The sequence below is a fragment of the Prionailurus viverrinus genome, chromosome D1, assembly GCF_022837055.1.
Source record: "Prionailurus viverrinus isolate Anna chromosome D1, UM_Priviv_1.0, whole genome shotgun sequence".
Taxonomy (NCBI): Eukaryota; Metazoa; Chordata; class Mammalia; order Carnivora; family Felidae; genus Prionailurus; species Prionailurus viverrinus.
Window position 1 is genome coordinate 63775857 of NC_062570.1, and position 144179 is coordinate 63920035.

A 144179-nucleotide genomic window follows, 5' to 3' on the forward strand; every position below is an offset into this window, starting at 1 on the left:
AGTGCTTTACAGTTTTCAGAGTACAGGTCTTTCCCCTCTTTGGTTAAGTTTATTTCTAGATAATTTGTTATTTTTGGTTCAGTTAAATGGGATTGTTTTCTAATTTCACTTACTGTTTTTTCATTATTAGTGTGTAGGAATGCAACAGATTTCTCCACATTGATTTTGTATCCTGCAACTTTACTGAATTCACTTATCAGTTCTAACAGTTTTTTGGTTGAGTCTTTTAGGGTTTTCTATTTCAACATAGTATTGAGAAGCTGATACTAACTTTTATACTGACTTTCTAGGCCCATGTCTGTGAAACTATCCCAGGTGCATACTTAGTTATATTCTCTTCATTTCTGCCAACATTTCCGCCATGCCATTTATCACATTTTATTTTGTCCTGTGTTCATTTTTCACTACCAGTCTGTGTACACCTTTGGAATAGGATCTATGTGTAGGGATGCTTGGGTGGCTCAGTAGGTTAAGCATCCAGATCTTGATTTCAGCTCAGGTCATGATCTCACAGTTTGTGAGATCGATCTCCACGTCGCGCTCCATGCTGACAATGCAGAGCCTGCGTGGGATTCTCCCTCTCTTTCCTCTTTCTCTGCCCCTCCTCCTGCTTGCACCCATGTGCAGGCACACTTTCTCTCTCTCTCAAAATAAATGACATTAAGAGAAAAAACGAGGGGCGCCTGGGTGGCGCAGTCGGTTAAGCGTCCGACTTCGGCCAGTTCACGATCTCGAGGTCCGTGAGTTCGAGCCCCGTGTCGGGCTCTGGGCTGATGGCTCAGAGCCTGGAGCCTGTTTCCGATTCTGTGTCTCCCTCTCTCTCTACCCCTCCCCCGTTCATGCTCTGTCTCTGTCTGTCCCAAAAATAAATAAACGTTGAAAAAAAAATTAACAAAAAAAAGAGAAAAAAAGATCCATGTGTAATTCACTTTGTAAAGCTCTGTACCCTGGCAAAATTCTAGCTATATAGAAACATTGAATATAAACTGTCAGTCTCAGGCTGTGCAAAGATGTGTATGTTCCAGGATATTAAATTGCAATGGTATTTATAATAGTGAAAATTTAGGAATTTCTGCCTACCAGTAGAAACTTGGTTGATTACATGCAAAAGGATATTATGCAGGCATGAAAATAGGCCATATTGTCGATCTTGAAAGGTGTTTATAGTAGATTTTGAATGGAAAAGATTATAGGAGAGTATGTGTACTATATATTACCATGCATGACAAATTGTACGTATTTAACATGTGTCCATATGCTTTGAAGGATGGTCATTTAAATGTTCACAGAAGTTAATCTGAGTGGCTGGATTTTGTGTGTTTTAGACTTCCCTTTTTATTTTTTATTTTTTATTTAACTAAAAATTTTATTTATTTTTTTTTTTAACGTTTATTTATTTTTGAGACAGAGAGAGACAGAGCATGAACGGGGGAGGGGCAGAGAGAGAGGGAGACACAGAATCGGAAACAGGCTCCAGTCTCTGAGCCATCAGCCCAGAGCCCGATGCGGGGCTCGAACTCACAGACCGCGAGATCGTGACCTGGCTGAAGTCGGACGCTTAACCGACTGCGCCACCCAGGCGCCCCTAAAATTTTTTTTTAATGATTATTTTTGAAAGAGAGAGATAGAGAGAGCATAAGTGGGGGAGGAGCAGAGAGGGAGGGAGACATGGAATCCAAAGCAGGCTCCAGGCTCTGTGCTGTCAGCGCAGAACCCGATATGGGGCTCAAACCCATGTACCATGGGATCATGACCTGAGCCAAAGTCAAGAGTTGGACGCTTAACTGACTGAGCCACCCAGGTGCCTGTATTTTTTATTTTTTAAGTGTTTTATTTATTTTTGAGAGAGTGCAAGCAGGGGAGGGGCAGAGAGAGGGGGACAGAGGATGTGAAGTGTGCTCTGCCCTAAAGCAGCGAGCCTGATGTAGGGCTTGAACTCATGAACTGCAAGATCATGACCTGACCCAAAGTCGGACACCCAACTGACTGAGTCACCCAGGTGCCCCCAAAATTCCTTGTTAAATGTTTTTTCACATTTTTGTAATTTTTTTCAATTAATAAATGTTATTTTTTAAAAAAACAACAAAGCTTTTAAAAAATTTCATCAAAATCTGATTCTCTTTCTCTCTCCTATTCAAAACCCTTCAGGGTCCTATTGCATAGTGGTTCTCAACCAAAGAACCCAAATATTCCAGGGACACTTAGCTATGTCTGCACAAATATTTGGTTGTCATGACTGCAGGGAGTGCTACTAGCATCTAATGGGTAAAGGCCAGGGATGCTACTAAACATTCTACAATACACAGAACAGCCCCCTCCAACAAAGAATTAGGTGGCCCCAATGTCAACAGTGCAGAAGTTGAGAAAAAGATCAGAATTATCCCGATGAGGCTCTTTACCACAATCTTGTGGTAAGTGGTGGGTCTGCAACTTCTATGTAGCTTCAGCAGAAATTCAAATGGATGAAGTAGGGCTTCAGAAATAAGATGGGGCGGCTATAAGGATAGTTATAGTTAGAATGGGAGGCAAGAGAAAAGCAAGAAATATTCGTGGTTTAGAGTGTCTGTGATGTTTTTATTAAGACCAGTAGTTTCTTATGAGGTGGGTATTGTTTATTTATGAACCCCACATTAAGATTCCCAGTTTCATTGTGACTCCAGAGACCCTGAATAACTAGGTGCTAAAGCAAGAAAGGCATTGGGTAATCTTTACAGATTTATTTAACTTGGCAGGTAGAAGGGAGCTGGGGTGATGGTGGGGATCTGCAATTGGACACATAGGTGCCTCCCCAGTACACAGGATGCTGAGTCTGTTCTTCACGAATAATTCTAGCCCAGAGCACATGAAACCAGGGTAGGGCTCCTTGTTTTGGCTCAATTTAACTATTATCCCTACCTCTTTCCTCTTCAAGAATCCATTTTCAAGGCCTAGGCTTCTTTATTTGATCCTGCCTTTTTCACTTGCACCTCCAAGACCATTTAGAAAAAAAATCTATTCTTGCTCTGCTCATCAATTTTACCTTTCTCTCTCTCTCTTTTTTTACCCTCCAGTTTTTTGTTTTCTAATTATCGTTTACTGATGAGTTGCCCACCTGGCAGCTACATCTCATGCTCCTCTCCACTGCTCTCAACAGAGCTGTGGGCCACTGTTTACTTCCCTGCCTGCTGTTCACTGCTGGAAGGCCTGCATTCTCTCACCCTTTAAAGTATGCCGCTCTCTTCTGACAGCAGCATTCTGTAGGAATATTATGCAGCCCGTATTTCTTTTCTGCACGGTTGCTTTATTTTCCACAACCTCATTGTTCAAATCCACTTAGATGTAGCAGTCTTCTCACCAGGCCTTAAAGGATGTTACAGATTGGTTTCTCCAGAAGCAAATGCTGAAGCAGCATGTTTATTAATAGGGGACGAACACCTAGAAAGGGGGCAGAAGAAGTTAAATTGTGAGGAGAGTCCCACAAACCATCATCAGCCAGGTGGGGAGCTCTGGAACTAATGTAGCCCATCATAGCATCCTCTGTCAGGCGACACTGGTCAGATGTTTTTTTTATATTCTGTCTTGCTTAGTCACTGCATGTAGGCTGCCCCAAGAAGATTATGACTTCAGGTGAAGGGGCTCTCTGTGGTTGAGGCAGATTTGAAGGATCTGACGGCTGAAGAATAGCTGCTTACTCTGTTCTATTCCCCTCAGCTGGGCAGCAAGTGTTTCCTTGAAGGAAGATCTGGGTGGCACATTACTGTGTTTACCACAGCAGAATTGATGGGAATCACAATGTAAATTACAAGATGAATAGTATTGTTCTCCTGGTTCAAAGGAAAGGCGTTAAAGATAATTAAACTACTAAGCAGGTTGTTCCCAGAGAATATGCCCTGGTTCACAACTTTTCCAACTTTGAATAAATGCAAATCCTGTAGATTGCATTAGCAATAACAATGGCATTGGGCCCTATTAGGGAGCTATTGCCAAGGAACCTGCAGTGCTCTAATTCTGTCCTTGCCTAGCCACTTTGACCTCCCCACCTCCCAAACTCATCCCCTTTTTGAGGTTTATATCTTTAATTCTACTGTGTTTTTAAAAATCTTATTTAGAGAAAATAAAATACAAATACAGGAGACAATAAGGCAAACACATTTGTAACCACTGCTAGGTCAAAATATAGAACTCACTACCTCTCTGTGCTTCTCTTAAGTGCCCCTTTTCAATTTTAATCCTGAATCTTCCTTCCCTCAGTAGTAATTACTCTTCTGACTTTTATATTAATTGATTTAATTTTATATTAATTGCTTACTTGCTTTTATTTACAGTTTTATCTCCCAAGGGTTTATCCCTAGTCACTATGGTTTAATCCTACCTATTAAAAAACAATGTGATATCTCTTCTATTTTCTATTATTCTACAAGATTTCCCCTCTTTTCCTTTCTTTTCTTCACAGGTTTCCTTACGAATGCATGATACTCGACCTATTCCTCCACCCTGCATTTTTCTGGCTGCATACTGTTGGTGCAGTTCAATTTGCTTCAGTCTTCTGTATTTTGTGTAAATTGGCAGCTTGATCCAGAGACTGGATTAGACTTATGTTTGCTCCTTTTGGTGTTTTATGTTCTTTCAGTTAGGAGGCACATAGTCTGTCACTGTTTTTGTGGTAGTGGCTGTTGGTGCTCAAAGCTTGGACTCAGTAATTCAGTGGAGGATGCAAAATGGTAAAATTCTAATTTTCATTGATTTATAGGTGAGAATCCTTTCATAGAGAAATACTTCCCCTTCTCTACTACTTTGTAGCCCAGGGGTAGAGATCAAATGGGAAAGGAAGGATATATGGTTGATTCTTTTTCTTTAACTTATTAATTAGTAATTTAATTATTAGTTTATTGTGATGTTTTCAAAACAATGAATTATTGGTTCCTTGATATTTTCTGAAAGTGATCAATGTTAAACATATTTGATAGATTTCAATAAATTATAATTTTTATTCTTTTGAAGCTCAGATTTTCTAATCTTTAATTAGTGAGAGGCCTTTCAAGTTGGCTCCTGAGTCCTTTTGTCATGACCTTAGTTGTTTTTGATAGCTTCTTTTCTATCTGGTATGCAAATAATTTCTAGACCCTTCTGTACATTTTATGCTCCAGACTTGGAATCAGATATTTCTTGAAAAAGCCCTCGTATGTTTTAGTGGAAGTTCATATTACAAGACCACAGTCAGGTACTATGCATTGTGAACCTGTGTTATGGTGCTAGCACTAGAAAAATGTATTAGTGAAAGAGAGGGGTGCCTGGGTGGCTCAGCGGGTTAAGTGTCCAACTCTTGATTTTAGCTCAGGTCATGATTTCAGTGTTGTGAGATTGAGCCCTGCATCGGGCTGTGCGCTGTGTGTGGAGCCTGCTTAGGATTCTCTTTCTCCCTTTCTGCTCCTCCCCACCTTGTGTGCAAACTAACTCTCTCTCTTTCTCTCTCAAAATAAGTAAGTTGATTAATAAAACTTAAAAAAAAAAAGAAAGAAAAACAAGAATTGAAATATATGGAGCCAGAAGCTGATCTCTGGAGAATTCTTCCAGTGTTTAAGATTTGTAAGCAAGGATTTGGTTTTCATTGATACTTGGTCAAAATGCAAGCTCTGTATTCCTAAATACACTTGATTTATTTAAGTAGAATTACCATTTAAAATGCATTAAACTCCCCCCTCCTTTTTTGGTGGGAATCATGTGAAAGAGAATTCTTTAGAATTTCTGTGTTCGTAGGGCACACATATGTAAACACTACAAATTGTACAACGGTGTGAAGCTGTATGCTTTTACACATTGCAACTGTCATAATAACAAATTTAGATAACATGTTAGAAGAAAGACTGAACTAGTTTTCTATCCTTACTACAGAAAACAATACAAAGTTGTCGACATATGAAAAGTATACCGCCAAAAATGAAGGAAAAGGTTTTAGAGGTATATCAATCAGTTAATTAATACAAATATGTTGTTTTTGGATTTTGTGGTTTATAGTTGTCAACTTAAAAAAATGTGTAGTTATTATCTTTGAGAGAGAGTGTGTGCACAAGTGGGGGAGGGGCAGAGAGAGAGGGGGACAGAGGATCTAAAGCAGATTCTACACTGACAGCAGCCTGCCCTTCGTGGAGCTCAAACTCATTCACGAACTGCAAGATCATGACCTGAGCTGAAGTCAGATGCTTAACCGATTGAGCCACCCAGGCGTCCCTATAGTTGTCACTTTTTAACATTTGTCATTTGTTACATTCCTTTTCTTCTACAAGTATTCATTTTTTAAAAATTCTTTTTGTACCTACCTTTGGATTTATAATCGTGTTTTCTTTTTCTTGAAGAGAGCCTTCTAAATTGTATAAGCTTCAGGCCCCTGGATGAGCTCCTGCACAGAGGCCCAAGTCTTGGCATCTCAACCTTTTCTCTTAGTGATCTCTTGCCTGTCTCTGCAGCCTTATCTTTCTTCCTGCTGCTCCTCACCGTTGCTGTTCTTGTGACACTGAATTCTTTGTCATTCTGACCTGTAACTATCTGGCTGCTTTATGACCCTCCCTAACTGCCCCTGTTAGTCTGGAAACCATTTCACATTCTTCAGTCACAACACTAACAAGTTTTCCTAACAACTTACTATTATAATCCCCATTTTATAGTTGAGGAAATATAGAGTCAGAGATACAACTTGTTCGTATCACAAGACTGGTAAGTGGAGGAGCCAGAATTCAATCCCAGACAACCTGATACCAGATTCTCTGCTTTTAACCACTACCATGCTGCTGCTTTTTCTTAATTAATGTTGACTGAATAAATGCCAGGTACTGGAATAGGTGTTTTACTTTTATTTCATTCTCTTGAAATCACTTTTTAAAAACAGTTTATTTATTTTGAGAGAGAGAGACAAGAGAGAATGAATGGGGGAGGGGCAGAGAGACTGGGAAAAGAGAATCCCAAGCAGGCCCTTTGCTGTCAGCATAGAGCCCAATGCAAGTCTTGAACTCTCCAACCATGAAATCATGACCTGAACTGAAACAGAGTTGGATACTTAACTGACTGACCCACCTAGGCACCTCTGAAATCACTTCTAATTCACATTACCTATATCATACATCATGAGGACACTTACTCATAATTTTGATTAGAAGGACTACTAATGATCATTATTATTATTAAGATCTGCTTCTACCCACAAAACACTCTGACCCCAAATGTGTGGATTTTTCCATACCAAGATATTCTCTAGTTTTTGTGGATACCAACTAGATGTCCTGTAATTTAATTTTATTCTGACAGTAAGTACTTGAGTTCGTGCAGACCCCAGTGTTGAAGGACTCAGTCCCATCAGACTGCCTCCCATTTCAGTTGCCAATCACCAGTCGTAGGTCCCTGGTTACCCACACTTCTCCAACTTGGCTTCAAATTGGGTAACCCCATCTTCAGGTTTGATAATTTGCTATTATAATGGCTCACAGAACTCAGGGGTTTCACTTACGAGTTAATTTATAAAGGATATTAGAAAGGATACAAATGAGCAACCAGTCAAGAGGCATATAGGGTGAGGTTTGTTAGAGTCCCAAATACAGGAGCTTCTATCTTTGTGGAGTTTGGGGTACATCCCCTTCCTAGCCTGTGGATATGTTTACCACGCCAGAAGGTCTTTGAATGCCTTCATTTAAGTGTTTTTTTTTTATGGAGGGTCCATGACATAGGCACAATTGATTAAATCATTGGCCATTGGTGATTAACTCTGTCTCCAGTCATTCTCTGCCTGGAGGTGGAGAGGGGCCAGTGGGCTGAAGGTTTCAGCCCTTTAATTCCATGATTAGTTTCTCTAGCAACCAGCCCCTATTCTAAAGCTATCTAGAGGCCCATCCAGAGTTACCTCATTAGCATAAACTCAGATATGTTTGAAAAGGACTTATTAAGAATAACAAAGGATACTGCTCCTACCCCATCACTCCTGAAATTACAAGACTTTTAGGAGCACTGTGCCAGGAACCTGGACAAACACTGAATATATAATTATTATTATGTCACAATATCTCACTAGTTAATAATCAGAAATAATTGGAAACTTCTGGGAGCAGCCTGTAAGGCACCTCAAATGCCCCCTCCTATTTCCAGAGGGTATTCATCTGTGTTGTCATTACCTCCCTCTTGTCCCTCTTTTTACTTTTCTTTCTTCATCTGTGTAGAGGTGGCTTCTAGGAAAACAGGGTTGAACAATGGAATGTGGAAACGGCCCACAGTGACAGCTGGCTGAATACAGACAAGGCCATCAGGCTAATCACCTCAAAATATCCCTAACTGACAAATGGGCTACTTACAACCAGGCACAGTTACCAAAAAAGGGAGAATTCCATACATTGCCATACCTCCCCTCACCATCCCTCTTTACTTTTCATTTTTTAAAAAATATCTCGCAAACTGTGACATCATGGCCTGAGCCGCAATCAAGAGTCAGACGCTTAACCAACTGAGTCACTCAGGCTCCCCATCCCTAAACCAATTTAAAAAAAAAAAAATATATATATATATATATATATATTTAAACACTTATTTATTTTTGAGAGACAGAGTGAGACAGGGCAGAAACAGAGGAGGGGCAGAGAGAGAAGGAGACGCAGAATCTGAAGCAGGCTCCAGGCTCTGAGCAAGTGTTCAGCCCAGAGCCCATTGCGGGGCTCGAACCCACAAACTGTGAGGTCAGGACTTGAGCCGAAGTCGGACACTTAACCGACTGAGTCCCCCAGGCGCCCCCGAAACCAATTTTAAAGCCATATTTCATCATTTATATTTTCCTTGAAATACATATTTCAGAAAGAAACGTAGTATTATAGTATATTCTATATATAATATACTAATAATAGTAGTATTCTATTCTGTTTTTTATTTCTGATATTTATATATATTTCCCTTTTGTCTTGTTCAGACTTTTCAAAAGATTTTTTCTGTGTTTAGTTCATTTCAGTGATCCACCTTTAATTCTACTTACTTTATGTTTTTTTAATAATAAATATATTATAATCATTTTTTACTTGAAAATTTTATTAACTTTTATTATTACTTTAAGTATTTTATGTATCTATAGGACCAAAATTTCCTCAGAGCTTTCCTTTTCCTGTAACCCATATATTTGTAATACACTGTACAACGTTATAGCTGTCAATCATTTATAAATAGTCTGTGATTTTGGCTTTGATTTCTACTTTATGTAGAGAGATATTTAAAAATTTCCAAGTTGTTAATGGTTTGGGGGTATTTGTTCTTAATTTTAGATAATGTAACCTCTGTAGTTTCTGTATTTGGGGGCATACTGACATTTTGATGGCCTGTTGTTAATTACTTTTTCTGTAAATAGCCTTATTGAGATATAACATACTATAAGCTTTACTTATTTATAATGCACAATTGAGTAGTTTTTATTTTATTTATGGAGTTGTGTAACTATCACCATAATCTATTTTTAGATTGTTTTCATCACTTCCAAAACAAACCTTGAACTCATTAGTATTCATTCCTCCCCTCCCCCTACCTCTACTTCTCAGCCTTAGGCAACCACCGGTATATATACTTCCTGTCTCTATAGATTTACCTATTCTGAATATTTCACATAAATAGTTTCATGCAGTATTTGGTCTTTATGTCTGGCTTCTTTCAGTTAGTGTAATGTTTTGGGGGTTCATCTATGTTATAGTACATATCAGAACTTCATTCCTTTTTATTGCTGAGTAATATTCCATTGTATGAATCTACCATATTTTGTTTACCATTCATCAGTTGATGAACATTTGAGTTGTTTCTACTTTTTGGCTGTTATGAAGAAGCTGCTGTGCATAATTTTTTGTGTGGGCATATGTTTCCTCTCTCTTGGGTGTTTGTGTAGGAGTGAAATTCCTGGGTAATAGTGTAGCTCTTTATTTAACAGTTTAAGAAACGGACAAACTTTTCCAAAGTAGCTGTTAACTTTTCACATTCCCATAGGGTTCCAATTTCTCCACAACCTCACCAACACTTGTCATTGTCTCTCTCTCTCTCTTTTTTTTTTTTTTTGTCTTTTCGATTATAGCTGTTCTAGTGGGTGTGAGGCGGTATCTCACTGTGCTTTTGATTTGCATTTCTCAGATGACTGATGATGTTGAGCATCTTTTTGTATGCTTATTAGTCATTTATATATCTTCCCATTTTCAACTGTAGAGTAGTGAGAGCACAGAAATGAAGGAAGATTAAAGGAACAAGTTGGGAAAATAGTTAAGAAGGTAACCTCAGTTTCTTTTCCTGTTGCCATGAGGCAGGTCTGGAGTTGGTGAAAGAGATAAGTTTTCAATTGAATAAGATTGTATTAGACTATATTAAACTTTTTAAAGACTAAGATTCACTGAGAAAACTAGGTGATTCACTTGATATTTCCTCCATGGTTGATGAGAACTGAGTCCACTGGACAGACTAAATGAGGCAGTCATGAGAAAAATAAAATTGCTTTTTGCTTGTACCTACTGATTCCAACTCATTCAATAAACCAGGTATATTTGTTATACTTAAAAAAATTCACATGGTAGACTAAAGGTGGAAAATACATATAAGGAAAAAAAGATAAAGTTTGACTGATCCAGTAGGCCAGAAAAGGAAAAAGAAACAGTCAGAAATAATACACAAAAAAATAAACCCTAAAATAAGATTGTCAAAATAAGGCCAAGCTTATCAGTGCTGACAATAAAGGGAACTGATAAAAGCCATAGACTATCAGGGGCAAATTCAATTAATAAAAGATAAAATCCAGCAAGAAGAACTAATAGTAATACAGTGAAAAAGTTATTTTAAATATACAGGGAGGGAAAAATAACGAACATTCATAATGGCAGTTAAATATATCTTACAGAAACAGATCCAACAGGCAAAAATAAGGAAAGATAAGGGAAATTTAAAATCATACAATTAATCTGTTATATCCCATATACCCCTGTACTCTACTCTGTTTCTTTCCCTTCACAACAAATTTATCGGAAGAATTGTCTACTTTTGCTGTCACAGCAAACGTAGAGAATTTACTTACCTTTCACTCACTTCTCTGCCCGATTTAATCTGACCTGTTCTCCCACAGCTCCGATGAGACAACAATTACCAAGGTCAGTAAAATCTTCTATTTTGCCAAGTCCATGGAAAATGTTCAGTGTTACCTTATTTGACCTCTCAGTAGGATTTGACAGGGTTGACAAGCCACTACTACTTGAAACAGTCTCTTCATTTTGGCTTACAAGACACAAGCCTCATATCATCATCACCACCATTCTCCGTCATCTTTTCCTGGTTTTCTTATGTCATTCAGGCTTCCCCCCCACCCCCTTAATTTCTTTCTGTTACTGACTTCTAATTCAATTCCATGGTAGTTAGAGAACATGTGAGAAAGCTACAGAGGGTTAGTAGAGTATCCAAATGGGTGAGGATGCTGACTTAATGCTGGGAGGTCAGAGCAGCCTTCCTTGGAAAAGTGACTCCAGCTGAACTGTCAAAAAACTAGAAAAGGAAGAAGTGTGGAGAAAAACATTATAGACCAAAGAAATGTACACAAAGGCCCCGTGGTAAGTGAGGAGACATGGGGCACTCAAGTAAATAAATTTTTAAAAAGGCCATTGGGGCTCCATAATGATGTTTAAGTGGGAGAGTGGTGGAAGATGAGGCCGGAAAGATAAACAGGATCCACTCTGGGGAGGGGTTTGTCTACTTCGTTAACAATTTTGGCCTTTCTTCATAGAGGCTTGGGAAATCATAAAAAAGATTTCAAGGGAGGGTGGTAATATATGATATGATCATATTTAAATTTTAAAAACCACTGTTTGACTAAAATTTGGAAACTGGATTGGATGGGCAACAACGAATGAGGAAAGACCAACTGGTAGGGGACTAAGAGAGATGGTGGCAGTTTGTATCAGAATGTTGGTGGTAGACAGGTGTGAGTAGATTTGAAAGATATTTGTGAGGTAAAGTTGACAGATCACGGTTATAGGTTAGATATGAATAATGAGAGGAGGCTGTCAAAGATGACTCTTTATGGAAGCATCTTGTGTTTGGATAGTCTCTCACATTTTTCTGGGAATAGTACATTAATTTTGCTTGTGAAAAAAATTTTTTTTTCTGTTCCAACATTAACTGTTTCCTTGGGGATAGTTCTGTGTCCAGCTTAGTTTCTCTCTTTCTGTTTTTTTTCCCATTGTTTTTGTGATTTTTTAGTTGGACTGACCTGTGTTGGTAAATGGAATGAATTTCTCCACAGAATATGAAAATTATGATTCTTCTGATAGCAAACACATAGGCTAATTATGAGAAGGCAAGTATACTCAGGTGGCTGCTCTACTGCCTAGCCAGGTGCTTAGATTCTCTGTGTGTGGACTCAATGGCCATTGTGAAGGCTGGACATTGAAACCATTAATCTGTTTCTGTTTCTGTCCTTGATGCTGCCTCTGGAGTTTTTCATATAACTCTGTCTCTCTCTCCCCAATGAAATAAATTTTTCTTGTAGCTTTATCCTAGAATCAAATATCACAGCTCTTATCCCTGGGACTGATGCAGCTTTTCTGTAGCCCTTTAGTTAATTTCTACCCATGAGCATTCCGACTCCCAGATGCGGCTGTCTCTTAGGGACTTTTGAGCTTTTCTCATTTCCTTTAGCTGTTTGTTTGTGATCCTCATAAAGCCATAGATGTGAACTGAGGGTGGGGTCCTGGTTCAACCAGGGTGGATGACTTGGCATTCTGGGCTACCTGGTCATACTTACTCATGCCCTCTGTTCTACTCAAAGTTGATCTTGGATATACTATTTCTATATTATAATGGATTGCTGCTGGGCATTTCTGACTCTATGCTTTGGTGGGTCCAAAATAACCCAACTTATAATGGGCAATTCCAGTTGCATCATCTCTTTGTGCCTCAAGATCAAACATCCCATAACTACCAGAGATCAGTAGCAGACTAGGAGCTGCTTCTCAAAAGGCATATAATTCTTTGCTGCTGATGGCATGGCTTTACTCCAGAACCCCTATATTATGATTCTCTCACTGGGGTTTACCATAAACCAAGCATAAGCAACCTTTTTCTGTAATGGCCCAGATAGTAAATATTTTAGGCTTTAGTGGCCATATGTTCTTTCCTTCATCTACTTAACTCTGCGTTGTAGTATGAAAGCATCTATAGATAATATGCAAATGAATTTACATGATTGTATTAATATAAAACATTTTGTACCAAAAAAGGTGGCATACCAGTTTAGCCCATGGGCCATTGTTTGCTGAGCCCTGCCACAAACTCCACAGTGATTCTTTTACCAACATTGACACCTCCAATACTGTGTGGTCTGCTGGATCATATAGCACAGCAGTTGGTCAGCTTGTACCACAACCTGAACCTACTGCAGAGTCCTTTCCACTTCTGGACTCCATTCAGAGTTGGCAGCATTCTTTGTCGCCTAGTATATGGGCCAGGGAAGTATTCCTATGTACGGAATATATCAGAGGCCTGTCGGGTTCTGTGCTTTGTTCTTTATGTTAGGGGATGCAAGATGCAGTTATTTGCCTTTTATTTTGGAGGGGATAATTTGACCATTGGACCCCTACATTCTTTTGTTGTGAGGCAGTTCCCTGATTCTTTGTAGGGTTTATCTCCTGCCCTCTGGGGCATATGTCTTAACAAGGCCACCAATTCATTAGTCACCTCTTGCTTTTCCTGCTTGATTAATACGATGTCATCCATAGAATGGATCAATTTGATGTTCAATGGGATGCTCCCCTGTCTTCCTGGATTTTGTTATGACAAAAAGTGGGAAAATTAATAGTGCTGGGGCAAAACTTTACATGAATATTTTGTCCATTCCATGTGAATGTGAACGATTTCTGGAAGTCTTTTATTACTGAAAGAGAAATGAGTTCATCTGCCAAATCAATGATACATACTATGCAACTGAAGCCTTATTAATCTGCCTTAGCAATGTTACCATGTCTAGGACAAAATCTGCAGTAGGGCTACCACCTGAGCTTGCAGGAGTTTACGATAATTTTTCAGGATCCATCTGTTACTAGAGGGGCCAACTGGCAAATTAAATGGAGATATGATAGGGACCACCACCTCTTTAGGTCTTTAATGAGGGTGTTAATCTTTGCCATCCCCTGTGTTGATTGTAATGTTTTTTTTTTTTTTTTTAATTTACATCCGAGTTTGTTAGCATATAGTGCATCAATGATTTCAGGAGTAGATTCAGGGTAATGCCCCTTACCCATTTAGCCCATCCCCCTCCCCACAACTCCTCGAGTAACCCTCTGTTTGTTCTCCATATTTAAGAGTCTCTTATGTTTTGTCCCCCTCATATTATTTTTTCTTCCCTTCCCTTAGGTTCATCTGTTTTGTTGTATCTTAAAGTCCTCATATGAGTGAAGTCCTGTGATATTTGTCTTTCTCGGACAGACTAATCTCACTAAACATAATACCCTCTAGTTCCATCCACGTAGTTGCAAATGGCAAGATTTCATTCGTTTTGATTGCCGAGTAATACTCCATTGTATATATGTATCACATCTTCTTTATCCATTCATCTATCAATGGATATTTGGGCTCTTTCCATACTTTGGATATTATTGATAGTGCTGCTATAAACATTGGAGTGGCATGTTCCCCTTCAAAACAGCATACCTGTATCTCTTGGTAAAATACCTAGTAGTGCAATTGCTGGGTTGTAGGGTAGTTCTATTTTTAATTTTTTGAGGAACCTCCATACTGTTTTCCAGAGTGGCTGCACCAGTTTGCATTCCCACCAGCAGTGCAAAAGAGATCCTCTTTCTCTGCATCCTCGCCAACATCTGTTGTTGCCTGAGTTGTTAACGTTAACCATTGTGACAGGTGTGAGGTGGTATCTCATGTGGTTTTGATTTGTATTTCCCTGATGATGTGCGATGTTGAGCATTTTTTCATGTGTCAGTTGGCCATTTGGATGTCTTCTTTGGAGAAGTGTCTGTTTCTGTCTTTTGCCCATTTCTTCCCTGAATTATTTGTTTTTTGGGTGTTGAGTTTGATAAGTTCTTTATAGATTTTGGATACTAACCCTTTATCTGATATGTCGTTTGCAAATATCTTTTCCCATTCCATTGGCTGCCTTTTAGTTTTGCTGATTGTTTCCTTCACTATGCAGAAACTTTTTATTTTAATGAGGTCCCAATAGTTCAGTTTTGCTTTTGTTTCCCTTGCCTCCAGAGACGTGTTGAGTAAGAAGTTGCTGCGGCCAAGGTCAAAGAGGTTTTTGCCTGCTTTCTCCTTGAGGATGTTGATAGCATCCTGTCTTACATTTAGGTCTTTCACCATTTTGAGTTTATTTTTGTGTATGGTGTAAGAAAGTGGTCCAGGTTCATTTTTTTGCATGTCACTGCCCAGTTTTCCCGGCACCACTTGATGAAGAGACTGTCTTTATTCCAATGGATATTCTTTCCTGCTTTGTCAAAGATTAGTTGGCCATACGTTTGTGGGTCTATTTCTGGGTTCTCTATTCTGTTCCATTGATCTGAGTGTCTGTTTTTGTGCCAGTACCATACTTTTTTTTTATATTCTTATAATCAGCAAATTCTCTTTTTTTCACATTTTATTTTATTTTTTCAGTATATGAAATTTATTGTCAAATTGGTTTCCATACAACACCCAGTGCTCATCCCAAAAGGTGCCCTCCTCAATACCCATCACCCACTCTCCCCTCCCTCCCACCCCCCATCAACCCTCAGTTTGTTCTGTTTTTAAGAGTCTCTTATGCTTTGGATCTCTCCCACTCTAACCTCTTTTTTTTTTTTCCTTCCTCTCTCCCATGGGCTTCTGTTAAGTTTCTCAGGATCCACATAAGAGTGAAAACATATGGTATCTGTCTTTCTCTGTATGGCTTATTTCACCTAGCATAACACTTTCCTGTTCCACCCACGTTGCTACAAAGGGCCATATTTCATTCTTTCTCATTGCCACGTAGTAAGTACTCCATTGTGTATATAAACCACAGTTTCTTTATCCATTCATCAGTTGATGGACATTTAGGCTCTTTCCATAATTTGGCAATTATTGAGAGTGCTGCTGTAAACATTGGGGTACAAGTGCCCCTCTGCATTAGTACTTCTGTATCCCTTGGGTAAATTCCTAGCAGTGCTACTGCTGGGTCATAGGGTAGATCTATTTTTAATTTTTTGAGGAACCTCCACACTGTTTTCCAGAGTGGCTGCACCAATTTGCATTCCCACCAACAGTGCAAGAGGGTTCCCGTTTCTCCACATCCTCTCCAGCATCTAGAATCTCCTGATTTGTTCATTTTCGCCACTCTGACCAGTGTGAGGTGATATCTGAGTGTGGTTTTGATTTGTATTTCCCTGATAAGGAGCGATGTTGAGCATCTTTTCATGTGCCTGTTGGCCATCTGGATGTCTTCTTTAGAGAAGTGTCTATTCATGTTTTCTGCCCATTTCTTCACTGGATTATTTGTTTTTTTGGGTTGGAGTTGGTGAGCTCTTTATAGATTTTGGATACTAGCCCTTTGTCTGATATGTCATTTGCAAATATCTTTTCCCATTCCGTTGGTTGCCTTTTAGTTTTGTTGGTTGTTTCCTTTGCTGTGCAGAAGCTTTTTATCTTCATAAGGTCCCAGTAGTTCATTTTTGCTTTTAATTTCCTTCCCTTTGGGGATGTGTCAAGTAAGAGATTGCTATGGCTGAGGTCAGACAGGTTTTTTTCCTGGTTTCTCCTCTAGGGTTTTGATGGTTTCCTGTCTCACATTCAGGTCTTTTATCCATTTTGAGTTTATTTTTGTGAATGGTGTGAGAAAGTCGTCTAGTTTCAACCTTCTGCACGTTGCTGCCCAGTTCTGCCAGCACCATTTGTTAAAGAGACTGTCTTTTTTCCATTGGATGTTCTTTCCTGCTTTGTCAAAGATGAGTTGGCCATACGTTTGTGGGTCTAGTTCTGGGGTTTCTATTCTATTCCATTGGTCTATGTGAATGTTTTTGTGCCAATACCATACTGTCTTGATAATTACAGCTTTGTAATGCAGCTTGAAGTCTGGGATTATGATGCCTCCTGCTTTGGTTTTCTTTTTCAAGATTGCTTTGGCTTTTTGGGGTCCTTTCTGGTTCCATACAAATTTTAGGATTGTTTGTTCTAGCTCCGTGAAGAATACTGGTGTTATTTTGATAGGTATTGCATTGAATGTGTAGATTGCTTTGGGTAGTATTGATTGCTTTGGGCAGTATTTGTTCTTCCAATCCAGGAGCATAGAATATTTTTCCATGTTTTTGTGTCTTCTTCAATTTCTTTCATAAGCTTTCTATTGTTTTCAGTGTCTAGATTTTTCACCTCTTTGGTTAGATTTATTCCTAGGTATTTAATGGTTTTTGGTGCAATTGTAAATGGGACTGATTCCTTGATTTCTCTTTCTGTTGCTTCGTTGTTGGTGTGTGGGAATACAACTGATTTCTGTGCATTGATTTTATATCCTGAAACTTTGCTGAATTAATGGATCAGTTCTAGCAGTTTTCTGGTGGAATTTTTTGGGTTTTCCATATAGAGTATCATGTCATCTGAGCAGAATGAAAGTTTGACTTCCTCCTGGCTGATCTGGATGCCTTTTATTTCTTTGTGTGTCGATTGCTGAGGTTAAAACTTCCAATACTATGTTGAATAACAGTGGCAAGAGTGGACCTCCCTGTCTTGTTCTTGATCTTAGGGGGAAAGTTCTCTGTTTTTTCCCCATTGAGGATGATGTTAGGGTTGGGTCTTACATATATGGCTTATATGATCTCGAGGTACAATCCTTCTATGCCTACTTTCTTGAGGGTTTTTATCAGGAAAGGATGCTGTATTTTGTCAAATGCTTTCTCTGCATCTATTGAGAGGATCATATGGTGCTAATACATACTAACTAATTCTTGTGGCTCTCTTGGGATGTAATCTCAGTAATCCTTGCAGGTATCCACTGAGATAGCCCATCCCATGTTCCAGGTTCCAGGTTCCAGGTTCTAGACTTTCCCAGTCAGGGCCCTGACCTTAGCAAAACAGACATGCCCTGGCTGAACATCTCTGGATATCTGTGACTCTAACTGTTAAGTCCTGAGTCTGCTTCTTAAATGTGCTCATTCTTCCACTGCAGGGGACAATGGCTTCTTTGTAAGCTGCATAAGAGTCCCTTAGACTCTTATACACAGGCTTTAATTATTTGTTAACTACCCCTAATTTCTCATTATTTCTCTGCACGGTGGGAGTACAACTTTCTAATAACCAGTCAACCTCACTTTCCTATAGGGAGTGTTCTCTCCATATTTTTCAAATATCTGAATCATCACACTGATAACAATGTTATGAAATTGCCACTGGTAAATTATTTAGCAATTTGGTTGCCATCTTATGTGAGGGACTGTGCTTTACATTCTACTCAAGTTGGGTCCTCCTTTTCAGCTTGGTGGTAGGTGAGCCAGTTTCTAAACTCTATTTTATTTCCCATTTCTGGGACCATTTCAGTACCATCTCTGTAACTTTGAGCTATTCAAGAAACATACACTAACATAAGATTAGACATATCAGAGATTTAATGAGAGACATGCATATGAAGGATAAAGTGGTGGGAGCAAGTAGTCTATCAGTGAGCACCTTGAGATCATAATGCTAGTCTAACATCAGTAAAGGAGAGGGGGAAGAAGGATAAGGTAGGAAAAGTTTCAGATTACAACCCACTTCTGGCAAACTCTCAGGTCCTGAGCAAAGATCGCTTGCTTGAGGAGCTTTGCAGTGGGTGGGAACAGTCCAGCTCTAATAGTCCCATCATGCTCAGTCATTGGCTGGGGGTAACCCACATCTGAACACCATTTGTGACTTTGGTATGAACACCATAGTGGATCCAAAAGGGTAGCACCTTGAAGCTGTCCTTTAGCAGGTTCTTTTGAAGGAGAACTAAGTGATGCACCTCTATGGCAGCAGTAGGATGCAACATTGGATATGAAGCAGGTATATATGTGTTTTGTTTTGTTTCTGTTTTTGCAGTCAGGCATTGGGTGAGAGGAAATACAAATGGAAGATAATGGGAGCAGAAATGAAAGCAAAATTAATTACTAGAGAGCTTATGAGAATAAAGGAGGAAGCTCAGGGAGGTGACCAGGCAGGTTAATCAATAGAAAACTCATAAATTCTTTAACAGGTTGGGATCAAACCCAGCATATTCTAAATGGCATTCTTTAGGGGTGCCTAGGTGGCTCAGTGAGTTAAGTGTCCAATTCTTGATATTGGCTCAGATTGTGATCTCGTGGTCATGATTTTGAAGTGGTGAGATGGAGCCCGGCATGGGCTCTGTGCTGGGTGAGGAGCCTGCTTAGGATTTTCTCTCTCCCTCTTTCTCTGCCCCTCCCCCGCTTGCGTGGGCATGTGTTCTCTCTCTCTCTCAAAAATAAATATTTTAAAAATGGCATTCTTTTTTTTTTTTAACATTTATTTATTTTTGAGAGAGAGAGAGAGAGAGAGAGAGAGAGAGAGAGAGAGAGAAAGAGAGAGAAAGAGAGGATACAAGCAGAAAGAGAGGAAGACACAGAATCCGAAGCAGGATTCAGGCTCCCAGCTGTCAGCGCAGAACCTGACCTGGGTGATGGGGGGTTCGAACTCACAAGCCCATGACCTGAGCCAAAGTTGGATGCTTAACCGACTGAGCTACTCACGTACTCCTAAATGGCATTCTTAAATCTGTTCCTTAAAGATTCTACAAATCTGGGGCGCCTGGGTGGCGCAGTCGGTTAAGCGTCCGACTTCAGCCGGGTCACGATCTCGCAGTCTGTGAGTTCGAGCCCCGCGTCAGGCTCTGGGCTGATGGCTCAGAGCCTGGAGCCTGTTTCCGATTCTGTGTCTCCCTCTCTCTCTGCCCCTCCCCCATTCATGCTCTGTCTCCCTCTGTCCCAAAAATAAATAAACGTTGAAAAAAAAAATTAAAAAAAAAAAAGATTCTACAAATCTGTTCCATTTTAGAGGAGTTCTACGTTTTTTTCTTTTTCAAATTTTTATTTAAATTCTAGTTAGTTAACATATAGTGTAATATTGGTTTCAGGAATAGATTTTTTTTAACAGTTTATTTACTTCTTTTGAAAGAGAGAGAGAGTGCATGAGTGGGGAAGAGGCAGAGAGAGAGAGAGAGAGAAGGAGAGAATCCCAAGCAGGCTCCCCACTGCCAGCACGGAGCCTGATATGGGGCTCCAACTCACAGACTGTGAGATCATAACCTGAGATGAAATCAAGAGTCGCTTAACTGACTGAGTCACCCAGGAGCCCTGTCCTTCAGGAGTAGAGTTTAGTGATTCAACAATACGTATAATACCCAGTGCTCATCATAACGGGTGCTCTCCTTAGTACCCATCACCCATTTAGCCCATCCCCACTTACCTCCCTCCATCAACCCTCAGTTTGTTCTCTATTGTTAAGAGTCTCTTATGGTTTGTTTTCTTCTCTCCTTTCCCCCCACTTCCCATATGTTCATCTGTTTTGTTTCTTAAATTCCACATATGAGTGAAATCATAAAGTATTTGTCTTTCTCTTATTGACTTATTTTGCTTAGCATAATATACTCCAGCTCCAACCACATCATTGCAAATGGCAAGATTTCATTGTTTTTGATGACTGAATAATATTTCACTGTATATATATTCCACATTTTTTAACCTTTTTTTTTTTTTTGAGAAAGAATTTGCAAGTGTGGGGAGGGGCAGAGAGAGAGAGACAGGGAGAGAAAGAATATCAAGCAGGCTCCATGTTCAGTGCAGAGGCCCAGCACAGGGCTTGATCTCATGACAGTGGGATCATGACCTAAACTGAAATTAAAAATCTGACGCTTAACCGACTGAGCCACCCAGATGCCCCAATATACCGTATCTTCTTTATCCATTCATCAGTCAATGGATATTTGAGCTCTTTCCATAGTTTGGCTATTGTTGATAATGCTGCTGTAAACATTGGGGTGCATGTACCCCTTCGAATCTGTAGTTTTGTATCCTGTCCTTTTGCATACCTAGTAGTGCAATTGCTGGATTGTAGGGTAGTTCTATTTTTAACTTATTGAGGGACCTCCATACTGTTTTCCAGAGAGGCTGCACCAGTTTGCATTCCCACCAACAGTGTTAAGAGGGTTCCCCCTTCTCCACATCCTAACCAACACCTGTTGTTTTCTGTGTTGTTAATTTTAGCCATTCTGACAGGTGTGAGGTGGTGTCTCATCATGATTTTCATTTGTATTTCCCTGATGATGAGTGATGTTGGGCATCTTTTCATGTGCCTGCTAGCCACCTGTATGATTTTTTTTTGAAAAATGTCTATTGATGTCTTCTGCCCATTTATTAACTGGATATTTTGTGTTTTTTTGAGTGTTGAGTTTGATAAGTTCTTTATAGATTTTGGAGACTAACCCTTTATCAGATATGTCATTGCAAATATCTTCTCCCATTCCATTCTGTAGGTTGCTCTTTAATTTTGTAGATTGTTTCCTTCACTGTGCTGAAACTTTATCTTGATGAAGTCCCAATAGTTCATGTTTGCTTTGTTTCCCTTGCCTCTGGCAATGTGTCTAGTAAGAAGTTGCTGTGTGTGAGGTGAAAGAGGTTGCTGCCTGTGTTTGAAGAGGTCTGCTTCTAAAATGGCAGTGTGAGGAACTTCATGGATCCATTTCTCAGTGAAATAGTATAGCTGGTGAAATTTATTTAAAAAATCAACCAATGATAAGTTTCTGGGAATTATCTTAAGGCCATACAGCAAATGAAGGAAATTTTATTCAGGAAACTCTATTAAAAGTTGGCAAGAACAGCAAAAGAGTCTGTGGCATGATCCATGACCCACTCCTTCCTTCCACTGTAAGCAGATGTGGATGAGAAGATGGGGTTCCCTCTTCCCTCAGCTCCCAGTGAAGAGGTGTAGGGTATTTTACTGGGAGGGGCAGGTGGCCAGCATTTTTCATCCCCTCCAATTTCGAGTTGTGGAGGCTAATTTGTAAGAGACTGCTGCTGAGAAATTGGGGCTCCCTTCTTCCACCTAGCCCCACCCATAGGTGTGGGGTTTCTACCACAGGGATGGCAGGCTGAAAATATTGGGACCTCAGCTCACTTGTAGGGAACGTGTTCTATGCTGGGAAGGGCAAGCCAAGAAGACTGAAGACTGCTGCCCTGACTCAGTGCCTATGGAGTAGCTCAGAGATTTTTAGGTGAATAGGCAGTTCATAAGAACAGAGAGCCCTGAAGCTCTCCCCTAAAGAATTGACTTTATTTAAAAGAGTGTGAGGGGAAGTTAAAACCTAAGGGTGCTTCTGAAAACAATGGAGATTTTTGTGGTAAGAGTTAAGGGGAGGCTAATAACTCTATGACAGTAACATGCTAAACTATAGGTCAGGTAGTTTGACAAAGAGAATTAGGGAAAGAGACAGGAAGATACACCCTGGGGTCAGGAGAAAACCCTCAAAGATTGGTCTTAAAAACTAACCCTGCTCACAGTTTATTGGAGCAGACTGTGAAACCTCTTATGCCCCAGGGCACTGTTGAAAAGAATGGAACCATCAGAGAGGAATTAGTGGAGTCCAGCCTGGTGTCATATTGAAGGTGGTGGTAAACTGAACAGATCAGAGAAAGAGACAAATAGAATCCTGCTAAAACCAGTCACCCCAGGGTGATTGTGTTTATCACTGGCTGCATTCTCTAAGGAAGAATATCAGAAGCATAAGACTGCAAAAGAGGCAGAATGGGGGGAGGAGAATAGAGAATCCACTTCATTGAAACAGTCCAGCCAGTCACTAAGCACACAAATAATAACAAGACCCATAAAGGGGACCAATATCCACCTTGCTATAATATATTACCTAAAATGTCTACTTGGCAACAAAAAATTACAAGATGTTAAAAGAAATAGGAAGGTATGACTCATACAACAGAAAAAAAAAAGCAGACAACAGAAACTGCCTATGAGAGCAATCAGATATTAGAATTAAAGACTTCAAAGTAGCCATTATAAGATGTTCAAAGAACTAAATAAAAGCAGGATTAGAGAAGTAAAGTATGATGACAATGTCACATCAAATAAAGAATATCAATAAAAAGAAATTATAAAAACCCATGGAAATTCTGGAGTTTAAAAAGTACAGTAGAACAGTCCACCCCCTCCCCTCCATCCATGCTTTTGCTTTCTGTGGTTTCAGTTACCCATGGTCAACTGTGTCTGGCAGCAGATGATCCTCTTTCTGATACATCAAAAGAAGGTCAGTAGTAGCCTAGTGCTACATTACAATGTCTATGTCATTCACCTTACTACATCTCATCACATTGGCATTTTATCATCTCACGTTATCAGAAGAAGAAGGAGGTAAGTGCAGTATAATAAGATATTGAGAGAGAGACCACATTCACATAAATTTTACTACAACATATTATAATTGTTCTATTTTATTATTAGTTATTGTTGGTAATTTCTTACTGTGCCTAATTTATAAATTAAACTATCATAGGTGTGTATGTATCTGAGAAAACATAGTATATATAGAATTTGGACTATTTGTGGTATCAGGCATCCACTGGAGGGCTTGGAATGTATCCCCTGTGGATAAGGTGGGGGACAAATATAGCTGAAATGAAAAATTCACTAGAGGAGCTCCACAGTAGATATGAACCAGCAGAAGAAACAACTAGCAAACTTAAAGGTAGACTGATAGAGCTTATGCAAGTATGTATAATCTGAGAACAGAGAATAAAAGAATGAAGAAATGTGAATCGAAACTCAGGAAAATGTGGGACACATTAAGCATGCCAACACATACATAATGTCAGTACCAGAAGGAAAGGAGAGAGAGAGAGGTGTGCAAAAAAATATTTGAGGAAATATGGCTAAAAACTTTGCAAATTTATTTATAAATATTAATTTACATGTCCAAATGCTGAAAACTAAAAAGGAGGAGAAAATTTTGAAGGCAGCAAGAGGAAATGGACTTATCTTGTATAAGGGAACCCTAATAAGATTAATAGTCAACTTCTCACCAGTGGAGGTGGAGGCCAGGATGCAGTGGGATGGTATGTTCAAAGTGCTAGAAGAAAAAAAAAGGTATTTATCAAGAATCTTATTCCAGAAAAACTGTCTTTAAATAAATGAAGGCAAACTACATTTCCAGGTAAACAAACATGAGAGAATCTGTTGTTAGAAGACACATCTTAAAGAAATACTAAAGGAAGTTCTTTAGGATGAAAGCAAAGAGCCTGAGAGAGTAATTTGAAATCACATGAAAAAACAAATCTGTTCATTTTTTTTTGTTTTATTTATAATTTTGAGAGAGAGAGAGAGGGAGAGAGAGAAGGAGAGGTAGAGAGAGAAGGAGAGCAAGAATCCCAAACAGGCTCCACCCTGTCAGTGCAGAGGCCGACGTGGGGCTCAAACTCACAAACCATAAAATCATGACCTGAACCGAAATGAAGAGTCAGACGCTTAACTGATTGAGCCACCCAGGCACCCCAACTCTGTTCATTTTAAAACAGATTGATTCATTTATTTATCCATTCAGCAATATTTATTGTGTACCTTTATTGAACTAAGTATACATTGTGGTAGGTGCCAAGGGTGTCACAGTTAACAAAAGAGATCTCTTGCTCTTATGGACCTTATATTCTAGACAATAAAATGAAATAACAAATGAGTATATGATAGAGTCCAGAAGATGGTAAGTTTAAAAACAAAAAAGTCATACATAAGGACCTGGATGCCAGAGGTAAGGTAGGGGTGCAGACTGTTTTATTAATTAGGGTGGTCTAGGAAAGGTCTCATTCATAAGATGAAATACGAGCAAAGACTTAGAAGTGTATGGGAGCATAAGGGAGCTTTCACAATGGATATTTGGGGGAAGAATATTCCTTCAGGTAGAGGTAAGATCTACAGCTAAGGTCGGAACAATGAATGTTTGAGGAATAGCAAGTAGTATGGTTGGAGTGAGTGACCAAAGAGGATAGAAGTAGGAGAGTAGATCAGACCAGTAACCAGAGGCCTTGATGACTCTTGTGACTTTGGCTTTCACACTGAATGAGAAATGGAGCTATCTCAGGGTTTTGAGCAAAAGATTGAAATGATCTAGCATAAATTCTTTTTTTTTTTTTAAATTTTTTAATGTTTTTTATTTATTTTTGAGACAGAGAGAGACAGAGCATGAACGGGGGAGGGGCAGAGAGAGAGGGAGACACAGAATCGGAAGCAGGCTCCAGGCTCTGAGCCATCAGCCCAGAGCCTGACGCGGGGCTCGAACTCACGGACCGCGAGATCGTGACCTGAGCTGAAGTCGGCCGCTTAACCGACTGAGCCACCCAGGCGCCCCGATCTAGCATAAATTCTTAAGAAAGCTTTATGACTGCCTTCTGGAGAATAGGCTATAGATATGGCAATCTGTTAGCAGGCTGTTGAGCCTCAGTGCTTGCAGTGGAGTGGTGATAAGTGGTTAGATCTTGATATATTTTTTTTTTAAATTTTTTTTTTCAACGTTTATTTATTTTTGGGACAGAGAGAGACAGAGCATGAACGGGGGGGGGGGGGCAGAGAGAGAGGGAGACACAGAATCGGAAACAGGCTCCAGGCTCTGAGCCATCAGCCCAGAGCCCGACGTGGGGCTCGAACTCACGGACCGCGAGATCGTGACCTGGCTGAAGTCGGACGCTTAACCGACTGCGCCACCCAGGTGCCCCGATCTTGATATATTTTGACAGTAGATCCCACAGGATTTACCAATGAATGAGAGGGGTGAGATGAATTATGGATGAATCAGAGTATTTTTTGGCCTGGGGGATTGACACAATGAATTTCCCTTTAAATGAGATGAGGAAGGCTGTGGGTAGAGCAGGTTTCAGGTGAGGGGAGATTTAAAATCCAGTTTTGAGCGTGTTACACTTGAGTTGTCTTTAAGACTTCCAAGTGCAGGTGTTGAATAGGCAAGTGTTTGACATTTGGAAAGAGGTATTGGTGAGACATATGTATTAGGAGTGGTCAATGTATGGGTGCTCTTTAATGCCTTGGGGACAGGTGACACATTAAGAGGGAGAGAGTCTAGATATAGAAGGAAGACCAAAGATTGAGCCCTCAGAGTATGCTAGCATTGAGAGTTCTAATAGTAGAGGAAGAACCAGTAAAGCAGAGTGACTGGAGGAGGAAAACAAGGGTGCAGTATTCTCAAATCCTAGTGGAGAAAGTGTTTCAGGGAGGTGAGAGTGATAAAATGATGTTGGTAGATCAAGTAAGATTATTGAAAGTAAAAGAAAAAAAAGAGTGGATTTAACAAAGCAGAGGCCATTGGTGACCTTTATTTAGTTAATTTAGCTGCATTATCACTGTGTGAAATATTAGAACCATCTTCAGTTTCTTTCTTTTCCTTCCACCTGTCATCACCTTCACCTCCAATATGTAGAAAACTTGTCCATTATATTTAAGAGTCATTATTTATCACCCACACTTGTGGTAAGTACCATTCAAGATACTGAGCATATGGAAATGAGCAAGACATGGACCCTCTTTTTTCATGAACTTAGAGTTCAGAACAAGTTACAGGCATAACTACATTTTAGTAGAATAGCAATGGTAACAATAATGTTAATAATTACTGTAATTCTATTAATGTGACTTATGCTGCTGTTGCTGCTAATGCTACTACTACTGCCACCAAACGTCATTAGAACGTGTACTCTGTGCCAGGCATGTACATTGTCCCAAGTAATCCTCGCACCTCTGTGAGCTGGCACCCTTTTATAGGTGAAGAAAATAAAGCAGAGACAGGTTGAGGAACTCATTCAAGATCACACAGCCAGGAAATTGTGGAGGCCCTATGTAAAAGCAATCTAACTTCTGATTTTGTGTTCTTAACTACAACTGCAAGCTGACACTCCCTAACTCTTAAAACTTGACTTAAACCTACTTATTTATTCCCTCACCTTAAATTACCTTTCCCTCATTGCTTCCCCTTATTCATTTTTACTGGGATAAGTTTTGTAATTAGTCACTTTTATGTCAGTCTATGTCTTAGGCCTGCTTCTGAAGAATTTAAGACATATTATTTTCACGTTGCTAAACAATTTTGGCAGTGACTCCTCTAAGTTTTTGATTGGTTGATTAGTATTTGAAATCATTGTAACTAGTCATAAAGTATCAAAGGACATTGATATCTTGAGATGCATTTTGAGCTATAAGTGATAATCACATTTATTGAGAACTTACTATGTTTCTATTATGATTTCCCAAGGAGTCCTTGTTACATATTCCTGCCAATGAACCTTAGTCACATGAGGCTATCTTAACCTATCAATGTGATTCTAATAAAATGTTACGCAAAAGCAAAGGAAGAAGGAACCTGAGAGAGAGAGAGTATAACATAATAATTACTTATAGGGTACTTACTGTGTATATGTCATTGTCCTAAATGCTTTATATACAGCAATTCATTTATTTCTCTCAACAACTGCATGAGAAATGTACTATTTTACAGATAGGACACTTGAGCACAGAGAAGTTAAATTACATGCCCAAGGCCTCACAGGTACCACTGCTACAAAGATAGCAGTATTAGTAATTATCATGATAATATCAATGGTGATACACACACTTTCCTTCCCTTCCTTGTTCACTCATGTACCACAACACTCCCACACGTTACTAAAGGGTTAGAATGATTCAAGGGAATTACAATTTTGAGGCAAGGGGAAAAAAAATAAAAATTGTATGATTCATGTGTCTTTTCTTATAGTCCAAGGGAGGAGTCTGCCAGAACTTTAGGGGGTGAATTTTTAGACATACACTGTCTTGGTTTGGGCTGCTGAAACAAAATAATCATAGACTGTGTATCTTAGAAAACAGAAATTTATTTCTCAGTTCTGGAGCATCTAAGATCAGCGTGCTACCTGGTTAGATTTGTGGTACGCAATCTTCCTGGCTTGCAGATGGCTGCCTTCTCACTGTGGGCTTACATAGCCTTTCCTTGGTTCCTGGCATGGGGAGAGAGAGGTCTCTCTGGCGTCTCTTCTTCTAAGGGCACTAATCCCATCATGAAGGCCTTGCTCTCAATAAGTTATTTTACTCTAATAATCTCCCAAGGAAGAATCTCTCACTATAATCTCTTTAATCCTGACTCCACCTTTATGGCAGCTTTACACTCTCCATTACTATCCTAGAAAACTCCATTCCTATACAGTCATCTTTTCTCTATCCCAGTTTACTTCTTGCCAGTTTATCTGGGATCTCTTGAGCATTGTGTCTGAATCTCATTGAATAATCATACTGCTTAAATGCCTGAGGAATTTGTCAAAGATCTTCTTTATTTATACACAATTTTGGCTTGAAAATCAAAGTTAATATATGATATGTAATACTTCTTAAAGGTGATTTTGGATTCATTAAACAAATACAAAAAGCATTCAGCAAATGTTAACTGAACATTGCAATTTTTGAGGATGCAGTGATTTGCGAGACAGGAACCATGCAGGGATTCTGTTTCCATCACCGTTTCAGCTTAATCATATTGGTAGGTCCTTCCAATTCTTTTTTTTTTTTTTTTTTTATGAAATTTATTGACAAATTGGTTTCCATACAACACCCAGTGCTCATCCCAAAAGGTGCCCTCCTCAATACCCATCACCCACCCTCTCCTCCCTCCCACCCCCCATCAACCCTCAGTTTGTTCTCAGTTTTTAAGTCTCTTATGCTTTGGCTCTCTCCCATTCTAACCTCTTTTTTTTTTTTTCCTTCCCCTCCCCCATGGGTTCCTGTGAAGTTTCTCAGGATCCACATAAGAGTGAAACCATATGGTATCTGTCTTTCTCTGTATGGCGGTCCTTCCAATTCTTAATGAGATTATTTTCCAGAGAACAAAAGGAAAATTGTGCTGTTCAAGAATACCTGTTTCATTTATCCTTTATAATTTTTCTGTTCCAGGATTTCTTTTGGAGACATGGGTCATTTTACCTGAAACTGATAGTATTCTGGAAAACTTTTCGAGTAATAAAACAGCAGAGTCATTACTCCTATCTCCTAGCTTTAAAGATTCCAGTCCTTTGACTATGGTTGCCTGTGCTGTTTGTTTTCACTGACTGGAAGGGTTGATAGTGTGTCTTAAACAGAAGCCAATGGATGCCCTTATGTCCGACATAAATTTTCTTCTTTGTATCAGGATTCCTTTAGATCATCAGCTTTGAGAACCTAGTGTAAGTCATTGTTTTAGAAGGTGTAGGTTTGTAGAATGGCTATTTCTTTCCCCTCTCACATCCTTGATTAGCTTCAGAGTGATTGTCATTTTTATTCTGATCATGACCCTATGACTTAAACAGTATGAAAAGTTACTTATCACCTAATGTGGAGATAAGTATTTCCTTATACTTGAATGTATAAAAAGAATTGCTTATTAAAATATTAGAACCTAAAAAACTGTATAGTTTTTGATATTTTATTCTTAAAGGAATAGTTGACATTTTATTCTTAAAGAAATAGTTTTTTTAAAAAAAAAAATCATCAATGGCTTAATCAGATTTGACCTTATCCACAGCTTCGATTAAAATGGCCCTTTTTAGCTGGTCATAAATTATGTTAGCTGGTCATAAATTATATTCCAAAAGCCAGTTTATCTTAGACTTGTATATAGCACCAAGCTTTGAATACCTAAGCTCTTGTGACCCCCCCCCCCCTTTTTAACATATATAAGCAAGATGCCAGGAAAGAAGAGGGTGAGGATTAAATGAGAAGAACAGTTATTTGATTTCTGTTTTCTATATTTGCTTGATAACATTTCTTGAATTGATGCAGACTTTATTCTGGTAAAGTCTCTGTTTTATTCCTCTCCAGAACAGAATATGCCTAAATGTTGCTATGCTTGGGGATCATGAATTTTCCATGAATGTTTTTCCATTTGAGGATTAGTAACTTTTTCTCACAGTTTCAGAGGATTAAAGAAAAAAAGGCTATTGGTAGCTTCCAGTCAATATTGTATGAAATATCCATATATTTATTCTATAGAAATTTGTAAATTTGTAGTAGTCTGCAATGATTTTGTTTTCCTCCTATGAAAATGACTTTCTCTGAGACTTTATATAACATTATATATTTCAAAATAAAAACATTCTGAATAATAGTTTAAAGTGTACAATAGATATTTTAAATGGATTTTATTTGATTTTATCATATGTTCATATATTTTAGAAATATGTTTTTGAGCCAGAAGGAATTGAAGCAATGAAAAATGAAGTCTTTTCACAAGAAATCTTCAACTCTTGAAATGTTAATTGGTTGATTTTTAGATTTTTCATTTGAAAAAAGGTAATAATGAGGATTCTTACTGTGAGGAGGAGGTATTTTAGGATTGTCTGAGTATTGGGGTTCATTGAGTTTTACTGTTTTTTCAAGTCATCGAGCACATCCTGCTTTTTTATTTTGGCCCATAAATCAGGGATTTTACCTTTATTTATAAATTTTTTCTGATATTTTTCTTCTAGCTTTGATCTGAAGTGAGAGACAAACCATTTCCAGTATGGCTGGGTAGGTGAGTCTGGGGTGATGCTCCACTTGGCCAACTCCCCTCCTGCCTGTCGATAGTAGTTACGTGGGATTATCCAGCCATCTGTGAAAAGCAATAGAACATCACTTGCTACCAAATTAGTACAGGAATCAATGATAAAGTTGTCTGTGTTGCCATAATACTTTCCATTAACAGCGTGAGGACGGTGGAAGAGAGCACTGTGGTCTCCTTCATGTCCAGGGATTGTGTTTGTACAAATTGCTCCACACCAGGGACACTGTTTCCAGCAGCCAGAGAGATGTTCAGAGAGCATTTTCTGAACTGCCAGAACCATTTCTTGTTCAGACATATTCAAATAGTTCTCTTCTACTCTCTTCATTGTGGGATCCAAAGCTTCACTCATAGCTTCTTTGAGAAACTCAATATCTTTTATCTCTTGGTGTTCAATGCTTATCAAGTCTTTTCTTGGAAAGATCACATTACTCCCCAGGTGATCACAGAACAAATCCAACCACCCAGACACAGTGCTGCTTTTATCTTTGGCTATTACTGTGGATTTATGAATAGCTGAGAGGATGGCAGTCTTGATATCATCTAAAGTTGTTTTTAAAAAAGTCTTTATTTTTTCACTTCCTTTGTCTGAACAATATGTTTTAATATGGTTTTGAATGTAATTCCTAAAAAATGATTCTGAATTATGAAGGTAATCCCAGTAATTATCAAAATTTTCTTCTTCTGCCAGAGAGATGAGAATGTGTTTCTCCAGGTTAGACCTGTTTCCGTTGAATGCTGGGCAGGTAGCTCTCATGTCCCCAGCAATTTTGAGGACCATTTTTTCCCATATGGTGGTAGAGAGAGCAGGAGTGAGTTTGTGCCACAGAAAATCGACAAATGTTTTGATTGAAGTTGCTCCTTGACAAGATATCTTAAAACTCATGAAGAAATCCTCTTTCTTACTTTCCAGATGGTTTACAGGATCATTTGCTCTCTTGAATGCCCTGTGCATCTTCTTAAAAGTCTCTGATGCTTTTTGGAATAAACACAAAGATAAATCAATTTCATATTTACTTGTAAATGTGTATCTTCCCTCAGTGTTTGCAGATTTCACTTCCTCATCTATTATTCTCAGGATTTCATGGAAATAACTTGGATTGTAATCATGCTGTTGTGTCCAAATATCCTTAATAGTTTCAGTATATCTTGAAATAATGTGATCAGTAGTCTTATCTATGGACATTTTATCATAGACCTCTAATGTCCTTGTAATTATGTAATATTTCGTGTTCATTTTGACATGTTTGTCATACTTGATTTGAAACTTTTCTCCAGGATTTTCCTTCAGTGTGTCTACAATATTTCTCTCCTTTTTGAAATACTCCAAAAGGATGTTTTCAGAATCCACATCAATGTTAGGCTCTGTGACTGGAGAGAGAGTTGAGGACACAGCATAGACCCATTTTTGCCAAAGTTGATTGAACTTCTCATGTAGCTCTTCCTCACTCAATTCTGTGCCTTTGACAGTTAAAGCCAACCTTCGGCTTTTTTCTAATAATTCCCTTTTATAACCTGACATTTTGTTTTCCAGTTTTTCTTGACTTTTCTTAAAACTAATAAGTTCATCAGCTTTTTTTTGGCTTTCTAAAATAAGTGCCTCTGTAAGGATTATTAGCTTATTTTCAAAATTTTCTTTCCACTTAACCAGTATTTCACTATCTGGATCTTCATTAAAATATTTTTCAAGTTCTTGCTTGATGGCTTCATATTTTTCTGTGACTGGTGCCTTAAATGTGCTTATTCCGAATGTCTGGATTTTCCCATTCTGAATCTGGTTGATTAGCTGGTTCTGCAAACCCAGCACATGACTCCTCAGCTCCCAGGTCCAGTAGTTATACGTTGTTTCCAGTTTGCTCATGGCCATGACTTCTCGTGTGTTCCTGAAACTGAAAATAAAGTTCTCATTCACCAGGGCTCTCCACAAATCTTGGACTCGGAATTTTACATCTGATATCTTCATGATGCCTCCCCTAGATTCCTGTTTGGCTATCAGAAGAATTCTACTCTTCAGTTCCTGGACATTGTGGCTGTAGTGAGGATTGGGAGGGGCCATTGGAGGATTGCCATCCCAGAGGTGAGCAAAGTAGTAGACATGAGTATTGACATCAAACTTAATGACATCACTAAATCGGGTTACATCTGAATACTGTTCTTGTTCAGCTGCTTTTGCTGCCATTTCATCTAATCTCTGCTCTAGCTGCCTTCGCCCTTTCATAGTTCGGTCTTTAGCTGTAACTTCCCCCACATTCTGATGGACAAAAAGGCAGCTTGGGGAGATTTTTACTTGTTTCATCCTCAGAAAGGCTTGGACAACTATTTGTAGAATATCTTGCATTTCTGATGGATTTTCCCCAAAAATGTTAATCAGAGTCAAGTTTCCAAGTCCAATAACAAAGGTTGCCAGCTCATTGTCACGATTCTGGGATTTGCTGCTGAGTTCTGGGGCCCGAAGTCCTTCTGTGTCCACAACAAGCACAAAGTCAAAGCCCAGTTCCTCTGTAAATGTCTCCTCCACCTTCAGGAGCTGCATGTAGGCGCCTCGGGTACACCTCCTAGCACTGACAGTGAACTGCAGCCCAAAAAGGGCATTCAGCAGGGTGGACTTCCCTGAGCTCTGCAGGCCAAGGATAGAGAGAACAAACAGTCGTTTGTCTCCAAGTTTCTCAGAGACCTTGTCAAAAATAGCTGCTACCCACTTTAGAGGCACATATGAAGCATCCCCATCCATCAGCTCAATGGGAAGACCAGATATCATTAGATCTGCAGCAATCTGGGGAAGGGAGAGAAAAAGGTTATCTTTTGTGGAGAAAGTTTCTTCCAGAACTTCATAGATCTGGCCTATTTCTCTGAGAAGTTGTTCAATTCCCAAGGTGCAGTCAGTAATCTCTGTAGAAATAGCTTCTATCTCATTTTGCCAGTGTTTCAGGGAGGTGTTCTTTGGCGCTTTTTTCTTTTCTGTTTGTACCAGTGACCACAAAGCCTTTTTCTTTTCATTCAGTTTTTCCAAGTGTCCTGCAGTCAGGTTGTCCAAAGACACACTCAGCCATTGTAAGAAGTAGAGTTTGGTATGAGTTTCTGAATGGTTTTGGATAATTTCAAGGACAGATTGCATTAACTTATTGAGAGGAAAGGCTCTGGTTAATTGTTGCTGCCGTATTATTCGTTTATCTGCCTCAATCTCACTCTTGTGTTGTTCAATGCTCCGATTTCCCTTTTCTCTCAGATGATAGAGTTCTTTGTCCTTTTTACACCAAAGATGCCACAGATGTCCCTGAAGGGGTAGTAAGTTTTCCTTCATCTGAGATATCTGCATTTCTCCTAATAGGGCCATGAGAACCTCTGCCTTTTCTTTGGCTTCCTTGCAGTCTCTCTGGTCTTCATCAATAAGGAATCCTTGCTTACGAGCAATCTGGGCACAGTCCTCTAAGCTAAAAGTAGTGTCAGAGAGCTCTAGCAAATGTCTGATTGTAGTTTTGAGCTCCTCTGTTAATTCTGCCTCATTTCTGTTCCTGATCCCAATTCTCACTTTTTGGCCAGAATTATTGGCTGTGGTTTTTTCTTTGTCATCAAGCAGACAGATCAAAGGTTTGGATAGCTCACACAGGCCACGGATAATTTTTCGGTTTTCTTGATTGCCATCAGAAGTTGCCATGAGGACTACAATGAGAGAAGAGATCTCCTGCAGGAAGGTGAGTTGCTTCTCATGTTCCTTGGCATCTCCATGCAGATTGGTGAAGGTCAGACAGTTGTCAAATCTGTCCTCATCTTCACCCCCAGGACAGAACCAGCAGATTTCCACTACACCCCCCATCAAGAGACAGTCTTTGCTACTCCCTCTGCAATGGCGATGAAAAAAGGTATCATGTTTACGTTTACTGAGAATACAGTTCATAATCTGAGATTTGGAAGCAGAGAAGCCATTTCCAACCCTAACAAAGGACACAATGGGGGTAGAGACACGACACATTTGCTGATTCTTGTAATTGTTCTTTGCTGAGTCTTTTGTTGATTTCCTTGCTTGCTGCCAGCTTCTCCTAATTTGACTGAGAGACCAAAGAGAGAATTCAATTTGAGAATTGCAAGGATTAGGTATAAGAAGAGGGAGGGCAAACTGGCAAATGGAAAGTTTGGCCAGAATATATTGCCTAGCAAAATCATCAGCACAGTGAAGAATTGCCATCTGAATATCCATAGGGTGAATATGGGGTCTGGAATTAGGATCTGAAGGATTAGTGGGACTATCATTGTCTTCAAAAAAATCATCATATGGATCAAAAACCTCATTTTTCTGTTTTGAGGCACTTAGATAGACTTGATTCTCTGTGTTTCCATCATCTTTGAAGACCAGATATCTCAGCCCATAATCCAACATCAGTAGCTTCTGTAGGAAGTAGAAGGGAAGCTCCCGTTCAGAGCTGGGCTGGGTGTTGTACACAGAAGTCTTGTAGATCAGATGGAAATGAGCTCTGCTCATCCTCTTTGGGTAGTAGTGTTCTAGGCCTAGACGCTGGAGCAATTCTAAGAAAGCTCCATTTTCTGTGGCCTCCCATTTGTTGTTTTCATTATCATGTGGTTCATGAGGCAGTTCCTTTTCATGGAAGATACTTTGCAAATGTTTTCTCACTTCATCCATTTGCAATGAAGGGGTGGTGGCTTCATAATTCCCATCAATGAGCAGACTCAAGTCTTTCTCTAGGTTTACCCAATCATGATCTGCTCCAGGTTTGGTGAGGACATCTACAACTTCTTTAGACAGTGATTGTCCCATGTAGTGTCTTATAAATGTCAAACGTTGTGTTTTCTCCTTTGGAGAAACAGCTGTAACTCCAACAGTGGCTGTCAGACCTGTGAGCACCAGGAATGCCTGAGCCCTGTGGCTGCAAATATTTTTGAGCTCCTGGTATTTATCTTGGGCAGTTTGCATTTCATGCACTAGAAAGTCTAACTCATCACACCCCAGGAGATACCGAAAAGTCTTGTTTACCATGTGGTAACCTGCGCCAGTTGCAATGGAAAGTAGCAAGAGCTGTATGTCTGGCTGCTCTGTCTCTTGGAGGTAATTCAAGAAGCAGCGAAGAGACAGGCTGACCTCATACGTGGCCTTTCTTTGTGCTTCCTCCACTATTTCTGGGGACTCGGACTTAATCTTCACTTCCATGAAGTCATTTTTGTTTTTTTCAAAGATTTTAATTAATTCAGAAAATTGGGAGATTTTTATATACTCTTGCTCTGACTCTGACCTGAAGATCCACTGCATGATGGAATGAGCCTGAGGAAAGTTTGTCACGCTATAGATGTGAGGATCCAAAAGGCTGCGCAACTGAGATTTAATAAATTTTGTTTCATAAATGGAATACCTTTTGCAAAAGTTGACAGTGTTTACCAGAAAATTCTGCAGATCCCTATCTGTCAGGCATATGTGAATCCAAGTGTCATAACTTTTTAGTTTTTGACTCAACATTTGCATGAAACTTATCAGTTTTTTAAGCTGCTCTTCAGGGTCAGATACCTCCCAGGATTTCACATCCTCTAGGAAAACCCTGGCCTTCTTCATAACGCTCAGTAATTCTTCTCCACTCTGAATCTGGGTAGTGAGGCCAGTCAGAGCAGTGTAGCTGTCTTTCAGGCACATAGCTACCTGAAGAGGGTGTTTAAAATCACTTCTGTGGCTGGAGAGGATGATGTCCCAGACGGGCACCAGTTGAATTCCCCGGTCAATGACATACCAGGTTCGATTACTAGCAACTAGGCCGGCTTTCCACTGGAAAAGGTCATTTGCTTCTGGTGGGCCACCTGTCTGCGCTGAAGATAATTGGATTTTGGTTTGGAGATTTTGGGAGCTTGTGCTCTGAGAGTCTTCTTTTGAATGAGAGTCTGTCACAGCCACGTCTGTAGCAACTTGAATTCCAAAGCCACTGTAGCTGCCCCTTATGTAAATATCCAGGGCCTTGGCTGACTGCTGTTTCACTTCTGCCAGCTGTTCACTTTGGAAACCCTCTGAAATGGCTTTCCACCAGTAGATTCCTCCCAAGTGCAGAGGGCCCTGGTTAGCATGAGAGCCAAACCTGTGGAAGAAGGCTTTAGTCCTGGACTTTAGCAAAAGGAGTCTGTCTGAGCCTGCAGACTGACCCAGAAGGTCTTCAATGCATTTTAATTCCTGGAGAGCAGCCTTGGATAACTGGAGCTGATCACTGGGAAAGTGGCAGGAAGCCAGCGGGATGTAGCTGAACCTGGTTGAGCAAAAATAAGAGTTCTCAGAATGTGACTGTTGGGTTTTCTTAGATTCCGAATGTATGCTGTGATGTACACTAGCTTTCAGGCTAAATCCCCAACCTTCACCTTTGGCTGAGGCAGTTGCACTGAAGCCCAGCTTCTCTATCGTCTGGGTGAATGTGGATTCTGCTTGAGAAGATGTAAATTCTCTTGTTTCCATCCGTGTGCCCTGCTCAGGGCCAAAGAGTGAGAAGTTCTTTGGGACACTGAGTAGCTCCTCTCTCTTCTCTATCAAACCCCTTTCATCGCTAGTTTTGTAAATTCCCTGCAGAGCCAACCCTCCAGATGCCCATCTCACCAGATCTCCATCTGGGAGGTTCTGCCTGTGAGACAATGTCCCCTCCATGAGGTTGAGTTGTTTCTGAATGTTTTCCATGACTTCTTGTAGGGACTTTTGGGGAGGTGGCCAGTATTCTTCAGGAATCCCGATTGCCTGCCTCAGCTCTGCCTGTTTTTTCCTCACTGCTTCTTCCTCTTGCTGCCTCCCTTCTGACAGCAAGTCTCTTAGCTCTTGCAGTGTCTGCTCTGTATGCTTCTGCATTTTCTTTATCATCTCCAGCCGAGGCTCCTGTAACTCTGAAAGACTATTTGAGTGTGACATGTTAAGAAGCATCTCCAGGGCTTTTTTCTCCCAGGAATGTCGTGCTTGAGATTTCAGCTTCTGGAGGTCTTTTTCTTCCAGGTGTTGTAAGGCCTGGGCACAAGTCACACCCAGGTGTTCCTGCAACTTGGGCAACCAGTACTCGAGTGCCAGTCCTACTTCTGTCAACATCTCCTGGAGATCATGTGTTCTTTTGCCTCTGAGCAGGGGCTCATCAGGGGTGGACTTCACTGTGGCCATGGCTGTGGGAAGAAAAGACACTCAGTTAGCCTGTGTTATGACCTTAGAAGTCCCATAGCCAAAGGGTGAATGTACTAAAGATGCAAGTCTCCAAGGCTTTCTCATTTCCTCCTTTCATTGTTCCAATGAATATATTTTGTTAAAACAACTTCTTCTTCTTCTTCTTCTTCTTCTTCTTCTTCTTCTTCTTCTTCTTCTTCCTTTGGCAAGACATCCTTGTGGGTGTTCTCAACATGGATTGCCTTTTAGTTACCAGGGTGAGTTGCACCTTGAAGCCTGGCTTTTGGCATTTCCTATTACACAAAATTGATTGCATGGAGAGCATTAAGCTGAGGATTGGAGTTTGGAAACATGCATGAGTTTGATAGCCTGATGTTTGTTTTAAAACCAAGAGTGGCTGAAAAAAAAAAAAAAAGAAAATAAAAAGAAAAAAAGATGGAATCTTGCCATTTGCAATGATGTGGAATGAGTTAGAGTATTATGCTAAGCGAAATAAGTTAGAGAAGGACAAATACCATATGATTTCATTCATATGGGAATTTAAGAAACCAAACAGATGGACGTAGGGGGAAAAAAAGACAGGCAAACCACCAAACAAACTCTTAACTACAGAGAACAAACAGAATTACTGGAGGGGAGGTGGGTAGAGGGAAGGGTTAAATGGGTGATGGAGATTAAGGAGACCACTTGCTGTGATGAGCACTGGGTGTTGTATGTAAGTGATGAATCACTAAATTCTATACCTGAAACTAATATTACACTGTATCTTAACTAACTTGAATTTAAATAAAAACTTGAAAACAAAAAGAAAAAAATTAAAACAAATTATTCAATAGCAAACAAAAAACAAGAGTGGCACCACCAATTATATTTCCTCTCTTAAGTTTCTATCAAACCTGTGTTGAGTGGTTTCTTTCCTGTCTTTCTGTCACTTCTTCTTAGGCCATTTTATGATATTTATTTACTGTCCTGTCCTTTAACTCACTTGCGGATATCAGCATCATGGTGGTATAAGATGTTCCTCTTTTTTGGCTCCCTTTTAAAACAACTTATTAGACATCCATCTATGAACAAAAGTGCCTCAGTGGGAGTTGTGAGATACAGCACCATAGGCCAAGGGACATGGGAGTAGTCTCATCCTCCTGTGAATCTGGTAATAGGCAGAAGACCTCAGTATGGGCAATGGAACCAGCAAAACCAGCAAGTCTGCCCCAGCCCCCTGGCCACATTCAGAAAAAAACCTGGAGTGTGCTGTCCTGGGCAGATACACACAGATGAAAGAATTTGCAGAAATCCAGCCCTCTTGATGGGAGATTCCTGCACAAATTTGCTGACATTGGTGGACTGGAACTGTCCATTGGCAGTGACCTCTCCAGTGGGGCTAAAGGATAGTAGATTGCCTATCTACTCCCAATTGTGTGGGACATGGCTGGAGAAATCCATTTTTGGGTATTCATCCCAGAGTATCAAGTCAGGACTGGGAGAAGGGAGAAGAGATTGGGAAAGAAGAGTATCAAAGGACTTTAAAGGGACATGGTCCCTGTTGATTACACTCAAGATTTCAGTAGGAAGTCCCCCCCATGAGCCTCTTGGGAGAACCTCACCCAAGGATCTCCCCACCAGGTGCACGGGCACCCTCAATGACCAAGTGCTAAGCTGACAAATACACCCCACCTCCCATTGTGGCTGACTTTCTGTGCATGCTCCTGAGTTCAGTGGTGAGAGCTAGTCTGTTAGAGTGCTGTTAGCAAAACAGATCAGGATTTGTGAGGAAGAGAGAAACCATACAGTTGAGCCATAGCACCACCTTCTGGAAAACAGAAGAGAAGTTTCCAGTAGCCAGTCTGCTGAACTGTAACAACCAGACAAGACCTAAAAGGTTAAGAATTCTGCCACAAGAGAGAGCAAGAATAATGGAGCAGTTGTATCCATACAAAGGTAGAGAAAACCCCAGATATAATAGTACCAATACACAGAATACTCTGACTGAAGGGAACTAGTAAAGATTTAAGGAGGCGTCTTCCAACTTCGGATGCAAAGCAGCAAAACTACAAGGACATGAAAAATGTCATTAACATGTCATTAACAAAAGATAATAATTCTCAATAACTTAGTTCAGAGGCATGGAATTTTGTGACCTTCCTCATAAAGAATTTGAAATACCTGTTTTGAAGAAAATCAGTGAGCTACAAAAACTCAGAAAGACTATTTAAGGAAATCAGGGGGAGATATGTAAATAAAATGACACTTACCAAAGATACTAGATCATAAAAAAGAAACAAGCAGAAATTCTGGAGCTGAACAATTTTTATCTTATTTTATTATAATTTTTTAAATAAAATATTGTGTTTATTTGAAAAATGATATAATTGTTTATATAGAAAAGCCAAAAGAATCTACAAATTACTGAAATTAATAAAGTTATAAGCTGTAATTTATAAGATTAAGAAACAGATGAGTAATAAACATTCAATATTATTTTTATTTATTTTCCCCTCAATTTTATTTTTAAAATTTTTATTTAAATTTCAGTTAATATACAGTGTAATATTAGTTTCAGATGTACAATTTAGTGATTCAACACTTACATACATCACCTGGTGCTCGTCCCAACAAGTGAACTACTTAATCCCCATCAACTATTTAACCCATCCCCACACCCATCTCCTCTGATGGCCATCAGTTTGTTCTCTATAATTAAGAATCTGTTTCTTTGTTTGCCTCTCTCCTTTTTGCTCTATGCTCCTTTGTTTTGTTTCTTAAATTCCACATATGAATGAAATCATATGGTATTTGTCTTTCTCTGACTTATTTTACTTAGCATTATACTCTCTAGTTACATCACCATCCTTGCAATTGGCAAGATTTCATTCGTTTTTATGCTTGAGTAATATTCCGTTGTATATATATATACCACATTTTCTTTATCCATTTGTCAGTCAATGGACATTTGAGCTCCTTTCATAATTTGGCTGTTGTAGATAATGCTGCGATACACATAGGGGTGCTTTTATCCCTTTGAATTAGCATTTTGTATCTTTTGTGTAAATACCTAGTGCAATTGCTAGATCATAGGATAGTTCTATTTTTACCTTTTTGAGGAAACTCCGTACTGTTCTCCAGAGTGGCTGTACCATTCGCATTTCTACGGATAGTACAAGAGGGTTCCCCTTTCTCCACATCCTCGTCAATACTTGTTATTTCTTGTGTTTTTGATTTTAGCCATTCTGACAGGTATGAGGTGGTATCTCATTGTGGTTTTGATTTGTATTTCCCTGATGATGAGTTATGTTGAGCATCTTTTCATGTGTCTGTTGGCTGTCTGTGTGTCTTCTTTGGAAAAATGTCTTCATGTCTTCTGCCCATTTTTAAATTTGGTTATTCATTTTTAAAATATTGTTTTATTTTTTAGAGTGATCTGCACCCAACATGGAGCTCAAGCTCACAACCCCGAGATCAAGCATCACAGGCTCTACCGACTGATACAGCCATGCGACCCTAAATTTGATTATTCATTTGTTGAGTGTTGAGTTTTATAGGTTCTTCATATATTTTGGATACTAACCCTTTATCAGATAAATCATTTGCAAACATATCTTCCCCCATTCCGAAGGTTGTCTTTTAGATTTATTTCCTTTGCTGTGCAGAAGCTTTTTATCTTAGTGAAGTCTCAATAGTTTATTTTTGCTTTTGTTTCCCTTGCCTAAGGAGACATATCTAGTAGGAAGTTGCTATGGCCAATGTCAAAGAGATTACTGCCTGTGTTCTCCTTTAGGATTTGAATGGTTTCATGTGTCACATCAGGGTGTTTCATCCATTTTGAATTTATTTTTGTGTATGGTGTAAGAAAGTGGTCCAATTTCATTCTTTTGCAAGTTGCTGTCCAGTTTTCCCAACACCACTTGTGGAAGAGACTGTCCTTTTCCCATTGGATATTCTTTCCTGCTTTGTCGAAGATTAATTGACTATAGAGTGTGGGTTCATTTCTGAGTGTTCTATTCTGTTCTATTGGTCTATGTGTCTATTTTGGTACCAGTCTTGAAAACTGCATTTTGTAATATGACTTGAGGTCTGAAATTGTGATGCCTCCAGCCTTGCTTTTCTTTTTCAAGGTTGCTTTGGCCATTCAGAGTCTTTCATGGTTCCATACAAATTGTAGGATTGTTTGTTCTAGCTCTTTGAAAAATGCTAGTGGTATTTTGATAGGGATTGCATTAAATGTGTACATTGCTTTGGGTAACACAGACATTTTAACAGTATTTGTTCTTTCAATCCATATGAACATGGAACGGTTTTCCATATCTTTGTGACCTCTTCAGTTTCTTTCATCAGTGTGTCTTACAGTTTTCAAAGTACAGATCTTCTACCTCTTTAGTTAGGTTTATTCCTAGGTATCTTATGGTTTATGGTGCAGTTGTAAATAGGGTTGATTCCTTAATTTCTCTTTCTGCTGCCTCATTATTGGTGTATAGAAATGCAACAGATTTCTTTACACTGATTTTGTAGTCTGCAAGTTAATTGAATTCATGTATCAGTTCTAGTAACTTTTTGGTGGGGTCTTTCAGGTTTTCTGTATAGAGTATCATGCCATCTGCAAACAGTGAAAGTTTTACTTCTTCCTTGCCAGTTTTGATGTTTTTGATTTTATTTTCTGATTGCTGAGGCTGGGACTTCCAGGACTGTGTTGAATGAAAGTGGTGACAGTTGATATCCCTGTCTTGTTCCTGATGGTAGGAAAAAGCTCTCAGTTTTTCCCAATTAAGGATGATATTAGCTGAGGGTTTTTCATGTATGGACTTTACTATGTTGAGGTATGCTTCTTCTAACCCTACTTTGTTGACAGTTTTTATCATGAATGGATGTTGCATTTTGTCAAATGCTTTTTCTGCATCTTTTGGAAGGACCATATGGTTCTTGTCATTTTTTGAATTAACATGGTGTATCACATTGATTTGTGAATGTTGAACTACTCTTGCAATCCAGGAATAAGTCCCAGTTGATCATGGTGAATGATTCGTTTAATGTACTGTTGGATTTGGTTTGCTAGTATTTTATTGAGAATGTTCACATCCATGTTCATCAAGGATATTGGCTTGGTGTCTTTCTTAGTGGAGTCTTTATCTGGTTTCGGTATGGTATGATTTCAGTCTTTTTGTATGTGTTGAGGCCTGATTTGTGACCTAGTATGTGATGTATTCTGGAGAATGTCCTGTGTGCACTTGAAAAGAATGTGTATTCTGCTGTTTGAAGATAGAATGTTCTGAATATATCTGTTAAGTCCTTCTGGTCAAGTGTGTCATTCAAAGCCATTGTTTCCTTAGTGTTTTTCTGCTTAGATGATATATCCATTGATGTAAGTGGGTGTTAAAGTCCCCTAATGTTGTATTATTGTCAATGAGTTTCTTTATGTGTATTATTAATTTTTTGATGTATTTGTGTGCTTCATGTTGGGGGCATAAACATACAATTGTTATACCTTCTTGTCGAATTGTTTTCTTAGTCATAATAAAGTGCCTTTCTTCATCTCTTGTTATAGTCTTTGTTTTAAATCTAGTTTTCCTTATATAAGTAAGTATTGCTACTCTGGCTTTTTTTTTTTTTTTGACATCCATTTGCGTTATGTATGTTTCTTCATCCCTTTACTTACAAGCTGCAGGTGTCTTTAGGTCTAAAATGAGTCTCTTGTAGGCAGCATATATATAAGTCTTCTTTATTTATTTATTTATTATTTATTTATTTATTCATTTCCATTTTGACATCCTATATCTTTTGATTAGAGAGTTTAGTCCATTTTCATTTAGAGTAGTTATTGATAGATATGCATTTAGTGCAGTTTTATTACTTGCTTTGTAATTGTGTCTGGGTATTTTCTCTGTTCCTTTCCTGTCTTTGTCAGTTTTGGTCTCTCCTTTGCACTAAAGAGTCCTCTTTAATATTTCTTGCAGGGCTGGTTTAGTGGTCATGAACTCCTTTAGTGTTTGTTGGTCTGGGAAACTATCTCTTCTTCTGTTTTGATGATAGTGTTGCTGGATAGTGTATTCTTGGCTGAAGATTTTTACCATTCAGCACTTTGAATATATCATACCACTACCTTTTGGCTTGTTAAGTTTCTGTTGAGAAATCTGCAGCTAGCCTTATGGATTTCCCCTTGTAAATTAAGGACTTCTTTTGTCTTGCTGCGCTTAGAACTTTTTCTTTACCACTCTATTTTTCAAATTTATTTATTTTTTATTTTTGTAACATTTATTTGTTTTTGAGACAGAGAGAGACAGAGCATGAGCAGGGGAGGGTCAGAGAGAGAGGGAGACACAGAATCCGAAACAGGCTCCAGGCTCTGAGCCGTCAGCCCAGAGCCTGATGCGGGGCTCGAACTCACAGACTGCGAGATCATGACCTGAGCCAAAGTCGGACGCCCAATCGACTGAGCCACCCAGGCACCCCTCTATTTTTCAAATTTAATTACAATATGTCTTGATGTTGGCCAGTTTTGTTGATTTTAAGGAGTTCTCTGTGTCTCCTGGATGTGAATGTCTGTTTCCTTACCCTGATTAGGAAAATGTTTGCTCCTTGGTCAGAATGTGGCAAGTTTTAACTAGGTGGGGTCTGGTCTGCTTGTTAAATGAGACCTGATACTACTTCCACTAGAACTGAGACCCTGCAGAACTCTGTGGTTAGGAAATGTGTTGGTAGGGGTTTCTGCTGGTCTTCTGGGGTAGGGACCCACTGTGCTGGGACTGAGTCAAGCTTGATTGAGAAGGGCAGTCCTGCCAGACCACAGTTGTGTGGGACGAGATGTAAGCAAGTTAGGCAGCTAGTGTCAGTGCTGGGCTGCTACCCAGGGTAGCTTTTTGTTTATGCTGAGGGGTGGGGAAGGGAAATTGTTCCAGCCAGTTTCTTTGTCCCCTTAGAGGCTTCTCCATGAATGCTGCCTCTTAGGGAGGCACTCTGAGAAGAAGGAATAAAACCCCGTGTGCATTTTTCAAATCACTGTTTCCACACTGTGTGCCCCTATGTTGTTTACCTGCCTTCTCTCCAGGAGCAGGACAGTGCCCTCTGAGCTCTAGCCCAGCCTGATAACTTTTAAAATTTCAGGCTTTAGGGAGTGGCATGGACAGGGGTTTGTACTAGTCTTCTTGGGGAGGGGCCTGCTGCACTGGGACTGAGGCAAGCTTGACCAAGAAAGTCAGTCATGCCAGAGCACAGGTGTTTGGGGCTTGGTGTAAGAAAGTTAGGCCCCAGTGTCTGTGCTGTGCTGCCAGCAGGTGGCTCTGTGCTTATGCTGAGGGGTGGAGGAGGGAAATGGTGCCAGCCATCTCCTTTGTCCCTGTAGAGGCTTCTTCATGAATGTTGCCTTTAGGGATGTGCCCCAAGGAGAGAAAATAATCTCCCTCCTTGTGTGCCCCAAGCATTCTTCAGGTCACTGTTTCCAGGCCATTTCCCCTAGGTTGTTTGCCTGACCTTTCTTCAGGAGCAGGGCAGTGCCCTCAGGGTTCTATCCCAGTCCAGCCTGCTGACCTTTAAAACTTCAGGCTTTAAGACTCACTGGTTGCAAGAATGTATACAAAGCAGCCCCTGTCATTTTCTCACCCTATGGCTTTGTGGAAATCTTGTCTTTTTGTGTTCCCTTGTGTGTTCTGACCTCTCTCACCCTTCTCCACAACCATGGCTCCCTACTCTCCACAGCACCTGTGATCCTTTTCTCCCCTGAACCACGTCTCCACACTCCCTACCTTCTTTGATGTGGCTTCTTCTCCCCCTTTAGATATGGAGTTTGTTCTCTCAACCTTCAGATTGGTTTCTTGGGTATTTAGAATAATTTGATAGTTACCTAGTTGTATTCCTGGGATGAGACAAGCCTAAGGTCCTCCTACTGTGCCACCATCCTCTTCTAGGTGATTTTTTTTAAAAATATGAATTGACTCCCTTTTGATTGGCCGAAGACATGGAGGCAATTGCCTGTTCTTTCACAATGGCGCTTGCCCATCTCTCAGGACCAACTGACCCATGTTCAATTGCTGTTCACATGGAACCTTTCTCCACTTCAGCCTTCAAAGTTTTTTTTTTAAGTTTTTAAAAAATTTATTTATTTTGAAAGAGAGGGAGAGAGCATGCTTGTGTGTACATACATGAGAGCAGGGGAGGGGCAGAGAGAGAGAGAATTACAAGCAGGCTCCATACTGTCAGCTCAGAGCCCAACATGGGGCTTGATCCCACGAACCATGAAATCATGACCTGAGCTGAGATCAAGAGCTGGGAGCTCAACCAATGAGTCATGCAGGTGCCCCCAGCCCTCAAAGTTCTCATTGAATATTTGCTACTATCACCAAGATCTGCACCAGTGGCAGCTCCACCTGGGCCCATACCCAAGGCTTCAAGTCTCACCACAGTGGCCTTCCTATTCATTGTGGCATAGTGGCTGTGGTGGCCCCCGGGGGGAACCCATGTTCCCTGCCCCCCACTTGCTTCCATCCTTCTTGCATGCATCACCAAATGCCAGCCATGGCTGTGTATGGGCCCATCACTCCCAGCATTTTCAGGGCTAGGTCGTTCAGCAAGTGGGTGTTTACATACTTCTTAGTGGGTTTCAACCACCATTGACATTATCCTGTTTATATCAACCAATATCTTTTATGGGGTCTAATGAAGTTTGTCATTGGGTACCTTAACCTAGCATCTTGTAGCACTACTACTGCTTACCAAAAGTAGCCCACTAGGCACTTGCATTCCACTCCTGGCTCCATGCTAGCAAGGCAGGCTTCTTAGCCATTTGAAGTTTGAGAATAGGTTGAAATTGTTGTGGTTGAAGACCCTAGTCATTCACTTTACTAGATAAAACTTGTAGGTTTGTGTGTGAGCATGCCAGCTATCCTGAGGGAAACTTTGGAGGGAACCAGCTACTAAATGGTTCGATTAGTGTTTTGCCCCTATACACAGGTCAGATGACCAATTTGCACATCAGGACCATTACAGACCTCCACCAACTTTCCTTTGGCTTCACCCTTCCCAGACATAGTTCACCATATTTCAGGTCCTAATACGTGTGCTCATGCTTTACTTCCCTGGTGGATGAGATGGTCTGGTGATACACCCTCAGCAGACTAGAGAGTAGAGCTGAAGAACTTAATGAATGAAATGGAAAATGCAATAGACAGAATGTACACAATAGTAGAACAAATGAAAGACAGAATAAGTGAGTTAAAGGACAAGAAAATTAAATAACCCGATTAGTGGAGATTAAAGAAAAAAGATTGAGAAAAGAGTGAAATCTGCATGATGCATAGGATTTTATAAAAAGAAAAATCAGAATAATAAGGATTCCAGAAGGAGAAGAGGGAAAGTTGCAGAAAGTTTATTTAAATGAATAATAGCCAAGAACTTCCCGCACCTGAGGAGAGAATTGGACATCCAAGTTTATGAGGCCAAGAGATCACTCTATTATCTCAGTGCAAAAAGACCTCCAAGACACATTATAACGAAACTGTCAAAAATCAAGATAAAGAGAAACTCCTAAAATCCAGTGAAAAAATGATGGTAGTCTACAAAGGAACCCCCATTAGGCTATTAGTGCATTTCTCAGAAGAAACCCTACCGGCCAGGAGAGACTGGAATGACCTATGTGAAGTGTTGGAAGAAAAAAAATGTTAATCAAGAATACTCTAACTGGCCCCCGAAACAAGAATTGTGGACCAGATGGCTTCCCAGGGAAATCCTACCAGACATTTAAAGAACAGTTTAATACCTATTCTTCTCAAAGTGTGCCAAAAAAAAGAAATGGAAGGAAAACTTCCAAACTCATTCTGTGAAGCCAGCCTTACCTTCATTCCAAAACCAGACAAAGACCCCACTAAAAAAGAGAATTACAGGCCAAATCCCTGATGAACCTGGATGCAAAAATCCTCATCAAGATACTAGCAAATTGAATTCAACAGTGCATTAAAAGAGTTCTTTACCATGATTAAGTGGGATTTACTCTGGGATGCAGGGCTGGTTCAGTATTTGCAAATCAAATCAACATGATACACATGAATAAAAGAGAGGATAAGAACCACATGATCCTTTCAATAGATGTAGAAAAAGCATTTGACAAAAATACAGCATCCTTTCTTGGTAAAAACCCTCAAGAAATTGGGGATAGAAGGATCATACCTCGAGATCATAAAGGCCATATACAAAAGACCCATAGCTAATATCATCTTCAATGGGGAAAAACTGAGCTTTCCTCCTAGGGTCAGGAATATCCACTCTCACCACTGTTGTTTAACATAGTACTAGAAGTCCTAGCCTCAGCAGTGACACAACAAAAAGAAATAAAAGGCATCCAAATTGGCAAGGAAGAAGTCAAAGTTTCACTCTTCTCAAATGACATACTCTGTGTGGAAAACCCAAAAGACTCCATCAAAAAACTGCTGGAGCTGATACATGAATTCAGCTAGTGGCAGAACATAAAATCAAAATACAGAAATTGGTTACATTTCTATATGCCAATAATGAAGCAGCAGAAAGAGAAGTTAAGGATTCAATCCCATTTACAGTTGTACCAAAACCCATTAAATACCTAGGAATAAATGTAATCAGAGAGGTAAGAGATCTGTACACTGAAAACTATAGAAAGCATATGAAAGAACTTGAAGAAGACACAAAGAAGTGGAAAAACATTCCATGCTCTTGCAGTAGTAGAAGAACAAATATTGTTAAAATGTATATATTACCCAAAGCAATGTACGCATTCAATGCAATCCCTATCAGAACAACACCAGCATTCTTCACAGGACTAGAACAAACAATTCTGAACTTTGTATGGAACCAGAAAAGACCCTCATTAGCCAAAGTAATGTCAAAAAAGAAAACCAAAGCTGGAGGCATTACAGTTCCAGACTTCAAGCTGTAATCATCAAGAGTGGCAGTATGGTATTGGCCCAAAAATAGACACATAGAGCAGTGGAGCAAAATAGAGAACCCAGAAATGGACCCACAAATGTATGGCCAACTAATCTTCAACAGAGCAGGAAAGAATATCCAATGGAAAAGTCTCTTCAGCAAATGGTGCTGGGAAAACTGGACAGCACCATGCAGAAGAGTGAAACAGGATCACTTTCTTATACCATGCACAAAAATAAACTCAAAATGGATGAAAGACCTAAATATGAGTTAGGAAAACACCAAAATCTTAGAGGAGAAAACAGGCAGCAACCTCTTTGACCTCAGCTGCAGCAACTTCTTATTAGACATGTCTCTGGAGGCAAGAGAAAGAAAAGAAAAAATGAACTATCGGAACCTCATCAAGACACAGACTTCTGTATAACGAAGGAAACAATCAACAAAACTAAAAGGCAACCAATGGAATGGGAGAAAATACTTGCAAATGACATATCAGATAAAGGGTTAGTATTCAAATGTATAAAGAACTTGTCAAACTGAACACCCAAAAAACAAATGATCTAGTGGAGAAATGGGCAGAAGAAATGAATAGACACTTTGCCAAAGAAGACATCCAAATGGCTAACAGACGCATGAAAAGATGCTCAACATCACTCATCATCAGGGAAATACAAATTAAGACTACCATGAGATACCACCTCACACCTGCCAGAATGGCTAGATTAGCAACTCAGGAAACAACAGATGTTGGCGAGGATGTGGAGAAAAGGGAACACTTTTGCACTATTGGTGGGAATGCAAACTGGTGCAGCCACTCTGGAAAACACTATGGAGCTTCCTCAAAAAATTAAAAGTGGAACTACCTTACAACCAAGTGATTGCACTGCTACGTATTTATCAAAAGGATACAAACATGCTGATTTGAAGGGACACATGCACCCCAATGTTTATAGCAGTGCTATCAATTATAGCAAATTATGGAAAGCGTCCAAATATCCATTAACTGACGAATGGGTAAAGAAGATATGAGATATATATACATATATGTGTGTGTGTGTATGTGTGTGTGTGTGTGTATATATATATATATATATATATATATATATATATACACATATATACACACACACAATGGAATTTTCCTTGACGATCAAAAAGAATGAAATCTTGTCATCTGCGATGTCATGCATGGAATTAGAGTGTATTATGTTGATCAAAATAAGTCAGAGAAAGACAAATATTGTATGATTTCCCTCATATGTAGAATTTAAGAAAGAAAAGAGATGAACATAGGGGAAGGGAAGGAAATATAAGATAAAAACACAGAGGGAGGCAAACCATAAGAGAGTCTTAAATGCAGAGAACAAACTGAGGGTTGCTGGAAGGGAGATGGGTGGGGGGGAATGGGCTAAGTGGGTGATGGGCATTAAGCAGGGCACTAGTTGGGTTGTGCTCTAGGTGTTCTATGTAAGAGAGGAATCATTGGGTTCTACTTCTGAAACCAATACTACACTGTATGTTAACTAAATTTAATTTAAATAAATAAATTTAATAAAAAAGAATGCTTGGGGCACCTAGTGGCTCAAAGTTGAGTGTCCAACTTTGGCTCAGGCCATGATCTCGTGGTTCATGAGATCGATCCCCATATCAGGCTCACTGCTGTCAGCCTGTCAGCACAGAGCCTGCTTCAGATCTTCTGTCTCCCTCTTTCTGTCTCTCCCCCACTTGTGGTCTTCCAAGAAATAAATAAATATTAAAAATATTAAAAAAATAAAAAAGAATACTCTATCTGGCAGTTATCCTTTCTATATGAAGGAGAAATAAAGGCTTTCCCAGGCAAACAGCAATGAGGGATTTCATCACCACTAGCCCTGCCTTGCAAGAAATACTGAAAGGAGTTCCTCAAGCTGAAACAAAATGCTAATTAGTGGCATGAAAACTTATAAAAAATACAACATACTGGTAAAGATAAATATTTAGAAAACTCTAATTCTCTAACATAATGTGTTTACCACTGAATGCTATAAGAGTTAAAAGAATATTAAAAATAACTATAGCTATTATAATAATATATAATAGAAATAGAGGTAAATTATGATATTAGAAATGTAAAAGGAGGAAGCAAAAGGGGGGACCCTTTGTAGGCAATGAAAACTAAATTGCAACCAACATAAAAGACTTTTATTTATGAGATGTATAAGCCTCATGATAACCACAAATCAGAAACACAGAGTAGATTCACAAAAGATTAAAGGGGAAACAGTATATCACCACAGAAAACAACAAATTTACAAAGTACTCAGAAACTGAAGGAAAAAGAAACAATAGAAATATAAGGCAAACAGAAAGCAATTAATAAGATGGCAGTAGTAGATCCTTACATATCAGTAACATTCCTAATGTAAATGCATTGAACTCACCAATCAAAAGGCACAGAATGGCTAGATGGATTAAAAAAACAAGACCTAACTATATGATGCCTACACGAGATTCACTTCAGCTTTAAGGGACACATAGGTTCAAAGTGAAGAGATGGAAAAAGATACTCCATGCAAGTGGAAACCAAAAGAACGTGGGGGTAGCTTTACTAATATCAGACAAAATAGACTTTAAACAAAAAATGGTAACAAGAGACAAAGAAGGTCAATATATAATGATAAAAGTGTCTGTTCATCAAGAATATACAACAGTCATAAAAAGATAAGCATTCAACCTCAGAGCACCTAAATATATTAAGCCAATACTAATATATCTGAAGGCAGAAATAGACAATAATGCAATAATAATGGGACATCAGTACCCCACTTTCAGCAATGGGTAGATTATCCAGACAGAAAATCCACCAGGAAACAGTGGGTTTGAAATACACATTAGACCAAATGGACCAAACAAACATTTACAGAACATTCTATGCAACAGCAGCAGAACATATTCCTTTCAAGAGCACATGGAACAGGATACATCATATGATAGCACACAAAACAAGTCTTGGGAAATTTAAGATTAAAATTATATCCAGTATCTTTTCTGACCACAACGGTATGGAACTAGAAATCAATAAGAGGAGAGTTGGAAATTTCCATATATGGAAATCAGCCAACCCACTCCTGAACAACTGATGAGTCAAAGAAAAATTGAAAGGGAAATAGAGAAATATCTCAAAATGAATCGAAGAGGAACACAACATACCATAACCTATGGAATGCTTCAAAAGTAGTTATGAGAGGGAGGTTTATAGCTATAAATAGGTATATTAAGGAAATATGAAAATCTCAAATAAAAACCCTGCCTTTACCCCTCAAGGACTAGAAAAAGAATAAACAAATCCCCAAATTAGTAGAAGCAGGGAAATAACAAGATCAGAGTGGAAATAAATGAAATAGCAGAAAAATAGTAGAAGAATCAATCAGATGAACAGCTGGTTTTGTGAAAAAGACAAAATCGACAAGCCTTTAGTTAAACTAAGAAAGAAAGACTCAAGTAAATAAAATCAGAAATAAAAAAGGAGTCATTAAACCTAACACCACAGTAATGCAAAGAACTATAAGAGATTATGATGAACACGTATATGCCAATGAATTGGATACCTGAGAAGAAATGAATGTATTCTAGAAACATACCAACCACCAAGACTAAATAAATGAGAAATAGAAAATTCTGAACACACAGATAATGAGTACAGAGATTGTACTGATAACCAAACTCTAGACACAGTACACCCCAGGACCAAATGTCTTGACTGGTAAATTCTACCATACATTTAAAGAAGAATTAACACCTTTTCAGACTCTTCCAAAAAAAGTGAAAAGGAAGGAATACTCTCAAACTGATTTTATGAGGTCAGCATTATTCTGATACCAAAGCCAGATAAAGGCACTACAAGAATACTATAGACCAATATCTTTGATGAATATAGATGCAAAAATTCTCAACAAGATATTAGCAAACTGAATTTCAGAACACATTAAAAGGATCAAGAAAAATTAAAGATTAAAAGAAAATTAAAAGGCTGTAATGTCATGTCAATTATACCTCAATTAAAAATAGAAAAAAGGCAAACCAAAGAATGGAAGAAAATGTTTGCAATGTATATGTATGACAATGGACTGGTATCCAGATTATATGAAGACTCTTTTAGCTCAACAGTATGTAAGAGAATGTAATTAAGATGGGCAAAAAGCTTGAACAGTTAACAAAATAATACATTTAATGTTCAATAAGTAAATGAAAAATTGGTCAACATCAGTCATCAAGGAAAGGCAAACTAAAACCGCAATAAGATAGTACTCCTCATTAGAATGGTTAAAATTAAAAAGACTGACAATATCAAGTGTCAAGGAGAATATAGAGCAACTAGAATTCTCATTACTGTTGGTGGTAACTATTTTAGAAAATTGTTTGGAAATTTCATAAGAGGTTACATATGCACCTGCCACACAACAATGAAATTTCATAGGTATGCATTTAAGAGAAGTAAAAATCTGTGTTCATACAAAGATTTTTGTATAGAGTTCATAGCAGCTTTTTTCATAATAGCCCCAAACTGGAAATACCCTATAATGTCAGTCAGTAGGTAAATAGAGAAACACAATATGGTATGCAATGAAATGCTACTCAACAATACAATTGAATAATTACTTACACTTGCAACAACATGATTGAATTTAAAAATTATGCTGGTGGGGGGGTGCCTGGGTTGCTCAGTCTGTTACATGTCTGACTCTTGATTTTGGCTCAGGTCATGATCTTATGGTTGGTGGGTTCAAGCCCCACATCGGGCTCTATACTGGTATTATGGAGCCTGCTTGGGATTCTCTCTCTCTCTCTCTCTCTCTCTCTCTCTCTCTCTCTCTGTCCTTGCCCTGCTTGTGTGCTCTGTCTCTCTTTCTCTCTTTCTCCCTCTCTCTCAGAAAAAAAAAACAAAACCTTAAGCATAAATAAATAAATAAACTTGAAAAAGTAAAAAAAAAAATTAGGCTGGGCAAAAGAAGCCATCAACAAAATAATACATAATGTATTATTCCATATATATATAATACATAATGTATTATACATAAATATAAATATAAAAAATATAATATATATATATATCGAAATAATTTATAGTAACTAAAATCAGTGGTTTCCTAGGGGTGGGACAGAGGGAGGGATGGACTGCAAAGGAGCACTGAGAATCTTTTAGGAGGATGAAAATGTTTTGTGCATTGATTGTAGGAATGGTTTCAAGGTTTCAGTGATTTCAAGTTGGTAAAATTCATCAAAATATGGAAGGATGCATTTTATTGTGCACAAATTATTTCTCAATAAAGTTGACATAAAAAATTTCTGTCCTCTAAATCCTGCTCATACTTATCTCTGCTTCGGTCTTGATTTTTATATCTGGAGTGTGACATATCTTGAGTACCTTACATTCATGGTTGCTTTGCTTTGGACAAGAAAACCATTCTTCCCATTCCATTTAAATGAAAATTGGATCCTGCCTCCTCCACAAGCTTTTAGCTTCCTCATTTTCTTTTTAATGATAGATTTCTTAAAGAAAAATAGGAAGGAAACTTGAAACTTAGCACTTCTGGCTCAATAAACATTTGTTGGTGACACAAACTGATGAGTGCATCCCATGCACTTATTATTTAGTCTCACTTCTGCCCTCACAATTTTATGGAAAAATTCTTTTTAAGCCGTATTGATACATTCCAATTACCCAGTCTAGGGTGTATCTCCAGTATATTCATCCTGCTCAGTCCTGTCTAGGGACCTTCTCTTTGTTGACTATCTCTCCTCTCCTATCCATCATGATAATGTGCCATTAAGTGAACTAGATCATATAAGCACCATGGATCAGAGGCTTAGCAAAGATATGTTTAAAATTCCAGCATCTATTCCACAAATATTTATTGAGGTTTTTCAGTATGCCTGGAAATGTTCTGGTGCTGTGGGTTGATTGATGAATAAGACTCCTTTGTGGAGTTTACATTCTAGGTGAAGGAAGCAGACCATAAATTTGTAAATGCTTGAATAGGCAAAATAACTTCAGATTTTTTTAAGTGCTAAGACAGAAATAAGCAGGTAATAGGAGGGAAAGTAACTTGAGGCTACATTCAATCATGTGGTTGGAGAATATGTGTTTCAGGAATTGTGTCCCTACTGCTCATTATGAGTTGCTTTAGGCTCTTTTTGCAGTGTCCATCCTATTCCAGGTTCTGTAAAATTTAATGATCCAGCAATCCCACTTCTGTGTGTTTATCCAAGGGAAAATACTAACTCTAAAAGATCTATGCCATTATATTCATTGCAGCAAAATATGGAAATGACCAAGTGTCCAGTGATGGATGGATGGATAAAGAATGTCTGGTATATACATAATAGAATATTATTCAGCTATAAAAAAGAAGGAAATCCTGCCATATGCAGCAACATGGATGGACCCTGAGGGCATTAGGTTAAATGAATTAAGATAGAGAAAGACAGGTATTTATGATCTCACTTATATGTGGAAATTAAAAAACAAAGAACTGAACTCATAGATACAAAGAATAGATTGGTGGTTGCCAAAGGTGGGGGTGGGGTGGGGGATGGACAAAAGGGTGAAGGGGGCCAAGAGGTACAATCTTCCAGTTATAAAATGAATGAGTCCTGGGTATGCAAAGTATGTATAATATGGTGATTATAGTTGATAATGCTGTATTATATATTTGAAAGTTGTTAAGAGAGTATACCTTAAAAGTTTTCATTGCAAGAAAAAAATTATAACTATATATGGTGATGCAATGTAAACTAGACTTATGGTTGTGATCATGTTTTAATACATACATATATTGAATCATATGCAACTGATATTAATATAATGTTATATGTCAGTTATATCTCAATTTTTTACATCTGGGAGCTTTTTTTTTTTTTTTTCCTTAATATTGCTTTGATTACTTGGGGTCTGTTTGTGGTTCCATACAAATTTTAGGATTTTTTTTTGGTTCTAGTTCTGTGAAAGATACTTGTGGTATTTTGAAAGAGATGTCATTGAATCTGTAGGTTGCTTTGGGTGGTATGAACATTTTAACAATATTAATTCTTTCAATCTGTGAGCATGGTATGTATTTCCATTTGTGTTGTCTTCGATTTCTTTAATCAATGTCTTATATTTTTCAGAGTAGGTATTTTACCTCTTTGGATAATTTATTTCTAAGTACTGTATTTTATTCTTTTTGATACAATTGTAGATGGGATTGTTTTCTTAATTTCCCACTCTGCTCTTTCATTAGTTGTATTACAGCAGATTTCTCTATGTTGATTTTGTTTTCTACAACTTCATTGAATTCATTTATTAGTTCTAATAGTTTTTTGGCGGAGCCTTTAGGATTTTCTACATATAGTATCATGTCATCTGCAAATAGTGACAGTATTACTTTTTCCTTACTAATTTGGATGCCTTTCATTTTTTCTTCTGATTGCTACGGCTAGGACTTCCAGTACTATAATGAATAAACGTGGTGAGAGTGGACATCCTTGTCTTGTTCCTGATCTAAGGAGAAAGAACTTCCAGCTTTTCATCATTAAGTATGATGTTAAGCTTGTTTTTGACAGCTGTGGCCTTTATTGTGTTTTTGAGATATGTTCTCTCTATACCCACTTTGTTCAGAATTTTTCTCATGAATAGATGCTGAATTTTATCAAGTGCTTTTTCTGCATCTATTGAGAGGATCATATGATTTTTATTCTTCATTTTGTTAATGTGGAGTATCACACTGATTGATTTGTGTATATTGAGCCATGCTTGCATTTCTGGAATAAATCCCACTTGATTGTGGTGAACTAGTTCTTTAATGTATTGTTGAATTTGGTTTGATAATATTTAAAAATTTTTTTTAATGTTTATTTGTTTTTGAGAGAGAGACGGACAGACAGACAAAACTTGAATGGGGAAAGAGTAGAGAGAGAGGGAGACACAGAATCCAAAGCAGGCTCCAGGCTCTAAGCTGTCAGCACAGAGCCCAACGTGGGGCTTGAACCCATGAGGTGTGAGATCATGACCTAAGCTGAAGTCAGACACTTAACTGACTGAGCCACCTAGGCGCCCCGGTTTGCTAATATTTTGTTGAGGATTTTTGCATCCATGTTCATCAGGGATAATGGTCTGTAATTTTCTTTCTTTCTCTTTCTTTCTTTCTTTCTTTCTTTCTTTCTTTCTTTCTTTTTCTTTCTTTTTCATTTTTCCTTCCTTCCTTCCTTCCTTCCTTCCTTCCTTCCTTCCTTCCTTCCTTCCTTCCTTCCAAATGCTTTTGTTTCTCTTGGTATCAAGGTCATGGTGGCCTCATAGAATGAATTTTGTAGCATTCCTTTCTCTTCTATTTTAGAATAGTTTTGAGAAAGGTTATGTATTAACTCTTCTTTTCTTTTTTTTTGTATTAACTCTTTACATGTTTGGTAGAATTCACCTGTGAAACGATCTGATCCTGACTTTAGTTTGTGCTGACATTTGTTTGTTTGTTTGTTTTATTTGTTTATTATCAGTTCAAATTTGCTACTAGTAATGGGTCTGTTCATATTTTCTGTTTCTTCCTGGTTCAGTCTTGGAAGATGTATGTTTCCCTGAATTTATTTTTTCTAGATTATCCAATTTGTTGTTATATACTTTTTCATAGTAATCTCTTACAATTTTTTGTATTTATATGGTGTTCGTTTTAACGTCTCCTTTTTTATTTCTGATACTGTTTATTTGAGTTCTCTTTATTTCTTGATTAGTCTGGCTAAAGGTTTATACATTTTGTTTATCTTTCAAAGAATCAGCTCTTGGTTTATCTTTTCAAAGAATTAACTCTTTTGAAAAATCAGCTTTTGATCTTTTCTAATTTTTTAAAAAAATTCTCATTTATTTCCTCTCTAACCTTTGTTATTTCCTTCCTTCTACTAAATTTAGGCTTTGTTTGTCATTCTTTTTTAGTTCCTCTATGTGAATGGATAGATGAGTTTTTCTTCATTTCTTGAAGTGGGCCTTTATTGCTATAAACTTTCCTCTTAGAACTCCTTTTGCTGTATCCCAAAGATTTTGAATGATAGTGTTTTCATTTTCATTTGTCTCCAACAATTTTATAAATTTTCTCTTTGATTTCTTCATTAATCCATTGATTGTGTAGTAACAGGTTATTTAGCCTCCACTTTATGTTTCTTCTAGCTTTTTCCTTGTAATTGATTTTTAGTTTCAAACCACTGTGTTGAGAACAGATGTTTGATATGATTTTAATTTTAAATTTATTGAGACTTGTCTTGTGACATATCATGTGATCTATTTTGGAGAACATTCCATGTGCACTTGAAAAGAATGTGCATTCTGCTGTTTTTGGGTGGAATGTTCTCTATGTGTCTGTTAAGTCCATCTGGTCTAAGGTGTTGTTCAAAGCCACTATTTTTTTTTTTTTTTTTTACTGATTTTATATCTGGATGATCTATCCCCTTTGATGTAAGTGGTTGTTAAAGGCCCCTACTATGACTGAGTTATTGTAAATTTCTCTCTTTATGATTGTTAACATTTGCTTTATATATTTAGGTACTCCTATGTTGGGTGTATAGATATTTATAATTGTTGTATCCCTTTGTTGGATTGATCCCTTTATCATATGTAGTTACCTTTTTTTGTCTCTTGTTATGGTCTTTGTTTCAATGTGTATGTAATCTGACTATTGTCACCCCAGCTTTTTTTTACTTCCATTTGCATGGAATGCCTTTTTCCATCCCTGTATGTATTTTTAGGTCTGAAATGAGTCTTTAAGCAACATTAGATGCATCTTATTTTTTTATCAATTTGCTACCCTATATATTTTAATGGGAGCATTTAGTCCATTTATATTTAAAGTAATTTTTTTAAAAGTAGGCTTCACATCCAGCATGGAGCCCAATACAGGGCTTGACCTCATGACCCGGAGATCAAGACCTGAGCTGAGATTGGGGTGCCTGGGTAGCTCAGTTGCTTGAGTGACCAACTTCAGCTCAGGTCATGATCTTGCGGCTTGTGAGTTCGAGCCCCACATCGGGCTCTGCGCTGACCGCTCCGACCCTGGAGCCCATTTTAGATTCTGTATCTCCCTCTCTCTCTACCCCTCCCCCACTCACGCTCTCTCTTTTCTTCAAAAATAAATAAACACTAAAAAAAAAAAAAAAACCTGAGCTGAAATCAAGGGTCAGATGTTTGACTGGGCAACCCAGGAGCCTCCTCTTCAATTTTCTTTCACCCTCTGGCCCTCCTGGAGTTGATCCCCACTATTTTTCAAAGTCAGTTGTTATGGGGACACACCTTCCAAGTGGGGGTCTCCAGGGCTGGGGTGCCCGGTATGGGATTTTATCACCTTGCTCCTCCATGCTTATGATATTGCTCCTGTTTGCAAGTAGTCCTACTCAGAGTTTGGTTCCTGATTGCATCTCTATCCCAAAGAAGGCCAAAGGGGCCTTCTCTCTATGCCTAGCTATGGAAGATCTGTTCGCCAGTCTTCAGATCATTTTCAGAGTGAGTTGCAATACTATAGTTGTTGCCTTGTTGTGTCTTTAGGAGGAGGTGAACCCAGGATTCTCCTAGTTGGCTATCTTTTCTGTCTTCCTTTCCCAGTTATCATCTTAAGGTGTATGCCACAGAAATAACCAGGTTTCCTTTTCAATTGCATTATAATGAACTCTCATCAGATCTTTAACCATAGCCATTATTTTTTTTCTTTTTAAGTTTATTTATTTATTTTGAGAGAGAGAGAGAGAGAGCGCAGGAGGGGTGGAGAGAGAGGGAGAGAGAGAGAATCCCAAGCAGGCTCTGCACTGCAGGGCTTGAACCCATGAACTGTTGGACACTCATCTGACTGAGCCACCCAGGCATCCCTAACCATAGCCATTCTTAGTCTTATGTCATTTACAGACACTTATTGTTTTATTCTGATGCTTTGCAACATGTTCCTGTAAAAGTGGTTCATCTTCAAGGAGACTAATGGAAACGACTCTAACAAGTACAGGTCTCTGAAACCTTTCAGATCATACCAGTAAATTGGGTGTGAATTTGTAGAGCTCTAATGCAGAAACTAATGACTTATGAAACTGCTAACAAAAGATCAAGATCAATAAGAAATAATTACATGGAACTGAAGAACTGATGCGGATAGTTATAATTTTATATGATATTTTTTTTGGTTGGAAACATTGGTTCTTTGTGTTTTGTTTTCCCAGATTTAAGGACACCCTTTTCTCTTTTCTCCCAAGCTACCAGCAGTTTGGTAAAATATACCTTTGTGAACAAAGGTGAAAAATTTATCTTTTTCTCTCTTTCTGATACCTTCAGAATTTAGAAGCTTTCAATATGGTGTTAAGTATACTCTTAAGTATTCTTATTTCATGACAATATAGTTATGCATAAGTTTAATAAGAATCTATTGTCCTTGAAACTGATATTTATCAGAGGGGAAGTGGGTAGGAAGATGAGTAAAAGAGGTGATGGGGATTAAAGAATACACTTAACATGATGAGAACTGAGTAATATATAGAATTGTTGAATCACTATATCGTACACTTGAAGCTAATATAACACTGTGTGTAAACTATACTGGAATTAAAATCTAAAACTTAAAAAAAAAGAATCTGTTCTCATAACAGCACACAATTGGAAACATTAGTTATATTACCAAGGCTTTGATTGGAATGTCATCTTTGGGAGAGATGTAATACTCAGATATGTAATAGACTCAGATATGACCACACAGCTTTAAGGAACTAAGGTTGACTTTATGGAACCAATAAACATTGGCCTAGTACCTTGCTTACATGGTTCCCAGAAGCTTTAGCAGGTGAGTAAGGAAATTCACTTCTTGGCAGTCCCAGGAACCTCAGGTTATTTAAGATAGTTTGACAAGAGAGGAATTCACCCAAATCTATAGGTATTGCAGGTAAGGTCTAATGGCTAGCACTTGGCTTGGCTTCCTAGCCTTGAGAGGTTTTTAAAAGTCTAGTCTGAGATTCTTTATGAAAAGTTCTAGCAACGCAGACTTAGAAGAGCCTATATGGTTAATTACTATTCTTGCTGCATGTATGTAAGTAATCAGGTTAACTTAATGAGACTAGACTTATTGTGCAAACAAATTAGTTTTAATTTGGTTATTTCTGATAGAAACAGGGGTGCCTGGAGAGAGAGAAATTATGTTTTAGCAAAAACCATAGTGCACCCTGGTGGGTATCAGATTCTAGTTCTATTAGTTGTCTTTGAGGTTCTGTTTTCTACCTATAAACTGGACTGGACTCTGAATTCTTCTAGTTTCCTTCAATATTTGGCTACAGCTGTCTAAACTAACATTTCCAATTTTCTCTCACCTTCCTGCCTTGGAATCATTGAGAAACTACCCTTTTCTAGAGGCTCTGCAAGGTTAAGTTGGACAACTTGATATAAACTTCTAAGAAATCACCCCAACGACTCATGTGTAGGTAATTCCATTCTGGTTGCTGTGTGGGCCATTCAGAAAGACCATCAGAGACATTCAAATTGTAAACCAGGAAAACCTGGCAGACTGCCACAGCCTGCCCTCACTCCATTTGAAGATGTTTTGAGCCTGACATCTAGAAATGTTCTTCACTGGCTGCCTTCACACCTCAGAAACTGGAATTATAGTTGATTCCAATCAACCATTGTTTCCGTTTTGTTTCCACAGAAAAGCCTCATTAAATATTGGATTGCTTATGCAATATAAGCCTAATTTTGGGAGGCTACTGTCTCCTGAAATGGGTTTAATGAAAGTGATCCATTGTCAGAACTAAGAGACTGGTTCAGGGAAATGGAGCAACCTACCAACTCAATTTCTGGACTGTGGGACTTCTTGGGGAAGTTTCAAAGGCAGGACTGAAGGGGAGTAGAATATGCCACCCCAAAATGTGCCACTTTGGCGTGTGGATTGTTTTGAGCTGAAGGCAATTAAGAACCAGTAGATTCCAGAAAAAGCTTTTTACCTGTTTCTTAATTGCTTAGAGAATTTAAATAGGGGATTTGTCCCAGAAAGAGAGCTATTATCAGAAATAACTTTTTATATCAGAAAGACTTATCTGCATTGCATGGCAAACATTTGTTTACTAAACATTTATTGTCATATTCCTGTGAGTTGTCTTCCTTCCCTTTGAAACCCTAGGCCCCTAATTCCTTCTCATTAGCTCAATAGCTTTAATTTCCTGATTGCTTTGATTCTTCATGTCTTTGTGGGACTCCTGTATATACATAATTAAATTTGGTTTTCCTCTATTAATCTGTCTTGTGCCAATTTAATTATTAGACCAGCCAACAAATCTAAAACTGGAAGGAGACAAGAGAAAATTTTTCCTCCCCTGCATCATTATTTACATGAACGCTTCCCCATCTTCTCTGCCCAGGACTCTATACTCCTGACCCAGTTCAAGGTTCTCCTTATTTGTGAAGACTTCCATCATACTTCTAGGTTGAGTTAATACCTAGGTTGAGTTTACAATAGCATCTGATGCTTACATGAATCATTATAACAATATTAAATTTTTCTGAGTCCTTCTGGAAATATGTTCTGGTAAAGGCTTACTGCAAAAAACCGCTTTTCTCCGTATCACTTAGTTAAGACTCATGGATGGAGGTCTCCCTTTTTAACTTACTAATAATGAGGACAGACATGGACCTTTTAAATTCCCATTTTGTCTCATAAAACATTAGCTGAGCTGTTTGTCCACACTGATCAATCTAAGTAAAGTGTTTGTAATTTAACTAAACATTAGTTAAGCTTCTCTGCTTTCTCCAGGGCTCTGAACTTTGATCAACTCTTAACTTGACTCAGCACACAACTACTTAATCAGGGAAAAACATTACTGGATTATTCCACTCCCTCTATAGCCTGTTCTTTCTAGCCTTGTTGACATTTCCCCATAGAAGAAAATTCCTTTCTGCCTGACCTTTAAGATGCTTGCACCTCTGTGGTTAGATTATTTTGCTTATTGCAGGTCTCCTTCTCCTTATGGCAATACTTTCAAACAAAGTATTTTTTTTAACCTAAGTTACTTGTTTGTGTAGATAATATTCTGCCTCTGTAGCTGCTTATCAGAACAGTGACAATGCCAGATTCATATTTGTGTTCTTAGTATGTCTTTTTTTTAAATTTATTTATTTATTTATTTTGAGAGAGAGAGAGAGAGCAAGGGAGGGGGAGAGAGAGAGAGAGAGAGAGAGAAAATCCCAAGCTCAGTGCAGAGCCTGACATGGGGCTTGAACCCATAAATTGGGAGATGGTGACTTGCACCAAAGTCAGACACCCAAACGACTGAGCCACCTGAGCTCCCCAGTGTTCTTTTTTTTTTATTTTTTTATTAAAAAAAAATTTTTTTTTTCAACGTTTATTTATTTTTGGGACAGAGAGAGACAGAGCATGAACGGGGGAGGGGCAGAGAGAGAAGGAGACACAGAATTGGAAACAGGCTCCAGGCTCTGAGCCATCAGCCCAGAGCCCGACGTGGGGCTCGAACTCACGAACCGCAAGATCGTGACCTGGCTGAAGTCGGACGCTTAACCGACTGCGCCACCCAGGCGCCCCCCCCCCCCCCCCCAGTGTTCTTAATATGTCTTAATCTGCCTGTGTCTCTGTTCGCTATGACTATTTTCAGTAATTTCTGTAGATACGTATTTTAGTTTCTGAGTCTGTTGTATCTCTCTGTTTACCCCATTTTCTTCCTTTTTTTTCATCTATCTGTCTCCTTAAAGTAAACTTTTCATCTTCAATTTGCTCCAGGGAGACTAGAGAGAAGGTAGAGTAGGTTCCTTCCTTGAGCCTCGTAGGATGGTGACTAACCTCCAGCCCAGACTCTGTCTCCCTCTGCGTCAGGGGCATCAATTTATGAAAAACTGTTTCACTTTTCTTTTTGTTGGTTGTTTTGCTTAAAAAAAAATCAGCGGAATGCAACAAAAGTGGTTCTGAAAGGCAAGTTTACAGTAATAAATGAATATATTAAGACATTATTATAAAGATCTCAAATAAACACCTAACATTACACCTCAAGGAACTAGAAAAAGAGAAGCAAATTAAGCCCAAATTTAGCAGAAGGAAGGAAATAATAAAAATCAGTGGAAGTACATGAAATAGATACCAGAAAATAATAGAAAAGATGAATGAAACTAAAAACTGGTTCTTCAAAAAGATAAAATTGGCAAACCTTCAACTAGACTAAGAACAAAAGAAGACCCAAATAAATAAAGTTAGAAATGAAAGAAGAGACATTACAATTGATACTATAGAAATATAGAGAATAATTAGACTACTGTGAAAATTACATACCAACAAATTACATAACCTAGAAAAAATGAATACATTTCTAGAAACACACAACCTACCAAGACTGAATCAGGAAGAAATAGAAAATTAAAAAAAAATTTAATGTTTATTCATCTCTGAAAAAGAGAAACAGAACATGAGTTGGGGAGGGGCAGAGAGAGAGGGAGACACAGAATCTGAAGCAAGCTCCAGGCTCTGAGCTGTCAGCACAGAGCCTGATGTGGGGTTCGAACCCATGAACCCTGAGATCCTGACCTGATCCAAGGTCAGACACCTAACTGACTGAGCCACCCAGGCACCCCAGAAATGGAAAATTTGAAAAGACCCATCCATACCAGTCAAGAGATTGAGATAGTAATCAAAAAAAAACCCTCCCCACACTAAAACTCCTGGACCAGTTTCCCTAGAGCATTCTGAACATTTCTAGAATTAACACCAATTCTCAAACTCTTTCAAAATATTGAGGAAGATGGAACACTTCTTAACTTATTCTACAAAACCAACATTACCTTGATATCAAAACCAGATGAGCATATCACAAGAAAACTATAGACCAGTATTTCTGATATAGATGAAAAAAATTCTCAATAAAATATTAGCGAACCAAACTTAACACATTAAAAGGATTATACACGATGAACAAGTGGGACTTATCCCTGGGATGTGAGGATGGTCCAACATATGTAAATCATTAATCACATCAATAACTAATCACATGAATCACATCAATAAAATGAAAAGTAAAAATCTCACATTTATGTGACTCACATCTCAATAGATGCAGAAAAGCATTTGATAAAATACAATATCTTTTCATAGTAAAAGTCCTTAACAGATTGGGTATCAAAGTAACATACCTCAACATAATAAAAGCCATATACAACAAATCCACTGCTAACATAATCAATGGAAAAAAATTGCAATGTTTTTTTCAGCTCTGGAGACAAGATTGCCTACTCTCAGTACTCCTATTCAATATAGTACTGGAAGTCCTAGCTACAGCGGTTGGGCAAAACAAGAAATAAAAGGCATCCAAATCAGGAAGGAGGAAGTGACATAGTTGCTGTTTGCTGATAATATGATCTTGTATGTAGAAATCCCAATGAGTCAGTCAAAAAGGTGTTGGAACAAATGATTGATTTTAGTAAAGTGGCAGGTTACAAAATCAGTTTACAGAAATCAGTGGTATTCCTTTGCACTAATGATTAAGCATTAGAAAAAGAAATAGTTTCAGGGGAGTTAAGATGGCAGTGTAGTAGGAGGATCCTTGGCTTGTCTTGTCCCTTGAACACAGCTAGATAACTATCAAATCATTCTGAATATCCAAGAAATCAACCTGAGGATTGACAGAACAAACTGCATAACTAGAGGGAGAGAAGAGGCAACACTGAGGAAGGTAGGAAGTGCAGAGATGTGACTTGGGGGGAGAAATGGATTGTGGGTACTGCAGAGGGGAAAGAGCCCTGATTGCAGAGAGAGACCAGAGAGAGTGGGGTGCACAGAGATATGCCCGAGAAAAGTTCCCCAAAGCCATTGGCTGGGAAAATGAGAGGAGCTGAGTTTTGTACTTTTGCAACCAGTGGGGCTCAAAGACTGGAGCTTTAGAGGTTGGCATGCGTGACTGGGAGAGAGACCTGAAGGCATTGCCCTACTCCTGGAGAGAAGGCAAGCAAGCAACCTCGGGGGTAGATGATGCAATCTGAGGATCACCTAAGGCACACCAGGAGAGACTATTGGATCTTCTTGGAGCGCATCTGTGAGAGGTGGCATTTGCAGAGATGCCTCTTTAAGGAAAACAGAGCCAGTGAGCACCATTTCCCTTCCCTACCTTCAGCATAGGAGCAGAGATGCCTGCTGAGGGTGGTTAACCCAGACACTGGCTCCTTAGATGGTTTTGCTCCAATTCCTACACATTTGCGCTCAGGTGCAACTTTGTTCTTGCTCAAAACTGCCTATGTCCCAGCACAGAGAGACACTCCCCCAGAAGACCAAGGCAGGCCCCCACCACAGCACATTCCTAAAGTTTAGAGTTTTAAAAGTCAGAAGGCTTGGCTTAGGATAGAGCCCAAAGTACACTGTGCTGGTCCAGGCAGTCAAACCTGGAGACAGACAGCGTGAAACATGATTTGAGGAACATTAGGGGACACATGAGGGGAAATTATTCACTCTTCCGGAAGTTCTTTGAGAGAAGATAGCACAGAGACCTCTCTTTGGGGACAAAGGAGCTGGCTGGCACCATGTCCCTCCCCACCCCCAGCATAAATAAACTTCAATAACAGCACAGCCACCACTGACTGCCTAACTTGCTTACAACAGGTCCCACCACCCTGCACCCTGCTGGTTCTGCCTTTCTTGGGCAAGTGTGCCTAACACCGGTGCAATGGGCCCCTTCTGCAGAGTCAGCAGAAACTCCCACCTGCACCCCATTCTGCAAGGCTTCAGTTATAGTGGAAGTGGCATCAGATCTCATTTAATAATCTAACCAGAGCATGCATAGTTAAAACTCACCACACTCTGGCCAAGGTCCAAACACTGCCCATTGCAAGCAAGGTAAGCCTGTTAGAAATGACTGATTTGAGGTATAAAGAGGTACTTGCAGGGATCAGATTGTGTACAGTAGAAAAAAATAGGGCTTTTACACTAAAATCTCTAGGGTAATAACCTTCTACATTGACCTCATTTTGTAACAACTGGACCCTGGCTGATACTTCTTTGCCCTTTGCTGACTCTGCTTCCATCCCCTTGTACTTTTCCCATTGCTACAGGCAGAAGCCTACATGGAAACCTGGTATTTTGATTTTGCAAATCTCTGGATCTAGAAACTGAGATGAATATGACAGCTTTTGAGGACTTTTGTTACCAAAAGACCCCATACTTTGCTCTATCATCTCTGTCACAGTGTACATACTTTACCCTGATCTCATGCAGAAGGTAAAGTGGCCAATTTGTAATTTTCTTCTTGAGTTCAAGGTAGGAAGAAAAAAACCCATTATTTGTGCAACCTTACCTACTCTAAGCCCAGGTGAACATGCCTTATTTTTCCTACTTTCATGCTTTATGGTTCCTGGTTGTATAAGTGTTTGTGTTTGGGAATATAAGTAAAAATATGTATAAAATGTGTGGTAATATGTGCATGGGATATACACTTATTGATTTGTTACATAGATTTTTATTGAAAAAGTTATCTGTGTCAAGAGATGGGGATAAAGTCACTGAGAATCTTTGTCTTAAGAATTCATAAACTAGAAAAAAACAGTGACTTGAAAGTAAATATATATTGTATGACAGAAAATATGTATGAATAGTGGTAGGTATAAAACCTAGAGAAACAGAGAGATGGGAAATAACAGCTCAGCTTAGTAGACTTCTAGAAAGATTGGGTGAAGAAGTGTCAGAGGAGAATACTGAAGGATGACTAGGAGTTCATCTAGATGATAAGGCAGAAGTGAACTTCGATAGAGGAAATGGCACAGGCAAAGACACAGATTCCTGTACCTTTGGGTATAGCAGGGACATGCATTAGCAGTTAGGAAGTGGGGAAGGATGGAAGGATGGCCTTTCAGACAGCCACAGTCAGGTAGAGATGCTGTAGGATTTGATCAGGCATTTGGACTTCAGTCTATAAGCAACGGAGAATCACTGAATTGATTTAATGGGGGAATTGAAAATGATACGATTGTCACTTTCTAAAGATTATTCTATTCTATTATTAAAAATTTATCTTGAGAGGGAGAGAGAGACTGACAGAGAGAGGGAGAGAGAATGAGAGAGAGAACATGAGCAGGGGAGGGGCAGAGAAAGAGGAAGAGAGAGAGAATCCCAAACAGCCTGTGCACTGCCAGCACAGAACCCAAACTAATGAACTGTGAGGTCATGACCTGAGCCAAAATGAAGAGTTGGGCACTTAACCAACAGAGCCACCCAGGCGCCCCTCTTCTATTCTGTTTTTTTTTTGAAAGAGCAATACAGGAGGCAGAGAGATCATAGAAGTATAACAGATAGAAAGTGTAGGGTCAGAAAATAGGTTGATGATAACTGGGAATAGAGAGGAGGGGAGAAATTTGAGATCTGAGATATAACCTAGTGACTATCTCACCTGTCTAGTAGGTAGAAAGGAAAGGAAGGGAGAGAAATGTCTCCCCTTTTCAGCCTGAGAGACTGTCTTAGTATTTGTGTCCATATAAGAAAGAAAGGGAGTATTTATGTAGAAAATAAATTATGGAAAAAACAGAGGAGTAAAATAGTTTCAATTTTTGTTGTCCTAAATTGAAAGTTAAATGAGAAGATGTGTGTAGAGTGACTGGTTCATATTTGTGCATTAAGTAATATATATTTGTTATTATTACAGATAATTAATACTTGTCATATAGCAAATAATAACTGTGTTTATATAAGTTATTACATTTAATTCTTACAGCAAATGGAGAAACTAGATACTAATATCCTCATTTTATAGATGTGGAAACTGAGGTTTGTGTAACTGAAATTACTTACTCAAGATGATCTATATGTTAATTCATAGAACTCATATTCAAAGCAAGTTGTCTGTTCTCAAAACTTATACTATCATCATCATCATCATCATCATCATCATTTCTAATATATATGTAAGGAAATTGTCAGTGAGGTCCTGTAAGATGTTTGATGTGTAAATCAGAACTCTGGAAAAAAAAGCCTCAGTTGCTTATGGAGATTTAGAAGTCATCAACAATTAAATGATAGCCCAAGTCAGAAGAAATGAGGTCTTTCAGGGTGTAGACTCAGAAAGTGAAAAAATGAAGGAAATGTCAATATTAAATGATGAGCAGAAGGAAAAAGATGATAAAGGAAAGGATGTCACTAGAGAACAAAAGGAATAAGAGAAAGCAAGGGAGAATACATCTTCAGGAGTATCCATAGTTTTAATTATGACTGAGATCAAGCAAGATAACCAAAAGAAAAATCAGTATGTTTGGCCGTTGAAAGGTGTCTTTGAATTGTGCAGAACAGATTCATTGGAGAGATGAAAAGCACACTACATGGAGAAGCTTAGAGTGAAGGGTAAGATGATAAATACATGTATTCTTTTATTAGAAGGAAAACCAATAGCATAGGAGATAGGGAAGATAAAGGGAGAAAAGAGGTTGTAATTGTTAGAGAAATAGCCAGAGAAGAAGTATGTGAAGTTTTGAGCACAGGGAATACCCTTATTGTAGCTAAGGCAATTTTTTTTTAAAGACAACTGTTCCCTGTGAGGAAAGGATGGATTGCTACAGGTTTGTAGGTATGTGTGGTCAGAGAGGTGAGTGGTTTAATTTATTTACGTTGAGGCTTTTAATTTCTCCGTGGTATGGTCAGAAAGACAGAATCCTGAGAGTGATGAGATGGAACTGGTTGGGTTAGGGTGGGAACTAGGAAAGAATTCTGTTCCCCCAGCTATGGAAGGGGTATTGGAAAGACACAAGGAAATAGTAAAGAAGGGTGCCAAGGTTTGTGGAAACACTGGCTGTAATAAGAAACTTTTGCATTTGTTGTGATTATTGTGTAGTTTAACCTAGTAACTGGCATATAAGTGAGACAAAAATCAAATATTAACTGACTTTAGGTTCAGGAAATTAGACTTAAAAGAATCAAATGAAGAAGAGTTGTGATAAAGAGGAGTGTCAACTTGCCAAAAACTCTAACTAATGAACGAACTAACTAACCAACTAATGAGGATACAGTTGGGGGTCCCTGGTGGCTCAGTCAGTTAGCATTCAACTTCAGCTCAGGTCATGATCTCACGGTTTGTGTGTTCGAGCCCTGCATCAGGCTCTGTGCTGATAGCTCAGAGCCTGGAGCCTGCTTCAGATTGTGTCTCCCTCTCTCTGTCCCTTCCCTGCTTGCGCTCACTCGCGCACTCTCTCTCTCTCTCTCTCTCTCAAAAATAAATACAAGAAAAAAAGAAATAATAAAATTGATGAACCTCTATTAGACTTATCCAAAAGAAAAGAGAAAGGAACCACATAAATAAAATCACAAATGAGAGAGGAGAAATAACAAACAATACCACAGAAATATAAACAATTATAAGAGAATGTTTTAAAAATCATATGCTCTCATATTGGACAATCTGGAAGGAATGGATTAATTTCCAGACACATATTGACTACTAAAACTGAAACAGGAAGAAATAGAAGACTTGAACAGACTGATAACCACCAAAGAAATTAAATCAGTAATTAAAAATCTTCCAAGGAACAGAATTCCAGGACCAGATGGCTTCACAGGGAAATTGTCCCAAACATTAAAGAAGAGTTAATATCTCTTCTTCTTAAACTGGTCCAAAAAAGAGAATGGGAGGAAAACTATCAAACTCATTCTAGGAAGCCAGGATTATGTTGACAAGGACTCCAGTATAAAAGAGAATTACAGGCCAATATCCCTGATGAACATGGATGCAAAAATTGTCAACAAGTACTAGCAAATCAAATTCAATAGTATATTAAAAGAATTATTCACCATGATCAAGTGGGATTTATTCCTGGGGTGCAAGGTTGTTTAATATTTACAAATCAATTAACGTGATACAGTACATTAATAAGAACCACATGATCCTCTCAATAGATGCAGAAAAAGCATTTCACATAGTACACCATCCATGCATGATAAAAAACCTTCAACAAAGTAGTGGTGGAGGGAACATACCTCAACATAATAAAGGCCTTGTGAAAAAACCACAGCTATTTTTATCCTCAATGAGGAAAAAGTGGAACTTTTCCTTATGGTTATGAATAAGACAGGGTTGTCCGCTCTCACCACTGTTGTTAAACATAGTACTAGAGGTCCCAGCCTCAGCAATTAGACAACAAGAAGTAATAATATTGTATCTAAATTGACAAGGAAAAAGTAAAACTTTCAGTATTTAGAGATGATATGATACTCTATATAGAAAACCCTTAAGACTCCACCAAAAAATACCCACACAAATTCAGTAAAGTTGCAGGATACAAAATCAATGTACAGAAATCGGTTGCATTTCTATACACCAATAATGAAGCAGCAGGAAGAGAAATCAAGGAATCATTTCCAGTTACAATTGCACCAAAACCTGTAAGATACCTACAAATAAACCTAACCAAAGTGGTAAAAGGTTTATACTCTGAAAATTGTAAAACACTGATGAAAGAAATTGAAGAGGGGGCTCCTGGGTGGTTCAGTTAGTTAAGTGTGTGGCTTTTGATCTTAGCTCAGGTCTTGATCTCAGGGTCGTGAGTTCAAGCCCCACTTTGGACTCCATGCTGAGCATGGAGCCTACTTAAAAAACAACAACAAACAACAACAGCAAACATCAAACAAAAAAGAAATTGAAGAAGACAGAAAGAAATGGAAAAACATTCCAAGCTCATGGATTGGAAGAACAAATACTGGTAAATTGTCTGTACTACCCAAAACAATCTACACATTTAATGCAATCCCTATCAATATACCACAAGCATTTTTCACAGAGGTAGAACAAACTATCCTAAAATTTGTATGAAGTAACAAAAAACCCCAAACAGTCAAAGCAGTCTTGAAAGAGAAAAGCAAAGCTGGTAGCATCACAATTCTGGACTTCAATTTATATTACAAAGCTACAGTGATCAAGACAGTATGGTGCTGGCACAAAAAAAGAAACATACATCAATGCAAGAGAATAGTAAACCCAGATATAAACCGAAAATTATCTTTAACAAAGGAGGAATAAATATACAAGAGGAAAATCTTCAACAAATGGTGTTGGGAAAACTAGAAAACAACATGCAAAAGAATGAAACTGGACCACTTGTTACACAATACATAAAAATAAATTCAAAATGGATTAAATACCTAAATGTGAGACAGAAAGCCATCAAATTCCTAGAGGAGAACACAGGCAGCAATCTCTTTGACATCAGCCATAGCAACTTCTTTCTGGATATGTCTCCTGAGGCCAAGGAAAGAAAAGCAAAAATGAACTATTGGAACTTCATCTAGATAAAGAACTTCTGCGCAATGAGGGAAACAATCAACAACACTAAAAGGCAACCTATGGACTGGGGTAAGATATTTGCAAATGACGTATCTGATAAAGGGTTGGTATCCAAAATATATAAAGAAGTTATAAAACTCAACACCCATAAACCAAATAATCCAGGTTAAAAAATGGGCAGAAGACACGAATAGACATTTTTCCAAAGAAGACAAACAGATGGCCAACAGACACGTGAGAAGATGCCCAACATCATTCATTATCAGGGAAATGCAGATCAAAACTACAGTAAGATATCACCTCACACCTGTCACAATGGCTAAAATTAACAGCATGGGATACAACAGGTGTTGGTGAAGATGGGGAGAAAAGGGAACCCTCTTACACTGTTGGTGGGAACCCAAACTGGTGCAGCCACTCTGGAAAACAGCATGGAGATTCCTCAAAAAGTTAAAAATAGAACTACCCTATGATCTAGCAATCGCACTCTAGATATTTACCCACAGGATACAAAAATACTGATTTGAACAGATACATGCACCTCGATGTTTATAGCAGCATTGTCAACACTAGCCAAATTATGGAAACAGTTCAAATGTCCATTGACTGGTGGATGAATAAGGAAGATGTGGTGAGTACACACACACACTCACACACACACACACACACACACACACACACACACACAGAATATTAGCCAATTAGCCATAAAAAAGAATGAGATCTTGCCATTTGCAACGACATGAGTAGAGCTAGGGAATATTATGCTAAGCAAAATAAGTAAGTCAATTAAAGCTAATACCATATGATTTTACTCATACGTGGAATTTAAGGAACATAACAAGTAAACATAGGGGAAAAGGAGGCAAAACAGGAAACCGATTCTTAACTATTTGTAGAGAACAAACTGAGGGTTACTGGAGGGAGGTTGGTGGGGGATGGGTTTTGAGGGCAGTTGTAATGAGCACTGGGTGTTGTATGTAAGTGATGAATCACTAAATTCTACACTTGTATGTTAACTAACTGGAGTTTAAATAAAAACTTCAAAAAAAAAAAAAGAAAGAAAGAAAGAAAGAAAATTATCCCAATCACAACTTCAAAAACAATACAATACTTAGGCATAAATTAAACTAAGGATGTGAAAGATCTGTATAATGGAAACTAGAAGGCTTGGCTGAAAGAAATTAAAAGAGACATAAAACAAGTGGAAAGACATCTCATCCTCATGAATCCTAAGAATAAATATTGTTAAGATGGCCAATCTATTCAAAGCTATCTACAGATTTAATGTAATCCTTATCAAAATGCTGAAGATATTCTTTACCGAATAAGAGGAAATAATCCTAAAATTTGTGGTGGAACCACAAAAGACCCTGAGTAGCTCAAGAAATCCTGAGGAAAAAAAGAACAAATCTGGAGGTATCACACTTCGTGATTTTAACTATACTACAAAGTCATAGCAATAAAAAACAGTGTAGCTCTAGTGTAAAAATAAATAGACCAAAGGAACAGAATAGAAATCCTAGAATTATATCATGGCCTATATACTCAAATAATATTTGGTAATGGAGCCAAGAACATTCAATGGTGGGAAGGATAGTTTCTTCAACAAATGCTGCTGAGAAAACGAGAAACGCATGTAGAATGATGGAATTGGTCTCCTATCTCACACCACTGACAAAAATTAACTTGAAATGGATTAAATACTTAAACATAAGCTCTGATACCTTAAACCCCCTAGAAGAAAGTATAGAGAAGAAACTCATTGAAATTGGTCTTGGGAATGGTTTTTTTTTGGGAATGAGGCCAAAAGCACCAACAATAGCAAAAATTCTATGCAATGAAAGAAACAATTAACAAAATGAAATCGCAGCATGCAGAATGAGAGAAATTTTGCAAACCATATCTTGGATAAGGGATTAATATCCAAAATGTGTAAAGAACTAACACAACAAAAGAACACACAATCCAGATAAAAAATGGGCAGAAGAACTAAATAGATATTTTTTCAAAGAGAACATCAAAATGGCTAATGGGCACATGAAAAGATGTTCAGCATCACTGATCATGAAGGAGATGCAAATAAAAGCCATAGTGAAATATCACTTCACATTTATTGGAATGGCTATCTTCAAGAAGGCATGATAATTGCTAGCAAGGATAGAGTTAAAAGGGAATCCCTATACACTACTGCTGGGAATTAGTCTTACTATTGTGGAAAACAATATAGAGGTTTTTCAAAAAATTGAAAATAGACCTATACGATCCAGCAATTCCACTTTTGGGTATGTACCCAAAGGAAATGAAAACAAGATTTTGATAAGATATAGGTGTTATGCCCAGAATTCGTGATCCCCAAAGACCACTAGGGAGCCGAGTCCGATGCAAAAGCAAAGAGCCTTTATTCGAGCTAGCTCGAGCTCAATCCCCTACCTGCACCGACGCAGCGGTGAGATACCAGGGAAAGAGAGCGAGTTTCAAAAGGACAAAGGTTTTATTGGGGCCTGGGGGCAGTTGGTGAGGTAATGGCTATGGCCTCAGCCGATTGGCTGGGGAGGGGTCCTGGGGAAGGGTCCGGCAGGTGAGGGAGGGTTTACTCAAGGGGAGGAGGTGTGGTCAAGGTGAAGGACACAGAACAAGATGGAGTCGGCTGGCGTAGGCCCGCCCTTTCAATAGGCACACTCATGTTTATCGCAGCATTATTCCCACTGGTCAAGATATGCAAACAACCCAAGTGTCCATCAATGAATGATAGGTACAAAAGCTGTGGTGTATATTTGTTTTTAAAAATTTGTTTTTAACGTTTATTTATTTTTGAGACAGAGAGAGACAGAGCATGAACGGGGGAGGGTCAGAGAGAGAGAGGGAGACACAGAATCTGAAACAGGCTCCAGGCTCTGAGCTGTCAGCACAGAGCCTGATGCGGGGCTCGAACTCACAGACCGTGAGATCATGACCTGAGCCAAAGTCGGACTGTGGTGTATATTTGTAATGGAATATTATTAAGTCACAAGAAAGGAGGTTATCCTGCCATTTGCAACAACATGAATGGACCTTGAGCACATTATGCTAAGTGAGATAAGTCAGAGAAAGACTAGTATTGTATGATATCACTTACATGTTCAATCAAAAAAAGTCAAACCTACCAAAAAAACAGAGTGAAATGGCTATCTGCTGATAGCTGGCATGGGGGAATAAAAACTGATGCTATTTAAGACTACAAACTTGTAATGACTGACAAATAAGCCATAGAAACTAACGCATAGTATAATGAATATAGATAATAATATATAAATGTGTTTATACATAATATTGAATGGCAATCATATTGCAATATATAAATGAATCAAGTAATACACTGAACACCTTAAATTTAGAAAATGTAACATATCAAATTTATAAAATAAAAAATCCAGCCGATTAAAAAGAATCCTGTTTATTTATTTGTTTATATTGTGATGCCTGGTGTGTGTGTGTGTGTGTGAGATCTTGGGTTTAAAAATTACTGCAAATAGGGGCACCTGGGTGGCTCAGTTGGTTAAGTATCCGACTTTGGCTAGGGTCATGATCTTGCGGTTTGTGAGTTTGAGCCCTGTGTCAGGATCTTTGATGACAGCTGGGAACCTGGAGTCTGCTTCAGATTTTTGTCTCCCTTTCTCTTTGCCCCTCTGCCACTCACACTCTGTCTCTCTCAGAAATAAATAAACATTAAAAGAATTTAAAATTACTGTAAATAGAAGACTAAAGTTGATGTGTGTGTGTGTGTGTGTGTGTGTGTGTGTGTGTGTGTGTACCAATGGTGGGGGGTGGTGAACGCGTGATAATAAACATAGCAGAAACAGGATAGGTGAAGAATTAGGGAGAAAAGACATGGGCACATTAGAGTTTCTTCCTCAGGAAAAGTGCTTTAACTGCTTTACTGTTCCAGTTCACAAGTCACTCAAGGACAAAGAGAAGCAGGCCCCCGGTTGTAATAAAACTTGTTACTTTTATTTTCTGTGAAAGACCTTTATGTTAGATTTAGTTTTTATCTCCTGTAAAAGACTTTTTTTTTTTTTTGCTAAAGTTGTTTTTCTACAGTTGTTCAGTTGAAAATTAACAACATTCCCAACATTATGTTGGCTCATTTGGATGATTCAACACTAAAGCGAGCTTAAACTGTTAAACGCATATTGTGTGTTTATGGTGAGAAGGAGAGAATTTCACTGTTCTCTATCTTTTATATTAGAACTTTTTAGTAACGTTATTGCTGACGGTTTTCCCTCAAATGTAAATCCCATGGAAAGTGTTTTGTTTTCTTTTAAAAAAAATTTTTTTTTAAATGTTTTTTATTTATTTTTGAGACAGAGAGAGACAGAGCTTGAACGGGGGAGTGGCAGAGAGAGAGGGAGACACAGAATTGGAAGAAGGCTCCAGGCTCCGAGCCATCAGCCCAGAGCCCGATGCGGGGCTCGAACTCACGGACCACGAGATCGTGACCTGAGCCGAAGTCGGATGCTTAACAGACTGAGCCACCCAGGCGCCCCTGTTTTGTTTTCTAATAAGCAAGAGTTTTGATATCAGTTACAGACAAATTTGGGTCCAAGAACCAACAGTAACTAGCTACATTTACTTAAGTCTTGGGTGAGAGGAGGGTGACCTAAGCAGTGAGAAGGAGCTGAGTAATGGAAAGAAGTTGTTCTGGTAGTACTACCTCACATTGCACTAATGACAATAGAATGATATAGGTTATATTATAAGTTTCTTGGCCTGAAGAAACATTCAAATAGGAGTTATTTTCTCCCCAGCACATAATTGGTTTTAAGATCAATTCTATGAGAACAAGGGGCATCAAGGGAAATGTCTCTAGGTGCAGTGTTCCCTTGTGTTTAATTTGAATCTCTGAGAATTTCTATATGAGTGCTACCATGTTACAGTTCTTAGCGGATTTTTTTTGCACTCTTCTGCTGAGTCTTGTTTCAGTGCTCATGTCTTCTCTATTGCTATGCTATGAGTATATAGATGGATGACAGAGTGTGTTTGATCCACTTCAGATTCTTTCATGGTATGAGCACATTTTCTGTATATGGTAAGATCTCAGTAAATGTTGTATAAACTAGTGAAGAGGGTGAAGAAATCCCATGACCTCAAAATCAGATTTACAAGCAAATTCATTCCACCATACAGCTGGCTCCTGTTACGTAGGTCAACCCCCCAATACTGAGAAAGGACTGGGTTTCATTTCTCAATCTCATGTCAACTCTCAGTCTTTCTGTGAAGGATACCAGTCTGTTTGTCTTGAGCAAGGCTGAGGGTCACCCTTTAGGTTTGGCATATATCTAGTGGACTATGGAGCTGCTTTTGTGGAATGTAGGCTGTGGACACCATCTTGGCACTCTCCCTCTGCCTTGTTCCAGCTCACTGGTATCTCCCAGAAGAGAGCTTATACACTCATCTCCAGTTCAAGATGACAGCATAGGAAGAGCCTGAACTTACCTCTTTCCATGGACACACTGAGTTTTATAGCTACATATGGAATAATTTCCTCTTAAAAAAACTAAGTTTGGCTGAGTGATGACTGCACAATGGGCAAACAAGAAGAAAACCACATTGAAGTGGGGAGGAAAGGCTGGGACACAGTTTTGCCATAAACTGTACCCCTGTTGTGACAAACCAGAAACGGGAAAAGAAAAACCTCAAAACCAGAGCTTCCCTTAAAGAGTGAAGTGGTTGAACCCATCGGAACCTCAACTTTTAGACCTGCCCTTGAGAAATGAACCCCCAAATATATCTAACTTTGAAAAACAATTAGACTTGTGAGCTGAGACCCACAAAATTGTAGTGATCTGGGACACAACTATTAAAAGGCCCACACACTCTGTTACCTGCCCTAGGGCCCAGCTCAGAAGTAGCTGACCATGCCCAGGCTTAAAGTAAAGGAGACTCACCTGCTCATATTAAAGCATTGGCTTAAGGGGTGGGCATCTAATTTAACACACATAGTTGGGAACCTGCTGGAACACCTTCAGGGGATGGAGACTGGTGGGCACCATCTTTACACTCTCCCTTTACTGTGTTCCAGAGCACCAGTATCTCCTGGAAGGGGGATTTTATATATTTCTGGTCCCCCAATCTTTGTGGCAGTTTTTCTCAGGGGATGCCTCTTGACTACCTGTGTCTGGAGTCAAGGGGAGCTTCAGGCCCTGGTCTCATGGGATTGTAGCAGTCAATGTCACCCATAAGGGAGCTCATACCCCTAGCCAGCACCCTGATTTTTGTGGCTGTTGCCAGAGGACAGCTGTACATCACCTGGCTCTGGAAGCCAGTGGAGCTTATGCTTGTTGGTCCCAAAGGACTATAATCAAAGGAGAAAGAGTTTTTAGACCCCTGTTACCCCTAGGGCACAGCAAGAGGCAACAGACCTAGGAGCTCAGTCTTTCTGTGAAGGAGGCCTATTAGCTAATCATCATGGCTGTAGCCTGAGGATCAGACTTCTAATTAAACATGCACCTAAGAGCTGGCTGTAATCCTTTCCAAAAAACATGGAGGTCAGGAGCTATTGTTGTGCTCTCCTGCCATGCTCCACAGGGCCCCTTGATTACCTTGCTTTGGTGGCCAGGAGTTCCATGGGACTGTGGCAATCAGAAAGGTGATTCTTGATAGGCTACCACCCCGGGACTGTATTCAGATAGCAGCCTGAGGCGTACTCCACCCACTCCCCAATATTTCTGTGAAGGAGGCTTCTTACTTGTCCTTAAGTTTGTCCTGAGGGGCAGGCTTCAGGTTTGGCACACAATTAGTGAACTGTGGAGCTTCTCTCAAGGAATATAGGTTGTGGATGCCATATTGGGGCTCTCCCTCTGCCTTGCTCCAGCTTGCTGGTATTTCCAAGAAAAAATGTTACATACTCACCTGGAGCCCCAATTTTTCAGACTGGCACCCTGGACACCACTAGATCATCTGGCAAGTGGGGCTTATATTTGTGATTCTACAGAACTGTATATATTTGCATTCTTTTAAAATCTGCTGTATGAAGGTTTGGCTTCTAAAAATCCTCAATTTAGGTGATTAGATCATCCCTTTAGGAACAGTGACAGGTCTTGGCACATCTTCAACTACTGGAAACTATTAAAAATATAATAGGTTACTTGGACAAGCACAAAGGTTTGAGAGACAACAAGGCCTGAAGAAGGGTTGAACAACAAGGCTCACCTCTAACCTGAGGCCATTCCTTCAAAACTGGGAGAGATAGTGGATTCATCTACTATATAGAAACCAACATAGAGAATCAAGAAAAATGAAGAAATAGATGAATAAGTTCCAAAGGAAGGAATAAGATAAAACCTCTGGAAAAAACTTTAAAGAGACAGATACATAATTTACCTGGTAAAAAGTTAAAAGTAACGATCATACATATGCTCATCAGACTGAGGAGAAAAATGGATGAACACAGTGAGAACTTCAACAAGGAGATAAAAAGTATAAGAAAGTACCAGCTAGGGGAAACAAGATGGCAGAATAGAAGGACTCTAGGCTTGCCTTGCCCCATGAACACAACTAGATAACTATCAGCTTATCCTAAATACTCCAGAAATTGACATGAAGACTGACAGAATAAACTCCACAATGAAAGGAAGAGAAAAGACCACACTGAAGAAGGTAGGAAGTATGGAGATGTGGTTTAGGGGAGAAATGGGCCCTGGCTGTTGCAGAGTGGAGGGAGACATGGTCACAGAGAAGGTGGGGGGGGGGGGAGAGAGAGAGAGAGAGAGAGAGAGAGAGAGAGAGAGAGAAGGAGCACGCAGTGGGGAATGCACAAGGAGAACATTTCCCCATGGCCATTGGCTTGGAAAGTGAGAGGGGCTGGATTTTGTGAGTTCTTGCAACAAGTAAGGCTTAAAGCCTGGAGTTTTAAAAGTCAGGGGGCTTGGCTGGGGTAGAGTGTGAAGGGCATTGTGCTGCTCCTGGAGAGAAGGCAGGCAAACAACCCAGGACAGATAGAGTGGAAGGAGTGAGGTGAACAGCACCTGGAGCACACAGTGGGGAGATTATTTACTCTACTTGAAGTATTTTCCTGAAAGACAGCTTTCATGGAGACATTTCTCTAAGAAAAAAGGAGCTGCCTGGCATCATTTCCCTCCCCTGTCCATCAGCATAAATACAGAGCCACCTACAGGAAGCAGTACACAGAGCATGGACACTGGCTGCCTAACTCTATACACCAAGCCCCATCCTCTGTGCTCCAGTAGAACTGCCCTTCTCATTCATGTTGCCTCAATCGCAGCATGATGAGCCCTTCCACTAGAAGAGCAGCACAAACCCCTGTGCACACTACATCTCTCAACCAGAGTTTTGCAGGACTTCAGTTCCAGAAGAGGTGGTGGCAGGTCTCATTTCATAATCAGACCAGACACCTAGTTAAAACTCACCACGTTCAGACCAGAGGTGAAACATTGCCCACAGCAGACAAGGAGAGCCTCTGCAGAGGACTGGCCTGAAGGATAGAGCAGAGAAACACAGCAGCACAGAGCATGCAGCACATACTGGAGACACTCCCTAAAGCACCGGGTCTGGGCACTGCATGACCTCTTCTTCATAAAGCCATTACTTTCAGGAGCAGGAGAAATAACTAGCTTAGATAAAATACAAAAACAACATAGGGATTTATCACAAATGAAAAAACAAGAGATCTAAGTGAAACAAATATAAGTAACATATCTGATGGAGAATTTGAAGCAGTAATCATAAGGATACTCACTGGACTTGAGAAAAGAATGGAAGACATCAGTGAGACCTTACCACAGAGATAAAAGAGTTAAAAAAGAATCAATCAGATATGAAGAGTGCATTGATGGATTAGAAACATGCTAGATGCAATGAATAGCAGATTGGAGTAAGCAGAGATTGAATTGATGACCTAGAAGACAAAGCAATGGAGAAAAATGAAGCTGAACAAAAGAGAGAAGGAGGAATTGTGCAAAACAAGAATAGACTTAGGGAACTCAGTGACTCTATCAAACATGATAACATTTGTATTATAGGAGTCCCACAAAAAAAGAGAGAGTAAAGGAGACACAAAGTTTATTTGAAAAAATAATAGCTGAAAATTTCCCTAATTTGGAGAAGGAAATAGATATCCAGATCTAGGAGGCCCAGTGAACTCCCATCAAAATCAACAAAAGCAGGCCCACACTAAGATATATTGTAATTAAGTTTGAAAAAAAAATGTGCCAAAGAAAAACCTTAAAAGCAACAAGGCAAAAGAAGTCATTAATTTACAGCAGAAAACCCATAAGGCTGACTGGAGATATCTCAGCAGAAACCATGGCAAGCCAGAAGGGAGTGGCATGATATATTCAGAGTGCTGAGTGGGAAAAATCTATACCTAAGAATACTCTTCCAGTAAGGCTGTCATTCAGAAGAAGGAGAGATAAAGAGTTTTACACACAAAGAAAAACTAAAGTTCATTAGCACTAAACCAGCCCTGCAATAAATATTAAAGAAGAATCCTTGAGTGTAAAAGAGATCAAAAGCGACAGTGTAAAGGCAGGAAACACAATAGCAATAAAAATGAATATTTCTTTAAAAATCAGTCAAGGAGCTCACATACATAAAAAGGATATAAAATATAATAACATATACCTAAAATATGGGCATGGAGGATGGAAAGGAGAAAAGAATGGGTTCAAACTGGAACAACCCTCAATTTACTATAGACTAATCCGATATAGGTAATTGGAGAACAGTTTATAAACAAACCTAATGGTAGCCATATATCAAACCCCAAAAATAAACTTGCAAAGAATAAGGGGAAATAAATCCAAATATATCACCAAAGAAAATCAGCAAATATAGAAGAGAGAAAGACAGAAAGGATCAGAGAAAATCTCTAGAAACAACCACAAAACATGTAGTAAAATGACAATAAATACATATCTATCAATAATTACTCTGAATGTAAATGGACTAAATACTCCAATCAAAGACATAGGGTATCATAATGGATTAAAAAAAAACCTCAAGACTCATCTATATCCAACCTAACAGAGACTCATTTTAGACCTAAAGACACCTGCAGATTGAAAGTGAGGGGATGGAGAAACATTTATGATGCCAATGGATGTCAAATGAAAGGTGGAGTAGCAATACTTGTATCAGACAAACTAGACTTTAAAGATTGTGATAAGAGACAAAAAAGGGCACTATATTATATGTAAGAGGACAGTCCAACAAGAATTTAGACAATTGTAAATATTTATGCACACAACATGAGAGCATCTAAATACATAAAATAATTACAAACATAAAGGAATTAATTGATAACAATGCAATAATAGTAGGAGATTTTAACGCCTAACTTACATCGATGGACAGATTATCTAAACAGAAAATAAACAAGGAAATAATGGCTTTTAATGACAAAGTGGGCCAGATGGACCTAACAGATATATTCAGAACACTCCATCCTAAGACATCCTGAAAACACATTCTTTTCAAGTGCACATGGAATATTCTGCAGAATAGATGACATATTAGGTCACACAACAGGTATCAGCAAACACAAGAAGATTGAAGTCATACCATGCACCTTTTTATAGCACTATGTAGCTAGAAGTCAACCACAAGAAAGAATCTGGGAATCCCAGAAATACGTGAAGGCTAAACAACATGCTACTAAACAATGAATGGATAAAGCAGGAAATCAAAGAAGAATTTAAAAAATACTACATGGAAACAAGTGAAAATGAAAACACTTGCTCCAAACCCTTTGAGATACTATAAAAGTAGTCCTAAGAGGGAAGTATATAGCAGTGTAGGTCTACAAGAAAAACCTCAAATAAACAATCTAACCTTACACTTAAAGAAGTTAGAAAAAGACCAACCAATGAAGCCTAATGCCAGCAAAAGGAAGGAAATAAGAATCATTACAGCAGAAATAAATGATACAGAGACTAAAAAACCCAGTAGAGCAGATCAATGAAACCAGGAGGTGGTTCTTTGAAAACATTAATAAAATGGATAAATCTTTAGCCAGACTTATCAAAATTTATAGAAGAGAAAGGACCAGAATAAACAACATTGCAAATGAGAGTGGAGACATAAGAGCCAACACCACAGAAATACAAACAATTATAAGAGAATATTATGAAAAATCATATGCCAACAAATTGGACAACCTAGAAGAAATGGATAAATCCCTAGAAACATATAAATTACCCAAACTGAAACAGGAAGAAGCAGAAAACTTGAACAGACCGGTAGTCAGCAAAGAAATTGAATCGGTAATCAAATATCTCCCAACAAACAAAAGTCCAGGACCAGATGGCTTCACAGGGGAATTCTACCAAATGTTTAAAGAATTAGTACCTATTCTTCTCAAACTATTCCAAAAAATAGAAAAGGGAGGGAAACTTACAAATTCATTTTATGAGGCCAGGATTACCCTGATAGGAAACCAGATAAGAATTGCACTAAAAAGAGAACTATGGGCCAGTATTTCTGATGAATGTAGATGCAAAACTTCTCAATAAAAACTAGCAAACCAAATCCAACAATACATTCAAAAAGTCACCATGGACAAGGGGGATGTATTCCTGGGTTGCAAGGGTGGTTTAATATTCACAAATCAATCAATGTGATATATGACATTAATAGAAGAAAGGATAAGAATGATCCTTTCAATAGATGATATTTTTAACATATCATTTCAATAGATGCTGAAAAAAGATATGACAAAGTACAACATCTATTCATGATAAAAACCCTCAATAAAATATGTTTAGGGGGAGCATACAGCAACATAAAGACTGGTCAATTTTTGTGCAAGTTCCTATTTGAAGATGTTTGAAATTTTTCTAAAAGATGTACACATATGAGTGGAATTGCCTTATTATCAGAAATCATTAGGGGCGCCTGGGTGGCTCAGTCGCTTAAGCGTCCGACTTCGGCTCAGGTCATGATCTCACGGTTCATGAGTTCGAGCCCCGCATCGGGCTCTGTGCTGACAGCTCAGAGCCTGGAGCCTGTTTCAGATTCTGTGTCTCCCTCCTCTCTCTGACCCTCCCCCGTTCATGCTCTGTCTCTCTCTGTCTCAAAAGTAAATAAACGTTAAAAAAAAAAAGAAATCATTAATCTATGTGAGTAGGAATCTTGAATATTTTCCATACAGATAGATGATTTTCCTACCCTCATTAATCTAATAATGTTCCTCTTCTGATTTGTATCACTGTCTCTCTAATAAACAGAGCTTGTGTATGGAAGGTTTTTGTTTTCTAGGCTCTTATTCTCTGCCTTTGCCATATTTGTTTATCCTCTGTCATTATTAGAGATTATTCTAAATGGTATTGACTTGTAAAATACTTTGTTTTCTGCTTCGGCAAGTACCTCCCCTTTATTTTTTTTCTTCTAGTAGTGTTGGTTACTTTTGACTTTTAAATAGATTCTCATATGATTTTAAGGTAAACTTTTAACCTTGTTAAGCTTTTGTCTATAATTACATTGAGTTTGAGAATTTTTTTTGGGGGGGGGGGAAATGCCATCATTATTGAGACTTGTCTTTACAAATATGGTTTGTTTCTCTATTATTTAGGTATTTCTTTATGTGCCTCAATAAAGTTCCATAACTTTCTTTCGTAAAGTTCTTATACACTTTCAGTAGATTTACTCTTAGATTCTTTATTATTCTATTGTTAGTGTTAATTACATGGTTTTAAAATTACATTCTTTTTTTAATGCTTTTACATATATATTTTTTTTCTGCAAATTTTTATGTAAATTCCAATTAGTTAACATATAGTGTAATATTAATTTCAGGTGTAGAATTTAGTGATTCATTATTTACAGAAAACACCCAGTGCCCACCACCACAAGTGCCCTCCTTAATTCCCATCCCCAATTTAACTCATCCACCCCACCCACCTCCCCTCCAGTAATATCAGTTTGTTCTCTATAGTTAAGAGTCTGTTTCTTGGTTTGCTTCTCTTTTTTAAAAAACTACATTCTTGAAATCTGGCCATTTGTAGCAACGTGGATGGAACTGGAGAGTGTTATGCTAAGTGAGATAAGTCAGGCAGAGAAAGACAGATACCATATGTTTTCACTCATATGTGGATCATGAGAAACTCAACAGAAGACCAGGGGGGAGCGGAAGGGGGAAAAAGTTATAGACAGGGAAGGAGGCAAACCATAAGCGACTCTTAAATACTGACAACAAACTGAAGGTTGATGGGGGGGGGGTGTTTAGAGGGGAGGGGAAAGTGGGTGATGGGCATTGAGGAGGGCACCTGTTGGGATGAGCACTGGGTGTTGTATGGAAACCAATTTGACAATAAATTTTATATAAAAATAAAAATAAAAATTCCATTCTGTATGGTTTCTTGCAGGCATACAATTTTGTAAATTTAGCTTCTATACAGACATGAAAGAATAATATAGGTGACATTTAGTTATATATTCACATGCAAATGTACTCATGGTATAGATACAACGAGTAGACTGTTGTCAGTGAACAAACTGCAAAAACAGATTTGTAAAAGTCTGGGATCACTTAAGTCTTGCTCTTTTTTTCATTGATAAGCAAATTAACTTTTAGCCAGCAAAGAGGTAAATCTAGACAAAGAGGTAAATCTAGTCTGACCTTGAGCAGACTGGCTGGAATCTTCAAAATGATGTATGGATTCTCTGAAAACCCTGTGAATTTAATTATGGAGTATTTGTGACAAGTGTCTTCCATGTCATTCTGTTAACACCAATTTCTTAGGCTAGGTTTATACTTTTTCATCAGGATTTTCTCCTAACAAACTTGTTGACCCTTCTGTTAATCATAACAATGTGGTTATAGATGTTATGGAATTCTTTAGGCAGGTAGTCATACTATCCGCAAATAATAGACATTTTATTTCTTTTAAAAACTTTATTTTTTTTAATGTTTATTTATTTTTGAGAGAGAGAAAATGAATGAGTGGGGGAGGGGCAGAGAGAGAGGGAAACACAGAATCTGAAGCAGGTTCTAGGCTCTGAGCTATCAGCACAGAGCCTGACATGGGGCTCGAACCCACGAACTGTGAGATTATGACCTGAGCCAGAATCAGATGCTTAACTGACTGAGCCACCCAGGTGCCCCTAGACATTTTATTTCTTATCTTTTAATCCTTAGTGTTGTAATTGTTATCTGACTGTGATCAATGGAGCTGTAATTAAATGTGGAACAAGAACTTTGATACAGGGTATATTTTAATGTTCTTGACATTAAAGAGAATATTTTTAACATTTCACCATTAAATATGATGTTTCCTATATATTTGTGGGAGATGTTCCCGATTAAACAACTTTCATTGTATTGTCAGTGTGCTAACTTTATTATGAATCTGTGTTGAATTTTTTTTTTTAGTTAAACAATGATTTTGTTGCTTGAGATTAGACAAATGTATGCAACCAGGGCAGAAGCTGTGGATGACTCATATTTCCAGTTGGAGAGGAGGACTCAGATGATTTTACAATATTGGGCCAACTAGTGAATATGGCTCTTGACCAGAAACAGAAAAATGTAAGACACTTCATGAATTTGCCCAGAGGCCACGCTAATCTCTGTATCATTACAGTTTTAGTATATGTACTGATAAATCCTAATAAATTTATTGAGATAAATTCACATAACATAACATTCACCATTTTTTATCCATTTTAAAGTGTATAATTCAAAGGTTTTTACTATGTTCACAATGTTGTACATCAAAGGACACTACCAGAAGAGTGAAGAGACAATCCAATGAATAGGAGACAATTTTTTCTTTCTTCCTTCCTTCCTTCCTTTCTTCCTTTTCTTTCCTTCTTTCTTTCTTTCCTTCTTCTTTCTCTTTCTTTCTTTCTTTCTTTCTTTCTTTCTTTCTTTCTTTCTTTCTGTTGTCTATCTACCCATCTATATGTCAATCATCTATCTAAATCCAGAACATTTTTTATCACCCCAAAGAAACTTCATCCCCATTCAACAGTACCTCCTCATTTCCCCTCCTCACTATTGTAGAGATCACTAATGTACTTTCTATCTCTATGAATTTGCCCATTCTGAACATTTTATATAAGTAGAATCATACAGTATGTGGCTTTTTGTGTGTCTACCTTCTTTCATTTAGCATGTGTTTTCCAGGGTTCATCCATGTTGTAGCATGCATCAGTACTTCATTCTGTTTTATGGCTGAATGACATTCTATTGTATGGGCCTACCACATTTGTGTATCCATTCATCAGGTGATGGACATTTGGGTTATTTTTGCTTTTTGGCTATTATGAATAATGCTGCCATGATCAATTTGTTTACAAGTTTTTATGTGAACATCTCTTGGAATTGAAATCTAGAAGTGGAAAGGCTGAGTCATATGGTAATTCTGTGTTTAACTTTTTGAAGAGCTTCCTGTTTTTCACAGCCATTGCACTGTTTTACATTTTTACCAGCCATGTAATGGAGATTTCAGTTTTACCACATCCTCTTATTTATTTATTCCCTTTTATTTCCATCTCCACTTTTATTCTCATTTCCTTCATAGACACCCACTTTAATAGGTTTGATATGTATGGTAATGTGTGTGGCCATGTAAGTATACTGGTAAAATGTATAGTCCTTTTTTTACATGAGTATATATTATTAATTTTTATAAATAGTTGTGTAATATAGACTTTGTTCTATTTCTTTTTGCCCCCTTTCTCTGTGTAATCTCTTCAGTTGTCTCCTAGGTGGTAACTTCATTGTAGTTGGGCTTCTTATATGGTGGTTAAAGACCCCATAAGATAGTGTTCCTAGCAAACAAGGTGGAAAATACATGGCATTTTTATGACCTAGCAATGGACTGTATAGTGTCACTTCTGCAGTGCTCTGTGGTTGAGGTAATCACAAAGCCTGCTCAGTTTCTGGAGGAAAGGACAGTGACCCTACTTCTTGATGTGAAGAATGTCAAAGAATTTGGATGTCTATGAAAACTTTCATGGATATTTGATCTGTTATTAAGTAAGAATAGCTGGTTATGGCAGTCTTTACTTGATTATGAGAAATATGACTTTGTTCTCAATCATTGACAAAACTAGCTAAATCAGATTTTTAAAAAATCATATTCTCCCTTACAGAGGTTTATTTCTGTCTGTGTGTGCTGTGTTATACCTAGAGGAGAGCCCAGTAATGTAGTAATAATAGTTCATATATTTTTAATCCCTTGCTAACTGTGGGATATTAAGCGTTGGCATTAATGTTCTTAATTGTAATTTCTACAACAATCCTTTGAAGTAAGTGCTGCTGCTGCTGTTATTGTTGTTATTATCATCAACTAAACTGGTGCACATTCAGCTCGCTGGTTATGAAAATGTTGAAATACTTCCATACGGAGTGGTAAACAGCTGCTGCTTCAAAGGTGTCTTTGATGTCCTGGTCATCCAGACTACATACCCTTCCCCACAATCCAACAGCAGCTAAAAGGCTAACTCTGGGTGCTATAGAGAGCCAGACTCCACCCAGAATGTTCAGTGCTTCTGCCTTTCCATTTACCATTTTGAACACCACTCCTAGATAGTGTTATTTTGGAAATGGAAGAAAAGATCAGACACAGAGAAGTTAAATGACTTGTCCTGACCACATAGCCAGGATTCAGCTTAGGAAATCCTAGACCCCTACCTGTGCTGTTAACTACTCTCCTGTAATGTGAAGTCTGTGAATGTTTGTGGAATAAATCGGCACAATTAAGATTCTGTGATCTTTTCCCCCCAAATGACAAAGAAGTAAGTTTGGAAAGAGGTAAGGATGCTCCTATGAGTCCTAGAGGCTAGAATAAATAGATTTTCCTAGGATGCTTGGTATGGCTATCAGCACACACAGATGAACTTCCCCTCCAAAATTTGGTTTGGATGTTATGACTGATAACATGTTTCTCCCTCTCTCTTCCCTCCCTCCTTCTCCTTCTCCCTCCCTCCCTCTCTCTGTCTCTCTCTCTCTCTCTCTCTCTCACACACACACACACACATTGAATGAAAAGGTTCATTACTTACATAATTGAGGTCTCTGTGGAGAATAGGGAAGACCTTTCGAGGACGTCTGAAATGTCTGAAGAGCAAGGAAAGGAAGTGGCCTGGGTTTCTATTGTGGTGAGGGGTGGGGCTGGGTAAAACTTCCTGTACTTTGGGAAGGGTGTGTGTTGTTTGAATCTGTGCTGATGCTAAATATGGGAACATCAGGGCTTTCTCATTAGTTTACCCAGATGTGGATGCAAGGGGAAGAGTGAAAGAGGAGTTTAAAAAGTTGTTAGCAGGGGCGCCTGGGTGGCGCACTTGGTTAAGCGCCCAACTTCAGCCAGGTCACAATCTCGCGGTGCGTGAGCTCGAGCCCCGTGTCAGGCTCTGGGTTGATGGCTCGGAGCCTGGAGCCTGTTTCCGATTCTGTGTCTCCCTCTCTCTCTGCCCCTCCCCCGTTCATGCTCTGTCTCTCTCTGTCCCAAAAATAAATAAACGTTGAAAAAAAAATTTTAAAAAGTTGTTAGCAGTCAAATATCAACCACCCAAAAAAGGAGTTGTACTCCTCATTATAGTGCTTTATTCCAATGTCATTTTTCCTTTCCAGTCTAGAGTTAGTGCAGCATAGTAGAAAGAGCACAGGCTTTCATATCTGAAACTTTAGAAATCATGTCTTAAGGAGTACATCTATGAGGACTGGCAAAAATGAAGCTCACAGTCAGCTCTACTCACAGGATTTATTTATTTATTTATTTATTTATTTATTTATTTATTTAATTTTTATATGAAATATAATTTATTGTCAAATTGGTTTCCATACAACACCCAGTGCTCATTCCAACAGGTTACTCATAGGATTTATAAATCATTCAAAGGATGACTAAGAGAATTGCAGAAATAAGAGATATATTTGAGTTAATTAGGCTGCTTGACATTCCCCTTAGGTTTCTTATAGGAAATGTGTTCAATGTGGTAAGGATGATTGGTGGTCAGGTGAGGAATTCACCAGGTATAAATTGTACCCAAGAAACAGTGTAAAGTTTATCTATTGCACTCAGCAACCCTTGACATCCACTCCCTGAAACAACTTCCTGATAGAGGAAAAACAGTAATTCTGTGGCTCAGCAAACCACACAATCCAGGTTCAGATATCTGAACAATTTGCTACACTATAATCTATGATATTTTCCTGACATCTGTACCATAAATAAATCAACATCACCTCACTTGCATTTGCATTATAGGTCCTAGGATTTTTCCTTTTATGTTTGGTTTATATATAGTCCCATGGGCAAGATGGGCTACGGTTTACCTCTGCCTGAAGTAACTACCTTTGGATTTTTTCTGTGAAACTTATTGGGAGATTGGATGGTGATGAGTTTGGGGTGGAGTTAAGAAATGGGAATCACTTAAGTCTTAGAGTTCAGTGACAAGATTGTCTTTCCTCAGGACATTTCTTCTACATCCCCCCACTATGTCTTTCCTCCAGCCTCTCAATCTAGTCATCTAGAAGAAAGAGAAAGGACAAAGGAATACTTTAGCCATGCTCTCTTTAGAGGCATGAATGGAGGTCAGGCTTGTGGAAACAAACTTTCGCTTCCCTTAAAGTAATTCCCTCTGTATTTCTCTTACCACTGTCTGGACATTCATTCCATCTCAGCATCTTGTTTGTCTCTGTTTTTTCAGGACTACAATGGGGAGATAACTGATGTATTCTAATCTTCCTTGCTCCAAGGTCTTCTGGCTTCTTCCTTCCTGCTTTCTCTTCAAAAGACTCTTCCATACACAGATCGGGAGTAACAAGATTAATAATTCTTTTTCCTAAGACTTCAGTAAATCTTTACTGAACATCTACTAAGTGTGAGGCCTTATGCTAATATCACAGAAATATGTGTGACTAAATTGACCATTGCCCATACAAACCGTGTTTTATGGGGCAGGGGTAGGAAACAGATATGCAAGTAAATAATGAAGTTAAAAGATGCTAATCACAAGAGATGAGGAATGTCACCCCAAGTCTTACACTGAGAAAAGAGCTTCTAACTTTGTCTAACTTGTTCTTCCAAGGCTAGTTGAAAGGCTACCTCCCTGTAAAGAGTTCTTGGATGAACAACCAGTTGCATTCTCTATTTGACCAGTTGACCAACTGTCACATTTCATATCTTCAGTGTCACTTAACTCATTGTATTTTTGCTCCCTCCTGGATTGTGAGCTGCTTGTGAACAAGAGCTGTGTCCGTTCCATTTTAGGCATAGTGCATGTGATTTGCAAACATTATCATAAAGAATTTTTGCTTCTTCATGAATAAGTTTGGGTTATACTTTTCTTCCCTTGCAGGGTCCTTGTCCAACTTGGTGGCTCGATGAAATACCCTTATAAAGGAAATTGATTGCTCTCTCTTTTCTCCCTTCTCCAAACTATTTTATGAGATAGGCATTTGTTTTTGAGTATATAGTTGCGCTATAAAAATGAGTCTGGAGTCTTTCAGGGATGGAGAATTGGAAAACAAACTTGGTTCCAGTTAGCTACATTTTCTTTTTTTTAAAAAAAATTTTTAATGTTTATTTATATTTGAGAGAGGGAGAGACAGAGCAAAAACAGTGGAGGGACAGAGATAGAGGGAGACACAGAATCTGAAGCAGGCTTCATTCTCCTAGGTGTCACCACAGAGCCCGAAGCGGGGCTCACACTCACAAACTGTGAGATCAAGACCCCAGCCAAAGTCAGATCCTTAATGAGTGAGCCACCCAGGTGCCCCTGGTTAACTACATTTTCTAAAGCGACTGTATCATTTTACATTTGCATTCTTACCGGCAGTGTTTGTGAATTCCAGTTGGCCATATTTTTGTCAACACTAGTATTGTTAGTCATTTGAGTGGGTGTGCAGTGCTATCTCATTATGGTTTTAATTTGCATTTCACTAGTAATGAATTCTTGTGAACATTTTTATGTACTTACTGATCATTTGTATATCTTCTTTTGTGAAATGTCTGTTCAAATATTCTCCCAGTTTTGTTGTTGTTTTTTGTTTTTCTTTTTGACTCTTAAATGTTCTTTGTATATTCTGGATACAAGTCTTTTGTCCAATATGTCTTGCAAAGTTTTCTCCCATTCTGTGGCTTGATATTTTTTTTAATGTTTATATATTTATTTTGAGAGAGAGAGAGAGAAAGCAAGAGTGGGGGAGGGCAGGGAGAGGGAGAGAGAGAATCCTAAGTTGACTCTACGCTCAGCACACAACCTGATGTGGGGCTTGATCTCACCACTGTGAGATCACGGCCTGAACTGATATCAAGAGTTGGATACTTAACTGACTGAGCTACCCATGTGCCTCTGATATTTTCTTTTGTTAACTATGTCTTTCAGAGGGTAAAACTATTTTAACCTCAATGAATGCTCTTTTGTCAATTTTTCTTGTATTGTGTTTTGTGTGTCCTGTTTCAGGAAGTCTTGCCTAGCCTAACCCAATGTTATGAAGATTTTCTTTCTTGTTTCCTTCCCCAAAATTAACTGTTTTAGCTCTTATATTGACTTCTGTGATCCATTTTCTGTTAACATTTGTTTATGGTGGGAAACAAGGATGAAGGTTCATTGCCCCCAGTATACAAATATCTAGTTGTTCTGGCATGATTTCTTGAAAACATCTTTTCCATATTAAAAAATTCCAAAGAAATTGAGGAATAAATGAAGACATATAAAATGTTCATTGATTGGGAAGATGGGGGAGGAGTAGGAGGACCCTAGGTTCACCTTGTCCCATGAATATAAACTAGATGACTGTCAAATCATCCTAAATACCCCAGAAATAACATGAAGACTGATGGAACAAACTCCATAACTGAAGGGAGAGAAGAGATCCCATCAAACAAGGTAGGAAGTGTAGAGATGAGGTTTAGGGCAGAAATAAATATTGGCAGCTTGGAGGTGAGGGAGCCTTAGGTGCAGCTGAGGGTGAGAGAGAGAGGAGAACATGTTGTGTGTGTGTGTGTGTGTGTGTGTGTGTGTGTGTGTGTGTGTGTGGCGGGGTGCGGGGTGGGGTGGAAGGCACAAGAGGAACATTTCCCCATAGCCATTGACTTGGAAAGCAGAAGATGCCGAATTTCCTGAGTTCTTGAAACCAGCGGGACTTAAAGCCTGGAGTTTTAAGGGTCAGAGGGTTTGGCTGGGATAGAGCCTGGAGGGTACTGCCCTGCTTCTGGAGAGAAGGCAGGCAAACAACCCGTCAGTCGATAGCATGGAAACAGTGTGATGAATAGCACCTGGACACACAGTAAGGAGAATATTTTCTCTTCTTGGAGCTTGCCCCTGAGAGGCAGTGTTTATGGAGACACTTCTCTGGGAAAAAAGGAGCTGGCCTGCACCATTCTCCTCTCCTTCCCCTCAGCATAAACACAGAGCCACCTGTAGGAAGGAGCACACAGTAGGAGGACAATGGCTGCCTAACTTGCATACACCGAGTCCCACCCCCATGTACTCTGGTAGAAACCCACTACCTAGTCATGCTTGCCTCAGTCCCAGTGTGTGTGTGTATGTGGGTGCCTCCCCAGAAGACCAGCACAGGTCCCTGCCCACAGTCCATTTCCTGACCAGAGAGTTCTGCAGGGCCCCAGTTCTAGAAGAGGTGGTGACAGGTCTCATTTTATAAGCAGCACGCCTAGTTAAAATTCACCACTTTCAGACTAGGGATGAAACACTGCCAACAGCAGGCCAGGAGAACCTCTGCAGAGGACTGGCCTGAAAGATAGAACAGCCAGAAAAGAAAAGCACAGTGCATGGAGCACACACTGAAGACAGTCCCTGAACTGCCAAGCCCTAGGCATTCCATGATCTCTTCTTCATAAGGCCATTACTTTCAGGAGCAAAAGACACAACTGGCTTTTCTAATAACAGAAGCAGCCAGATACTTAGGCATATGAGAAGACACAGGAATCTATTCCAAATGAAAGAAAAGGATAAGGCCATGGCCAGAGATCTAAGCTGAATAGATATAAGTAACATACCTGATGGAGAATTTAAAGCAATGATCATAAGGATACTCACTGGACCTGAAAAAAGAATGGAAGACATCAGTGAGACCCTTGCCACAGAGATAAAGAATTGAAAAAGAAATAATCAGAGATGAAGAGTGCAATAAACAAGATTGGAAGCGTGTTTGATGCAATCAACAGCAGGCTGGAAGAAACAGAGAAATGAATTAATGACCTAGAACACAAAGCAATAGAAAGCAAGGAAGGTGAAAAAAAGAGAGAAAGAAGAATTATGCAAAGTGAGAATTATGCAAAGTGAGAATAGACCTACGGAACTCAGTGACTGCATGAAATGTAATAACATTAGTGTTATAGGAGTCCCAGCAGAAGAAGAGAGAGGCAAAAGGGCAGAAAATTTATTTGAAAAAATAATAGCTGAAAACTTCCCTAATCTGGGGAAGGAAACAGACATCCAGATCCAGGAGGCACAGAGACTCCCATCAAAATCAACAAACTCAGAGCAACACCAAGACATATTATAATTAAGTTTTCAAAAAAGAGTACAAAAATGTATTTTAAAGGCAGCAACACAAAAGAAGTCATTGACTTAGAAGGGAAGGCCAATAAAGCTAGCTGGAGATTTCTCAACAGAAATGTGGCAAGCCAGAAGGCAGTGGTATGGTATATTCAAAGTGCTGAATAAGAAAATTCTGCAGCCAGAATATTGCATCCAGGAACGCTATCATTCAGAATGAAACAAAAACTAAAGGAGTTGTGACCACAAATCGGCTCTGTAAGAAATATTAGAGGATACTCTTTGAGTCAAAAAGAGAGACCAAAAGGGACAATGTAAAGGCAGGAAACACAAAAGCAGTAAAAATGAATCTTTCTGTAAAAATGAGTCAAGGAACTCACACACAAAAAGAGGTATAAAATAGAATGTGTACCTAAAATGTGGGGCCATGGAGAGGGAGAGGAAAAAGAATGGACTCAAACTTCAGTGACCATCAACTTAATATAGACTGTTAATTTGCAGAGGAGATATTATATAGACCTAATGGTAACTATGTGGTAAAAACCAAAAATAAACTTACAAAGAATAGAGAAAGAAATCCAAATATATCACTAAAGAAAATCAGCAAAACATGAAAGACCATAAGGTTCAGAGAAAATCTCCAGACACCAACACCAAAGAAGTAATAAAATGGAAATAAATATATATATATCAATAATTACTCTGAATGTAATTGGACTAAATGATCCAATAAAAAGACATAGGGTGTCACAATGGATAAAAAAAGCAAGAACCATCTATATGCTATCTAGAAGAAACTCATTTATAGCTAAAGTCACCTGCAGACTGAAGGTGAGGGGGATGCAGAACCATTTAACTTGCAAATGGGTGTCGAAAGTAAGCTGGAGCAGCAATACTTATACTGGACAAACTAAACTTTAAAACAAAGCCCATTATAAGAGACAGAGAAAGGCACTATATTATAATTAAGGGGACAATCCAACAAGAAGATATAATAACTGTATTATATATTATATTATACTAATATTATGTTATATTACATTATATTATATTTATTATAACAATTGTATTTATTTATTTATTTATTTATTTATTTATGAAATTTATTGACAAATTGGTTTCCACACAACACCCAGTGCTCATCCCAAAAGGTGCCCTCCTCAATACCCATCACCCACCCTCTCCTCCCTCCCACCCCCCATCAACCCTCAGTTTGTTCTCAGTTTTTAACAGTCTCTTATGCTTTGGCTCTCTCCCATTCTAACCTCTGTTTTTTTTTTTTTTTCCTTCCCCTCCCCCATGGGTTCCTGTTAAGGTTCTCAGGATCCACATAAGAGTGAGACCATATGGTATCTGTCTTTCTCTGTATGGCTTATTTCACTTAGCATCACACTCTCCAGTTCCATCCACGTTGCTACAAAAGGCCATATTTCATTTTTTCTCATTGCCACGTAATATTCCATTGTGTATATAAACCACAATTTCTTTATCCATTCATCAGTTGATGGACATTTAGGCTCTTTCCATAATTTGGCTATTGTTGAGAGTGCTGCTATGAACTATAACAATTGTATTTATGCCTCCAGCATGGAAGCACCCAAATATATAAAATAATAATAAACATAAAGGAACTTATCCATAATAATGCCATAATAGTAAGGGACTTTAACATCTCACTTATATCAATGGACATATCATCTAAACAGAAAATCAATAAGGAAGTAATGGCTTTGAATGCCACACTGGACCAGATGGACTTAACAGATATATTCAGAACATTCCATCCCCAAACAGCAGAATACACAATTTTTTCAAGTGAGAATAGGACATTCTCCAGAATAGATCACATATTGGGTCATAAAACAGGCCTCAACAAATACAAAATTTTAAAGTCATACCATGCATGTTTTCTGACTAAAGCACTATGAAGCTAGAAGTCAACTATAAGAAAAAATCTGGAAAGATCAGACATACATGGGGGTGAAACAACATGCTACTAAACAATGAACGGGTCAACCAGAAAATTGAATAACATATGAAAAATTACATGGAGAGAAATGAAAATGAAAACACAACATGCCAAAACTTTTGGGAAGCAGCAAAAGTGGTCTAAGAAGGAAGTACATAACAATACAGTCCTATGTCAAGATGCAAGTAAAATCCCAAATAAACAGCATAACCTTACACTTAATGGAGCTAGAAAAAGAAAAGAAGGAATTCTTTCCAGCAGAAGGAAAGAAATAATAAAGATTAGAGAGAAATAAATGATATAGAAACTAAACAAACAATAGAACAAATTAATGAAACCAGGAGATGGTTCTTTGAGAAAATTAAAAAAAATTAATAAAATTGGCAAATGTCTAGCCAGTCTTATCAAAAAGAAAAGAGAAAGGACTCAAATAAACAAATCACAAATGAGAGAGGAGAAATAACAATCAACACCACAGAAATACAAATAGTTATAAGAGCATATTATGAAAAACTAGAAGACATGGATAAATTCCTAGGAACAGATAAACTACCAAAACTGAAACAGGAAGAAGAAGACTTGAGCAGACTGATAATAGGAAAGAAACTGAAACAGTAACCAAACCAAATATCTCCCAACAAACAAGACTCCAGAACCAGATGGCTTTACAGGGGAATTCTACCAAACGCTTAAGAAAGAGGTAATACCTATTCTTCTGAAACTATTCCAAAAAACAGAAAATGAGGGAAAATTTCCAGATTCATTCTATGAGGCTAGCATTACCCTCATACCAAAACCAGATAAAGACCTCACTAAAAGAGAGAACTACAGGTTAATACTCCTGATGAACATAGATGCAAACATTCTCAATAAAATACTAGCAAACCAAATCCAAAAATATGTTTAAAAAAACCATTCACCATGATCAACTGGGATTTATTCCTGGGTTACCAGGGTGGTTTAATATTCTCAAATCAATCAATAAAAGAATTAATAAGAGAAAGGATAAGAACCATGTAATCATTTCAGTAGATGCTAAAAAAGCATTTGACAAAGTGGAACATCCATTCATGATAAAAACCCTCAATAAAGTAGGTTTAGGGGAAGCATACCTCAACATAATAAAGGCCATATGTGAAAAACCCACAGCGAATATCATCCTTAATTGACAAAAACTGAGAATTTTCCTCTACCATCAGGAACAAGACAGGGTGTCCACTCTTACCACTTTTATTCAACATAGTACTAGACATTCTAATCACAGCAATAAGGAAACATAAAGAAGTAAAAGACATCCAAACAAGCAAGGTAGAAGTCAAACTTTCACTATTTGCGATGACATGACACTCTATGTAGAAAACCCCAGAGACTCCACCAAAAATTTCTAGAACTGATACACGGATTTAGTAAAGTCACAGGATACAAAGTGAGTGTACATAAATCTGTTGCATTTCTATACACCAATAATGATGAAGCAGAAAGAGAAATCAAGGAATCAATCCCATTTTACAGTGGCACTAAAATCCATAAGATAGTTAGGAATAAACCTAACCAAAGAGGTGAAAGGCCTGTACTCTGAAAACTATAAAATACTGATGAAAGAAATTGAGGTGGACACAAAGAAATGGAAAGATATTTTATGCTCATGTACTGAAAGAACAAATGTTGTTAAAATGTCTATACTACCCAAAGCAATCTACACATTTAATGCAATCCTTATCAAAATACCACAGGCATTCTTCACAGAGGTAGAACAAACAATCCTAAAATTGGTATGGTACTGAAAATAGCCAAAGAAACCTTGAAAAATAAAAGCAAAACTGGGAGCATCACAATTATAGACTTTAAGTTATATTACAAATCTGTAGTAATCAAAATAGTGTGGTACTGGCAAAAAATAGACACATAAATCAACAGAACAGAATAGAAACCCCACAAATGAACCCACAAGTATATGGTCAACTAATCATTGATTAAGCAGGAAAGAGTATGCAATGGGAAAAGGATAGTCTCTTCAACAAATGGTATTGGGAAAACTGGACAGCAACATGCAAAAGAAAGAACTAGACCGCTTTCTTACACCATACGCAAAAATCAATTTCAAATTGATTGAAGACCTAAATGTGAGACTTGAAACAATAAAAGTTCTAGAAGAGAACATAGGCAGTAATCTTTTTGACATCATCAGTAGCAAGTTCTTTCTAGATGTTTCTCCTGAGACAAAGGGAACAAAATATCAAATAAACTGTTGGAAGACTACATAAAATAAAAAGCCTCTTCTGCATAGTGAAGAAAACACTCAGTCTACAGAATGGAAGAAGATATTTACAAATGACGTATCTGATAAAAGATTAATATCCAAAATCTATAGTTTATCAAATTCACACCCAATATTGAATAATCCAATTAAAAAATGGGCAGAAGACATGAATTGACATTTTTCCAAAGAAGGCACACAGATGACCAACAGACACATGGAAAGGTGCTCAACATCACTCATCATCAGGGAATTACAAATCCAAATTACAATATCACCTCATGTCTGTCACAGTGGCTAAAATCAACAACACAAGAAACAACAGGTGTTGGTGAGGATGTGGTGAAAGGGGAACATTTTTGTAATGTTGGTGGGAAAGCAAACTGGTGCAGCAACTCTGGAGAACAGTGTTGAGGTTCCTCAAAATATTAAAAATAGAATTACCCTACATTCTAGCAATTTCACTACTAGGTAATTTACCCAAAGGATAAAAAAAAATACTGATTCAAAGGGATACACACACCTTGATGTTTATAGCTACATTATCAACTGTAGCCAAATATGGAAAGAGCCCAAATGTCCATTGACTAATGAGTGGGTAATGAAGATGGAGTGTGTGTATATATGTAAACTCAACATCCAAAATTGAATATATATCACGGAATATTACTCAGCCATGAAAAAGAATGAAATCTTGCCATTTGAAACAATGTGGATGGAGCTAGAGAGTATTATGCTAAGGCAACTAGGTCAGTCAGAGAAAGACAAAAACCCTATGATTTCAATGATATGTTGACTTTAAGAAACAAAAGAGATGAACATGGAAAAAAAGGGAAGCAAACCAGGAAACAGAGTCTTAACTATAGTGAACAAACAGATGGTTACTGGAGGGGAGTTGGGTGGGAGGATGGGTTAAACCAGTTATGAGTATTAACTGCACTTTAGAAAAGCACTGTGTGTTGTATGTAAGTGATGACTCACTAATTTTTACACTGGAAACTAATATTGCACTGTTTGTTAACTAGGTGGAATTTAAATAAAAATTTGGGGGAAAAAGAGAGAGAAACGAGTTTCAGGTGTTAAGTCCAACTCATTGTAGGAATTTATAAAATTATGCCTCTCTGGTTTTCAAAGCTAGATGTTATGTGGGTTCATCCTCCTCATCCAGTTTGCCTGTGCCCGAATGCTTGGAGTGAGGGTTTGGTTTTTTTCCCTTCTCCGTGGCTGTGGTGTCCCTCCAGCTTGTGGACAGTCTGATTTAGCTCTGTACTGTGTCTTTGCCCTTTCTCCCCTCTTCAATGTGGATTATTCTGTACATTTAAGTGTGGCAAGTCTGGCCTACCAGTGTTTGGATTGTGTTTTGGCTCATTCACACTGATGTGGGTATTATCTAGTTTCATCTGTGGGAGGAGTTGAGTTTAGGATCCTCCTACTCCACTGTCTTCCCGTCAAGTGTACTTTTCGTTAATGGGAGAAATCCTAAAAGTTTTTTTTTTTTTAAGAAATTGACAAGCAGATTTTAAAATTTGTATGGAAATGCAAAGGACTTAGAATAGGCAAAATGATTTGAAAAAGGAAAATAAAATTAGAGAAATTTAATTATTTGAATTCAAGACTCACTGTAAAACTACAATAATGAAGAATATAATTTTAGTGTTTATTTTATTTATTTTTATCATGATAAGTGTACTCTTTAATCTTTATAACTTATTTCAGCCATCTTCCCAATTACCCTTCCTCTGGTAACCATCAGTTTTTTCCTTACAGTTAAGATCTGTTTCTTGATTTCTCTCTCTCTCTCTCTCTCTCTCTCTCTCTCTCTCTGTTTTGTTGCTTAAATTCTACATATGAGTGAGATCATATGGTATCTGTCTTTCTCTGACTGCCTTATTTCACGTAGCATTTTTTGGTTTTGTGGTCAAGAACTCTTTTAGATTTTGTTTTTCTGAGAAAATCTTTATCTGTCTTTCTATTCTGTATGATAGCCTTGTTGGATAAAGTATTCTTGACTGCAGATTTTTTCCATTCAGCACTTTGAATATATCACGCCACTCCCTTCTGGTCATCAAGTTTCTGCTGGAAAATCCACTGATAGTCTGATGGGATTTCCTTTCTTTTCTCTTGCTGCTTTAAAATTTTTTTACCACTACTTTCTGCCATTTTAATTACTATGTGTCTTGGTGTGGACCTCCTTGGGTTGAATTTGGGAGGGGGATCTTTGCCTCCTACATCTGAATATTTGTTTCCTTCCACAGATTCAGGAAGTTTTCAGCTATTATTTCCTCAAACAAATTTTCGGCCCCCTTTTCTCCCTCTTCTGATATTCCTATAATCCGAATGTTATTATACTTGATGGAGTCACTGAGTTCCTTAAGACTATTCTGAATTTGCTTACTTTTCTTTCATCTCCTTTGTTCAGCCTGGTTACTTTCCATTACTCTGTCTTCCAAGTCATTAATTCATTCCCTTTCTTCATATTTTCTGCTATTAATTCCACCAAAGGTATTTTTAATTTCATTTATTGTGTTCATAATCTTCCCCTGCCACCACTTTTTTTTATCTCGCTGAATAAAAGGCTAAGGGTCTCACTGATGTCCTCCACCCATTTCTCAAGTCCGATGAGTGTCTTTAATGATCATTACTTGTAATTCTCTCTCAGACATATTAATGTATATCCATTTCACTTAGGTGTCTTGTTTTGGTGTGGTTGTGTTCTTTCATTTGCGACATATTTTGTGTCTCCTTATTTTTGTAACTCTCTGTGTCTGTTTCTGTGTGTTAGGAAAGTCAGTTACTTCTCTTGTTATTATTTTTTTTAACGTTTTTATTTATTTTTGAGGCAGAGAGAGAGCATGAACAGGGGAGGGGCTGTCAGCACAGAGCCTGAAGTGGGGCTTGAACCCATGGACTGTGAGATCATGTCCTGAGCTGAAGGCGGACGCTTAACTGACTGAGCCACCCAGGCACCCCTACTTCTCTTGTTCTTAATGATAGTAGCCTTATGAAGAAGAGGTCTTGTAGTGCCCTGAACTGCAGGGTCTCTTGTTCCCCTGGCACTCTAGGAAGGCTGGCACTCTAGGAAGAGTACTACTGTTGAGTCTTGGCCTCTTTTTCCTTACTCTGATTGTCTGCAGAGGCTCTGTTTGCCTCTTTTGGGTAGTGTTTGTTCCCCAGCAGGGAGGGGTGGGGCATGTTTTAACAAGGTGTGTGGTGGTCTGCTTGGGAAATGGGACCTTCCCCTGCCACCCCTGGAACTGACCCACCCAACATGTGGGTCGGGAGATGTGGTGTTGGTAGGGTTTGTGCCAATCTTCTTGCGGGGACAGGGCCCACAGTGCTGGGATTAAGGTGAGTATGTGTAAGAAAGGCAGAACCACCCAAAGCACAACAGCGTTCTGGGGTGGGGAGGGTGCGTTGGTGTAAGCAAGTTAGGCGATGAGTGTCAGCTGTGGCTGTTGTTTATGCTGGGGGTTGGGAGGGAAATGGTGCCTGCCAGTCCTTTGTTCCTGGAAGGGTCTCCCTGTGATCCTTGTGTCTCTGGGCCATACTCTGAAATGAGCAAATTACTCTTCTTCCCATCTGCCCCTGGTTTTTCAAACTGCTGGTTCTTCTACCCCCAAGCCCAAGAGCACACTGTACACACTGTATATTAGCCAATCTGACAATAAAATATATTTTAAAAAGCAAACAAACCAAACTGTTGGTTTTATGCTGTATCTGCACAGTCTGTTTTCCATTCTGTCCCTTTAAGGGGAGGGACTCTGCTAATGCCCTCCTGGCTCTCCTAGAGCCAAGCCCACCAATTGATAAAAACTCCAAGTTTTAAGTCTCACTGGTTTTAAGAACTCATGAAATTTGCTTTCAAAGGCAAATATTATGGGGATTTTTTTATGGGCTCCCTGGTGTAAAAGTCTGTTTCCTGCCCTTCTCTGTGCTACCAGTTCCCTCTTCACTGTGGATGACCATGATCCATTTGCTCCCAGGCCACATCTTTACCCTTACTACCTTCTTTGATGTGGCTTCTGTACCTTTAGATGTGCAGTTATTTCCTCTAGTGTTCAGATCATTTTCTGGGTTATGTATGTGGATGTGAGTGTTCTCTAGTTGTATCCATGGTATCAAGTGTGTGTGTGTGTTTAGTTTCTGCCTACCTTCTAGCCACTTTTCCCTAATGTTAACATCTTCCATAACTATGAAACATTTATCAAACTAAGAGATTGACATTAGTACATTACTATTAATTGAACTCCAGAGTTTATTTGAATTTCACCAGTTTTTCCACTATTATCTTTTTCTGTTCCACGATAACACTCCATCTAGTTGTCACATCCTATTTTCTTTGGGTCTGTGATAGTTTCTCAGTCTGGCCTTTATTTATCATGGCCTTAATTAACAGTTTCAAAGAATAATGGCCAAGTATTTTATATAATTTCCCTCAATTTGGATTCCTTTGATGTTTATATTGTGGTTATGAGTTGTTGGTAAAAATACCACAGAGACAATGTGCCCTTCTCATAAATATAATATCAGAGGGTACATAATATCAGGGAAGAGAATTTTTAGTGAACATTGAGATACCCAACTTTGATTTTGCCCTCAAAATGCATACAATTTTCTATAATATAGTGCTGCTTTTATCCTTCAGTCACTTGAAGCCCATTTTCTGGACTACACTGCCAGTTCTTGGCTAAGCCCAAGCATTGATAAAAATCCATACCCCATCATTATAATTAGTTCCTCTGATGTCATGGGGAAATTATTATTAATTCTGCCCATTAAGTGTATTTTCCTCTTTCATCCTAAGTTATAATACAATCATCAACAAACTTGAGTACATCTACTCTAGAAGTTGAATGTTTGGCCCTCCAACATTGAGTTGCCGTATGTAAACTATACTTCTTGTTGATGTTGTCTGAAAACATTATCGACTGTCCTATTTTGGGGGGGTTAGGAAGTCCTCAGGGGATATAATGCGGGGACCAACGTCATGAAAGCCACCTGTTTATGTGTGCATGGTATTCCCAGTGGTCCCCACTGTTATATGTTCTTGAATGTAGTATTACTGTTTAATGACAGAACTCCTTCATGCATTTCCTTCCCTCTTAGAATGATGATATGTTATAACCTAGGACAAAATGGGTATTTCAGATCTCAAAATATTTTATGTTCTTTCATAATTTAAGAGGTTTCTTTTAAAACCTAATAATAGGCCAACAGGCCTTTCAAGTGGGGAAATACCTTAAACACATGGGTAGTTTTCTAGTCCAGAATTCCAGTGGTTGTTACTAGATGGAAGTCATAGCCCTTTGCCAAAGGCACCATGTATCTTGTTGGCACCTGGTCAACACTTCCACTTTCACCATCATTCAGCCCCACTTGGGAAATCTGAGAAAGGAGATCCACAATAATTTCCTTCGGTCATCTCGTCATCCAACAATAAAGTTACTTAAAAGAGCATAAGCAGTTAGAGTGACTTTAAAAATTTTTTAATTTTATTTAAATGTTATTTAGTCAACATACAGTGCAATATTGATTTCAGGAGTAGAATTCAGAGGTTCATCACTTACATACAACAGCCGGGACTCATCGCAAGAAGTGCCCTCCTTAATATCCATCACGTATCTATCCCATCTCCCACCCACGTCTCTCCATCAACACTGTTTGTTCTTTATCATTAAGAGTCTCTTGTGGTATCCCCTTTCCATATGTTCATCTGTTTTGTGTCTTAAATTCCACATATTAGTGAAATCATGTAGTGTTTGTCTTTGATTGACTTAGTTGACTTCGCATAATACATTCTAGCTCCATTTACGTTGTTTTAAATGACAAGATTTCTTTCTTTCTGTGAGTAACATTCTGTGGTATAAATACACCATTTCTTCTTTATCCATTCATCAGTTGATGGACATTTGGGCTTTTTCCATAGTTTGGCTATTGTTGACAATGCTGCTGTAAACACTGGGGGCATACCCCTTTGAATCTGTATTTTTATATTCCTTGGGTAAATACCTAATGTGTAATCACTGAATTACAGGATAGTTCTATTGTCAGTTTTTTGATGAACCTCGATACTGTTTCCCAGTGTCTGCACCACTCTTCATCCTCACCAGGATGGTGAAGGCTCCTCTTTCTCTGTATCCTTGCCAACACCTTTGTTTCTTGTGTTGCTCATTTTAGCCATTCTGATAGGTGTGAGGTGGTATCTCATTGTAGTTTTGATTTATATTTCCCTGATGATGAGGATGTTGAGCATCTTTTCATGAGTCTGTTAGCCATCTGGATGTCTTCTTTGGAAAAATGTCTATTCATGTCTTCTGCCCATTTCTTAACTGGGTTATTTACTTTTTGGGTATTAACTTTGTAAGTTCTTTATAGATTTTGGATACTAGCCCTTTATCAGATATGTCATTTGCAAACATCTCCCACTTGCAGGCTGCCTTTTAGTTTTGTTTATTGTTTGCTTCACTCTGTAGAAGCTGTTCATATTTTTTTTAATTTTAATTTTATTTTTTAAATTTACATCCAAATTAGTTAGCATAGAGTGCAACAATGATTTCAGGAGTAGATTCCTTAATGCCCCTTACCCATTTAGCCCATCCCCCCTCCCACAAACCCTCCAGTAACCCTCTGTTTGGTCTCCATATTTAAGAGTCTCCTATGTTTTGTCCCCCTCCCTGTTTTCATCTTATTTTTCTTCCCTTCCCTTGTGTTCATCTGTTCTGTGTCTTAAAGTCCTCATATGAGTGAAGTCGTATGATATTTGTCTTTCCCTGACTAATTTTGCTTAGCATAATACCCTCTAGTTCCATCCACGTAGTTGCAAATGGCAAGATTTCATTCTTTTTGATTGCCGAGTAATACTCCATTGTATATATATATACCGCATCTTCTTTATCCATTCATCCATTGATGGACATTTGGGCTCTTTCCGTACTTTGGCTATTGTGGTCAGTGCTTCTGTAAACATTGGGGTGCATGTGTCCCTTTGAAACAAGGAGTTGTTTATCTTGATGTCCCAATCCTTCATGTTTGCTTTTGTTTCCCTTGCCTTGGCAACATGTAGTAAGAAGTTGTTATGGCTGAGGTCAAAGAGGTCGCTGCCTGTGTTCTCCTCTAGGATTTTGATGGTTTCCTGCATCCTGTTTAGGTCTTTATCCATTTTGAATTAATACTTGTGTATGGTGTCCAGTTTCATTCTTCTGCATGTTACTGTCCAGTTTTCTCAACATCATTTGTTGAAGAGTTTTTTCCATTGGATATACTTTCCTGCTTTGTTGATGAGTTGACTAAATAGTAGTGGATCCATTTCTGAGGTTTCTAATCTGCTCATTGACCTATGTGTCTGTTTTTTCTGCTAGTGCCATACTGTCTTGATGACTACAGCTTTGTAATATAGCTTGAAATCTGAAATCATGATGCCTCCAGTTTTGTTTTTCTTTTTCAGGATTTCTTTGGCTATTCGGGGTCTTTTGTGGTTCCATACAAATTTTAGGATTGTTCCAGCTCTGTGAAAAATGCCAATGGTATTTTGATAGAGATTGCATTAAATGTGTAGATTGCTTTGAGTAGTGTAGATATTTAAAATTTTTTTTCAACGTTTATTTATTTTTGGGACAGAGAGAGACAGAGCATGAACAGGGGAGGGGCAGAGAGAGAGGGAGACACAGAATAGGAAACAGGCTCCAGGCTCTGAGCCATCAGCCCAGAGCCTGACGCGGGGCTCGAACTCCCGGACCGCGAGATCGTGACCTGGCTGAAGTCGGATGCTTAACCGACTGCGCCACCCAGGCGCCCCAGAGTAGTGTAGATATTTTAATAATGTTTGTTCTTCCAATCCATGAGCATGGAATGTTTTTCCCTTTCTTTGTATCCTCTTTAATTTCTTTCATAAGTGTTTTATAGTTTTCAGAGTATACATCTTTTACCTCTTTAGTTAGCTTTATTCTTAGGTATCTTATTGCTTTTGGTGCAATTGCAAATGGGATCAATTACATGATTTCTTTTTCTGCTGCTTCATTATTGGTGTATAGAAATTCCAATTTCTGTACGTTGATTTTATATCCTGTGACTTTGTTGAATTCATGTATTACTTCAGGAATTTTTTGGTGGAGTCTTTTGGTTTTTCTACATAGAGTATCATGTCATCTGCAAATAGGGAAAGTTTGACTTCTTCCTTGCTGATTTGGATGCCTTTTATTTCTTTTTGTTGTGTCATTGCTAAGGCCGACTTCTGGTAATATGTTGAACAACAGTGGTGAGAGTGAGCATCCCTGTCATATTCCTGACCTTAGAGGGAAAGCTCTCAGTTTTTCCCCATTGAGGATGATATTAGCTGTGGGTCTTCTGTATACGTCCTTTATGATGTTGAGATATGTTCCTTCTATCTCTACTTTCTTAAGGGTTTTTATCAAGAAAGGATGCTGTATTTTGTCAAATGCTTTTTCTGCATCTATTGAAGGGTCATATGGTTCTTATCCTTTATTTTATTAATGTGGTGTATCATGTTGATTGATTTGCAGATATTGAACCAAACTTGCAGGTCAGGAATAAATCCCACTTGATCATGGTGAATAATTCTTTTAATGTACTCTTGAATTCTATTTGCTAGTATCTTGTTGAGAATTTTTGCATCCAGTTTCATAAGGGATATTGGCCTGTAGTTCTCCTTTTTAGTGGGGTCTTTATCTGTTTCTGGAATCAAAGTAATCCTGGCTTCATAGAATGAGTTTGGAAGCTTTGTTTCCAGTTCTATTTTTTAGAACAGTTTGAGAAGAATGTGTGGTAGAATTCCCCTGGGAAGGCCTAGGATTCTTATCTGTTGTGGGATTTTTGATTACCCGTTCAGTTTCTTTGCTGGGACTGTTTTTCCTGTTTTCTGTTTTCTGTTTCTTTCTGTTTCGGTTTTGGTAGTTCATGCGTTTCTCAGAATTTGCCCATTTCTTACAAATTGCCCAATTTGTTGGTGTATGATTTTTCATTGTATTCTCATAATTGCTTGTATTTCTGTGTTGTTCATTGTGATCTCTCTCATTTCACTCGTGATTTTATCTATTTGGGTCCTTTCTCTTTTCTTTTTGATATATCCGGCTAGGGGTTTATCAATTTTGTTAATTCTTTCAAAGAAGCAGCTCTTAGTTTCATTGATGTGTTCTGCTGGACTTTTGTTGTTGTTGTTTCTGTATAATTTATTTCTGCTCAAAGTTTATTATTTCCCTTTTTCTGCTGGCTTTAGGCTTTATTTGTTGTTCCTTTTCTAGCTCCTTTAGATGTAAAGGAATTGCGTGTAGGTGTAAATGTAGGTTGTGTCCTTGGGACCCTTGCTTCTTGAGAAGGGCCTGAGTTGCAATGAACTTCCCTCTTAGGACTGCCTTTTGCTGCATCCCAAAGGGTTTGGACTCTCATGTTTTCATTTTCGTTGACTTCCATGTATTTTTAAATTTCTTCTTCAATTTTCTGGTTAACTCATTCATTCTTTAGTAGGATGTATTTAACCATGTATTTGAGTGCTTTTCAAATTTTTTCTTGTGGTTGACTTCAAGTTTCATAGAGTTGTAATATGTAAATATACATGGTATGATCTTGATTTTTTTGTACTTGTTGAGGGCTGACTTGTGACCCAGTATGTGATCTGTTCTGGAGAATGTTCCATGTGCACTCGAAAAGAATGTGTATTCTGCTGTTTTAGGGGTAATATTCTGACCATATCTGTCCAGTCCAGTGTGCCATTCAAAGCAATTGTTTCCTTGTTTTTTCTGCTTACATGATCCGTTCATTACTATAAGTGGGGTGTTAAAGTTCCGTAGTATTAGTATATTCTTTTATCAATGTGTTTCTTTGTTTGTTAATAATTGATTTATATGGGTTCTTCCAAGTTGGGAGCATAGATGTTTACAAATGTTAGGTCTTCTTGGTGGATAGACCCCTTAATTATGGTATAATGCCCTTCTTCATCTTTTGTTACAGTTTTTGTTTTAAAATCTAATTTGTCTGTTATACGTATGGGAACTCTGGCTTTCTTTTGATGTCCGTTAGCATGATAGATGGTTCTTTATTACTTTCAATCTGCAGGGGTCTTTAGGTCTAAAATGAATCTCTTGTAGGCAGCATGTAGATGGATTTTTTTTTTTTAATCCATCCTGACACGTTAGGTCTTTTGATTGGAACTTTTAATCCGTTTACTTTCAGAGTAATTATTGAAAGATAGGTATTTAGTGCCATTGTGTCACATATAGAGACACATATATAGGTGTTTCTGGTGATGTTTTCTGGCCCTTTGTAGTCTTTGTTGCTTTGGTCTTTTATTTATTTTTTTCTCCACTCAAAGAGTCTCCCTTAAAATTTCTTGCAAGGTTGGTTTAGTGGTCATGAACTCCTTTAGTTTTTGTTTGGGAAACTCTTTATCTCTCCTATTCTGAATGATAGCCTTGCTGGATAAATAATTCTTAGCTGCATTTTTCCCATTCAGCACAATGAATATTTCTTCCTTTCTGGCCTGCCAGGTTTCTGTGGAAAAATCTCCTGCACACTGATTTGTCTTCCCTTGTAGGTTAAGAACTTTTTTTTTTTCACTTGCTGCTTTCAAGATTCTTTCCTTGTCTGTGTATTTTGTGAATTTGACTATGATATACCATGATGATCAGCTTTTATTGAATTTAATGGGAGTTCTCTGTGCTTTTTGGCTTTTGATATCTGTGTTCTTCCTCAGATTAGGGAAATTTTCAGCTATAATTTGTTTGAATAAATCCTCTGCCCTTTTCACTGTCTCTTCACCTTCTGGGACTCCTATGATACAAATGTTATTCTGTTTTAATAAGTTGCTGAGTTCTCTAAATCTGCCTTCATGGTCCATGACCTTTTTTCTCGCTTCTTTTTGGTTTCATTATTTTCCACAATTTTATCTTCTATGTCACTGATTCCCTCCTGTACTTTGTCCTTCCTCATTTTTATGGCCTCCATTTGTGATTGCATCTCAGTTATAGCATTTTTGATTTCGGCCTGACCAGATTCTAGTTCTTTTATCTCTGTAGTAAGGGATTCTCTCATGTCTTCAGTACTTTTTTCAAGCCCAGATAATATCCTTATAACTGTTGTTTTAAATTCCAGTTCAGACGTCTTACTTATATTTGCATTGATTAAATCTCTGGCCATCATTTATTCCTGTTCTTTCTTTTGGGGTGAATTCCTCTGTCTTGTATTTTGGAGAGAAGGAAAAAAAGCAAAATAAAACAAAATAAAGATTTTTAAAAATCAAAGAAAAACTTTTGTAAGTAAAATAAAATAAAGGAAGCCAGATCATGGGTGTGACTTGGTCTTCTTGTTACTAGAAGCTTGATAGAAAAAAGGTAGAAAGAGAGAAAAGATAAAAGAAGAAAGAAAAATTGGAAAATTAAAAAATATACATAAACTAAAATAAATTTAAAAAATAAAATAAAAATAAAAAATTGGTCTTTATCGAACAAACAAAACAAACAAAAGCAAAGAGCCTTTACCCTGTCTGTGTCCAAGCTGTCCACCTGCCAAATAGCACAGCACTCGTGTTTTAAGTCAGGTGCCTCTGTGTTTCAAAACTCCACACTTCAGAGACCATCCCACCCCTGGCCTTACTTGCATTGACCTTCTGGAGGAGGGTCTCCCTGCACTGTGGCCGGTGCCAGCCAGTGGATCAGAGTATATAGTAAATCACTGTAACACAGTCTGCATCAGGGTTTGCAGACCTCCACCAGTATCTTTGTTCCTGTATTGGTGAGTGGGAGAGTTTGATGGCTCTCCCAGGGTCCTTTGCCCTTGGAGAGGTCTTATTACCTCTACCAATACACTCCAAGCAGGGGAACCACTTCTCTCCTTGTGACCCTGGGGATCCTCAGGCTGCCTGCTACTGGGACTCAGCTCTGCTGTCCCATAGGAACACCGCTCACCTTCCTAAGCATGAACCTGGCAATGTTGCAGACCTCTGAAACTTCAGAATCTGCTCCACTATTTCTAGAATACTGGCAGTATTATAACCTCTCTTTGTAACCCCACAAAAGGTTTTGGGGAATAGTTTTCTTGCGTAGTCCTCTGTGCATATTTTCACTCTTTTTGTTTTTTGTTTTTCATCCCGTGCCATTTCTCTCTTTTCTCACTACTACCACCACATTCAATGCTCCCTCCCCTGGGGACCGCCCAAGGCTCTTTTCTCCCACTCATTCTATAAAGTTACCACCTTCCACTGGTCCTTTTTCTTGTTTGCAGATGTGCAACCTGTTCTCTAAGGCTTCTGATGGATCTCTTGGGTGTTCAGAATGATTTGATATTTATTTAGCAGTGTTGGAGGGGAGAAGCAAGCTTAGGGTCACCCTACTCCTCCATTTTACCACCAATCTCTGGAATGCCTTTTATATCACAAATCATTAATTGCAGAAATTAATGGAATTAGGAAAAACTTTAGTATTATCATAGTTTTAGGCTTAGGATTATTCCATTAACTATTCTTTTTTCAGAGTACATGTTATGTACCCCCGTCTTTAACCAAATTAATAGATTCAGAATTTCTCTTCTATCCATACTTGTGTAAAATCTTCAGCTAACTTAAGGTTATGAGTAAGAACAAATTTGCATTCTATTCAACCAGCATCTAATGCAAGGGATATAGCAACTTGATCTCCCATGTGCAAAATCCATTTCAAAAAGTGTTCAGAAGAGTTACCAATAGTGCTTCACACAGAGTGGCTTAACTTCAAAAAAATAGTTTACGGTTGGGAAATGAAATGTATTTGAGCTAGTTGCGAAAATATGGCACATTCAAAGGAGGTAATTAAAAAAATTTGATGAAGGGTTTACTTATAAAGGTAGGTTTAAGAGATAATGAAATACCAGGGGCTAGCAACAGCAGAAAAAGAAATTCTAAAATATGTATCTTTGTAGGAAAAGGCCACTGCCAACTTGAGTCTGCCAAAGTGAGAACCATAAGGACAAAAACTCTGATCTGCTCTAACCCCCTCTACTTCTCAGTCACCTGCTGGAGCCTCTCATTGGCCAAACTCAAACTGTCGTCAGAAGGCAAGGAAGCCTGGTTGATTCAAAGCACTGAAATTAGCTTCATGGTATACACTGCAAAGTGTAGAGAGGTGACAAGGATCCTTAAGAGATAAAGGGAAATTGTTCAGCACATCTACGTGTCTTTTAAAAAGTCCCACCCAGGATAGACAAATATTCTTATGAGGGTCAACAAGACCTATGTAACATGGACCTGGCTTTCTATCTAACTTAAATTTCCTGTCACTCCCCACATACAACTTGTGCTCTAACCATATAGTGAACTTTACTTCTTCAGTATCTAAGCTCTTCCCCCTGCCTGAGTTTTTTCCCTTTGCTTGACAGTTTTTATTCTTCTAAATTTGGCTCAGGCTTCATCTTCCTTAACTTACAAGCATTACCTGATGGTTCTACCAATGTAGACTAAGCTAAGCCTTCTGTCCTCTGTGTTTCCATACCTTTCTTTAATTACTTAAGTGATAGGAAATCTTATAATTTGTTGTCAGTGAAATTTATTTTTTCGTTTCAAACAGCCCTTGAATTAAACACGTATGCCCTAGTGTGGGAGGTTTGAGGGAATTCAAGGCTGATCATGACCACAAGATGGCAGAAACACATTAGCTTTTATTTCCTCACTCTCCTCATTTTCTGCTGCCCATATACACGAGATTACTTTGTTTCCCAAATGTGACCTGCTTTCACACATTTTTGCCTTGGCTTTTCTGTTCTATTTAGAATGCCTACCTATTTAGAATGCCTGATAAAATCCTATTCCAAGCAAGTATTTGAGGCTAATGCCATTATCACTACACTCTATTATCACCAAAATACTTCTGTCTTCTGTAATCTGTCTTGTCTCTCTTCATCAAAACCCTGCCTATTCTTGAAGTTACTATAAAATGTCATTTTCCCCGTCTGTTTTGATTTTTCTCCAAAGATGTTGTGCTATCTACTTTTAACTCTCACAATTCTTATGATACTTCTATGTGGTCTTGTTATTACAGTTATCTGCTTACTTCAACCATTTACCTCTGTTAGATTGAAAAAAACTGTTATTTAAATGTACAACTGATAAGTATTGGGCATCATTTGCATCCTGGGTACTATGGCAGGTACTTTGCACAATTTATCTCATTTATTTTAAACAAAGAAATAGGTATTATGTTCATATCATAGGTAAGAAAATCAAGAGTGAGACAGAGTAAGATTTCCAAGGTAATTTAGTGTGTGAGTGTAAGAATTCAAGCACAAGTCTTTGCAATTCCAAATCTACAATCTTAACAATATTATCAACAGATAATATATTATTCATCATTGTGTACATCTCAGTACATATCAGAATACTTTTTTAAACGTAATCATTGTCAAAAGAACTTTAACTTTTGCTTATTTTTTCCAACATTTCTGAAAAATCTCATCTAAAATTCACTTACCACTTTTTTATTTTTAGTGCCAAAAAGCACATTGACTAACTGATTAGCGCTCATCATGCACCATGCAATGATCCATTGCTGGTTATTCAGTCCTGGAGAAGAGACAGAGATTCCTTTCCACAGAGAACTTTCCTAGCAGGGCAGGGTAGATGTTGGAGTGTGTGAGAAAAACAAGAGACAAACAATAAAAATATTAGTATGATTATTTCTGCTGTGAAGATGATGGAATAAGGTAATGTAAAATATTGCTGGGGTTGGAAGATAGGGACTTTTGGGAAAGAATACTCTGGAGATGTAATAATTAAGTTTAAACCTGAAGGAAGATAAGAAAGCTGATATGTGAAGAGCTTGGAGAAGAACCTTCCAAGAATGAGGAAGAGCAAATTCAAAGGACTCAAACAGAAGCTAGTTTGGGTTATAGGGGACAGGAAAAGCCCACTGTGACTGGAGCAAAATTGAAAAACAGGCAAGGGAAGAAGATAAAAGTCTGAAAGTTTGATTCATATTCTGCCTTTTCGGTCATGATAAGAATTTTGGCTTTTATTCCATGTCATGGAAAGCGTTTGGATCACTTTAACCTTTTAAGCATGGGAATGACATTATCTGGTTGAGCTTTAGGAAGATTACTTTGTCTCCTGGTTGAATATATAGAATAGGGGGGTTACAAGGAAGAAGGCAGTCGTAACAGTTAAGAGACTGTGGGCAGTACCTATAGGTATGATGGGATATCACTTTGTGATTATGTTACTTTATATGGCAAAAGGATGGTTATACTGCATGGGGTCGACTTAATCAGACCAGCTTTTAAAAGACACAAGAAACAGCAACAAGTGTGCTCCTGATGATCTGAAGAGAGCATGTGGTGAACTGCCTGTGTGGGCCATGTGCCTGGGAGCTGAGAGTGATTCTGGACTGATAGCCAGCAAGAAATTGGGGACTTCAGCCTTACATCCACATCTTACAACTATTTAAGTTGTTACAGTTTTTGATAATTTGTTATGCAGATATTGAAAATTAATACAGATGATTTCTAGAATTTTGACCTGAGCAAATAGGTTGATGATGGTGTTATTCTCTGATATGGTCAAAGTTTATGACCCCCATGAGCAGATTGGGGGTCATATTTAATTTGTGATACCAATTAGGCAGGTAAGTGGAGATGGAAAGCAGACTAAAGTAGGCCATGCCTTTTTTTTTTTTTTAATATATGAAATTTATTGTCAAATTGGTTTCCATACAACACCCAGTGCTCATCCCAAAAGGTACCCTCCTCAATACCCATCACCCACCCTCTCCTCCCTCCCACCCCCCATCAACCCTCAGTTTGTTCTCAGTTTTTAACAGTCTCTTATGCTTTGGCTCTCTCCCACTCTAACCTCTTTTTTTTTTTCCTTCCCCTCCCCCATGGGTTCCTGTTAAGTTTCTCAGGATCCACATAAGAGTGAAACCATATGGTATCTGTCTTTCTCTGTATGGCTTATTTCACTTAGCATCACACTCTCCAGTTCCATCCACGTTGCTACAAAAGGCCATATTTCATTTTTTCTCATTGCCACGTAGTACTCCATTGTGTATATAAACCACAATTTCTTTATCCTTTCATCAGTTGATGGACATTTAGGCTCTTTCCATAATTGGGCTATTGTTGAGAGTGCTGCTATAGAACATTGGGGTACAAGTGCCCCTATGCATCAGTACTCCTGTATCCCTTGGATAAATTCCTAGCAGTGCTATTGCTGGGTCATAGGGTAGGTCTATTTTTAATTTTCTGAGGAACCTCCACACTGCTTTCCAGAGCGGCTGCACCAATTTGCATTCCCACCAACAGTGCAAGAGGGTTCCCGTTTCTCCACATCCTCTCCAGCATCTATAGTCTCCCGATTTGTTCATTTTGGCCACTCTGACTGGCGTGAGGTGATACCTGAGTGTGGTTTTGATTTGTATTTCCCTGATAAGGAGCGACGCTGAACATCTGGATGTCTTCTTTAGAGAAGTGTCTATTCATGTTTTCTGCCCATTTCTTCACTGGGTTATTTGTTTTTCGGGTGTGGAGTTTGGTGAGTTCTTTATAGATTTTGGATACTAGCCCTTTGTCCGATATGTCATTTGCAAATATCTTTTCCCATTCCGTTGGTTGCCTTTTAGTTTTGTTGGTTGTTTCCTTTGCTGTGCAGAAGCTTTTTATCTTCATAAGGTCCCAGTAATTCACTTTTGCTTTTAATTCCCTTGCCTTTGGGGATGTGTCGAGTAAGAGATTGCTACGGCTGAGGTCAGAGAGGTCTTTTCCTGCTTTCTCCTCTAAGGTTTTGATGGTTTCCTGTCTCACATTCAGGTCCTTTATCCATTTTGAGTTTATTTTTGTGAATGGTGTGAGAAAGTGGTCTAGTTTCAACCTTCTGCATGTTGCTGTCCAGTTCTCCCAGCACCATTTGTTAAACAGACTGTCTTTTTTCCATTGGATGTTCTTTCCTGCTTTGTCAAAGATGAGTTGGCCATACGTTTGTGGGTCTAGTTCTGGGGTTTCTATTCTATTCCATTGGTCTATGTGTCTGTTTTGGTGCCAATACCATGCTGTCTTGATGATGACAGCTTTGTAGTAGAGGCTAAAGTCTGGGATTGTGATGCCTCCTGCTTTGGTCTTCTTCTTCAAAATTCCTTTGGCTATTCGGGGCCTTTTGTGGTTCCATATGAATTTTAGGATTGCTTGTTCTAGTTTCGAGAAGAATGCTGGTGCAATTTTGATTGGGATTGCATTGAATGTGTAGATAGCTTTGGGTAGTATTGACATTTTGACAATATTTATTCTTCCAATCCATGAGCAGGGAATGTCTTTCCATTTCTTTAAATCTTCTTCAATTACCTTCATAAGCTTTCTATAGTTTTCAGCATACAGATCCTTTACACCTTTGGTTAGATTTCTTCCTAGGTATTTTATGCTTCTTGGTGCAATTGTGAATGGGATCAGTTTCTTTATTTGTCTTTCTGGTGCTTCATTGTTAGTGTATAAGAATGCAACTGATTTCTGTACATTGATTTTGTATCCTGCAACTTTGCAGAATTCCTGTATCAGTTCTAGCAGACTTTTGGTGGAGTCTATCGGATTTTCCATGTATCATATCATGTCATCTGCAAAAAGCGAAAGCTTGACTTCATCTTTGCCAATTTTGATGCCTTTGATTTCCTTTTGTTGTCTGATTGCTGATGCTAGAACTTCCAGCACTATGTTAAACAACAGCGGTGAGAGTGGGCATCCCTGTCGTGTTCCTGATCTCAGAGAAAAAGCTCTCAGTTTTTCCCCGTTGAGGATGATGTTAGCTGTGGGCTTTTCATAAATGGCTTTTATGATCTTTAAGTATGTTCCTTCTATCCCGACTTTCTCAAGGGTTTTTATTAAGAAAGGGTGCTGGATTTTGTCAAAGGCCTTTTCTGCACGATTGACAGGATCATATGGTTCTTCTCTTTTTTTTTTTTTTTGTTAATGTGATGTATCACGTTGATTGATTTGCAAATGTTGAACCAGCCCTGCATCCCAGGAATGAATCCCACTTGATCATGGTGAATAATTCTTTTTATATGCCGTTGAATTCGATTTGCTAGTATCTTATTGAGAATTTTTGCATCCATATTCATCAGGGATATTGGCCTGTAGTTCTCTTTTTTTACTGGGTCTCTGTCTGGTTTGGGAATCAAAGTAATACTGGCTTCATAGAATGAGTCTGGAAGTTTTCCTTCCCTTTCTATTTCTTGGAATAGCTTGAGAAGGATAGGTATTATCTCTGCTTTAAACGTCTGGTAGAACTCCCCTGGGAAGCCATCTGGTCCTGGACTCTTATTTGTTGGGAGATTTTTGATAACCGATTCAATTTCTTCGGTGGTTATGGGTCTGTTCAAGCTTTCTATTTCCTCCTGATTGAGTTTTTGAAGAGTGTGGGTGTTCAGGAATTTGTCCATTTCTTCCAGGTTGTCCAATTTGTTGGCATATAATTTTTCATAGTATTCCCTGATAATTGTTTGTATCTCTGAGGGATTTGTTGTAATAATTCCATTTTTATTCATGATTTTATCTATTTGGGTCATCTCCCTTTTCTTTTTGAGAAGCCTGGCTAGAGGTTTGTCAATTTTGTTTATTTTTTCAAAAAACCAACTCTTGGTTTTGTTGATCTGCTCTACAGTTTTTTTAGATTCTATATTGTTTATTTCTGCTCTGATCTTTATTATTTCTCTTCTTCTGCTGGGTTTAGGCTCCCTTTGCTGTTCTGCTTCTAGTTCCTTTAGGTGTGCTATTAGATTTTGTATTTGGGATTTTTCTTGTTTCTTGAGATAGGCCTGGATTGCAATGTATTTTCCTCTCAGGACTGCCTTTGCTGCGTCCCAAAGCGTTTGGATTGTTGTATTTTCATTTTCGTTTGTTTCCACATATTTTTTAATTTCTTCTCTAATTGCCTGGTTGATCCACTCATTCGTTAATAGGGTGTTCTTTAACCTCATGCTTTTGGAGGTTTTCCAGACTTTTTCCTGTGGTTGATTTCAAGCTTCATAGCATTGTGGTCTGAAAGTATGCATGGTATAATTTCAATTCTGGTAAACTTAATGAAGGGGTGTTTTGTGACCCAGTATATGATCTATCTTGGAGAATGTTCCATGTGCACTCGAGAAGAAAGTATATTCTGTTGCTTTGGGATGCAGAGTTCTAAATAGATCTGTCAAGTCCATCTGATCCAATGTCTCATTCAGGGCCCTTGTTTCTTTATTGACCATGTGTCTAGGTGATCTATCCATTTCTGTAAGTGGAGTGTTAAAGTCCCCTGCAATTACCACATTCTTATCAATAAGGTTGCTTATGTTTATGAGTAATTGTTTGATATATTTGGGGGCTCCGGTATTCGGCGCATAGACATTTATAATTGTTAGCTCTTCCTGATGGATAGACCCTGTAACTATTATATAATGTCCTTCTTCATCTCTTGTTACAGCCTTTAATTTAAAGTCTAGTTTGTCTGATATAAGTATGGCTACTCCAGCTTTCTTTTGGCTTCCAGTCGCATGATAAATAGTTCTCCATCCCCTCACTCTCAATCTGAAGGTGTCCTCAGGTCTAAAATGAGTCTCTTGTAGACAGCAAATAGATGGGTCTTGTTTTTTTATCCATTCTGATACCCTATGTCTTTTGATTGGCGCATTTAATCCATTTACATTCAGTGTTATTATAGAAAGATACGGGTTTAGAGTCATTGTGATGTCTGTATGTTTTATGCTTGTTGCGATGTCTCTGATACTTTGTCTCACAGGGTTCCCCTTAGGATCTCTTGTAGGGCTGGTTTAGTGGTGACAAATTCCTTCAGTTTTTGTTTGTTTGGGAAGACCTTTATCTCTCCTTCTATTCTAAATGACAGACTTGCTGGATAAAGGATTCTCGGCTGCATATTTTTTCTGTCTAGCACCCTGAAAATCTCGTGCCAATTCTTTCTGGCCTGCCAAGTTTCAAAAGAGAGATCAGTCACGAGTCTTATAGGTCTCCCTTTATATGTGAGGGCACGTTTACCCCTTGCTGCTTTCAGAATTTTCTCTTTATCCTTGTATTTTGCCAGTTTCACTATGATATGTCGTGCAGAAGATCGATTCAAGTTACGTCTGAAGGGAGTTCTCTGTGCCTCTTGGATTTCAATGCCTTTTCCCTTCCCCAGGTCAGGGAAGTTCTCAGCTATTATTTCTTCAAGTACCCCTTCAGCACCTTTCCCTCTCTCTTCCTCCTCTGGGATACCAATTATGCGTATATTATTTCTTTTTAGTGTATCACTTAGTTCTCTAATTTTCCCCTCATACTCCTGGATTTTTTTATCTCTCTTTTTCTCAGCTTCCTCTTTTTCCATAACTTTATCTTCTAGTTCACCTATTCTCTTCTCTGCCTCTTCAATCCGATCCGTGGTGGTTTCCATTTTGTTATGCATTTTGTTTAAAGTGCTTTTCAGCTCCTCGTGACTGTTCCTTAGTCCCTTGATCTCTGTAGCAAGAGATTCTCTGCTGTCCTCTATACTGTTTTCAAGCCCAGCGATTAATTTTATGACACTTATTCTAAATTCACTTTCTGTTATATTATTTAAATCCTTTTTGATCAGCTCATTAGCTGTTGTTATTTCCTGGAGATTCTTCTGAGGGGAATTCTTCCGCTTGGTCATTTTGGATAGTCCCTGGTGTGGTGAGGACCTGCAGGGCACTTCCCCTGTGCTGTGAGGTATAACTGGAGTTGGTGGGCGGGGCCGCAGTCAGACCTGATGTTTGCCCCCAGCCCACCGCTGGGGCCACAGTCAGACTGGTGTGTGCCTTCTCTTCCCCTCTCCTAGGGGCGGGATTCACTGTGGGGTGGCGTGGCCTGTCTGGGCTACTTGCACACTGCCAGGCTTGTGATATTGGGGATCTGGCATATTAGCTGCGGTGGGTAGGCAAGGTGCACGGGGCAGGAGGGGCAGGCTTAGCTTGCTTCTCCTTAGGTGATCCACTTCAGGAGGGGCCCTGAGGCAGTGGGAGGGAGTCAGACCCGCTGCCAGAGGTTTGGCTCTGCAGAATTGCAGAGTTGGGTGTTTGCGTGGAGTGAGCAAGTTCCCTGGCAGGAACTGGTTCTCTTTGGGATTTGGTTGGGGGATGGGCGGGGGAGATGGCGCTGGCGAGCACCTTTGTTCCCCACCAAACTGAGCTCTGTCGTCCGGGGGCTCAGCAGCTCTTCCTCCCTTTGTCCTCCAGCCTTCCCGCTTTCCGAGCAGAGCTGTTAACTTATGACCTCCCATAGGCTAAGTCGCGCTTGCTGTCGGAACACAGTCCGCCCGTCCCCTCCGCTTTTGCAAGCCAGACTTGGTGGCTCTGCTTGGCCGGTGAGCCGCCCCTCCGCCCCGGCTCCCTCCCGCCAGTCCGTGGAGGGCATACCGCCTCATCGCCCTTCCTACCCTCTTCCGTGGGCCTCTCGTCTGCGCTTGGTTCCGGCGACTCCGTTCTGCTAATCCTCTGGCGGTTTTCTGGGTTATTTAGGCAGGTGTAGGTGGAATCTAAGTGAACAGCAGGACGCGCGGTGAGCCCAGCGTCCTCCTACGCCGCCATCTTCCCACTGTTGATCAGGCCATGTCTTTTAAGGGATGCCATCCATACCAAGGAATGGTAGTGGTAAGCTTGGCTAGAAAGAACGTGTAGATAGAGGAGAAAGAAGGATGCAGGAGGTGGGCAATATTCTATCATTTACAAGAGAGGTAAAGGACACTAAGAAGAGGCATCCAGAGAGGAGGAGGTGGGGAATGAGACACATTTGGGATCCTTAAAACCTGGAGATAGAAGAATGGCAAAAGTGTGTTCAACCATATTAAATGCTTCTGAGAGGTCAAGAGGATAAGGGTAGAGAGTTGATCATTATGTATTCTAAGATGAAAGTCATAGATGAACTTGATAAAAGCCATTTCCATGGGTGGGGGGAAAGCCAAGTAAAACTGAGTAGAAATAAAATTTGAGATGAGGAGGTGGAGTTAGTTAAAGATCAATATTTCTTGCTCTTAATATAAGCAGAGGAAAGGGACTATCACAAGAATGGTACACATAATAAAGTTTTGTTTATGTGTTTGTTTTAGATATTGGTAATTCCAAGGTATTTTATGAGGAAGGAGAAAGTTTTGATGGAGATTGTATTAGTTTCCCATTGCTGCTATGAAAAATGAGCATAAAATTAGTAGTTTAAAGGAGCAGAAACATATTACCTTACAGTTCTGGAAGTCAGAAGTTTAAATTTAGTTTTATGGAGCCAAAATCATGGTGTTACCAGGGTTGAACCAGCTCCAGGGCTAATCCATTCCTTACTCTTCTAGCTTCTGTTGCATTCCTTGGCTTGTGACTTCATCATTCCAGTACTTATTTCTGTGATCATATTGCTCTCTCCTCCTTTGTAGTAAAATTTCCATCTGCTTCCCTATTCTGTGATTACTTTTAGGTCCTTCTTGGATAATTCAGGCTAATCTTTCCACCCCAAGATCCTCTACTTAATCACATCTATAAAGTCCCTTTTGCAATATTAGGTAAAGTTTATAGATTCCAGGCATTTGGTGATGGGTATCTTTGGGGGAGAGTCATTATTTAGCCTACTACAGAGATTAAAAAAGATTGTGAGACAGAGGTAGAGGAAGGGAGGGATACACAGAGTGAGGGAAACAGGAGGAGAGAAACAGAGAGGAAGAAAGGGGAAGAAAGAGGAGAGAGGAGAATAATGTTTTGACATAAGTAGAACATGATGAGGGTTAGGGGTAGAGCTCTATCGGGAGGAAAAAGGTATAGAATAAAATCAATTTAAGGGGTTAAAATTGCAAGACTTTTTTTTTTCTTTTTTAATTGTGTGTGGAAATGGAAGTATAGGTCTTGAAGGTGATTCCTAGGTGTGTACCTAAATGGGTAATTTAGTGAGATGGGAGACTACAAGGTACAGGGCAGCTCTGAGGGTAGAGGAAGATGACTGATTCAGTTTTGATACACTGAGTTTGAGATTAATATAATGGTTAACACCATTGTATGGTGCTTTGTATTTTCCAGACACTCTTCTAAGTACTTTACGTGTATTTTTTAATTTAATACTTATAACAACACTAAGAGGTAAGATAAGTACCATCTTTTACACATGAATCAGAGATGTGACTTGTTCAAGGTTCTATGACAGCCTGGTTCTAAAACCAGTGCCATTAACTACCACATTAACATCCCAGTGGAAGTACCTACTAAGCTGGTTACACAGTCCTGAGTTCCAGAAACCTGTCTGGGGTTGAAGATTTAGATTAAGGAATCATCAGCATATAGATCACAGTCAAAACCATTAAAAAAATGCATTAACTCAGGGAAAATATGTTAAGAGAGGATTAGTGGTCCCAGTGCCCTAGTAATATGGAGATGATATGCAGCTAGTAAGCTGTGGGATGTCCTTATCAGCTATTAAATATTGAAATACAGTGCTTTCATACTGGTGACAAATAGATTCCTCTCTGACTCCCATGAGTCATACCACCATCCTAGCTTCCCAGGCACCAAGGAAGCCTGGGTGTGCTCTGCCAAGGAGGGATATTCACTTTTATTTTTTAAATAAGCATTTATTGAACTTATCTTACGGTGTTGCGGCAGATTATGTTGAATAAAAGAGAAATTCCCTTAAGAGATTTATGAAGAACGGCAGACACAACCATGGAAAAATGTGATTAAGCTTCAATGAAATTATTTTGTAGTGTGGCATAGCAGTCCAGAGGAAACAGAAAATATTGTCATCCACTCGTTGATTCACCCATTCAGTTCATTCATTCATTCAACGTGTATAAAAAGCTCTTTTTAAAGCATCTGGTATATGCCAGGCACTGTATGTTGTTATTCAAAGACTAAGAAGACAAAATCCCAATCCTCAAGTGTGTGGTGGAGGACATGGGCACAGACCTGATTTGCATATGTGTTTGAGGATAAAGATACAAGTAGAAGACATAGTGGAGCATAGTGGGAATGGTAGCCAGTTTTGCCCAGTTCCAGTGACAATCAAGGCCAAAAATGTGCCCAGACTCCAGTTAGTTAGTAGGCAGATGAGTTTTTACACAATATTTAGAAAATTCCCACTTTCATGGGAAATTACCTTAGGGATTTTCTAGCCCACCCCTCCATTTTCTAAGCCTAGGACTCGGAGGTAGGCCGTGATCAGCCTGTTTCACACAATGTGTTAGTGGCTGAGCCATGGATCCTACCCAGTCTCTAAGCCTGTCCAGAGATGTCCTCTCTGCCTCATGTTGCTTATTTCCTGATGAGTTTAGGCTGACCAAACTTATTAGAATCCAGTCCCTTTGCTCTGTTTCTTCATTGCTATATCTCCAGCATTTTAACAATTATTAATCAAATTCATTTATTTATCCATTCATTTAATAAATTATTACTGAAATTCCTCCACATGCCAAACACTGTTATGTGTACTAAGGATAATGGAGCAAATAAAATAGTACCATAGTTACAATGAATGTTAGAATGTCCACATCTGTTAGTTTCCTATGGCTGCTGTAACAAATTACTGCAAACTTGATGGTTTAAAACAACACAAACATATTCGGTTACAGTTCTGCAGGCTGTAAGTCCAAAATCAGTTTTGCTGACCTAAAATCAATGTGTTAGTAGGATTTGTTCCTTCTGGAGACTCCAGAGGACAATACGTTTCCTTGCCTTTTGCAGCTTCCAGAGGTCACCTACATTCTTTGGCTCTTAGTCCTTTCTTCCATCTTCAAAAGCAGCAGTGTATGGCTATTTAAGCTATCCATTTCTTCTTTACAAAGTTGTGGTAGTTTGGGTCTTTTAATGAATTTGCTCATATCATCTTAGTTGTTGAACTTACTAGCATGTTTTCCATAAGGGTTCTTTCTTTCTTTATTTTCTTTGATCTTTCTAGACAGATGTTTATAATTGATCTTCATTATTTCTTTTCTTACTCTAATTTGGGTTTAATTTGTTCTTTTTCTGTTCTTTTTTTTTTTTAAGTTGGGAGCTGAGATTACTGATTGGAGATTTTACCTCTTTTCTGGTATAGGCATTTGGTGCTATAAATCTATACGTAAATACTGCCTTCGTAGCATCCCACAAAATTTTGTGTATTGTGTTTTTATTTTTATTTCACTTCAGTACCTTGTATTTCCCTGTGGAAATGTGGGTCATTTAGAATTATGTTGTTTACTTTTCAAATATTTGAGTTTTTTTCAGATATCTCTCTGATATGGATTTCTAGTTTAATTCCATTTTGATTAAAGATCATACTTTGTGTGATTTTTAGCCACAAGATCACGCAAACAGAAGCATGTTTAAGCATCCAGTTTCAAAAATGATTTTTTTACTGTGACTTTAGTTAGATGATTACTTTCATTTTTTCTTAGTATTAAAACGTTCTTGTAACATTTTCAACCTGGCAGGAAACTTAGATGCTTCTAGAAGTGTTAATGAAATGATTAATATAGAGGTCAGGATAGAATTAAAGAAACTACCAAGGGATATTGAGATATCCAAAGATACCACAAAGATACCATTACTACCCTAAGCTTGAAGGGGGAATGGAGGAAATAATGCAGTACTGTATTCTAGGGAGAGAAGCAGCATGGTGGAGGGTCCTCCTGCAAGGGTTGGGACATCAATACTATCAGAAAATAGGGCCCATATCAGAGAGTAAGCAGGGAAGAAATACTCTACCTCTGTTTTACTCCTGCTCTCTTGTTCCCTGCTGGCACTTCTTTCTCACTGTCTATGTCCAACCAGAAGCTAGCCAGCAAAAGAACCCAGTTATAGATTCTTTAGTGATCACCTCTTAGACTATCAGAGCATAGAAGGGTATATAATGTTTCAGTGTAAGAAGGAAAATGGTAAAAACCAATATCATCTTTTCCTTGAGGGGAGATATCACAACTATTTATTTTGTGTAAATATCTCTTATGCCGTTTTAGTGGTATCCACTTATCAACAAAGCAAAAGTCATCAAATTTGGATTTTTGTTTTTCATACTTTGTAACTAAGTTACCAATTACTTTTTGTGTTGTGCAAATATTTTTAAGGTTGCTTACCATTACATTCTAAATACTTGTAAAGGTTCTACAGTATGCTAGTGGCTTACGTTTCTAAAACTGTTCACATTTATGACATACCATGGAAATCTGTATCCTCTGGCTTCAACACGTTTGCTTCAATAACTTTGTTATGAATGATTCACTGAATGGATTTCATATGAGTTGCTATTTTCATAACTTATTCCTGAATTCTCCCTATTTTTAAATTGGCATGCAGATGAGATTTTATAAAAATAAGTTTTAAAGATGTACAACTTAAATTTTTTTTTATGGGGCGCTTGGGTGGCGCAGTCGGTTAAGCATCCGACTTCAGCCAGGTCACGATCTCGCGGTCTGTGAGTTCAAGCCCCGCGTCAGGCCCTGGGCTGATGGCTCAGAGCCTGGAGCCTGTTTCCGATTCTGTGTCTCCCTCTCTCTCTGCCCCTCCCCCGTTCATGCTCTGTCTCTCTCTGTCCCAAAAATAAATAAAAATGTGGAAAAAAAAATTAAAGAAAAAATTAAATTTTTTTTTAAATGAGTACAGTTGACACACAATGTTACATTAGTTTCAGGTGTACAACATAGTGATTCAACTTTTCTATATACTATGCTATGCTCCCCACAAGTGTAGTTGCCATTGGTCACCATACAGCACTATTACAATATCAGTGACTCTTTATTCCCTATGCTCTACCTTTTATTCCTATGACTTATTTATTCTATAACTGGAAGCCTGTATCTTCCACTCCCTTTCACCCATTTTGCCCATCCTCCCATCCCTTCCCCTTTGTAACCATAAGTTTGTTGTTTGTATTTATAGGTCTGATTTTGCTTTCTGTTTGAATAAATCCTTTGTTTTTTTGTGGGTTTTATTTTTTTGGTTTTTGAAAGATTCCACATATGAGTGACATGATATGGTATTTTCCTTTCTTTGACTGGCTTATTTCACTTAGCATAATAGTCTCTAGGTCCATACATGTTGTCACAAATGGCATGATCTCATCCTTTTTAAAGGCTGAGTAATATTCCATTGTATATATATACCACATCTTCATTATCCACTTGTCTATTAATAGACACTTAGGTTGCTTCCTTATCTTGATTATTATAAATAATTCTGAAATAAGCATAAGAGAGCATATATCTTTTCAAATTAGTGTTTTCATTTTCTTTGGGCCAATACCCAGTACGGGAATTATTGGATCATAAGGTATTTCTATTTGTAATTTTGGGGGGAAACTTTATGCTGTTTTCCACAGTGTCTGTACAAGTTTACAGTTAATGGATTTATAACTTTAATATAATATAAGACATCTATTATAATATAATATAGTAGATATATAATACATCTTCTTAAATTTTTCATCAGAAAATTTCCTTATGGACTTTTGCTGTCAGTTCTTTTTTTTGTTATTGTTTCCACTGCATTTATTACTAATATAAAAAATGTTTAAAAGAAAAAAATTAATTCTCAGTTCTCCAACGGCTCTCATCCTTCCCTCTTGCCCACACAACTCCTGACCCATTTCCTCAGGGCCAGTTCAAAACTGAGCCTGTTCACTGCTATTTTTATAGAAAGCAACCAGTGCCAGGGATGCCGGGAAGAAGGTTAGATGAAGGCAACCCTACTGCCCAGGTTCCACCCAAAGGTAGGCCGGGTGGAGATTCACAGAATTCAGATGAAAGGGCTGGTGGCCTCATAATGACATAGTGTAACTAAAGTGGGCTGGAGAGGAGATAAGGTTACTTGTCAGAAGCTTTAGAGGACATCTCATGGACTTGTGTCAAACGCAGAAAAACCAACGCCAGGATGGGGAGACCAGGGGGGCATTTTTGCAGAAAGGTTCACAATTCTCCCATGTTGGGAGGTATGGAAAGTCTAGAGGGCACCAAGTCTCATTTGTTTTGGGAGAAAAACTTACTCTAGTGTCGGGACATCACAAAGAGGCCACGGACATTGAGAGAGGCTGCATACAAGGGGATGGGCAGTTTCACAAAGCACAGTGATCACAGACCAGAGTGGTGGAGATCATGCTACTGATGCAGAAATTACAAAATCCAAAAGCAGGGAGAGCGTCCTTTCAGGGAGTAACTCTGAACCAGTCATCCATACTTGACCCCAGGTCAACCTGGTGAGTTTCACAGGACAACGGGCAACTTTGAAGGTAAGGGTTGTTACATTTTAAAAAGGACTTAAGCAGCTAGAAGGGAATGCTAGGAAACTGCCCCAGGGCTCTCAGGAATCAAAGGCAGTACTGGGGACTGGGTGAACAGATGCACAAGAAACAGCACCAAAGAGGTTTCCTGTTCAGTCAGTTGGTGAGGGGGAAGAGGATCCAGAAGGCAGTTGAAGGGAGCAAAGATGGGGTCTTGAAGGCGAGTCTCTAGAGGCTGGATCAGAAGAAAGACCACACACTGGGCACCGTGATGAAACACAACTCTGGACCCCAAATGGGGAGGTGATGGATGGGGGTGGGTGTCACTGATTGAGGGTGGTGGGTGGAACAGCCTCACAGTAGCCATCACAGGGCCACAGGGAAATATATGACTGCTAGGTCCCAGATGGCTCCTTCCAGCTCTGATGGGAAGGCATAGTCTCACAGAGGAGGTCCATTGATGCCTGCGTGGTAGAAGGCACAGAGGTCCTCATATCAACAGTGGCCCTTTTTTGGCAAAGTGTTGGCAGACAGGGTGGTTGGATTTGTCTTCCATAACTTGGGGGCCATCCTTGGGTGGCAGATAGAGACCAACTTATGAGCTTTTGAGGATTTTTCTCTGCTCTTTGTGAAAGCCTCCCCTGGAAGGACCCCCACGGCGTGGTCCAGGAAAAGGAGGTTCAGTATTGGCCCCCCACCAACCATGACCATATGGGCCACATCTGGGGCCTAGGCCCCCTGAATTGGGCCTCTGCCCCAGGGAGGAGGTTTGAGACTCACTAGTGGTGAAATCATTGGTCCCCTTGATCCTGGAGGACTTCTGTGAAGAGAATCTGCATTCTTTCCTGTCTGGCTCCTTTCACTCAACATCGTGTTTGTGAGATTTAATCCAGGTTGCCTATAGCAGGAGTTCATTCATTTTTCTTGCAGTGTAGTCTCCCATTGCATGCACACACAACAACTTATTTATCTATTCTACTGATGGTGGACATGTGGGAGGATTCCAGTTTGGGACTGACTTGGGGTCACCCGGCTTTCCATTTGGCCATGGGGGGGCACCCAGAAGCCTGGGTGGTCCTATGGCGCTCCCACCCTCCTCGACTCTAGTCTCTTCCTGCTCTGGCAGCGGGGGCTGCTGTGGTGGTGGCAGCTGCTACTGATTCTGCTTCTTTCGTTTCGGCATCGTGGTTGCAGCAATGGCTGCGGCAGGATTTGGGAGGGCAGTGAGGAAGGGGCACGCTGGGTTGCTGTCAGTTCTTATACACTGGTCCCCAAGTAGCTACTGACTCTCGAATTTCATAAAAATGGAATCATACAGTATGAACTTTTTGTGATTAGTTCTTTTGTTCAGCAGAGTGTTTTTTGGATTCAATTATGATGTTACATTTTTTCAGCAGTTCATTAAAAAAAATACTGAGTTGGGTCACCTGGGTGGCTCAGTCGGTTGAGTGTCTGACTTTGGCTCAGGTCATGATCTTGTCATTTGTGAGTTCAAGCCCCACATCGTGCTTGCTTCTGTGAGCCTCTCTGTGCAGAACCTGCGTTGGATCTTCTGTCCCCCTCTCTCTGTCGCTCCCCTACTGGTGCTATCCCAAAAATTAATAAATATTTTTAAAAATCTGAGTAGTATTCTGTTAAATGGATGCACTATAAGGATACACTAGTTTATTTGTGTATTCATCTGTTGACACACATTTGGGTTTTTTTTTTGAGTTTTTGGATAGTTTGAATAAAGCTGATAAGAAAAATTGTAATTGTTTGTGAACAAAATATTTAATTTCTCTTAGGAGCCTAGAAATAGAATTGCTCTGTTGAATAACAAATATACATTGGATTCCATATCGCTATTTAAAATTTTGTCTCTTTTTAGTAGAGTTTAAAATCAAGAGAGACCCAGAGATTGTAATCTGTGTCTACAAGCATAATACAAAAAGCTTCAGAGAATTTTATGAAGCCAGACTCATGGGAATGTACTGTTTATCTCAGCTCTCAGGACTTCATTTTTAATGACTTCCTCTTAGGAAAAACCACTGTTCAGGCCCTTAGAGAATTTAGGTTTTTGTCTTTGACAAGTGGTTGGCAACAGTTTAAGATAGAGAAATGTTCTGAGTGTCTAGGAATAAAAATCCGGGAAGAACTGCCAAGTGGGATTTGGATCTTCAGACTGCAGATTTCACCATCCTATACTCAGCCCTTGACCCCTCACCAGCGACTCCACTGCTCTGTGCTTAGCCCAGCCCAGCAGGTAAGAGTAGGGAATTGTCCAGGGGACTACATCTCTTTAGGAGCCTCTGCAAGACTTGTGAAGAATTGGCCTTTCCTCTGCAACACGAACTTTCCTTTTTTGATGTGTGGGGCACTTATCTTTAACTCTCTTTGCAAGAACTTGGTACAGAGATTCTGTTCCAAGACACCTGCAGGGATCATATTCTGTACAGTAGAAAAAAAATTAGGACTTTTACACTAAAATCTCTAGGGTAATAGCTTTCCACATTGACCTCATTTTGTAACAACAGGACCCTGGCCGATACTTCTCTGCCCTTTGCTGACTCTGCTTCCATCCCCTTGTACTTTTCCCGTTGCTACAGGCAGAAGCCTACATGGAAACCTGGTATTTTGATTTTGAAAATCTCTGGATCTAGAAACTGAGATGAATATGACAGCTTTTGAGGACTTTTGTTACCAAAAGACCCCATAGTTTGCTCTATCATCTCTGTCACAGTGTACATACTTTACCCTGATCTCATGCAGAAGGTAAAGTGGCCAATTTGTAATTTTCTTCTTGAGTTCAAGGTAGGAAGAAAAAACCCATTATTTGTGCAACCTTACCTACTCTAAGCCCAGGTGAACATGCCTTATTTTCCCTACTTTCATGCTTTATGGTTCCTGGTTGTATAAGTGTTTGTGTTTGGGAATAGAAGTAAAAATATGTATAAAATGTGTGGTAATATGTGCATGGGATATACACTTATTGATTTGTTACATAGATTTTTATTGAAAAAGTTATCTGTGTCAAGAGATGGGGATAAAGTCACTGAGAATCTTTGTCTTAAGAATTCATAAACTAGAAAAAAACAGTGACTTGAAAGTAAATATATGTTGTATGACAGAAAATATGTATGAATAGTGGTAGGTATAAAACCTAGAGAAACAGAGAGATGGGAAATAACAGCTCAGCTTAGTAGACTTCTAGAAAGATTGGGTGAAGAAATGTCAGAGGAGAATACTGAAGGATGACTAGGAGTTTATCTAGATGATAAGGCAGAAGTGAACTTCGATAGAGGAAATGGCACAGGCAAAGACACAGATTCCTGTACCTTTGGGTATAGCAGGGGCATGAATTAGGAGTTAGGAAGTGGGGAAGGATGGCCTTTCAGACAGCCGCAGTCAGGTAGAGATGCTGTAGGATTTGAGCAGGCATTTGGATTTCAGTCTATAAGCAACGGAGAATCACTGAATTGATTTAATGGGAAAATTGAAAATTACATGATTGCCACTTTCTAAAGATTATTCTATTCTCTTTTAAAAATTTATCTTGAGAGAGAGAAAGAGAGAGAGAGGGAGGGAGAGAGAGAGAATCCCAAACAGCCTGTGCACTGCCAGCACAGAACCCAAACTAATGAACTGTGAGATCATGACCTGGGCCAAAATCAAGAGTTGGGCACTTAACCAACAGAGCCACCCAGGCGCCCCTCTTCTATTCTATTTTTTGAAAGTGCAATACAGGAGGCAGAGAGAGCATAGAAGTATAACAAATAGAAAGTATAGGGTCAGAAAATAGGTTGATGATAACTGGGAATAGAGAGGAGGGGAGAAATTTGAGATCTGAGATACAATCTAGTGACTATTTCACCTGTCTAGTAGGTAGAAAGGAAGGGAAGGGAGAAAAATGTCTCCGCTTTTCAGCCCGAGAGACTGTCTTAGTATTTGTGTCCATATAAGAAAAAAGGGAGTATTTATGTAGAAAATAAATTATGAAAAAAACAGAGGAGTAAAATAGTTTCAATTTTTGTTGTCCTAAATTGAAAGTTAAATGAGAAAATGTGTGTAGAGTGACTGGTTCATATTTGTGCATTAAGTAATATATATTTGTTATTATTACAGATAATTAATACTTGTCATATACCAAATAATAACTGTGTTTATATAAGTTATTACATTTAATTTTTATAGCAAATGGAGAAATTAGATACTAATATCCTCATTTTATAAATGTGGAAACTGAGGTTTGTGTAACTGAAATCACTTACTCAAGAAGATCTGTATATTAATTCATAGAACTCAGGTTCAAACCAATTTGTTCTGAAAACTTATACTACCATCATCATCATTATTTCTATTATATATGTAAGGAAATTGTCAGTGAGGTTCTGTAAGATGTGTGATGTGTAAATCAGAATCCTGAAAAAAAAGCCTCAGTTGCTTATGGAGATATAGAAGTCATCAACAATTAAATGATAGCCGAAGTCAGAAGAAATGAGGTCATTCAGAGAGTGTAGACTCAGAAAGTGAAGAAATGAGGGAAATGTCAATATTAAATGATGAGCAGAAGGAAAAAGATGATAAAGGAAAGGATGTCATTAGAGAAAAAAGGAATAAGAGAAAGCAAGGGAGAATACATCTTCAAGAGTATCCATAGTTTTAATTATGACTGAGAGATCAAGCAAGATAACCAAAAGCAAAATCAGTATGTTTGGCCGTTGAAAGGTGTCTTTGAATTGTGCAGAACAGACTCATCAAAGAGATGAAAAGCACACTACATGGGGAAGCTTAGAGTGAAGGTAAGATGATAAATATATTTATTCTTTTATTAGAAGGAAAACCAATAGCATTAGGAGATAGGGAAGATAAAGGGAGAAAAGAGGTTGTAATTGTTAGAGAAATAACCAGAGAAGAAGTATGTGAAGTTTTGAGCACAGGGAATACCCTTATTGTAGCTAAGGCATTTTTTAAAAAAAATTTTTTTTAACGTTTATTTATTTTTGGGACAGAGAGAGAAAGAGCATGAACGGGGGAGGGTCAGAGAGAGGGAGACAAAGAATCTGAAACAGGCTCCAGGCTCTGAGCTGTCAGCACAGAGCCCAATGTGGGGCTCGAACTCACAGACCGTGAGATCATGACCTGAGGTGAAGTCGGCCACTTACCCGATTGAGCCACCCAGGCGCCCTGGCATTTTTTTTTTTTTTAAAGACAACTCTTCCCTGTGAGGAAAGGATGGATTGCTACAGGTTTGTAGGTATGTGTGGTCAGAGAGGTGAGTGGTTTAATTTATTTATGTTGAGGCTTTTAATTTCTCTATAGTATGGTCAGAAAGACAGAATCCTGAGAGTGATGAGATGGAACCGGTTGGGTTAGGGTGGGGACTAGGAAAGAATTCTGTTCCCCCAGCTATGGAAGGGGTGTTGGAAAGACACAAGGAAATAGTAAAGAAGGGTGCCAAGGTTTGTGGAAACACTGGCTGTAATAAGAAACTTTTGCATTTGTTGTGATTATTCTGTAGTTTAACCTAGTGACTGGCATATAGGTGAGACAAAATCAAATATTAACTGACTTTAGGTTCAGGAAATTAGACATAAAAGAATCGAATGGAGAAGAGTTGTGATAAAGAGGAGTGTCAAATTGCCAAAAACACTAACTAATGAACGAACTAACTAACCAACTAATTAACCAATGAGGATAAGGTCGGGGGTGCCTGGGTGGCTCAGTCAGTTAAGCATTCGACTTCAGCTCAGGTCATGATCTCGTGGTTTGTGAGTTCGAGCCCTGCATCAGGCTCTGTGCTGATAGCTCAGAGCCTGGAGCCTGCTTCAGATTCTGTCTCCCCCCTCTCTGCCCCTCCCACGCTCATGTTCTCTTTCTATCTCTCAATAATAAATAAACGTTAAAAACTTAAAAAAAAAGAAAAGTGGTAAAGTGGTAAAAAGGGGAAAATGGATGAAAAATTTCAGTCATGAATCTATTTGACAATGAAAGAAAACAGAGTGAGTGGAAAGTTTGGGAACAAAATAAAAAAAAATTAGGCAGTGGCTAGAAAGGGTAACAGGACCAAAGAAAGGCTGTGTGTGTGTGTGTATGTGTGTGTGTGCGTTTGTGTGTGTGTGTGTGTGTGTGCATGTTTGGATTTTTTTGATCCATATATAGTGTATTTCAATAAATGTATGAGGAATACATCCATCATTAACAAAATTGCTAGCCAATATCCCAACATCATTACAGTATTATCTAATACTTATTATTGTTTAAATTCAAGTTAGTTAACATACAGTGTAGTATTGGTTTCAGGAGTAGAACCCAGTGATTCATCTCTTACATACAACACCCAGTGCTCGTCCCAACAAGTGCCTTCCTTAATGCTTGTAGCCCATCTAGTCCGTCTCCCTACCCACCTCCCTTCCAGCAACCCTCAGTTTTTCTTTTGTATTAAGAGTCTCTTATGGTTTACCTCCCTCTGTTTTTATCTTATTTTTCCTTCCCTTCCACTATGTTCATCTGTTTTGTTTCTTAAGTTTCCTGTGAGTGAAATCATACGATATTTGTCTTTTTCTGACTTATTTCACTTAGCCTAATACACTCTAGTTTTATCCACATTGTTGCAAATGGAAAAATTTCGTTCTTTTTGATCACCAAGTAAAATTTCATTGTATGTATATATACCACATCTTATTTATCATTCATCAGTCAATGGATATTTGGGGTCTTTCCATACTTTGGCTATTGTTGACAGCACTATTATAAACATTGGGGTGCATGTGCCCCTTCGAATCAGCATTTTTGTATCCTTTATAAATACCTAGTAGTGCAGTTGCTGGGTTGAAGGGTAGTTCTATTTTTAACTTTTTGAGGAACATCATACTGTTTTCCAGAGTGGCTGCACCAGTTTGCATTCCCACCAACAGTGTAGCAGTGGTGAGAGTGGACATCCCTGTCGTGTTCCTGATCTCAGGGGGAAAACTCTCAGTTTTTCCCCACTGAGGGTAATATTAGCTGTGGGTCTTTTGTATATGGCATTTATGATATTGAGATACGTTCCTTCTATCTCTATTTTCTTGAGGACTTTTATCAAGAAAGGATGTTGTATTTTGTTAAAATCTTTTTCTGCATCTATTGAGATGATCATATGCTTCTTATCCTTTCTTTTATTTATGCGGTGTATCATGTTCATTGATTTGCAGATATTGAACCACCCTTGCAGGCCAGGAATAAATCCCACTTGATCATGGTGAATAATTCTTTGAATATACTCTTGAATTCGATTTGCTAGTATCTTGTTGAGAATCTTTCCATCCAGGTTCACTCTGGATATTGTCTTGTAATTCTCCTTTTTAGTGGGGTCTTGGTCTGGTTTTTGGAATTAAGGTAATGCTGGCTTCATAGAATAAGTTTGGAAGCTTTCTTTCCATTTTATTTTTTGGAACAGTGTGAGAATAGGTATTAAGTGTTCTTTAAATATCTGGTAGAATTCCCTTGAGAAACTATCTGGCCCAGGACTCTTGTTTGTTGGAGGATTTTTGATTACTCATCCAGTTTCTTTGCTGGTTATGGGACTGTTCAAATTTTCTATTTCTTTCTGTTTCAGTTTTAGTAGCTCATGGGTTTCTAGGAATTTTTCCATTTCTTCTAGATTGCCCAATTTGTTGGCTTGTAATTTTTCATAGTATTTTCATAATTGTTTGTATTTCTGTGGTGTTGGTTGTGATCTCTCCTTTTTCATTCATGATTTTATCTATTTGGATCCTTTCTCTCTCTTTTTTGTTGTTGATATGTTTGGCTAGAGGCTTATCAATTTTTTAATCCTTCAAAGAACCAGGTCTTAGTTTCATTGATCTGTTTTACTGGTTTTTCTTTTTGTTTCTATATCGTTTATTTCTGCTCTAATATTTATATTTCCATTCTTGTTTGGATTTAGGCTTTATTTCTTGTTCCTTTGCTAGCTCCTTTAGGGGTAAGGTTAGTTTGTGTATTTGGGACCTTTCTTGCTTCTTGAGGTGGGCCTGAATTGCAATATACTTTCCTCTTAGAACTGCCTTTGCTGCATCCCACAGGGTTTGGACTGTCATGTTTTCATTTTCATTGACTTCCATGTATTTTTAAATTTCTTCTTTAATTCTCTGGTTAACCCATTCATTCTTTAGTAGTATGTTCTTCAGTCTTCTGATTTGTGACCAAGTATATGAACTGTTCTGTAGAATGTTTCATGTGCACTTGAGAAGAATGTGTATTGTGCTGTTTTAGGGGGTACTATTCTGAATATATCTGTTAAGTCCATCCAGTCCAGTGTGTCATTCAAAGCTATTGTTTTCCTGTTGATTTTCTGCTTAGATGATCAATTCATTGTTGTCAGTGGGATATTAAAGTCCCCTACTATTATTGAAATCATTTATCAGTGAGTTTGTTTATGTTTGTTATTAACTGATTTATATATTTGGGTTCTCCAAGTTGGGGGCGTAAATGTTACCATTGTTAGATCTCCTTGGTGGAAAGACCCCTTAATTATGATATAATGCCTTCTTCATCTTTTGTTACAGTCTCTTTTTTAAAAAATAGCTTGTCTGATATAAGCATGGCTACTCTGGCTTTTTTTTAACCTACATTAGCATGATAGATGGTTCTCCATGCCGTCACTTTCAATCTGCAGATGTTTTTAGGTCTAAAGTAAGTCTTTTGTAAGCAGCATGTAGATGGATCTTGTTGTTGTTTTTTTTTTTAAATCCATTCTGATACCCTATGTCTTTTGATTGGAGCTTTTAATCATTTTAAGACTGAGTATTGAAAGATATGTATTTGGTGCCATTGTGTCATGTATACAGCTCGTGTTCCTGGTGATGTTTTCTGGTCCTTTATAGCCTTTGTTGCTTTGGTCTTTTACTATTTTTTTTCTCCACTCAAAGACTCCCCCTTAAAATTTCTTGCAGCATTGGTTTAGTGGTCATGAACTCCTTTAATTTCTGTTTGTCTGGGAAACTCTTTATCTCTCCTATTCTAAATGATAGCCTTGCTAGGTAAAGAATTTTTGGCTGAATATTTTTCCCATTCAAGCACACTGAATATTTCCTGCCACTCCTTTCTGGCCTGCCAAGTTTCTGTGGAAAAATCTGCTGTGAACTGATCTATCTTTCCTTGTAAGTTAAGGACCTTTTTCCCTTATTGCTTTCAGGATTCTTTCCTTGTCTGTGTATTTTGTGAATTTGACTATGATATGCCATGGTGATGATCAGCTTCTGTTGAATTTAATGGAAGTTCTCTGTTCTTCTTGGATTTTGATGCCTCTTTCCTTCCCCAGATTAGGAAAGTTCCCAGCTATAATTTGTTCAAATAAACCTCCTGCCTTTTTCCCCTGCTCTTCTACTTCTGGGACTCCTGTGATATGGATATTGTTTCAGTTTATGGACTCTCTAAGTTCTCTAAGTTTCCCCTCATGATCTAATAGCTTCCTTTCCCTCTTCTTTTCAGCTTCATTATTTTCCATAATTTTTTCTTTCATATCACCCATTCTCTTCTCTGCTTCTTAGTCCTTGCTGTGACTATCTTCAGTTAGTTTTGCTTCTCAGTTACAGAAGTTTTTATTTCAGCCTGACTAGTTGATAGGTCTTTGATCTCTACAGCAATGGTTTCTCTGGTTTCTTCTATGCTTTTTGAAGCCCAGCTAGTAGTCTTATGACTGTGGTTCTATCTTCTTGTTCAGATGTATTGCTTATATCTGTTCTGAACAAGTCCCTGGCTGTGATTTCTTCTTGACCTTTCTTTTGGGGAGAATTCCCCTGACTTGTCATTTTGGCTAAGTTTCTGTCTTTTGGGTGTTTTAAAATCTTGTTATATTACTGCACCTAAGAGTAATGCTATATTAAAAAGAGGTCATACACTGTCCAGGGCCTGGCTCTTCAGGAAATGTTTCTGGTATATGCTGTATGCATGCTGCTATTGCATTTTGACTGCTCTTTCCCCTGGTCAGACCTCGCAGAGCTCCTCCTTGCTTGCAGTGGGGAGTGTTTGGAACTTTAACTAGGTGTGCTTTGATTTGTTTGTTAAAATAAGCCTGGTTAAATGGAAAAAAAATTGAAAAACCTGATTCTTCCCCCCCCCCAAAAAAAAGAGAAAAGGAAAGGGAATTAAAAAAAACCCAGAGAATCAAAAAACGATAATGCTGATTCTAAAGGGAAAAATAAAAGAAAAAAAAAAGAATAAAAGAAAAAAGAAAGAAAAAACAATAAATAAAGAAACTTCGAGAAAGAGAGAGAGAGAGAGAGAGAGAGAGAGAAGGAAATGAAAAAAAAAAAGTAAGAAACTATGAACCTGATTCCAGAAGAAAAAAAGAAGAAAGAAAGAAAAAAAAAGTAAGCCTGGCCCTATTTCCACCAGAACTGCAAGTGTTGTTTTGAAGCACTTGATTTTCAGTACACTTGGTGCTTTCTGGGTGCTGTCTGTGCCTGTCTTCTGGAGGAGAGGCCTGCTGTATTGGCTCAGAGTAAGTCGTGCCCCCGTAAATAAGCAGTTGCCAGGCACAGGGCCGTGAGGTTTGATGTAAGTGGTTCCTACCTCCACTGGGGGTTGGTGTGCTGCTTTCTGAAGACCAACCATGTCGGTGTTGGGGGAAAATGGTGCCACCCCAATCTTTCATCCACAGACAGGGGATCTCACATTCCCTGCTGTTCAGGCAGCCCTTACAGTATAGTAAGGGCAGTTAGCTTGCTGTGTACCACAACTGTCCTGCATTTTTTCTTTGGCATGTGGCTGGAATCCAAAACTCAAAAGTCTTAAAGAACACAGCACCACACATATCCATCCCCCTCCTCCAGAGTAGAGCCCCTCTATGCTGTGTCTCTGAAAAACAGTCCCACACCTACACAATGTGCAGAATCTATGGTGTAGCACCACTAAAAGCAGCAAAAGTTTTATTTCCTCTGGGTCCTCTGGTCCTCTGTCCGCTATTGATGAAAGGCCTTTTGCTGGCACCTGCAGGGTCTTTTGGCCTTGGGGAGGCCATATACCTTCTTCCAAAAGTACTCTGGGGGGGATGTTCTTTCCCAATTCACCTTGGAGATCTCTGGTTGACGCTATGTATTCTGGGGTCAGCTCCCTCCTCCCCAGGAGGGCACAGCACAGCTCTGTTCCAGAGAAGGTCACTGTGCAGTTCCAATATCTCAGAGTTTGAGCTCCAAACACTGTTTATAAAAACAAAAAACAGGGGCGCCTGGGTGGCGCAGTCGGTTAAGCGTCCAACTTCAGCCAGGTCACGATCTCGCGGTCCGTTAGTTCGAGCCCCGCTTGGGCTCTGGGCTGATGGCTCAGAGCCTGGAGCCTGTTTCCGATTCTGTGTCTCCCTCTCTCTCTGCCCCTCCCCCGTTCATGCTCTATCTCTCTCTGTCCCCCAAAAAAATAAACGTTGAAAAAAACAAACAAACAAAAAAACAAAAAACAAACAAAAAATCAAAAAACAAAAACAAAAAAAACACCCCTGCAACATTTAGTACCTCTTGCTCCCCGGTCCATGGTCCACAGAAGCTTTCTTCTTATGTGAACCTGATGCTGCACTGTCTCAACCCCTTTCTCTTCCTCTCTTTTTTTGTCTCTCCACAGAAAGGGTTTCCTTGCCCTCTGCAGCACCACCATTTTTCCTCTCCCCCAATTCACTTCTACACCCCTCACACCTGCCATGTTGTCTGCCTCCAACCATGAAGATCATTATGACAGTCCACAGATCAATTTCCTGGGTGTTCCAAGTGATCTGAACACATAGCTGTGTTCCAGGGAGTAGGAAAGCCCAGGGTACCCCTACTTCTCTGACATCTTAACTCCTCCTCCTGTATGCATTTTAACATAGAGGATATTATAACATATTTGAAGGTGTAATAAATGGAGGAAAAACAAAATCAAACACAACTAAAAGAACATCAACTTGTATTGATATTTCTGAAGAACAAAAAAAGAAGAGTCCTGCTTTTGCTATTAATTCTTTAAAAGTAATGTGGCTTTCTCCCACAACTATATGGTCAATTAATCTTAAACAAAGAAGGAAAGAATTTCCAAAGGAAAAAAAAGAAAGTCTCTTCGACAAATGGTATTGGGAAAACTGGACAGCAACATACAAAAGAATGAAACTGAACCACTTTCTTATGCCATCCACAAAAAGCAAATTCAAAATTAGTTAAAGACCTAAATTGAGAACAGAAATTATGAAAACCCTGGAGGAGAACACAAACAGTAACCTCTTTGACATTGGCTGTAGCAACTTCTTACTAGATATGTCTCCTGAGGCAAAGGAACCAAAAGCAAAACTGAACTCTTAGGACTTCATTAAAATAAAAAGCTTCAGTACAGTGAAGGAAACAATCAACAAAAGTAAAAGGCAACCTATGGAAATGACATATCTGATAAAGGGTTGGCATCCAAAATATATAAATATCTTATCAAACTCAACGTCTCAAAAATGAATAATCCAGTTAAAAAATGGGCAGAAGTCATGAATAGCCATTTTTTTCAAAGGAGACATGCAGATAACCAACAGACACATGAAAAAATGCTCAACATGATTGATCATCAGGGAAATACATATCATAACTACAATCAGATATGACCTCACACCTATCAGAATGGCTAAAATCAATAATGCAGAAAATAGGTGTTGGCAAGGATGTGGAGAAACAGGGACACTCATGCACTGTTGGTGGGAATGCAAACTGGTACAACTGCTCTGGAAAACGGATGAGGTTACTCAAAAAGTTAAAAATAGAATGACCCTATGACCTAGCAATTGCATTATTAGGTATTTATCCAAAGAATACAAAAATACTAAATCAAAGGGATACATGCATCTCTATGTTTGTAGCAGCATTGCCTACAATAGCCAAAGTATGGAAACAGCCCAAGTGTCCATAGAGTGATGAATGGATAAAGAAGATGTGGGGTGTGTGTGTGTGTGTGTGTGTGTGTGTGTGTGTGTACTCAACCACAAAAAAGAATGAAAATTTGCCATTTGCAGTGATATGGATGGAGCTAGAGAGTATTATGCCTAGGGAAATAAGTCAGAGAAAGACAAATACCATATGATTTCACTCATGTGGAATTTAAGAAGCAAAACAAATGAGCATAGGGAAAAAAAGAGAGAGAGAGGCAAACCAAGAAGTAGACTCTTAACTATAAAGAATAAACTGATGATTACCAGAGGGAAGGTGGGTGGGAGGATGGTTAAAATAGGTGATGGGATTATGGAATACACTTGTTATGAGCACCTGGTATTGTATGGAAGTGTTGAATCACTAAGTTGTACCCCTGAAACTAATATTACACTGTATGTTAACCAACTGGAATTTAAATAAAAACTTAAAAAATTAAAGTAATGTGGACTTCTTGAGGAATTTGATTCTAGAATATGGCCCTTGATTATGTGTTGGATAAATAGAGCAATGACTATGTAGTCAGATGCCTATTTTCATTATGGCTAGTGGATTTGGTGTCATGATTAGTTTTTTCTTATTCCAAGACCAAAACAGAATTCTTTGTATTTTCTCTTAAATTTTTATATTATGGCTTTGACATATAGGTTATTGCTCCATCTGTAATATATTTTGTTTTATATTATGATGTAGTGATGTAATTTTATTTTTATGAAAACATATTAAAATAAATATAGCTATGTATTTAGTATCTTTCTTTTCCTAACTGAATTGAAATGCCAACATAATTATTTATTATGTTCTCATATCCATTAATATGACTTATCTTAATGAGCTTCTTGATATAGAAGTAACCTTACATTCCTGAAATATAACCCACTTTTTAATGATGTATTATTTTCTTAAGGTGGTATTGATTCTGTTCATTAATATTTTTCAACAATATTTATAATTATTTTCTGTTGGGATGAGCACTGAATGCTGTATGTAAGCCAATTTGACAATAAATTATATGTATAAAAATAATTATTTTCTATAAATTCAGTCTTTATTTTATGGATTTGGGATGGTTTCCCTATTCAAAAATACACAAGAGTAATTAAGTAAAATTTCTGTAGTGGATGGTTTTGTTTTTGTTTGGGTGACGTGGAGAGATATTGTATGCCACTTGATTTTTAGTTCCCTTTTTTCTTACAGAGATCCTAATTTTTCTCCTTTTGCTTCTTTATTCTTTTGCTCCCTAATCCCCAAGGTTGCTTCTCTCCTAGAAATTATGCCTTTCCAAGACTGCTACTTTCAATCACACACATTCTTAAACTCTTCCCTATGGTCAGTTCTCTGATCTTTCAGGAAGTTTTTTGTTTGTTTGCTTGCTTGTTTTGCTCTGTTTTTAGTGTTTCCTTACTAAAGAAGGACTTTCTCTTTTAGGCGATGATTATAGATCAGTCTTGAGCTTTCTATTAGCATTTCTTTTCTTTTTTTTCCACCCAGTTTTCATTGGACTGTTACAGCATTCTGAAAAGATTTACATCAGGAGTATAAGAGGTGGTTTTCTGGGATTTGGTGGGATTTTTTTCTCCCTAATTTGGGTAATTTAAAGCTTAGGCATTCTCTGTATTTTAGTTAAAATAAGCACATGATTTTTGTAGTTTATTATTTTTTTATTTATTGCCATTGTAAGATACACTATGAGATTTAAATTTACACAGACATCATTTATTTTCACACTGTCACATTTATTAAATATATATGTATATATACTTGTAAAAAAGCTTGATATTTTTTATCAGTTTTGAAAAATTCTCAACTATTACCTCTTCAATGTTTTTCAACCTATTTTCTCTTTTCTCTGAGACTTCAGTTATACTTGTTAGACTATTTTTCACATTTCACTTGTCTCATTTTTCTTTTTTTTTGTCTTTTTGTCCTTCAATACAGATATTTTCTTCTTTAAAAATTTTTTTTTTAATGTTTATTTTTGAGAGAGAGAGAGAGAGAGAGGGAGAGAGAGAGAGACAGGGTGTGAGTGGGGAAGAGGCAGAGAGTAAGGGACACAGAATCTGAAGCAGGCTAGGCTCCAGGCTCTGAGCTGTCAGCACACAGCCCCATACAGGGTTTAAACCCATAAACTGTGAGATCACGACTTGAGCCAAAGTTGGACACTTAGCCACCCAGGCACTCCCTGATATTTTCTCCTTATCTGTCTTCTTGTTCACTGGACCTATCTTTGTCTATGTCTAATATGCTGTTAAACCATCTTTTGTGTTATTTTAATAATTTTATTTTTTATATCTAAAAATTCTTTATTTTGTCCTAATGTTTTAATCCTCTGATTAAATTATCTAGTCTGTCATCTAATATAAATATATTTTTTATATGTTTATTTATTTATTCTGAGAGGGAGAGTGCAAAAGGGGGAAGGGCAGAGAGAGAGGGAGACAGAGGCTCCAAAGCCAGCTCTGCGCTGATAGCAGAGAGTCCAATGGGAGCCTGAACCCACGAACTCTGAGATCATGACCTGAGCCAAAGTCAGACGCTTAACCGATTGAGCCACCCAGGTGCCCTAATATAAATATTTTTTAACTGACAGTATTTGAAAGATTATATCTGATAACACAACTATTTAGATTTCCCATCTTGGCTCATTTTATTTATTGTGTGGTCTCTCTCTTTCTCTCCTTGTCCCTCACTCTCTTCATCGCTTCCTTACTTTCTCCTCTCCCTCTATCTTCTTCCTTTATTTTAAGAAGTAGTTCTGGTTCTTATATTATGGTATGCCTTATAATTTTATTTTGCTGAGTCTGTGACATTGTGCAGGGAATATTGTAAAGCTAATTTGAGGTTCTGATATGTTACCTTCTCTAAAAGACAACTTATTTTGCTTTCATCAGGGATTTAGGGAAAGAGAAGATTGTCTTATGCAAGTTAGAGTTTGAATTGACTAAATGAGATGATTTATATATTTCCATTTCACTCCCCATTCTAAAGTTATAGCTCTTCAAGTAGCCCAAGTAAAGATTGGGGTCACATGTGGTAAGTCTTAAGCCCCTATTTTTATCTCCCTCACCCCCACTATTTTAAAACTGTTGAAAAAATTTTCTCAACTTTTCAGCTTCTCAGACCCTACTTTATATTGAGTTTATCAGATTATCGGCTGCTTCTTTACAATCCACAGACAGGAGAAAAAATAATTCTGCCTATCAGGCCCACAGTATTGTTCATCTTCTTTCTCCAAGATCTTTGTCCCTTGAGGTCTTATGGATTTATAATTGCTTTTGGTGGAAAGGTTGGTCTATAACAGGTATCAAACAATTACTAGAATTGGAAATCTGTATTTGTATTTTTATATTTCTCAGTTGATGTTATCATATGCTTCTTATTCCTTAATGTTCAAAAATACTTATATTGCTTGGTAAAACTCTACAAAGGTATTATATATTCCTCATTAATATACTTCCATTTATCATTTGCTATTATTTTATTTGCAATTTTTGCATCTGTAATTGAAGGGTAAATTTCTATCACTCTGTGTGTTCTCTTTATCAGATTTTTGCATTAGAATTTGTCAATAAAATAAAATAGACAAATATACAGCTGAATTAGATATTTGATAATTGTGTTTTCAATAACATTTTTCCTTTGCTCAAAATTTGCTGATGTTTTGTGGATCCATATTTTTGTAGGGAATATGATTCTATGCCACATCAGACTTTATCCCAGTACCTTTGGTGGGAATGCCTATTGCAAAGAAACTTTATTTTTATTTTTAGATGTGGGCAAGAAATCATGGATCCCTAATAACTGTTAGGATAAGGGTGACAATGGTGAGAACTATGTGAAAAGCTATAAAGAAATATGTTGAGTGTCTGGATAGAACCTCACCCATGGCCAACACTGCAATGGATTTTAGGTAATTAAAATCTATAAATTCTCATTGTTTTTATAAGCACTCTATATAAACACTTTTTGGGGATAAACATTTGCGTTTCCTTTTACTTACAAACCACACATTTTAATAATAACAATTTGATATCAGAAGTGAGGTGTTGAAAGTAGCAGTAAAATATAGAATTAACTGAGTCAAGTATGTGGGGTGGAGGAAACAAAGAACTCACTCTTATTGTAAAGTTAGGAAAACCCTTGTTAGATTAGCTGTTAAAATAACCACTTTGCCTCATGTATCTGGGAATTCTTTTCTGAGTCTACTTTCTGAGGCTACTTAGTTATGGGAAAGGTTAGAAAAAACCCACTGTGTTGAGTTGTGTTGGTAACATTTTATAATTTTCATGATGACCTTCTTTTCTTTTTTCTCCTCCCCTCCCTCTCCACTCCCTTTCCATCCTCCCCCTCCCTTCCCCTCTCCACTCCCTTTCCATCCTCCACCTCCTGCTTCTCCTTTTCTTTCTCCTCCCCTCCCCCTCCCTCTCCTCCTCCTCCTCCAGCTGCTGCTGCTACTTCTTCTTCTGCTTCTGTTTCTCCTCCTCCTCCTCCTCTTCCTCCTCCTCCTCCTCCTCCTCTCCTTCTTCTTCTTCTTCTTCTTCCTCTTCCTCTTTCTATAATTTCGAGATTTTGAATCCAGAAAATTTTAAGAAATAATATGCTATAATATGAAACCT

At 38.5% G+C, this 144179-nt stretch overlaps 1 protein-coding gene and 1 pseudogene across 6 annotated transcripts; both read right to left on the reverse strand.

Moving 5' to 3' along the window:
- Positions 1-2118: 2118 nt before the first annotated feature.
- Positions 2119-88943, reverse strand: LOC125176240 (interferon-induced very large GTPase 1-like). 6 transcript variants are annotated; one of them, XM_047877348.1, is made up of 4 exons: positions 88818-88839; positions 85426-85478; positions 71669-71765; positions 29086-37678 (listed from the first exon to the last, which is right to left on the reverse strand). In XM_047877348.1, the coding sequence occupies exon 4, from the start codon at positions 37674-37676 to the stop codon at positions 30381-30383; it is 7296 nt and encodes a 2431-aa protein (XP_047733304.1). In that variant the 5' UTR covers positions 37677-37678; positions 71669-71765; positions 85426-85478; positions 88818-88839; the 3' UTR covers positions 29086-30380. The 6 variants fall into 6 exon arrangements, 4 of the variants coding, with proteins under 4 accessions (XP_047733304.1, XP_047733306.1, XP_047733305.1 ...); XR_007156183.1 differs by lacking the exons at positions 29086-37678; positions 71669-71765; positions 85426-85478; positions 88818-88839 and adding exons at positions 2119-3414; positions 24024-24070; positions 48814-48871; XR_007156184.1 differs by lacking the exons at positions 29086-37678; positions 71669-71765; positions 85426-85478; positions 88818-88839 and adding exons at positions 23869-24070; positions 48814-48870.
- A 38171-nt stretch (positions 88944-127114) lies between these two features.
- LOC125146985 (proline-rich protein 3-like) lies at positions 127115-127856 on the reverse strand (annotated as a pseudogene).
- Between the last annotated feature and the right edge of the window lie 16323 nt (positions 127857-144179).

Coding starts and splice junctions, on each gene's coding strand:
- LOC125176240 (XM_047877350.1), bottom strand. CDS start 37,676: ATGGCCACAGTGAAGTCCACCCCTGATGAGCCCCTGCTCAGAGGCAAA.